The 144,179-nt window shown below is 38.4% G+C and overlaps 3 protein-coding genes across 4 annotated transcripts; 1 reads left to right on the top strand and 2 right to left on the bottom strand.

The window, feature by feature from the left end:
• Positions 1 to 25,744: 25,744 nt before the first annotated feature.
• On the top strand, positions 25,745 to 29,104 carry LOC130102838 (ectonucleotide pyrophosphatase/phosphodiesterase family member 7-like). The gene is made up of 5 exons (XM_056268934.1): positions 25,745 to 26,126; positions 27,090 to 27,235; positions 27,459 to 28,091; positions 28,189 to 28,432; positions 28,943 to 29,104. The coding sequence occupies exons 1-5, from the start codon at positions 25,880 to 25,882 to the stop codon at positions 29,068 to 29,070; spliced, it is 1,398 nt and encodes a 465-aa protein (XP_056124909.1). The 5' UTR covers positions 25,745 to 25,879; the 3' UTR covers positions 29,071 to 29,104.
• A 12,476-nt stretch (positions 29,105 to 41,580) lies between these two features.
• nog3 (noggin 3) lies at positions 41,581 to 43,364 on the bottom strand. The gene has a single exon (XM_056268935.1). The coding sequence runs from the start codon at positions 42,861 to 42,863 to the stop codon at positions 42,189 to 42,191; it is 675 nt and encodes a 224-aa protein (XP_056124910.1). The 5' UTR covers positions 42,864 to 43,364; the 3' UTR covers positions 41,581 to 42,188.
• A 5,761-nt stretch (positions 43,365 to 49,125) lies between these two features.
• ankfn1 (ankyrin repeat and fibronectin type III domain containing 1) lies at positions 49,126 to 141,208 on the bottom strand. Of its 2 annotated transcripts, XM_056268932.1 has the most exons (25): positions 140,912 to 141,208; positions 140,735 to 140,816; positions 139,489 to 139,613; positions 139,074 to 139,226; positions 136,521 to 136,753; positions 118,864 to 119,087; positions 101,408 to 101,445; positions 91,262 to 91,390; positions 89,414 to 89,606; positions 88,077 to 88,287; positions 79,345 to 79,539; positions 77,712 to 77,825; positions 77,217 to 77,314; positions 75,520 to 75,610; positions 74,678 to 74,785; positions 64,823 to 64,922; positions 63,984 to 64,116; positions 63,043 to 63,159; positions 62,301 to 62,516; positions 62,018 to 62,184; positions 59,953 to 60,094; positions 58,985 to 59,153; positions 58,118 to 58,284; positions 51,653 to 51,866; positions 49,126 to 50,107 (listed from the first exon to the last, which is right to left on the bottom strand). In XM_056268932.1, exons 1-25 carry the CDS (start codon positions 140,956 to 140,958, stop codon positions 49,344 to 49,346), a joined length of 4,230 nt encoding a protein of 1,409 aa, XP_056124907.1. In that variant the 5' UTR covers positions 140,959 to 141,208; the 3' UTR covers positions 49,126 to 49,343. The 2 variants fall into 2 exon arrangements, with proteins under 2 accessions (XP_056124907.1, XP_056124908.1); XM_056268933.1 differs by lacking the exon at positions 91,262 to 91,390.
• Between the last annotated feature and the right edge of the window lie 2,971 nt (positions 141,209 to 144,179).

Here is a 144,179-nt window from a genome sequence, read left to right as displayed (position 1 = left end):
CATATACAAAAAAAAAGTTTCATTTTAAAAAAAAAGCCATGTTTGTTTTATCAGACTAGGTTTGATCTGACCATTTGAACTACATTGTCCACTATTTAAGAACATTTATAAAGGATCAAAAAATAAAGGATCCAAAAGGGGGTTTTCGAACCAATGCCATAGAAAAACAATATTTGGTTCCCCAAGGAACATTTTAGCGATCAGTTCTTAAATTAACAATTTTTTTTCTTGGTGAGAAGAACATTTTTCCACTATAACGGACGTTTTGTACCATGGATGTTAAAGTTTCTTCATGGAACCAAAGATGCCAATAAGAAAACTTTATTTTTTAGTGTATGGTCCCCCAAATAACCACATGCTTAATATGTCCCTGATTTTATTTCCAGGTTTAAATTAGATTCTGAATCGCAGTTTGGTCTCAGACATAAATATGTACATGCAGTCAAACAACCTTTTTTATTGTTTTTATAGACACTGCATAGAAAGATCAGAAGGTCTCAAAGGATTAAGTAAACACCTGAGGGAAGCCTCATACCAAATCCATAAATCCATACCAATAACCAACACATATGATTTTTGGTAACTGGGAATCAGGTTGAGAGCGAATGTTCAGACTCCACTAAACCTGAATTCGCACCAGTCTAGGAACCATGTCAAGGCTGTCTCCATCCACTGTCTCCATCCCACTCAATATGTCCAGACAACATTCTCTAGCAGCAACCTTCCATTGATTCATTCCCACTCTTATCCGTTTTCAGTTCTAAATTGCATCCCAAGAGCACCTACCCTCCAGTTAGTTGCTCTCCTCTCCCTACTGTGGAAATACCAGTTAGCATGGTGTTGCATAGCCTAATTCAACCATCCTAATTCTCGCTGCCGTAAACGTCAGGGTTATTATTTCTCCTGTGTCTGATTCCTCTACCTTCTTTTGGCACACGACTTAATGAAAAACAAGATTCCTTTAAGTGGGCTGGGTCTTCTTCGGGAATCAATACGAGAAGATTGAGGAGAAGTGGTGATTCAGTTTGTGGTGAACTGTGCAACAGGTATAGCTTATTGACATATATTCAGTGTAAAATATGATGACAGAGCAGCCAAGTCACTTAGTAATGACTGATTTGACAATCTAGATACATTAAAGACAACTGAGTGACTCAATAAAGAAATTGTATGTTGTTTGATACCGAATTACTAAGAAAAATATGAATGCATGCCTGATGTCTTTGATAGGAAAAGGTGATATACTCACGTGTGTGAAACGGTAATAAATTTAGAATGAATGGAAATGTGTACTGACAAACATTGTGTGATAAGAAATACTTGCTCAGGGATGGATTGGGTCAACAAAAACAGCACAACATATTTAAAGATTTAGAGAGAGAAAGAGATTGAGAAAAACAAACAATGTGTAGTTACTATTTACCATATTTTGGATAATGTAAAATTGCATTCAAATTTGCATTAAACAATAGTGATGTTGATGTACCAAATTGATTTTTTTTTTTATAGAAACACAGACACGGAGTAAAAATCTGTATAATTTATAGTGATAAACCAGTCGTATTAAAGTTCTTCATCAATGAGCCGCCTGTCGATATTTCAGCCAAACAAATCCCTACTCTAGCATCATTTTTGGTAACAATTAAGTGCGTCCAACCTGCTGACATGTTTATCTGTAGTAGTTTATCCACATTGTGTGCACAAAATAGACACTGACACAATCAAAACACATCACCGGAAAAGTGCTAATTAAACGTCACTGTTTCAGTCAATGATTTCAGAATAATGATTTTTTTTCAGCTGAATAATTTTGGTTGCATCACTATTAAATAATGGTGGAGGGTAACAGTTGTTAAGGCAAAATTGATCAGTAAGGACCTGTTTACACCGGTCAGTGAGAAGATGCATTTTGGTCGACCAGATTACAAGTGGACAACTCTAAATACAGGTGTAAACAGGGTCTAAAACGTTTTGATCTTGTCCACTTTAGACCAACACAAAACATCCCCTACTCTCCACATACTGACCTAACGCGTAAATATTATGGGAAGCACACTAGCCAGACGGGATTTAAACTTTGATGGCTGAAGACCCAAGTTTGGTTTAAAGATGGAAAAACTTACCAAGCACAATGTTCTCTCACCATTCCTGATTTAACACGCACTCACAGCGTTTGGCCTGGTCTTGTGGCTGTCAGTCAGACCAGAAACGAAAGCTGATGCTCTGGTAGGACTGTCACGATAACTGCAATATTGTAGTAGCCTACCGTGAAAAGGTTTCCGTGTCCAAGAAAAGCGAGATATTTGTCGTATCATCCTTTTAACGTTTAAGGGTATTTACCATGAATGGCGTCAGCGTCAACGCTGGTCAGCATTCCACAGCGCGAGGAAGCCACGGGGAAAATAAATCACCGAGTCACGCATTGAATCAATGCCATTGGTCTCTATTAAGTGAAGCATCAGCCTCAGCGTTACCAATGCGACGCATTGCTGGTCAGCTGAGCCTTGAAAAGTGGAGCTCATAGTTAAAAATAATTATCACCTTGTTTCATTACATCTATCTTTAATGAATCAGCGTTTTTGAAAGTGTTCGTTGAATAAGCGGTTTAATGACTCGCTCAAAGACAGGCCGTTGCCGAAACAATGTAACTGCGCGCTGAGAGACAGCCTTTCAATGCGCAGAGATGCTATTTAGTTTCGGTTACATTGGTTACTGAAAATGTCCTCGTTTTTGTGCATGCTGACCACATCGTAACACTTATTTATATAGCAACAAATAAATAAATGGCGATAATACCGCATATATCGCGCTATTGAGCCACTCAAAATTACCAAGGGAAATACCATCACCGCGACAGCCCTAGCTCTGCGTATGTTTTTTCCGTAATTTCCGTGCGTGTTAATTGATGTAAATTGTGCAAACTTATTTTGTCCATTAGATCTAAAGATCTGGAAAAAAAAAAACATACATTTACCCGCCCATAGACCCTCCCCTTGAAGAAATCATGACAGAAGTGGTTGAAAGTGGACAAAAGAGACGGATTAAAACACCAGGTGTAAACAGGAATGCGTCTCCCTCATCTACTTGTGATCTGATTGATTTACACATTGTAAATAAAAAAATGAATAAATAAATACTTAAGTCAAAGGAAGGAAAAAGCAAAAGAAAAGAAAAAATACGTGAAAGAAGAAAGAGAAAAAAACTCAATTATGAACAGAGGAGGATGCATAATCCCACGAAACCGGTGTGAATGTGCAAAAGATACGTTCATATTTGAATTATATATAAATTTGGTTTCAACAGCCGTCTCACAACCCGGGAAAAAGTCCCATCGTCCCCTATGGTCAGTCCATCCCTGTTTTTACTGCTTCATTAGAGGACAGTTCATTGCTAATAATCATTTCACTCTCTCTGCAGGGTGCGAGAAAAAAGCTGTGAATTTTCACACAGACAAATGTGCTTAGACCCTCCCTGTGGAGAAAATCTTCCTTATCGGACCTGCACAAGGCTGAAAGTTTCACCCAAAAAAATAAATTAATTCATTAATTCTTAAGACCACCTCTTTTCCGGTTGTCGGTTTTAACATTGGACTGGATTCAGTCGCTGACCAATTTAAAAAATGCTCACTTGTGATTTCTCCGCTTCGAGTCCTCGAGTCTTATTCCCCCGTTGCCCGCCTGTGAATTAGACTGACACTCCAGCCTGGCTGCAGCGAGCAGGCCATAAACCCTGCCAGTCTAGAGTGTGTAAAATAATAATGGCAGTGTTGCAAAACCCAAGCTGTGATAATAACAAGCTCTAATGGGGTGCTCTTATCGACATCGATTTCCAATAATAGAGATCATATAAAAAGTAGGTAATTACACTGTGCAAGCAGAGGGCGTCCTGTGCAAATATCATTATTATCAAATTGGAATGGAATGCCGGAGCGGAACATGCACCCATTAGGTCGGAGTGGCCCCGGGGAAATGCGGAAGAGAGGAGACAAAGAAGAGAGATACCCGTCCATAACCCCCAGCGGCCCCTGCCCTTGGAGTCATTCATACCCTTGGCGAGAGCCATTTCATCGACTGAAGCGGTGCCGTGAGCTAAAAAAGTAAGGAGCTCTGTTATGTCGGAGGTGTGTTTTTGAAGATGAGATCTACACAGCAAACAATACATCCTCATGACCAAACACAGAGCAGCCACATAAAACAACAGAAGAAGTTGATATGAAATATATGGTGGCTGCAAAAAGTAAGTCTCAGATGTATGTGAGGAAACAGACTGTAATTTAAGTCGAAGCAGCTCTTGAATCTCCTTTGCATGATTTTAATCTGTACATATTCAAATCTGACACCACAAAAAGTTTTAAAAAATAAGAACTTAGAGATTTGCATGCTCAATTAAATAAAAAAATTAAATATGTAAAAAATATCCTGTCTATAATTCCTTTTACCTTTGCCACCATTATAGATTTGTTTTAAAACGCTAATAAATCCATAGCACTGTTAAACCTTAGCAGTTTTAAAATATAAAAAAATGTCAAATTAATAACCTGAAATAACTTTCATACATTTAATGTAGTTATGTCTACAATTACTAGGATTGGTTGGTAAGGTATTTAGGGATTTAAGGGTCAATTACATACAGTAATACAAGCTTTAAAAAGGCAGCACATTGCTTATCATTATCAGCCTTAATTTTAATATTGTGCATGAATGATATCTGAAAACCGCAACAATCATCAGTGAAAAATGACTTAAATGTCTTCTTACACAAAGACTCGTATGGACTACTTTTTTGATGCTTTCGTTGTTTTCAACATTCAATCAACATTCACTTTCATTGTCCAGAAAAAGCAGCTTTAACATTTGGCTAAACCCAAAATTAAGAAAATCAAAGGGGTTAGAAATGACATGAAGGTGAGTAAATAATGACAGAATTTTCATTTTAGGCCGGGTCAGTTATTCCTTAACTTTAACCCTAAACAACATCATGCATCCACGCCAACAGGTGTCAGCATAAAATTAAAGGGGATGAGGTGGCAAAACGCCACCATTCCCTACACTGTTTCCATACAACTGGGCAGGGAACTTAATATAATGAATTTAAAAGTGAAAAAAAAAACACTTGTCATTTCATCTGGAGCAACAGCCACATGGATTTCAATAGTGACCAGATCCACCAAGCCGCAGATGCATTTACACGATAATGACTGAGTGCACCTTTTTACTGACCTTATTGGGATTGCATTTGCATTTCGCCTGCCGCTTGCTCCTTTACCCATGCATTAAAACATGAGAATAATTAGAGTGTGTATGATAATCGATTCACGTCATGTTTCACCCTGAGCCATAAACATGCATCGAAGAGGACGTGACCTCGACTGCAGGTACGACGAGGAGGCCTTTTCCTCGCTGCCTTTTTTGCATTGTTGATCAACCCCCACCTCGCTCACATTCAATCAAAGTCACCACACCATTATTCATTACAAGTATTTGTTTTATGAAATCTCAGCCCAGGGGTGTGTTGTTTGGCTCCTTTCGCACACACATAAGCACATACGCACATACGCCCCTCCCACCTCTGGTAAAATTGTGCTTGTAAATGAAATCAGGCTTAACCATGCGTTGGCTTTTCATCAATCTCTGTGTGATGGCTGCTCGCCCTTGATTCATGGCATCCACCCTCTCCGGCTCCTCCCTGTGTGTGCAGATATGAGTAATGACCCTCTATACCCGGCTCCCCGTCGAGCTGTCGACCTAAGGGACAACCACAGGAACCGAGGATCACCCCTATCCATTACCCTCTCTAAACACATTCATAATCACACAAGTACACGTATACACAACATTTGGCTCCTCCCTCCTTCCCCAAAGTCTCAATCCTCAACCATTCCCATTGAATGATTTCCATTGAGCCACCTGAGACGTAAAGAAGCAGCTAGGGGGTGTTTGTGTGTGCGCGCTCAGCCCTCCCAGATACCCACGACATCTCTATCTGGCCAGTCCGACACGCCATTAGCATAAACAAGCACCTGTGTCTGTGTCTACCTGTCAGGGTCCTGTCAGCATGGGTCTGCAGAGAAGAGCACGGTGCATTAACCCGGCCAACTTATCTCCAACGCTGTCCACAAAGGGGGATTACAGTGCAGGAATTGCTTTTGGGAGTGCTGTCACTCAGCTGCTGATTAGAGCCCCACTCCGCTTCTCTATCGCCTCACAAACAACAGGGAATTCCGATGGCCCTGGCGCCATCGTTGCAGATCGGACGAATCACGTTGCAGACGTTAATTGGCCGCTGTTGTTATCCCAAATCCGGAGAACTTGACGTGACCCGTTTGGAAGCGGCACCTCTTCATTAATAGCGGTGGGAGTTCACACCTCGCAGCGATACAAATACTCTATAGCTACGAAAAGCTAATCTATCGCAAGGAACTCGAGGTCATATCGAACCGCCGCAGAAACTGCGCGTCTATACCGCCTGCTTAATTAAGCCTGGAACATAACGCTGATGGCTATATTTTTCTTCTGTCAGAAAAACATATTATGGCCAACGGAGGACTGACAGAAAGCAAGCAAAGCTTTAAATTAGGCTTTAATTAGCTCAGTGTAAAATAGGAGACTGTGACCAGGCAATATGTAACTAATGACAGTTATCTGACGCTCTCACACACAGAGACAATGCCCTTATTAGCCAAAACCTATGTAGCCTTTTCAAGAGTCAAACAATCATTTACTCATGTACAAGATCTGCAAATACACTCTCTCAAAGTACAGTGTGCAATAGCGGAATGCAGAAATAAAGTTTAAACAGTTATGCTTAAACTAGGGCTGCACGATTAATCGCAAATTAAACCGATTTGACTTATCGCGATTTTGAAATCGCAAAGGCTGCGATTGTTTTTTATGCGCAGCTTGTCATTGATGTACGACTCTTAAATGCTGCTCCATTTGAAAGCACTGTGAGTTTGAGTCACTTATAGTGTGCATTTGAAAAAGCAACACACGTCAAACATCTTTTCAAACATGAGAATCATTTATGAACCTCTTGTCCAACAAAAGACAACATTTAAGAACATGCTTTACTCCAAACTCACTTGATAACGACAGTTGAGCATCCTTCCGTGAGATGATGTGGCTTCTTACACAGAATAAGGCAGTCGTGTGTTTATAAGTCGTGTTTAATCAACAATCAAATCGTTCCTGGAATGATGCACGTTATTGTATTCGGATGGAGCGACATTTACTACCAATCAGCCGCACTGCACTGACAAGCTGCGCATAAAATAATCGCAGCCTTTGCCAAATCACGGTTTCGTTGCAATTAATCGTGCAGCCCTAGCTTAAACTGAAAGAGAAAATGTACCGAACCCTAAATCTTTTGCTGAGGACATCAAAAATCTAATCAAACTTTGTATTTCCAAATATTGGTATCTGCGAAAACGTTAGCCTGGAGAAGGTTGTGTACACTGAGATTTTTTTTTTAAGCATAGCTTAAAGTCGATATGAAACGGCTTCTCAAGCGAGAAAAAAAATGTAGGGTGGGACTTAATTTTGTCCATAGGGAATTGATTGGAACATTAGCCCCTTTCACACATACAGTCTTTACTGGTAAATTACCGGTATGATATCATGTGTGAACAGGACCTTTTCAAATATACTGCTAAATTGGTTCCAGCAATTTACAAGTAAGGGAAGTTGTAACATTACAAGTACATTAATACAGGTAATGTCCTCTGTGTGAACGTGAAATGAAGATCACCGGTATGATCACGTAGAACATCAGAACGTGCTGACGTTAGAAATCTGCTTTCGGCCAATCAAAGTTCTCATGAGATGACGTGATTACTCAGCGGTCTTTACAGTAAACTTTTTTATAGTTTTTCTATTTAAATAACGCGCAAGATGATCATCTTTGACCACGTCTCGAAGCTTTTTCAATGTGTCGCACTCGAGACTCCATTTATCAGCATTACGGTTCTGCAGTTGGATACCATTATGCTTGTGTAGTGTTTTTAAGAGCAAAATCACGTTCTGTTTGATCATCCCCTGATGCCTTGCACTCAGACGTCAAAACATTTTGTCTAATTGAACAGATAGTGACACTAAAGCGCTTGATGAAGACAACGGCGCGGTGTTTAAAGATCACTTCCGATGACTAACATCACAGAATTTACCAGTATTTTGGAGCTGATGTATGAATGGTCTCTTAATGGTAAAAAGCCAGAACGCTGTTGCTTGTGTGAACAGCATATTTGTGTATTTACCGGTAAAGTCATTCTGGCAGTTTTGCGGTAATTTACCGGGATTGCTGTGTGAAAGGGGCTATTGAATCGTTGTCGTTAGCTATTGCTGTGAAACTATTACTGTGCCTCAGTTGACTTCTTTAAAGGGGGGTTTAATAAAGAGTGCTCATAAATGGCTGTTTGTAGATAGTATGTTCTCTTGATTTTAAGGATATTTTGGCTCTTTTGTACAATAAACAATTCTGGTACTGCTTTGGCCTGGCTCTACAATCTGTATCCTGAAGGAAAACTAGAGAACCACTGTTATTCGATTCGCTATTGAAAATGAATATGAATAATTTAAAAATGATAAATGATATTTACAGGTACAACATAAAAACCTACCTCAAAAAAAGCAGCACATTTACAGCATTCAACACTGCAACTTGCACATTAATTTGGCTTATAATTACATCGGTTACCATAGTAATGACTAAAGCGTCAGCATGACATATGAGACATGAGAGTAGCAGTCAAGAGTGGAAAGAAAGTACTCTGCTCATGTCCATTCATGGCATCTCGCCATCAGCGCATCAGACAACATATGCGTCAGAGGCAGGGATGGACTGGCCATGGGGACTTTCTGCAGTGGGCCAGTCTACTTGTGGGCCAGCTGTCGAAAACCAAATTTAGACAGTAAATATGCAAAGATTTAAAGGGAGAAAATTTTCCGACATCCCCAGGCCAAACCGTTTATGCACAGGCAGTCTAAACAATGGTTTAGACAGCTAAGCTCATAGATGCTCACTACACCCCATCACACTGTCTTTCTAAGGGAACATTTACACAACAAAGATGTGCTAAAAATGGAAACGTTTTTAGCATACAGACGTGGTTAGAAAGATCCCTGTTCACACGGATCCGCGAAAACGACTAAAACGCTGTATTATGTATGCCAGGCCAGTAGTTGGCGATGTCACTTTGTAAAAAAAAACACTACGCACCTATAGACTGAACTGAACACGTAATATGAATGTGCATGAAGTCACCGCTTTCACAAATTCACATTTGACGGAGACAATAACTTTCACGGAGACAATAACGGTATCACTTTCAAAAACTTGCACTTTGAATCCCGTTTTCAAAAGTTAGCATTTTCAGGCCCCCAAAACGCCATTGTCGTGTAAATGAATGGCCAAAACACAACACAACACAACACATAAAATGTTTTCTGTTTTAAATTGAAAACGGTGTCGTGTAAACGGTCCCTAAGACATGTCACTGTACAGTGACAACCAAATACATATATCAAGATATCAGTGCTTCTCAACCAGGGGGTTTAGCAATCTTCCAAAGGGCCACAGGATGACTTAAAGGTATTTAATTAGATCAAAAATAATTAAAACTTCAATTCTAAAAACACAACAACAACAACAAAAATCAAGATGTAAACTGAAATATGCATTTTCTCCCTACAGTGACTATTATTACTTTTAATTAAAAAACACAAAATCTTATAATCTTGAATCTCATATAGAATCACAAATCATGTTTAATTAATACAAATATCAACATACAGTTTTTTGTTAATTAAAAAAGTTTGAAAACAAGCAGTGTTGTCATAATTATAGCAGAAAAATCAAAGGAAATATTTTAGCCAATATGGGGGGCCTTTAAATTTTGTGTTTGACAATGGAGGGCCTTCAAGTCAAAAAGGCTGAAAACAACTGGTTTATATATGAAACCTTATAGAATATCTAGAGATTACCTAAAAGGACTATTAATATACCATTTAGGAGTCAGTAATAGACAAAGGTGTACGTTTGAGGGAACTGCCCCAGTGACAAGCTATTGATATTTCCAAAAATCTAATGTAAATGTATTTTATGCATTCAAACCAGAAGTACAGGAACAGTACCAAGAGAGCATATTATACATTTTCAGCTTGGTTCATAAATATTAATTGTGTGACAATGACATTCAGCACACTGATTTGCTGACAGGCAGGTATGCGAGCACTAGCCATAGTAGGATTGCTGCTTTCATATTCATTCAGTTCAGTGAAAGTCACATTCTGACAGTACTGGTTGTAATTTTTCTTCTCGCTGTGGTCAATCAAAACAAAATAATTAAAATAGCATAATTATTTCCTAAAAAGTAGGAGGACAAATTTCTAAAAGCGTTATGATGGAACCTCTGCTTCAGACTACAAATTACTAATAGTCCTATTTGAGTTAGATGTAGGATAAAATCTTTATTTTTGCTACCTGTCTTAAGAATGTCAATCAATAAATGTGAACATTATGTTCAAGATGGAAACTAACATTGCCTTCTTTCAAAACTGAAAAAGCCGTAATTTCAAACTCTTTCTCAGCTCAGCACAATATCCAGCAAATATACAATTTTTCTAATTGTCTGAAGTCCCTCTTTGTTAACCACTTGTGACAAGAGCCTGCCCCATTCCAGGGACCTGTAAACAGAAGTGTGATTTCCTGACGAGAACATGGCCCTGTGGACCTGAAGAGAGCAACCTCACAGTTAACAAACCTCAGAAAGTCTCAGCATTACAGTGTGGGCTTCTCATTACCAGCACTCAGCCAATAAAGCTGTGAGGTACATTAATATTGCAGAAAAAAAATACATGAAATGCAGCATGTGTTACTGAAATCAATTCTGGGCCCTAAATTTATTGCGAATTGTGCTAGCACAGAGTTCATAACATTGATCCGTTGTAGCATTATTACTTGCTTTGAGTTTTTATGTCCCGCAGTCCAACTTTTCCTCATTTTGTTCGGCATTTAAATGACCACATAACTCAAACTTCTCTACTCGATCTTGTTAATGTGAGAGATAATCAGTATAGTTGGGTTATTTGTGTGTTTTATGCATAAGCCCATGGCAGAAACACAAAGAAGATGCAGCCACATTAATGTAGATCTGATTTGCCTTGATCTGTAAAGTACATTTAAATGAGGTTTTTTTTACAAACTGCGTGGGAATGGGCTGTGGTTGGATGCCCTCTCAGCAGCTGGCTGCTTTGAAAAGAACGACTTTTTAAATTACTCATATATCACTGTCAGCACACAAGGGGCCGCTGTTCCAATGGCCTGCCAGCAGTCAGTGGAGGGCGCTAAGGTGGCACGGCAATCTCAGACCCTGCCCTCATGCCTCACTGCACCAGTCCAGGTACAAACACACACACACACACACACACACAAAGCAATAGATTATACAGCCACACAATTTACTCACACCAAGAACACAATGTTCCCTGCAAGGGGAAAAAAAAAGGCCTGTGTGAGAACGGATTAAACAAAGCAGTTGATCACAAAACCTTCTAGGAAATGACAATGTGCTTTTTTTGGACTGATAGATTACGTGCACAGCAAATGCTTTAAAGAAGATACATGAAAATGTTTTCAGCTTCTTGGATGTCTTAGACTTGCCTTAGAGAAGGCTTGAATGAACAATATATGTTTGTTTTATTGTTTGTTTATTTATAAATAATGCTAGTTTATTTATTTATTTCAATATTAACATCATGGCAAAAATAAAGAAAAAATAAAGTAAATAAAAGTAAAAATGAATATTCTTACTTAATATTTGATATAGAAATGAATACCAGATGAAACCTTTAAAAAAAAAAAATATTAATGAAATTTCTGAATAAAACTGTAAAAGTCTATTACTAAAATGTCTATAATTTTATGCATGTATTCATTTACAGAGTTTGACCATAATACAATTAAAATCATTCAATTTAATAATTGATGGGAATTCACACCAAAAAAAAAAAAGTAAAAAGTAAAACCTTAACCGTATTCATGAAATTTCTAAATAAAATCATTGGCCAATTATATGGTTCTGGACATTCTGATATTAGCTTTACAAAAGGTTCAGAGACATACGGGCTCATGGGTTTTTTGTGTCCTCCTTAAATCACGGTTCAGGGGGGACGGGCACAGGAATGGAGCCAGGCCTGGGAAAATACAAAACTGAACCTCAGGAAAAAGTGCAACAGTGCGATAGGATCTATCCAAATGCAGGATTTTGGCCACAAAACAATCCAGTTAAAATGAATCAAACCTCTGGGTCCGGAGAAAATGATGTGTCCTCCCCTGACCTAAAGCTGAACTAAACTCCAAACAAAGCCGGATTAACGTGCAGTTTTCCACCTTTAAACACAGTTTCTTGAGAAAGAGTTCAACCTGAGTGGCAGGTAATTAGCCAGCTGCGGCTTTGGTGGAGTTTGAAAAGCCGATGACAGCTTATGTCCCCGTGATAAACAGAGTAAACGGGAGGCAGGAGAGGAAGCCAGCCATACTGCACTCATCTGTTATACTCACAATTAACGCACTTAATTAATGAGAGCGATCTCAGTATTAGATCCGTATGTGACTGCTGCTGTGTAACAACATTTGCTGTTAAAACTAATTAAGCAATAAGAGTTGAATGCAAAGTGGTGTGGCTCAGAACGCATTTGTCACGAATGAGCGTGACGCAGGGCTGCGATAATGTCTCACAGCTGCCTCGCCAGCCATACGCCCTCAGTGATACGAGCACAAATGACCAAAAAACGACAGGAAAACAAAACTCCCACAATAAAATGTACAACATTATCCATTATATTCCACTATTACTTGTCTTTCCCAGCACCATTTTGTCGCTGATGAGTTACTAAAAGACAAGATGACACATCTCCGCAGGAAGCCTCTCCTCTCGCTTGATTACAAACCCCGCTTGACTGATACAACCACTTAACAACTTGTTTTCATAGGTTTCGCACAAACAATATCAATTCACACTTCCGCCGCGCATTCATTTCCCCCAGCGCTACATATAGTGGATGGCATCACGCAGCTATCAGCGAGTGCAACTTTAACGATGTACTGTAAAACAGTGTCTTCAGTCAGTGGTATTTAACAAGCGTTAACCCCCCACCCCTTTACCCTTTCAATTCAGGTGCGCCTTCTTCATTAGTTTGGACTGAATCTTCACTGAGGTAAAGCCATAAAAAATGAAAACTATTAAAAGGCTCAGAACAAGTGTTACAAGGTGCCTTTCAAACTTGTAATATGATAGATGAGGATGCTTGACACAGGCCGCAGTCTAGTATTTGAGGGCTTAGGATGTGTTATTTGAAGTGCCCGGTGCAGGCTTAAGACTAAACCTAACCAGAGCTTTACCCAGGCTTAGTCCTAATCCCGCTTGCACAGTGCCACATGGAGACGTCCACCCCCTTGCCCAAATACCAGACACGCCGCCTGTTCAGACCAAATAAACGCTGCAAATATAAACCATATGCTAAATGAGCACTTAAAGGGTTAGTTCACCCAAAAATTAAAAAAAATGAAGTCATTAATTACTCACCCTCATGTTGTTCAAACCCCGTAAGACCTTCGTTCATCTTCGGAACACAAATGAAGATATTTTTGATTAAATCTGAGAGGTGGATCACTGCTACATAGGCTTCCTAAGGGAGTGAAACTTGACGGCCCAGAAAGTCATTGAAGAAAATGTTTAAATAGTCCAAGTGACTACAGTGGCTCAACTATAAGTTTATCAAGCGACGAGAATACTTTTTGTGCGGAAAAACAAACAAAAATAACGACTTTATTCAACTATTCCTTTTCTTCCTTGTGGGCCTGAGACGAGAGTTCAAGAGATTTCCACGACGCATGCGCGAGAACTGAGAAGAGGACGTTCTTCTTCTACTACTTCTTGTTCAGTTCTCGCGCATGCGTCGTGGAAATCTCTTGAACTCTCGTCTCAGGCCCACAAGGAAGAAAAGGAATAGTCGAATAAAGTCGTTATTTTTGTTTGTTTTTCCGCACAAAAAGTATTCTCGTCGCTTGATAAACTTATAGTTGAGCCACTGTAGTCACTTGGACTATTTAAACATTTTCTTCAATGACTTTCTGGGCCGTCAAGTTTCACTCCCTTAGGAAGCCTATGTAGCAGTGATCCAGCTCTCAAATTTAATCAAAAATATCTTCATTTGTGTTCCGAAGATGAACGAAGGTCTTACGGGGTTGGAACAACATGAGGGTGAGTAATTAATGACTTAATTTTCATTTTTTGGGTGAACTATCCCTTTAATGAAGTTTGCTGTGACTTTAATGCTCCAAGCGAGCCAAACCAGCCCAAATAAATTAAAAAGTGTGAATTTACTGGAGTGCGTGTGGTACGCTTTGGTATTGACTTTAAAAATGTTTTAAACTGAGCAGCAATTTAGCAATCCAGTGTAGTGCATAGTGTAACTTGAAGTTGTGAATTGCAATGAAATGGAAGTAGATACAGATCTTTTCTTCCATACAAACTTAAAAATAAAGGTTCCCAAAAGTTGTTGTTTTTTCACCGATGTCATATAGAAGAACCATTTTTGGTTTCCCAAAGGACCTTTCAGTCAACAGTTCTTAAAAGAACCCTTTTTACTTAGTATGAAGAACATTTTAAACATCTAAAGAATCTTTTTCCACTATGAAGGAACTTGTGTGCACTGGAAAGATCCCATGGATGTTAAAGGTTCTTCATGGAACCATTGAAAGAACCTTTATTTTTAAGAGTGTATGGTGATGCACGTCAGATTATTAAAAAGTCTGTTGTTGTTGATTGGATTTTTAGATGAGGTAGATGCACTCAAAAATAGAGGCAGATTAACACAAGCTTGTAGGGGCGGGTTTTAAGGCCATAATTTACTTCGCTTTTTATGTGTACGCTATGGGTATGCGTATAGTGCGTGTGACATGCATTCAATCATCAGCATAATTCATGCGTACTATACGTGTACAGCCTGATTTTTTAAACCACGTGTACTTTGACACGAATCTGCGTTGACAAGCATTTGTGAGGGGTTTAAGACATACCCGCAACTCTAGTTTAAATGAATACAAAGACCATTTTATCAGTCATAACATCTGGAGAGAAATAGCGCTGACTGGACATAACTTTCTAGTATATGTATACAGTAGTGTAAGCATGGAAAAAAAAAAAACAGTATACCTTGGGCTAACATGATTGAAGAAATCCCACATACAGTATAATCAGAGAGAAGTCGTAGTTTTTCACTGGAAAATCCAGTTATGATACTTTGATTAACTCTTTCCCCACCCAGCATTTTTGAAAACTTGCCAGCCAGCAAGTTTAAAGGCCCCCAGAATATTTAGTTGTATCTGAATGCAATGCATACATCAAATGAAAGAACAGGCCCTCTGCTTTAAAAAACAAACAAAAAAAATTTGTTTTATTCTAGCTTCATGCATTCCCTTTTTAATCAACATTTAAATATGAGAAAGTTTCATAAAAAAGCTCAATTTTGAGCAAAAAGCTGAGAAAATTGCATTTTTGTCATAAACAAAGACAAGTCTGAATCAGATTCAGAAGGATGATCAAAACATAGATGGAGTAGATGAAGTCCATCAACACCCCCAAAGCTTCAAGGTCCTGGGTCGACATTTCATTCAATAACATTAGGCAGTTTTGATTTATATGATGTTTAATGTTGATCGCATTATTTTACATATGCATCTGCTTATATGTGCTATCGCTTGTTTCTGCTTCTTATTCGCCTGTTTTTTTATCAGGAGATTCAGTAAACTTTCAGTTAGTGTTGTCAAAAATATCGATATTTCGATAAATATCGATACTGCAATATCTGAACGGTACCAATACTAATTTCCCGAAGTATCGATACTAGCCGAGCGGTCACTTTCACTTCTCTCCAAAGGCGCGTTGACAAACACCACACGTGACGCACTCGTCTTATTCGCTCTGGTTAAATAGCAAAAGTGAAGTGAATGGAAAGATTGCGAGGGTGGCGCCCCCGCGACCGGCTTTGGTTGATTGATAAAGAACACCGCGATCGGGCATGTCGGAGAATAGCGCGCACACGCATAAAAAACACACCGCGAGCAGGCATGTCGGAGAATACGCGGACACGCGCTTCACACTGTGAGCGTGCTGCGGGCACCCAAAAGATTGTTTGACTATCAATAATCCCTAACATCACGCATTTTTTTTTATTATTTTATAGGTGAAAACAGACTTAAGGAACAGGCTCCAGGGGTACCATTTAGCAGCATATATGCTCAGCATCAGGGGTGTTTGTTATTTGGACAGACCTGCCCCCACTGCTAAAAAAATCCTAAAAGAAACACTGTAACTCTTCTCATTTTAACTTTTCTGAAACATTAACCAAGATGGCCTAGTATAATAATAGCGCCCCCTACCACATAAGAGTGAAAACACAGAAAGCCGTAAAATTCCATAAATGGCGGGGGGAAGCGTTGTCTAATAATAAATGACAGAAATTTCCATCAATGCAGGGGAAAGAGTTAAAAATTATGAGGTCAAAATTTAAAAGATAAAATGAAACATGCACAGATGAACCATTCTCAATACAATCTATAACATGCATTTAAAATAGGCTGAATTTTATTCCATGTCAACTTTAAAGGCAATGCAGAATGAGGAACTAGGACTCACTCTCTCTTGTACACACGGCTTTCGCTTTCTGTTCATGTATGTAAATGAGAAAAATGAGCCCTGATGACAGTAATGGCTTATCTTCCAAGAGATTAGGTGTTCACCTTGAACCTGTCCCAAGGCCAAAAGCAAACCCCATCTGAGCAACTAGCTGTCAGATGATTTGATTGACTTCAATAAGGTCGCATCATAAAACACTACTGACCAGCCTCCAAGATAAAATACTCCCCGAGTGATGAACAGACGTCATTAGCATCGATATGCGATTCTACCATTTCTTATTTCATAAAAGGTAAAAGAGGGCAGTGATTCCGAACTATGAAGAAAGCAAGAGTGCTGCTGTTCTAAACACCAACACTGCTATGATTTGTGTATCACCAATGAAAAAAAAATCAAAGTTTGGGCACATGACCTTATGATTAATCCAGTCTTGATGACCAAACAAATTTGAGGACCAGAACTAACTATTCAATATTCTATGTAAATATCTAAATATGTAAATATTAAATTTAACAACTGTTCTATGCAAATATCTAATTAATTCACATTATTCTACAATGGACTTCAAAAATAAAGCAAATGTATATTTGTGGTAATAATCTAAACACACACACACACACACACAGAGAAATTAATATAATGTTTGACATGAATGAACATCATCATAACTGCTATGAAACAAATGCTTGTTTTACTGGCCATCACATTCAAATGCGCAAGATATGTTGTAATCACTGCTGTTGATCTAAATGGTCCTTGCCATTTACCACCAGTTGTTTCCAATAGTCATCATAATACATTACCATGCCCTCAAACAGCTAGCATTTGACTTGTCTTTAACCTAGCAAGCAGGTAGGTGGGGGGCTGGGAAAGTGCATCATAAACTGCATTATGAAATGAGATGAGTTTTGAGGTCATGAACGTGTGTCACACGGAGGTCGTAATATAAAACAAGCACATGCGTTTCAGTTATTGAAAGCCTGGGTCAAGACCATGAAATTACCAATAACACAAGCGAAGGGAAACTAAGAGGTCATTGTATGGCACATACAATGATGTTCAAATGTTCAAAACATTTTGTAGGTCATCTAGACTAGATTTCTGAGGTATTTTTAACATATGTATCTGTATAAAGTCTATTAAATGTAAAAAAAAAAAAAAAAAAAAAAAAAAAAAGTGTGATTTCATTGAAAAATAAGCCCTGCAGAATTTATGCCTTTGCAGGGGCATTTCCTATGAGGAGGCAAGGGAGGCAGTGCCCTCCTCAAAAATAATTGGATGAGAAAATCCAAATTATAAAAATAAAAAAGCACATATATAACACAATATGACATTAAAAAAAATGATAAATCACTCGTTCTTCTAAGTAACACTGTTCAACAGCAACAGCAGCAGGTAAAGTTACAGCGGGAGTCTGGGTGCTGTCACACAGGCAGTTTTGTTTCGTTCGAAACGGGCACCGTTCCCATGAAACATTGCTAATGTGAAAGCTGTCATGTGGACCCGGGTGCAGGAGGTGGTCTGACGCCCGTTTCACACATGCTCCGTGTGCAGTGCGTATGTATGCGGTGCGAGTTGCGGTGAGTACGGTTCACATATGCTGCGTTTGCAGTGCGCAAATGATCCGCGGCTGTACCACAAACACATTTATATTTCAAATCCAAAAGTTATCAGCAACTTAAAAAAAAAAAAAAGTTTTGTCACCAGTGCGATTCTCTTTGTACACATATATATACTCTTTAACGTTTAAAGTCCCCATGAATTCAAAATTGACCATACTTACTTTGTTTGCCTAAATTGATCGTTTTGTGGTGAACAATTCATCCATGCAAGTCAATCCACACAAAAAAATTTTTTGGCTTCGTAATCTTTAATCAAAATCTGAAATTTCCCCTCCCCTCTGCATTGGAGGACCTTCCCTGATGACGTAGGTTTGACGGTTTGGGTGTCTGCTTAACATCCATAACCACGCCCCTCCAACTGACAGTAGACAGGCTGAATGAAAACACCTACTTTTCTAGATCCAATCAGGTGCTAGTTGGAAAAAAAGCCACGCCCACTATTTTGCCTCATTTAGTATTCCGTTTCTTTCGGAAATAGGTCACAACACTGGAGAAAAGACGTCTGCAACTTCCGGTTCACGGGGACTTTAAACACAATTTAAACAACGTATTAGGCTATTCAATGCATTACTTCTTTATAAAATATATATTAAGGTGCTCAAGCAAGTGGTAACATTTAACCATGTTAAAATCACAAACATTTTAAATTAAAACTTAAAATCGACAAAAACAGCAGACTCATACCTTTTCTTTTGCATAATTTAAATCTTTATACAATAAATCTAGCATGTCACAAAAACTTGTTTTTCCACCTCCACGAATGAGACGAGTGTCGTTCATTATGTCACCTTGTTGAAGTAAATTGTTTTCCTTGCTTTACCCCGGTCTGTGATGTAAAAAAGATGAATGTGAAAACTAGTAGTATTTATAAAAATAAATGCATTTATTGTGAGATTACTACATTTTATTTAATTAAATGCATTTATGATTAAATTACTACATTTTCATGTCAATTTGTGTTCATTTTGACCACGAACTATGCGCTGTCACTTTAATTCAGCACGTGCAGCACAGAAATAGACTCGGTGCGTAAACGATCGCTGCACTGCTGTATACCAAAGCCCGTCTACATATTAGACATTCTCTGTGTATACGAACCACACCTGGAACGGATCGCCGGACCGCACCCGCGAAAGCTCTACCTGTTAACATGGGTACAGAAAACAATACGCACTGCAAAAGGAGTAGGCCTATGTGTGAATCGGGCGTGAGTTCGGTTGCGCGCGAACTGTGACACGATCAAGCGCAAACCTCCCTGTCTCTCTCTTAAAACCAACACGGAAGTGAATTAAACTGCAATTCATCTACTGACCGCTTGAGGCAGGCTGCAGAAGAGAGTCAAATCTGTATCTCCCCCATGTTAAAATGCCCAACTCTACAGCAGAAAAAAACATGTTTACAGCCTGGAGCAAAAAGTGGTTTTGGTCTTTATAGCTTATTTTGCCCTTCAAGACAACTGTGAGGGGGGTGAATTTTTTTACAACTCATCCGTTTAAATTATATTAAGCCTGCATAATTAAGGGGCGTGGCCACTTGAGTGACAGGTGGATTGCCGCTGATGTTAGACGCTAGGTTTGTCTGCTGTGATGTCTGTTAACGTCACTCTCAGCTTATTCCAGCAGCTGCTGTACTTGCCATCTTGGCTTTTTTCGGGATTATTTCATACAATTTAATACACGCATTATACCTTCGCCCACGCCGTTGGATTCCGTTGTTGTCGAGTATGGAGAGACAACTAACAACTAGTGTTAAATAAAAAGTACCGCCAGATGAAATCCTGCAGGTGTCAGTGCTTTCTCTCCGTCCATGCACACACTTGAATGAGCGCGGATTTCTAGTGCATTTACTTGAACTTCTGAGGTAATATCTTTGGTTCAACCCATTTGAGAAATTGAGAGGCGGCCAAAATCAGATTTTAAAATGGACTGAATAAAGCTCTTTACGAACTTGACGTGCGATGCCATGCTGACTGACATGTATGCACACGAATCACTGTCACACGCACAAGCTCAGAGCAATATTGTAAGTTACTGCATGATAATACATTTTTATAGCAGAATAATAATACATCACGATACACAGTCTCACTTTTAGTTACGTCTTTTAACTATTATAATATTTCGAAGGGCAAAAACATGAACTTTAACTATTGGCTTTACTTCTTCAAACAGCTGTCACTTTAGCACGAGGCCAGTAGCATATAGCATTAGCACCTCAGCTCCACCCACGTCCCGCCTCTTTGCCCATTTTATTTTATCCGGTAGTGACGAGAGGTGACGCGCTGCCAAGATGGCGACGGCCGGCCCCGCCCACTTTAGGCTTCAAAAACGCTCTTCAGAAACCTACGGGTGACGTCACGGACACTACGTCCATATTTTTTTACATTCAATGGACACGATTCATGTGAATGTGAAAGCAACATGGACTTGTTCAGGAAGAAAAGTAACATGCACATGCGTTTTAGCCGATGATGACGATGTATTTCCCTGCGATGTGAGAAAACTTACAGTAAGTAGGCTACTTACCAATGATTATTTATTTGATGTAAAATCATCCCTCGTTAACTGTTCAAATAATCCGGAATTTACACAATCACGCGCGATGCTCGTGTTGCGTTGCAACTGATTTTTAGTTATTTACGTAGAATTGCGTAAAGGCCTCTACGGTTTCAAAGACCACACCCACATCTGTACATGAAACAGTTGATTGGCTGATGGCCCTGACAATCTAAGACGAGCTCCTTGCTCATTTGCAGCACATCTTGTTGTATTTTAAAGGAGACAGGACCATTAAGGGGTGGAGCTCAGACGCAAGGAACGTCTAACTAAATTCTGATTGTAGCCTATACAATTTTCGGCAATATTCGTTTGTCTCACAAGGCCCCGTTACACAGCCTATGGTGCTTCTTTTTGTACTTCTGTTGAAATCATGACAAGGTTTTTTTTTTTTTTTTTACCAATTTAAAATAAAGTATTTGTAGTTAGTTTTTTTTTTTTTTAAATACAACCAAGCTATTCATGTAAAATATTACATGAGCAAAAATCTAATGAACATAATCTGAACAGACCTTAAAAAGACTTGCACAAACCATAGAGAGATCTATATTTTCCAAAAGGTATATTAAAAATTCTGTAGGAATCCTAAATTCGTGTGAAAAGTTCCCCCAATCTCATGATGAGTAAGTGGACAAAGCCACAGGTCACACGAAGAAAGCACCCAGACTGTAGGATTTAATTTTCTGTCCTGTTGGGTTCCTTCATGAAAGAAATACAGTATCCTAAATTCAGGATTCCAGACTTTAGTGTAATCAGGACAGAAACTGGAAGGTGTCTGACGCCATCATGTGGCTGTATAGGAAACTCAACCACCACTCATAATAGAGAGTCATTCTCATATTCCAAATGATTACCTTCACCTGACCTGACCTCTGGGATGACATCAAAGCATTAAAAACTGGTGTTTAATGAAACACCCATTTTATTGCTTTTGTTGTATTACCAGAGGTCCCATGTCTCTAGTATCACACAAAATGATTGCAGTCTGATCCTGTAGTGTACTAAGCATACACATTTTTTTGTCCAATAAAAAGCTCTCTAGAATGAGAGAACGAGTCGATTGGTTTAAAAGGAAGAAATTTGCATTTTTCATGTGTTCTTGTGTTCTGTTTTTTTATTGCTTCCATATTGCTTCCATGAAGTTCCATTCATGTTAAAACTGAATTAAAGCTTCAGTGTTCATAAATCCATCAAGTTAATTTTAAAGTCAGCATGAAATGGAATAGTCTTTTCGTCCCTATTGTGACGGAGCCTACTGTATATCTGAGTATAACGGCTTTAGTAAAACGGCTTTTTGAACAAGCAAAATTGTAAGGGTTGACTTGATTTTATCCATAGGAAATTGATTGTGGTTTGCTATTGCTGTGATCTCATGTGAGTGACAGTAAACATCATGAGAGAAGAGAAGAGATGTCGCTGTAAAAGGGAGGGGACCTTAAATGTGACTACTGAATCTCAACAAAGAGCCAGTTCTGAGTTTGAGTATTTCTTAGTCAAAGGCTCAACACCCTCTGGTGGTCAAGTTTGTGTAGTGTGAGATGTATAACACAAATGTGGTCGACTGTTAAAGCAACCATGACGATTCTAATCAGGTAAAATCACTATGTATGTAAGGTAGGACAGGTAGGACAGCCGGGCTCTCTTGAAAACTCTTCAAGAAAAGGTTTCGGGAAAAGCAAGCAAAAAAAAAAAAGGGGGGGATGGTGGTGAGGTGCACTTTATCACATTATCAATAGTACACAACAAAGGGTTTTAAAGTGTCTCGATATGTCCCACCTACCTTCAGTGGATATCATTTAATTGTTAGCCTCTGTTTTATATTGACAATTAATTCAACTATTAATTTCTGGAGGTGGAGTTATGGGAATGAAGTTGAATTTTTCAAGAGGAACTGCCTCATGCAGTTTGAACACTATAGGTCACCTTTTGAAGCACCGCCTGAATGATTATCAAAAGATTAACGAAAATGATCGAGCGATATTACATTTCAAACCAATTTCACAAGCATAGATAGAAAATGCCTGACTATAGATTCTTATATGGGCACACAAAATACTTCATACTCTACATTTAATTTATTTTTAAAAGCAGTTAACTATAAATCTAAGGAAAAGAGCTGAGTAAATTGTCATTGCCCTATAACTTCTGATAAGACTGTGATAACGCAAGATAACACAAACATGCAATTCATCCAATAAACCTCAATGATAATGTGAACTTAAGTCTGCAGAAACTGATGGCAAAGTACTAATGCAAAAAAAATGAGTCAAGAGGCGAGAGCTGAAAATCCATAACCATCAAAAAAAAAAAAAAAAAAAAAAAAAAAAAAAAACTTTGTGTAAAGCAGAGTAGTGGAATAGTCATTATGTTATTGGCACTAAGTATTTTGCTAATTATATTCCCTACGTCTCTCTCAAATCCAGCAAGAGATCACTGCACCACAGGCAGAAAGAAACTACTGCTGACCATTTTTGATGGGTTCAGATGACTACGACCGAGATGTGACACCAACATACATTGAAGACATTATTGTATGTAGTCTTGTTCTAAACGTTTTTCCAGTTTTACTCACTTCAGACCAATAAAGGGGAACATGACTATGACAATGAAGTCATGGACATGATCCCTTTCTTCTGGGCAGTGGGACCCTAACCCTAACCCTAACCCTTCCTTACTTGAGTGAAAGTACAGATACTACTGGTCAAATATTACTCCGTTACAAGTAAAAGTTGTAAAGACCGATTTTTAAGTAGTACTTGTCTTGAAAAGTACTTAAGTATCAAAAGTTAAGTCAATGCATTGTTTTATTATTGTTGCATTGTAATACTTACAGTACAATACCTCTGAATCTATGCCTGCCTACCTACCCTCATATCAATATCAAATTTATTTCTAGAACACAGTTCCAGTAGTGGGATTTAATGTGAGATTGAATAAGTGCACTCAATAACGTCCACAATGGTTTCGGACTCCCAAATGGCTGTTCCCTCAAATAGTGCCCTATAAAGTTTTTTTGGCTTTTAGTATGAATATGTTAGCCTTACTGTTATCTATAAGCTATGTGCTCCAAAACAATGACAAAATTCGCATTTAGAAGACCAAACCCAACGTTGAAAATGAAAATCAGGTTGATGTCAGAATCCAACACCAGATTGACATTAATCTCCAACGTTGGACAGACATTGTATTGTAGTTGAAAATGAAAACATTCTGTTCCGGGTTCTGACGTCAACCCGACTTTCATTTCCAACCAAAATCCAACGTCTGTCCGACGTTGAATGTTGACGTCAACGTTTCATTTCCAACCAAAATGCAACCCCTGCAACCAAAATCATCCCCTGACTGACGTTACTACTTTCTACTCAAGGACCTTGACAGAATTGTAGTGGAGTAAAAAGTACGGCATTTGTCTTTCCAATGTAGTGAAGTTAAAGTAAAACGTTTCCAGAAAAAATAATACTCAAGTAAAGTAGTTACTCAAAATATGTACTTAAGTACAGTACTCAAGTAAATGTACTTTGTTACTGTCCACTGGGTATAAAACCAGAAATCAATGACGGGTCAGTGGATAACACCCGACATACACCGAATATAATAGATGCAACATTAGTCAAAAGTATGGCACATAGATATATTAAGACTTGTTATTTTTGGGAACAGTTTCTTTCTGTTTAGTGAAAATCTGATGAATTTCCTTACCTCTCTCTAACAGAGCAAAAGAAAAATTATGTTGTCCACTGAGCTTTATGTACATTGTTTTCAGTAGTCATCATGATACATTACCATGGCTTAAACCGCTAGCATTTGACTGAACTTGGTAGGGGGTGGTGGGAAAGTGCATCATAAACTGCATTATGAAATTAAATGTGTTATGGGGTCATGATTGAATGTGTATCATATGTGCATTTCAGTCATTGAAAGCCTGGGTCAAGACCATGAAAATACCAATTAAACAAGCAGACGGAGAGCATGCCTGTGGTGTTCAGGTCTTGGTGTATACAAATATGTTCTGCATAATACTAATGAATAGAATTGAGGCACTGAAGATCTTATAAATGAAACCTACAAGTTCTGCATAGTATTATTGTGAATATCTAATATATGCACATGTATGCAACAGCACAATGAAATGGCATAGGAATGCAATACTCATTTCAAAGGGTCATGTATTATTTGTGTGCTAGTGTACATGATATGTATTTGTGACATACATACTGTGTGGTTACAAACTATGAAAATATCTATTGTTCTTAATGATCATACATAACTCGGTATTAAAGATCTAGAATGCAGGATCATCTGTATGCGGAACATACCAGCACGAATGTCCAAGCTGGTCTAGCATAAAACTGGTCAGCCAAGGAAATTACAAGTTAAGAAGGCTGGTGGGAGCAAAACAAATCAAGTTTTGCTTGTCATTTCAGCAGGGATGATTCTAAAGTTGGTTAAGAGCAAAAATTAGTCAAGGGTCACAGTAATCTTCTTTCAAATGTGCAATTTTTTTGCAAAGAAACAGCCCTTACGCAGCTTTCCTATGTAGCTCACCTGTCTGAATCACTATCTGACTGATAAAGTCCAAATGCATCGGGGATTTTTTCCCCAACACAATTGCACAAGTGTAGATAAATAACTCAATTAAGCAATGCAGATGTAAATGACTGCTAGACACTTATCTTTACCTTCACAAAACGCAGCCTTGATACAGTATAAAACACCATATTTCATTTTATATAAGCAGCGAGTTGTAAATCATAGAAAGGTTAGTTACACAGAAAATAACTGCTTTAGTCTCACAACTCCTGATAAGCCACTTGATAAGATAACATAAGATAGCATAAGCATGTAATTTATCTCATAAACATCTGTGATGTGAACTTTAGTGTCCAGAAAAGAACACAAACAAAAGGATTAGTCAAAAGCTGAGGCTATTAGATCAGGAACAACCATCAGGCAAACCAGAGAGAAGCAAGATTGTTTCATCAACAACGTTTCTGTGTAAAACACAAGTCATGTTATTAGCACTGAGCGTTTTGCTGCTTATATTCCCTGCGTCTCTTTCTGCTCCAGCCAGAGATCGCTGCACCACAGGCAGAAACAAACTTCTGCTAATCAGCTTCGATGGGTTCAGGTGGGACTACGACCGAGATGTGGACACCCCAAACCTGGACAAAATGGCTGAAGAAGGAGTCAAAGCCGCATATGTCACTCCACCTTACCTGACCATTACTAGTCCTACACACTTCACCCTGTTATCTGGTAAGGACAAAAATACAATAACAAAACATTTCTAATTTAAAGTAAATAGATAATACATAAAGTGTCCCTAAAACTGGGCTCAGTAACTAAAAGAAATGAATAATTTAATTCTGCAAAGTTAATTTGAACAAAAGTGACAAAGACTTTTACATTGTTACAAAATTTTTTTTTAAAATAAATGTTCTTTTGAACTTGGTTTCCTCAAAAATATCAAGCAGCTCAACTGTTTTCATTCAACATTGATATTAAGAAATGTTTATTGAGCACCAAATCAGCATATTAGAATGATTTCTGAAGGATCAAGTGTCAACGAAGACTGGAGTAATGATGCTGAAAATTCAGAATTGCCATCACAGGAATAAACTATACATTTTAAAATATATTAAAATAGGGGGGGAAAAGCTATTTTAAATTGTAAAAATATTTCCCAATATTACTATTTTACTGTATTTTTCTATGTAGCCTTGGTGAGCATAAGAGCACAAGAGACCACAAGTTTTAAACTAGTGTATATGCTTTATTTTTAAATTAATTTCATAAAGATCACAAAAAATTCCTAAGAAAATAAAAGTTAGTTCTGAGAAAAGAGGGGTCTAGCATTGATTGCTTGTATGCCGCTTGCTTTGATATTTTGTTATCTAATGCAATTAAATTGGCACATTTTTAAGTGTAGTGAAGTAAAAGTCCAAATTTCTTTTAGAAATTAAGAAACAGAATAAGAACAATGGATGGCCACAAAATGATTTGGAGTTTTAGGGTCTCCATATTTTGATTGTTCACATAGCTCAAACAGACAAGCATAATACTAGCAATGCCAAGGCAATGGATTTGATTCCCATTTGGTTTGATAGCTTGAATGAAATTTTAGTTTCTTTGGATATCCGTGTCTGAAAATTGCATGAACTCAAATATAAAGTTCTGAGGAAGCCTCAGCCATATCAAAAATATGCATTTTTTCCCCAGGAAGGTACATTGAAAACCATGGTGTGATTCATAACAACTGGTTCAACACAACCACACAGGAGAAGAAACAATACTACATGACACAGTTTGTGGATGACTACTGGGATAATGGCAGTCTACCCATTTGGATCACAGCTCAAAGACAGGTACATCTCTCAAACTATTACAACTCGACAAAAGTTTCAGTAAATCTCAAAGTTAAAAAAATAAAGTTCATTATTTAGTGACCTCCAACATGCAAATGTTCTTCATGATATTACCTTTAAATAATTTATTATAACATCTTAAACTTAGCAAGAGAAAAAAATTACTTAGTTACATTGGCATTAAATAAGCTATAAACTGACTTGTAAATGCGTCCTTTCTTAGGGGCTTAAAACAGGATCCTTACACTTCCCTGGCACTGCTGCCAAGTACCATAATGAAACAGTCCAAGTGAAGGAGGTGGAACCAAAGTTTTATGACTACACCAATGAGACGGCATGGAGAGAGAGTGTGGATAAAGTCATGAGAGAATGGTTTAAAGATGAAGACTTAGACTTTGTCACTTTGTATTTTGGCGAACCAGATTCGACCGGCCACAAGTATGGACCTGATTCACCTGAGCGACGTGAGGCAGTCAAGAAAGTGGACCGAACTGTGGGCTACATACGGGAAACTGCTGAGAAACACAGGCTCAGTGACCATCTGAATGTTATCATCACAGCTGACCATGGAATGAGCACCGTGTTCAAAGGAGAGCAAGTCAAAGAGATAATACTCGATGACATCCCAGGATTCTCCTTGAGCGATCTGAAATTCCACATGGTGGATTATGGACCTTCTGGGATGCTGTTGCCCAAAGAAGGGATGCTTGAAAAGGTTTATCAAGCATTGAAAGGAGGTCATCCAAACCTTCACGTTTATAAGAAAGAAGACATGCCTGCTCGACTGCATTACGCCAAACATCCTCGTATCCTACCCATCATTCTCTATGCTGACCCAGGATATGTCATCAATGGGGTGAGCATGAAGTAAACAACAATAATGGGCACAATAAGCAATAATACATGGAAAACATTACATCACATGTTATCTTATGTTCTAAATGCTCTTCCAGTTCTACCCATTCCAGACCAATAATGGGGAACATGGCTATGACAATGAAGTCATGGACATGAAGCCTTTCTTCAGGGCAGTGGGACCAGATTTCCATAAAAACTTGTTGGTTGGACCATTTGAGACTGTCAACGTTTACCCTTTGATGTGCCACTTACTGGGTATAAAACCAGAAATCAATGACGGGTCACTGGATAACACCCGACATATGCTGATATCCAACGGAGAGTCATGTGATTCTGGAGGTGAAAAAAAAAAAGAAACACTTGCTTACAAATCTTATATAAATTCACATACTTGTTTAGTATCTTAAAGGTCAGGGATATGAAATATTTGTGTTATTTTGAGAGGTTAAAAAAATCATACTATAGAAGAAAAAAAACTTGACATTCCCTAAAATATGCTTCTTAAATTATTGACAATATAAATAATCAACTGCATATAATGTCAAACACAATCTCTTTTATATGTCCTTAACTATCTTGACAGTTTAAGACAACTTATCATGATAGTCATCAGGTTTGGCATCTTGATAAAAATGTTATGTGTGCTTACAACATTAAAATAAACAATACCATCAAATTGTATCGCTCTGTCAGCAAATAGATAAAACCCTGCAAGGATTTGCCCTGTCCTTCACTATATGACCCCATGAACTATTAAAACATGGACCAGCTCTATCAGCATCTTATCTCAAATTACATAACGTACGTGTCATAAATCAAATTGTTTTTTTGTTTTGTTTTTTCTTGTAGATACTCCCAAGTCGAGTCTTCCAAACGTGTTTATTGGTCTTGCTGCTGTGGCTGGATTTTTATTGCTTGTGTTTGTCATTGTTACATCCTACAACGGATATAAAAGATACAAAGTAAATCTGAGGTAAGAAATGGAGTATGACATTAAGTCATTGTTATTTTCAGCACATTACCTCTCTGTGATAATCTAATGTTTTACTTTACCTTTTCTCTCCAACAGAGCGAAAGACATCATAGATGATGTCTACCAGAAAACAACTGACTCCAAGCAAACTTCATTCTAAGAGGGACAATCACTTATTCTTGAATTGCTTGTTTGTCTTTTAATATTAAGGTCCAAAGCGAAGTCCAAAAGTCTGAGACCACATTAAACATCTAGGGATTTCTTTTTATTTAAGCACGGAAGTAGAATTTTGTGAAATTTTTAAATATAGAAATATTTATAAAAATGTTTAAGAATTCATGTCAAAGGCAGTTTGAGTGCAGGTGTCATTAAAAGAAAATGGGAACATATCAGAAATGCATGTACATTTTTCAATCCTTCATTCATATTGTTATGCGGATATAAAAATGTTGTATTCCATTAGAAATGTTGACTCAGCTTTTCCACTGCCTTATGCAGCATATTTAATACAGTATATACTGAGGCCATCTAGTGGAGTATGGTGTGTTTTTTTAAACTTAGAACAATTGTGACTGTATGTGAACAAAATGCCTCCAAATAAATATTGTTAATGAGGACAATTGCATATTATTCACTCAATTCCTGAGACTTTAAAGTCTCCCAATACTCTTGCATGCGCACACACACACACTTACCGTTTAACCACTCACAATAGGCTGCACAATGCCGGTTGGTCCTATGGAAAAACACAAAGCAGAAAAGGAGCTTATGAGGACTAAATGACTGACAGAAGTTATCATTACACAAAGCTGCAGATTCAATGATTTATGGTGAAATCCCGACCAGTCATGTGGAATTTTCCCAAAATAAGTTTAAGTAAACAGCTCATGACAAAGAGGCACTCAGAGCAGGCTGGTATGCATAAACAGTTTGAACAGTGTGCTGCAGTGTAGCCCCCTCCAAACACACTCGCACATACACACACACACGTACACACACTCAGTCACCCGCCAGAACAGAGCCAGTCTGGAAATGTGGAGTCTCCCCCTGGCACGCGCGCCAGACTCCCATCCATCTTCCAGTGCAATAACATTTCTCTGTCTCTTCGTCTCTTGTCTATCGCTCTACTACTGTTGCAGGACACACACTCTGTCTGCAGAGATCATCCTTTATGCTCTTGGATTCAGGACTTTTTTTAAAGCAACATGGTCTTGAGTGCAGACGTTTAGTGCACTTCAGTCAGTGAGATGACTCTCAGTGGACAAATTAATTTGAAGCATATTACAAGTCAAACTCAGCTGACAGCACTTGTGGCATAATGTTGATTACCACAAAAAATCATGTCGACATGTCCCTCCTTTTCTTTCAAAAAAGCAAAAATCCAGGTTAAAGCAAGGAGCTTGCAATGGAAGTGAAATGGGGCCAGCTTTCAAATATTTTAAAAGTATAGCACCAAGGCTTAAACAATATGCATGTTAACATAATTTTAGTGAGAGAGAAAAAAAAAAAATCACATAAATGGTTATCAATAACCTTTTCTGTATAAAATGCAATTTTACAACGAAACGCTAAAACGTCCATAAAAATGAGAACTTTACAGCTCAGTTTTGGTAATACTTTACAATAATGTTCCATTGGTTAACATTAGTTAACTACATTAGTTAACATGAACAATGAAAAATACTTATTCTAATGAATTTATTAATCAACATTCAGTACTACATTATTAAAATCAAAAGTTGTATCTGTTAATATTATTTTAATGCACCTGAGCTAACAAACTAACAATGACCAGTTGTATTTTTATAACGTTAACAAAGATTAATAAATACGGCAACAATTGTATTGCTCCTTGTTAGTTTTTGCGTTAACTAATGGGGCATTTTTGTAAAAAAAATAATAGAACAATTAATGCAAGATGTTTTATCAAATTAAAAGCTACCCCTTTCTGCTTCTCAATTATCTTATTATTTGCATTTTTAAAGAAGCAAGTGGAAATTACTTTTATGGTAATTAATATTGTCAAAAATGCTCTCGATTGAGCTCATATTGAACCTATTATATTCCATGATGTCAATATAGACATGCACTGCATCCTTTTAAACGTCACCCAGTTTTGGATCTGTCAGTTACAACAAATAGGAGGCTAGTGTAGCCTGCTATGCTTCCCGTTGAGACCTTCTTATGACTGTCGTTTTGGCCCTCATAGTGTAAACACTTGGGAATTTCCCTCTGAAGACCTACATAGCACTTTTATTCTATCACAACATGTCAGCTCCTAACCGGGCCACTCTAATATTCTCTGCTCTCATCCATTATTAGCTGTGAGAGCACACGTCAAACAGCCACATTCTTCTGAGTGGATTTTCTCTTTCTCCCTCCGACTACGCACACATCTGCGATGTTCAGCGCTGAGAAGAACGGTTGAGCTGGGAAACAAGCATGTTTACATCTGAGGCTTAACAAACGTGCTGAGCTGAGGGGAATGCAGAGTGGAGTATCAAGAGGATCATGTGGACTATTTTCTCGAGGGCTATTTCAGGTTCATAGAGTATTGGTTTTTTGACCACCGCCTTTATTCCTCTCAACGGGCAGAATATACCAAAAATAGTCGTCTTATATTAATTCGAACAGTCATATAAATTGAAATTCAAATATAGAGCCTTTTTATTATGGCGGGTCCAATGAAACGCTTCGCAGCTCCAGTGGATGAGGTTTGAAACCATTTAAACTATTTCACAAGGACCGGCCAAGATGCACTGGTGGTCTTGGTCAAACGCCATGTCTTCCCGCGGCCTTGTCTCGCGGGGGCGGACAAGAACCGTGTCGCCTCGCACTCTGGTGAGACCTCGTAGGGGCTTGCGACGACAGATTTACTCTGACAAGTTCTGTGGTACGGCCCGCCTGGCTCCGGACACCAGCACACCTCTCTGACATACCTGTCAATGAGGTGTCACTGCACAGAGAGCGCGCCGTGCTTTCTTCTCCAGCGCCGCCATGGAAACACTGACTCAACACCTCCATATCCTCACTCGCCTGCTCCTACAATCCCGCCCAGGCAGTCCTGATGAGGCATTCCTTTGAGCTGAAACAAGGCGTTAATCCATGATAACTTCTCCCCGTGCCAGCATGTGGGTGCAGGTCTCTCCTCCAATGCTTGCCTCATGCTTTCATGCTTGCCAGGTTGAATAACTCGAATGTAGCTGCAAGATTTAGGAGGTAATATCTATGTAAAGAGGGAAATGGTCTCAACAGTAAAGCCATAAATCTGTCATTCATGCTTTGATGGATAGACGCTTCAGAATCGTTTTCACAAAGCGGCCCAACACAAAAGCTGCCATTCGTCTGTGTCAGCTATGGTCTGGTTTTATGCATTTGTGCGAGCAGTGAGGTGTGCAATATGGCACTAATACGCAAGATGCTTTTTGCAATGTTAAAAACAAATGACGTCTTTCTGTGTGACATTATTACAATTGTAAGAAGGTTTAATCAAAATCTGGTTATTCTCACGTATAACAATCGAATCAGAGTATAATGATGAGTCATGTGCTAAATGGAGCCAAACCTCTCTGAGTGTGAATTTCTAAAGCACGAAGTCGGCATGAAACAGTTGCTGTCATCATTTTTTCTTCCCTATTGCGATGTATATCTGAGTGTAAAAAAATATAAGGCGGTACTTGATTTTGTCCATCATGAATTGATTGGATCTTTGGATCGTTGTGGTTTGCTATTGCTGTGATCTCATGTGAGCGACAGGTTGGCTGCGTCTGAAATCACATACTCTCTTGAGTAGGTACTTATTTTGAACAAGTAGCCTAATTACTTCATTACTACTTAACTGCTAAAAAGTATGTTCAATATAGTATGAATGTGTGTAGTATGAATGTAATATGGACATAGGCCTACTACATTTGCCATGTTGTCATGTCATTATTACGTGACATACCAGAGTCGGTTGTGTGATTTCCCGCCCGCCGATTCTAAAGATTTCATTGGTCATGTCAATCCCTGTACTAATTGCCTACACCAAACACTGAATCCCTAAACCTACCCGTCACTTAACCAATGAAATTAGCTGCAGGGCAGGATTTCCGAACTGGGCTGCGTTCCAGTCCAAAATTGTCATGCCCTTCACTCGCTGACTTCCCTCCGCCTCGTTCACTCGGATGTACGTCATTGCTTATGTTGCATGAGTGCCCACTACTGGCGGAACCTTTGCAATAGGCTGAATTGGAACGTGCTAAGCCCTTGATCACTTAGAATCCACTATGGGGTTGATTTACTATTTATTTGTTTAATGCAGCATTCTATATCTATATAGGTGTGTTTGAGTTGTTTCATTTTTTTAATAATTAATATATCAGAGTTGTTTGTGGTGGGGTAAATTAAAGGTATATGGAGCTGCCTGAAGTGTACATGAAGTACGGTCAAAATCGAGGGAGCGAGGGTCTGTCCATATAAACTTCCCTCCTCCCCTTCATGAAGAGGAACGCACTTCAAAATGGCGGCAGGGATTCCCCCGAGGGGAAGTGCTTAGGGAAGTTTGGACTGGAACGCAGCCCTGGTTTGTGGAGAAAAATAAATAAAATCATGCACGTCAGTTGCGTCGCTTTACTGCCATTCATATATATCCTCTCCCGTGGCCTCATGGGGATAGTAAAGTGTCCATCGTATGAGCACTTCAGAATCTCGCCGGAAGAAGTAGGTCATCCGGGTACTTTTTGCCTACTCATTTATGAGTACTGTGAATTCGGACATACTTCTTTCGTCACATACTGTTTTTCGCCTACTGTAGGGAAGTAGGCCTATGCGATTTCGGATGCCCTCCCTCCCGCCAAAAAAAAAGAAAAAAGAAACACGTCATCAGAGAGGTCGTTTAACAATTTTGTGTTAGTTATTTTTGATCAAAAGTTACCAGGATAAATCATTTAAAATAAACACTGCAATATTTCATAAAAATAAAAAATAAAATTCTCCATTTTGATTTCATGGGTTAGGCCACATGCTCAAAGGCCGATTACCACTTCACTTGGCCAGCTTAAGAGTTCACTTAATGTACAAATTACAAACTTATAAGGAATTGGAACATGAAACTAACCATGACAAGTTGCTTTACTGACTTACCTGGTCAGGAAGGAGAACAGTCTAAAAACAGACTAAAATTGTAGTACCTCTGAAGAAGAAGTATAAGATGATTAAGAATCAAATAAAAGAGAAGAGAGCGCTGCAGTGATTGCTTCTTTAACAGTGTATTGATTCTGAATGGCAAATAATAAAAGCATACATGTGTAACAAATGCTCAGTACATTATATTATCAGTAGCCAACATGTATCATTTTTCTTTCACAGTAATGACTGGCTGTAAACGTAAGTGACTTCAAACATGTCACATCACACAAGAGACGTGTGGCATTTACAATTGACACAGTGACACTCAAATCCTTTACAAAAAGAAAACACATTTTCAGAATTAATATTTACCTTGACCCACTAAATGACAGTATGAAATTGATGACAACACTGGAGCTGAGATACTAATCACATAACGTTACTCATATCTAACGTTACCCAATGTTCACAATGACATCGTGTCCTATGCATTTCCTAATATAAAGTCACATACAAAACTGATGAAAACTAAACAAAATGCAGAACTCAATTCACAGACAGAGTTAATTACCCAACTATGCAAATTTAAGATAACTCATAAAACTTATATATTCAAATAATGTTGACATAAGTGTACGTGACCGTCCCTCGTGTATAGCGGGCTAACGCGCTAACCGCGGAGATCCATGCTAACCATGTGCTCGGACAGGCTAACTCATGACACACTATCACTAAACTAAAACGAACTACTCTCAGTCCGTAAAACTCATCAGTATTTCATTAACAATGTTTAACTCAAAACCGAAGTGTTTTAGTTACCTGAAGAAGAAGTATAAGATGATTAAGAATCAAATAAAAGAGAAGAGAGCGCTGCAGTGATTGCTTCTTTAACAGTGTTTTGATTCTGAATGGAGCGTATCACGGGCGCGCGCCACATACCGAAGTGTGCGATGACGTCATCACGCCGGTATGCCAAACGAAAATAATTAAATTAATAAATACACATAACTCTCTTTTCTTGTTTTGTTAACATAGCACAAATAAGCATTTAAGCACTATTATCAATATCAAGAAAATAACATTGAACAATTCTATAATGCATTTGAAGAAATTAATAAACATAAAATTCACTCTATCACACAATCACTAAATTCCCAGGAGACGCATACTGTAGCTATCTACATTCCTTCTACGTTCTTTTTACTGTTTCTCCAGGTGAGTCAACTGAACGTCTTTAGGCCCCGATCACACCAAACGCGTTTTTTGCAGTGAGAGGCGCCTTTTTTTATTGTTTTCCTATGACAATGTGAGCGTTCTGTGCTCTGCTGTTTACGCGTTTTTGCAGTTTAAAAAAAAGCAACTCCGAGCGGGAAAAGCGCCGACGTCATCGCGTTTTTTTCCACTGTCCAATCGAATGAATGGAGAGGGCGAGAGGCGGGCCTTCAGTTGTAGTGATGAAAGCTACAGTTGAACGCAACGCCCGGAGATGCGATGAAGAAACTTGTGATGTTCTCGCGGATTACCCAAGGGGGTAATCCATCGACCGGAAGTTGAAGCCGGCCGGGTGCCGCCATGTTGTAGCAGAACTTCACTTGCGTTAGCATTTCCATTGACTCCCATTCATTTTTGCGTCACTTTGACAGCGAATAACTTTACATCTGAGGCGTTTAAAGACTCCATTTGTCCATTATTTATTTCTAAAGAAACACGACAATGTATAAAGGGCTCCATTACCTTCTATGTTACACTATGGCCCCGTAGAAACAGATTTAGTAAAAATAGGCTAACGATTGCGTCATAACCACTCGACTCTCTGTCGCGCTGTACAGAAATGACCGTACAGACAGGAGGAGAAGCTCGCAGGCAATCGGGGGGACGTCCCGTCAAGGGAGAAGCCCATAGATAATGAGTCCATAAAAGCAACGGAATACTTACTCCTGCTCACTCACGCCAAATAACTCTTTGCTCAAGTTCCCCGTCTCTGCAAGATTAACGTTGGCAGTTTTCACGCACAGCTACTAGAAGATTAACGTCTGTCAGACAGGTTGCTCACGTCATCAAGCTTAGTTTGAGTCGGTCTGAGTCTGCGCGTCAGGAACGGAAGTTCTCAAAAATCGCTAAAAGTGGGCTTCAACTGTCTCAACTGAGTTCCAATGAGATCGCTCTGTCGATTTCTTTTACTGTCTATGGGATTACCAGGAGCGTAAACGACTTCACGAACCGTCAGAAAGTAAATAAATGGCTGATTTGATGTTTACTTGACCGTCAGGACAGCTGTTTTGGTGGTTGCCTAGCAACATAGAAACGCAGCGCACCACTGCTCGTTCTGTGTGAAGGGGGCAGTGCTGTGCTGCACCTCGCGTTTTCGAACGGAAAAAACGCGTTTGGTGTGATCGTGGCCTTCTCGTTGAGTCACATCTCGAGAAAAAAAAATGATTAACGTAACATTTTTTATGCATCTAGATATGCAATCTGGCTTTCCTGCGTCATTGCTTCCTCATACATAAGTGGCGGTTTTGGCAGCATTTTATATCGTTCTTTTATTCACAGTTTTCTCTTTCGGCTTAGCTACGTTTATCAGTTTGAATCTTGTAAAATAAATTATTAACAGCAATATGTGGTTGGCTAAATACATTAGTCCCTAATTCAGTGTTCCAGATGGAATAAATCGCTCTTTATCGAAAGGGAGTGTAAATAAAGGCTAATGTGGTAGGCTCCGTTTTTTCCTCAAAAAATCTAAATGCCACTAACATAACTGCATACATTTAATAATCACCTATTTGTGGATGTGGAAGGTCCTGAATGGCTTCTCAGTAAAATACTTGTTCTAATTTTAAAGTAATCTAGCGATTCAGACCATGGATTTATTTAATTAATGCTTATATGGAGCACTAGGGGGCGCATCGTGCTTGGCATACATACAGAGGATGCTGGAAATGTCTTCATGCCTTATGGTACAATGCAGTGATCTACGCGATTCTGATGTGTTCTTGTGTATTAGATATAGTTTTAGAAGAAAATGAATGTTGCTAAAACAGGTTTGATTTAGTTTGATGAAATTTTGTTTAAAATGTGACATGAAAGCCTCAAGCAAGTGCAGTTCTTCTACATGCCTTAACTTAATACTAATATTTGAATACGTCAGTGAATGAAGTCAGTATGCGTTCACTGAGTCAGGCCTTCGTGTCGTGATAGTTCAGACTGACAGATTAAAAAAAAAAAAAAAAAAAAAGTTAGATAGCTAAACCATTGCTACATGCTTGTTTTGTTTGGCAGTGAAACACAAGAAAAATAATAAAAGATGAATTAATTTAGAAAACTGGATTAGCAAGTCTCCTGCCGCCTCGATCCATCAAAAACACCACTCGTTTACTTTGGAAAATGCAGCACAGACATATAATGCCAGTATTCTTTACGACTGTTCACATCTTCTGTTACACCGCTCTTCGTATTAAGAAAGGCTGTGATCCATAACTTTTAAGTCCTAAGCCTGCATTTGGAAATAAATAGTGGGACTATCATTCAAGAGGAATTATAAACGTTGGTTCCATTACATATACAGACTCAAATACATGCACTCACAGGCTGTCTCACAAACTCACCCAACACACAAACACACACACACACACACAGAGCAATGCTCATATGCAGAGGCACACGCAAGAGTGGCGCCACAGTCTGCTGGGTGCATTTATTATAGATCCGCTTTGCCAATACTTTCAACACTACTCCAGCCTCCTTCAAACAGCCACAGGCCGATACGTGATGGATTCTGCTTTTACGTAGAGGATCAATGCAGGACAAATAGTTCCTACTTCGGCTCGTGTCAGTGCCGCCATCCAAAACACCTCTCAATCCAACTCCTAAATTATCTGAGTAATTGTTCTGGGCAGGGAAGGTTGAGATTTTGGGCCTTGGTCGTTCTGTTTGCCACAGATTTCCCTGGTGGCTTAGCTGTTGAGCTCTTGATGAGCTTCCATGATGTTAATTAGCTTGAACACAAACAAAATACTGTTTCCACACGGACTGAATGTGATCTGTTCCACCTCATTACGAAATAAACCTCCATACATTCATCTAATCTCGTCTAAATATCTGTTGCAGCGTCAGCCGGGCATGACAACAGCACTGTGAAATTTCGAATGGAGGAACCTGATCTAGACCTGAAAATATTGAGAATGAAGCATACGGGTGGCAACTGCGTACACAGAGATTTGTCTTTCAGTACAGGATTAAAATGTTTGTTCTAAGCGTTATGAATGCAGAAGAAGAGATCCTGCCTGTGCTACGGGAACGAGCCCGTTCTTTACAATCTAGACAGCAATGGGTGGAACGATGGCACCGAGCCCACATTGGCCTGGCGATTGGGGGGAAATTATAGGGCTATGCTGCCAATTTCTTAAGGAAAAAAGCAAGGAGGAACAAAAGGGAGATGAAGCTGCGGTTTGATTAAACCTCAGATGAGTCAAGTATTTGCCATCCCTCATGTTTTTGGAGGGGGAGAAGAGATCCTGAGCTCAAAATGAAGGCTGAAAGGGTTTAATGCACTTCTGTCTGTCAAGTGTCAACCTTGAATTAAAATGCACAAGGCGAGCTTTCTGATATTATATATCAATAGAAATAATGAAAAACATTCAAAATCAAAGATGATTGTGAACTTCCAACTGCACGCATTTTAATCTTGTTGGATTTGGTCAATTTGCGGTCCAGGTGAATGTGCATTGATGTTCCCCTCTCATTAATGAGCAGACGTTCTTTAATCATATCTGGTACCGACTCTCTTACACTTCAAAGTCAGTTTGAATCTGCACGTCTGCAAATATCGCTCTGATCTTCCAACATCTGACATGCAATCATCCCCCGGACCCCACCGCTATGATCTCTGGTATGAACTTGAGATCACGCTGACCTTATTCTCAGTGATATCACACTCAGATACCCTGATAGCATCTGGCCGTTTCAAAGGTGTCTAACAACAGCACTTTATTGAAGTGCAAGACACAGAATGTGAACAACAACAAAATTAATTATATTATTATTATTATTATGTAATGCTATTGAGGTTTTAAAACCTCAAATGTAAAAAAAAAGAAGAAAAAAAGGGCTTTTTCTTGTAGCAGAGCGGTGACAGACACCAGCCTCAGGGTTATGTTGATGCATGTCTCTTCCTGACATCATTTGCATAACTGTAAATCTAAGCTATAATAAAGAGTTTTACCACATGTTGTTTTTGAATGTCACACTCTCATAAAATATGAGAATGTTGACAAGTTAAGGCTGTAAAGTGACACAATTTAATGGCAATGTTGAAAACAACATCATTTCTCAGTTCTTCAGTTATATATTCTCTCACAGTTGGAGGCTGATTCAGGTTTTTTTTTTAGAGGCTCATTTGGTCCAGCTTTGAAAGTAGAAAAGGAAATGTGTCTAATAGTGAAAACAAACCAAAAAGCTAATGGAACTCCACAGCATAGGCCACAAAAATAAAAACATATACTCTATGTATATATGAAATGGTGGGGTCCATATGTCCGAGACTCCAGTAATACCAAAAACGTTTCAAATTCCATATTTTATACGCATATAGCAAAGCATGATTTGGGAATATTAGATGTGTTGTACATATATATATAAAAATATATATAAATTATATATTTAATAATTATATGAGATTATCTTTCTGTTATTCAAGTCTTTACTTTTACTCACTTATACATATGTATGTATGTATGTAGGAATATCAAACATGTTTCCTGTTATTCTCTTAATATTTTTATAAAACCTGTTTGTTATTCAGGTCTTTTTTATCATAATTATATATATATATAATTTGTCAAAATATACACACACACACACATAAAATTAATCATGGCTTTGTGTCATATTCTACATTTTCACATTTAGCCAAAACACTGCTGTTAAAGAATGGGGACTCACATATATTTGTGAGTGCTATTGGAGCTCTTTTTCAGTAAGGAGTTTCCAGCCCATTGGTAATGCCCACAAACCTACTCACGTCCCCATGTTCCTTTGGTTTGGGCTCCATCCATCCGCTGCTCGCCAGTCGCCAGGAAACACGCACAAGCTTTAGACCAATGAGAGGCTTCCCTTTAAGGGAGTGTCTGTGCAAAAAAAAAAACCAATCTGAACATTTAATGACTGGTGGTTTTTCCCGCTCTGTCATGGTTAGAGAGAGCGCCTGGGTGGCCAGACTGGCTTTCATCACGGGAAGGGTGCAGCGTGTAAGGGGGCAACTGTTCCTCACACCTGATTGTTAGTGATACTGGATGGACTCCAGAACTTGGGTGGCATGTTACTGTGCGAGATGAAGTTTCCAGTCATATCTCCCGGGGATGTGATGCCCTGAGAGCGATGAAATGGGATAATTCAGAGCATCCATGAGTGTTTAGGTTGAAGGTTGCAGATTGAGGTAGCCTACATGAAGCCAGTGTTGAAAATCACAGTTATCACTGTATTCAAATATGCATTATGTAGAAAGAAAGAAAGAAAGACATCAGCACACAGCATTTCTTGTCAAGTAGAGTGGAGTGACGGGTCCATAATCTTACTGAGCTTATTGGAAAGCTGGAGGAACAGGCACTGTTTTTATTATTGTGTATTAAACTGAGAGAGACGTCATGTTCCTTCATGTAAACCCTCCTTACTGTGCAAAACCAAGTGATGCTGGACAATGTACTGGTGGATTAAGTCAAAATCTATGTAACAAAAGCAGGATTCACGAGAGCAACTTTCATTTTGGTTTTAAAGCTGTGTATTTACTGTTACGTGGTAGCTTATGCATGCATTACTTTGATCCCTGTTGTGTTTGCTATTGACTCTTCACTCTTTTATGAAATGCTGCAGTGTAATGTTTAAATGCTATTATATAGTGAAACAGTCAGTGAATATTATCAATGGCATCTATGTGTCAAACCTAATCGATACACTTCAGTATCTTCATTCCTTTGCAAGGTCAAGTTGCTCTTCTCATGCCAATAGACTTTAGGCAGCAGACAGAGCAGAGAATGCTTTTACATGTGATCATCCATCCAGCATGTGTTTCAGGCGCCACACAGATTAAATGAAAGAATCTGAAAATGAAGGTCTTTAACTTTTAATCCTTTTACAAAGACCCTTCAGACTGTCTGAGGACGGAATGGCGTCTCGGAGGAAAAAAAACAACAAAGTAACTGATCCACTCCCTCCGAGGAATACGAATCACCAATTGTCCATTACGATCCAGCCTTGACTTTATAAGTCAAATTAAAATAATATCACTTCAATTAGTGTCACATCAGCGTGGAGGGCTTTATAAATAGCAACTGGTGAGTTATACTGCATGCAGTGCATGTTAAGCAGACCATATGTGTACAGTAAGTGAAATAAGCAAAAAAAACAGTTCATGGACATTTTTAGTGGTTTTATTTTAAATGCATTTTGACTACATGGACATAAAGAATAAATAGTTTCTTTTATTTACACGAGCAGTTATTTTCCATCCCCCTTATATTTACAGCACACCGAGACTGTAATCTATATTCTCCTGTTTGAGGTGTATAAAGTTTTTTTTCTTTTCTTTTTTTTTCCGAATAATGGAAAAAGCTTGGAATTCCTTCAATAAACGCACTTTGAATGCGAAATGTTCTTTGACATAAATATGTTTAAAGTTACATTACAACCAAAGTTACAGTAGACACTGGATATTATAGGCAAATACTGACCCTTTTTTTGTTTGTATTTTTTGTTTTTACAAATGAATCAGGCACCACTTTACATTACAGTGTCCATGTTAGACACATTACTATAATTATTAACTAGAATGACTATAATACCAAGCAGCTCCACAAATGAATCACATGTTAAAGTTTCATCAGCATCACTCAGTACTTCTGTATGAAATTACACAGTAACATGAAAACCAATGTAAAGTGTAACCTAAAATGGCACCACATATACATCAAATATACATTCCTACACTGGACAGTGCATGTGAGAAGGAGCACGGAGCTTATTTCAGTTCGGGCAGGAGCATTTGCACTCTGATATAATGGGGTACTGAACTGGTATCCAGGCACATTTGAGCCCACCCTTCCTCTGCAGGCACCTCCATCGCAAAACCGTAAAATGGCTGGATTTGGCAGGCTTGCAAACCATCCCTTCTGGAACCGAACAAGACCTTTTATTGTAGCAGCTGCCCACCTTCACATAGCGGGGCCAGAATCGGTTCCCCAGGTCCTGCCATGTGTGCACAACCGGACAGAAGGCATAAGTCCACAGCCACAGCTGAAGCCTTCTTCTGAGTTTCTTACTGGGCTTGTGTTTTTTCCCATGCTGGATCTCAAACTCCATGGCTTTGATATCTTTAGGCATGGTGCCGGTGGGACGCTGTTTCATGAGCTCCGACTCGTTCAGGTCGTCCTGTCCTGCGTATTTGTCCTCTGGCTGGCTGATGGACATGAAGTTCTGATCGAATTTACTGCCTAGTAGGGCTTTGAGTTCGGTCTCGTTCAGATCCTGCTCCTTAGGGTCCAGTATGGGATCCGGGTCCTCCTTGAGTTCCACTATAGGTAGACTGTCACTGGGAATGGGACGGAGGAGGTAGTAATGTTGGCACATCCCTTCTTCTATCCTGAATCCGAGGGAGAACATGAGAAAGTATGTAGCCAGAAAATACGACACGTTATCCATTTTCGGCTGTGGGTGTCGGATGCTCGATTAATCCTCGCGTTTGAGTGTTCGCTTGAGTTTTTGGCGAGCTGTGAGCGCGCAGTCTCCAGCGCGCGCGGTGGCTATCCACGAGCGATCGCCCTAGAAAGTGTTCATTCAGTTCAAACGGCACTATCCTCGATGCCACTTCGTGCGTAAATGGGATCGGAGATCCAAGAGCGCTGTGTCAGTATCTACTTCGAGGTCATGCCGCGCGTCTCGTTTCGCTTTTACGCACAGGTTCACATCAGCAGAAGGGCTCATGACAGCATCAGGCGTTTTCACCCGGAGCCGGTCTCCTCTTTGAGCTCGCGGGCTCCTTGCGTCTGAATCCGGAGTCCTGGTGTCTGAGGAGGATCCGCATGGTTTCTGGTGATGTGCGCAGAACTGAGAATCACCTGGCTCGTCTGATTTATTCTCGCGGGTCGCGATAGAACCCAAAGACCCATTCTCAATTGTGGGTCTGTTGCCAGAGCTCCACGACACCTCCTTCTATTTCGGGAGGGGAGGGGGGCGGGATGGATCGGGAGTGGGGTATGGGGGTGGGTGGGGTATAAGGGGGTCCGGGGGGCTGTCTATCGTTGGTCGCCCTCTGCTGGTCCGCGCGCACATGCGTGACATGTCAAAAGATGAATGACAGCGGCAAGGACTTGGGAACGAGTCTCTGTGTGAAATTCATTAATAATCATATCGCCTACTTATATATAAACTATATAAAATTACATCTTACATAAACCTTTTTTTAATCTGTATTAGTCAATAACAAAGTAAAAAGGAGAGATCTTTTCACTTTTAATCTAAAACACAAGCCCTTCTAAATGTTATCTTTGTAGTCATTGTATACATTTTGGAAAAACTTTCATTCAACTTTCTACAAATATTTCGATTTATTTTTGAGTCACGAATATTGGGAAGATTATTCCATTTTGACCAGAACAAAATGTGCCTTTTCATAAAGTTTGTCGGTGTTTTTGTATCATTTAAAACAAACTGCTTCAGTGCTTTATTTAAAAGATTAAAAAGATATTTCTGTCATGACGACCCTCTAATGGATATGGCAATGTTGTTGTGTTTGGTCTTGGCGGAATAGATCTGCTACGCTGATGCTGCTGTTATTGCTGCTGCTGCAGAGTGAGTACGGGACTTGCTACTGCTAATACAAACACGACACGCTGCTGTGAGCAACACATGCTGCTGCTGTTCAATATAGCGAATTACCCGTAGCAGATCTATACAGGTGGAGCTGGGGAAGGTGGAGGGTTTCTGAAAGCGCACTGCTGTGCTGACCAGTATTTGAAGGATGACCAGCGAGCTCATTGGCTACTGATACAGCAGGAACCAATCAGCTGTGCCCTTTAGAGATGATGTGATTGCAAGCAGATTGAGTTAAGGACCAGCTTTCGCCATCTACAGTTTCATATAACTTTGTATTTCTCTCGGGTGGAAGAATTTCAGCTTTCAGACTTTTTTTTAACAACTTCCACAGTTACAACACCTTGACATTTTTTACTTTAAGGTCCACCAAAAATGTCAAAATCACTTATAACTTAGAAATGAATTAAGTCATTTTTGTAATTGATGCAGACAAAAGTTTATTGAAAGAAGATTTATTGAATTGTTCATCGTGTGTTTTATACAAAGTGAATGTATATGCATTGCTCTTCTGTTTAATTCCTTGTCAGTTGATAGCCTATCAGCTACTCTGAAATGCTTTCTAAAATCAAATCAATGGGTGCCACTGTCCGCTGGCTCTTTTGGCTTCTCTTCGAATGACAAGGCTGCATTCAGATATCTCAGAAGAGTTCCTCATCTCCTATGATATTCCTGTGCTATACTCTTTAACGTTTAAATTGACCTTAGAGCAATTTTCTGGATTGCTCCATGTGTCAGCGAGTGTCCGGCGCCAGGAGAATGCGAGTTCTTATTTGAAAGAAAGGAAGTAGGCTGAAATTATGTTTTTGAGATAAGCTTGCCAACCAACTGTAGTGACGAAGGAATCCGTGGCCCTTGAAAACGGCCTATCCTCCGGCTAGAGTTACAGAACGCAGGACCATGCACAGTCTCTCACCGAACAAAGACATTTCTCAGAGCCAAATAAAGAGCTATGCTGTTTTCCAGAGTCCTCTATGAACATAAAACTGATTAATGCATTTGTGACTAACAGACACCATACTGTTTAGTATTAAATGTCACTCATAATAAGTGTCTTAACCTGTGAACTGCAGCACAGTTGATGTATGCTGTTATACTTTCGTGGATTCCTTCATTCTCTCCTGTAATTTGTACCAATGACTGTTTGACTGTGTTCCAGTGGTTACCATGGAAGTGGGTGTTGGGACAAATAGCACAGTGGATTAGAGGCCATATTCAAACAGGCTGTCAATTTTAGCTGTGAATTGAGAACATAGCGTCATTCTGGACTTAATCATCAGATCATCTCCTTGATAGCACTATTCGCACCGATTCAAGCTCGTTTCCAACATACACACACATTCTTCTTTCTTTCCGTTAGCTGACTCCGAGATCCACGTGTTTCGAATCATCTGGAGGCATATTTGTCCTTTGATTTTCGTGAAATATCTGGGCAAAGGCCAGTCGCGCCTCCATGACCATCAATGTCTGGTCCGACTCTAAAGTTCACTTAATCTTAATGACGGATCAGAAGGCCTCCCAGCTCGAGGTCAAAATACTCCTGATTCTTTCATGACCCAGCTAGATAAAAATGTCATTTGTTTTTGTTTAGTTCCCTGTGAAGACCTTTGATGATCTAACAAGAGAGCAATTTGAACGGTCGATTTGAAAGTTACGGTTTCACTGACATGCGGTCAGTTCAGTTTTAAATACAAACATACACACTCTGTCTGTCTCTGTTGGCCTGGTTGTTGAAATTAACAATGTAAACAAAGCTTTATATCAATTTATAAAACATTTTTTTTAAACATCTATATCAAAAAATAATGAAAATTTGAATGTTATAAAATGATACAAAATAAAAGTTGTAAAAATATTGACAAATTTGTCTTTTTAAATCTGTATTCAACCTCTGTAAGATGACATTTCTTAATTACACATTGCCATTTGGCCTGTTTTTGTTAACATTTTAAACAAAGCTTCATATCAATTTATAAATAAAAATATTAAACACATCTATAACAAAAAATCCTGAATATATATATATATATATATATATATATTGTATTTTTAAATCTGTATTCAACCTCTGTACGACATTTCCTAATTATATATTGATACAAAACAAAATGAATCGTCTGCAATTCTGAAATCAACCACAATTTCATTCAAAAATGTATTAAAAAATAACAATAAAGTTAGGCTACCGTACTTGAATTAACCTAAAAATAAATGGTAACTTATATATAATAATTACATGGAAATAACCCTAAACCAAACCGTAAATCGCAGATCTATACAGGTGGAGCTGGGGAAGGTGGAGGGTTTCTGAAAGCGCTCTGCAACTGCTAGTATTTGAAGGATGAGCAGCGAGCTCATTGGCTACTGATACAGCAGGAACCAATCGGCTGTGATCTATAAAGATGATGCGATTGCAAGCAGAGTTAAGGACCTATCAGCCTGCACCATCTAGAGTTTCATGACAGAACTTTGTATTTGATGTTAATTTCAACATTTACTATTACAAAAATCATTATGTAATACACCTGAGCTAACATGAACTAACAATGAACAATTGTATTTGTATTAATGTTAGTAATTTTTTATTAATGTTTTATTAATTTTATGTTAGTTAACTCACCTTATTGTAGAGTGTTACCAATTAAAGAAACAGCTTTAAAAAACATCATAAAATATTTACACTGGAATGTTTATTTTTTATGACTTAAATACATCTGTCACAGCGTCATATTCAAGATGCATCACAAAAAGCAAACAAGTTACAACAGAAACTTCTATGACATGGGACCAACCATCAAAAATACAATACTGAAATATATTATTTGGATCAATAGATGCATAATGCAAAAATATACAGATATGATGCTTCTTAATTGTTTTGGCTTGCATTGTGCACAGTATAAAGGTATCAAGACAAATATACTATATAATTTAACAATAATACCCCAACGGGAATGCCAGTTGCAAACAGTTTCAATGATTTAACTGGAATACGTAAGGTGGCATGTGGTATATAATGCCTCGGCGCTGCAGGGTTGTGTTGAATGCATACTGCAGAGCAGGGCCCGAACACACCGGTGTGTCAGAGCAGTGCATTTTACCCACAGGATCTTGAGCACCAGCTGACATCACTGTACATTAACCAGGAAGATAAAACATTTTTACAATCCTTCAGGAGAAAGTCCAGTTTCAACATATTTTTTGGAAACATTTCAAACGTTTTGTGCAAATACTATTTTTTCTTTCTTTTTGTTATGTTGAAAAAACACTACAAACATTAACAAATTTGTGAAACATTGCAACAGACACATTCACGATGTTGCTTTGCAAAAAGCTGCCCTTTTCATCTGGGAAATTGTTTCACTTCATTTTTAGGGCATACATATGGATATAGTATATTCACAATGGTAAAGTTCTACAGAATTACTAAACAAACTACCTTTTCGGTTATGTCCTTGGACCATAACTTGCATTTCAAATACCTATGGCTTTATTGACAAAATGAATGCAGTGATGTTAGTAATTAAGCACTTACAAATCATCCAAATATTCATGATTGTGTGTTGATTTGCAGTACAAGAAAACAAGGTCGCAGCTTCCTCCGCAAAAGGTCAAAAGTGGTCCGATTCAAAACAGTCCAGATATTAAAACTCTTATTACAGTAAAAGTGGTGGGGTTTAAATATACTGTATATATTAAAAGTGCAGTTTTTCTCATTCCTTCAACCTGTAAAACAGAAGTGGTTTTCATTTCCTTTCATAAGAGTGGGTTACCCAGCATAAATAGGAACAGAAATAACAAATTACAATGAATCTTCAAATGTGAACAATCCCACGCCACAAACCACCATTGTACGGTAAACATCGCACAACTCAAGGTATTTTTCAATGAAACTCATTCTGTGGAACAAATGTCACGCACTCTTTCCCTGGAACTACATAATAGCTTTTTAATTCGAAAAGGGCTCTCGTGTTTAGTAACAGAGTCTGTAGTGAGGGGGTCATTTTTCATTCATCCAGTCGTGTTTCTCAACACAATCGATTTGAAACAGATGTAATGTGAAGGGGATTATGCCACTTCATACATCAATAGTAGGAGCAAACAATTCTAAATGGGCAGTGTAATTAGCGGATACGTCGATCTTTCATTGCAAGTAAACACATAAACTGAATTTTAACTGACCGTCAAATCACCTAACTCCACTCTTCACCGAAAAACACCACAATAGAGCAAAACAGAAGTTTTCAGAAGTAAAAATCCCATTCATTTTCTCCACAGAGAACTTGATTTATATAACATGTAAACCTTTCAAGACAATAACAATAATAACATAGTAAGATTTTTAAATGTTTTTAAAAAGAAGTCTCTTATGCTGCGTTTACAAAATACAGTAAAATAATAATCGTGTAAAATATTATTTCAATTTAAAATAATCTTTCAATTGTGTAATTATTCCTGTGAAGGCAACACTGAATTTTCTGCATCATTACTCCAGTTTTCTGTCACATGATCCTTAAGAAATAATTCTAATATGCAGATTTGGTGTTCAAGAAACATTTCTTTTTACTGTATCAGTTGAAAACAGTTGTGCTGCTTAATATTTTTGTGGAAACTGATACTTTTTTTTCAGGATTCTTTAATGAATAAGCATTTAAAGAACAGCATTTATTTGAAATAAAACATATTTTGTAAAATCATAAACATATTTACTGTCACTTTTGATCAATTTAATGCATCCTTGCTGAAAAAAAGCACAGATTTTTTTTTTTACATAAAGTTTGGAAAGTTAATACATCATTATAATTATATTTTAAATATATATTTCTTTATATATTTTGTGCTTCATAAAAGTTCTTAAATACACACTTCTTGTAGCTTCTAATAAAAAAGCTGTAATATAAAAAAATATTTAGAGTTGTTTGGTTTTGTTCATAACTTCCAAGTGTTTCAGTCTGAAGAAGTTTTTGAAACCCCTATGGAGAAAATGAATGGGAAAAATACACTCAGAACGAAGGCTGCTGAAAAAGTAGCCGCCAACTGTTGGACTCTATTGGCGGAGGCAATTTCAAGTTCTGAGGAAAAGCAGTGCATTGATAATCAACATTGTAACAGTCAGAGCCATGATTTATGAGTCCCGCAGAGTTGACCAGCAACTTCATCCTCTACAGAGAGGATGCAAGAATTGATTAGGCTAAGTGTTCACTCATTACATCTGAGATCTGTTGTAAAGTGTGCGGTTGGAGAGGAAAGGGGGAGTTTTGGAGCTTTTTGAGGCGATTGAATTGTCGAGAAGACCATGCGTATATCGTCCTAAAGAGTGCTGCTGAGGACCTCTGACACTTGTTCATTCGTTAGCTCATCTGAATCCATGTCCTGAGCTTCTGCTGTAGTGCGGTATCCCGATCCGGTCTCTCCGGTGGTCGCTCTTCTCGATCCCGTCTCCTCCTCCTCCCAATGTGGGGCATCTCTGCAGGGTGACGTCTTGCTGCAAGACTCCACAAAGATCCTGTGAACGTTGGGCTTAGACTCCCTGTAGGTCGCCCTGTACTCATCCAAACTGTAGGAGGTAGTGGGAGAGTGCGGTAGAAAGAGCGGCGTCTCCAGCGGCAGGTCAGTTTCGCTCTGTTTGGTGTAGATCCCTTCGGATAGCGAGGGAGTGTGACTCTCGCTCTGTACGCGCAGCCAACGGTGCGGCCCGCCAAAATAACTCCTCTGAGGATGGCTCTTGGACAGCATCTTACGTTTCGTCGGTGAATCGGCCAGGAACTTGCAGCGGGGTGGCTTGTCTGTGTCTTTCACGGAATATGAGGAAAGCGACAGGTCCTCCATATCCTTGGTGCAGGATTCGGTCTCCAGGATGGACTTGGAGCAAGCGCTGTACTTGAGATCGTGCATCTGAAGCACATCGGGTGCGCTTCCGCTGAGGATGTGCACGGCCTGATGGGAGAGATCTTGGGCTGAGGAGTAAACTAAGTCCAGGTCACGAGGGCTCAGAGCGTCACTGGAGTCATAGTCACTGTCTGTGGGGAGAAAGACCTCCGAGCAGCCCTCTTCATCTGAACCCGGTTGGGACTCTGCAACAAATGTGGGTTGATAATAATTATGGAAAGTGTATGGGGAATCAGACAAGCAAAAATATATTTTAATAATAAAATAAACATTTGAAAAGGATACTTCTGCCGAAAATCGGTCTGAAATTCTGTCTGATTGGATGAACCACTTTCAAAGCCCTTTTTGAAATAGTCGATATAGACTACCATTCAACATTTTGGGGTCGGTGAGATTTTGTAAGGTTTTTGAAAGAAGTCTCTTGTGCTACCAAGGCTACATTTATTTGATCAAATACAGTAAAACTAGTAATATTGTAAAACATTATTTTCAATATATTTTAAAATGTAATTTATTCCTGTGATAGTAAAGCTGACTTTTTTTTGTGGCCAGTGTCATATGTGATCCCTCAGAAATCATTCTAATATTCTCATTTGGTGCTCAAGAAACTTTTACTATTATCAGTCCTAAAAATAGTTTTGCTCATTAATATTTTTTTTTTGGAAACTTTGTTGCTGGATTTTTCAAAAGAACAGTTTTTAAAAGCCTTTACTGCCACATTTGATCAATTTAATGCATACTTGCTGAAAACAAGTATTAATTTCTTTCAAAAAACAACAAAAATTCTTACTGAACCCAAAAGTTTGAAATAGATCAAATTAATGTGACATCACATATTCTGTTAAACTAATGTAATAATATTTGTTAAATGTAATAAGTAACTATAAAGTGATGTCTATGGTTTAAAGTAAAGAAATATACATAGGTTCTTTCTGAAAAATCAACAAAAACTGTTTTAATTTTATGTAGCAGGTTGTTGAGTTCACATCCCATACACATAATGCAATAATTAAAAATCCTGCGAAATGTGGCATATAAAAGATAGAAAATAAAAGTAAAAACACCCAGCAGACATGCAATGTGCATATTTATTGCACACATTTGACCACATAAGTAATAATATTTGAATTGACTTAATAACATCTGCTTTTAATTGTACAAGTTTAATTGTAAGGCATATTTTATCAGTATTGCATGGTTTCTTTATTCACACGCTGAGACACTGGAAAGACTGAGAAGCATTAAATCATCTACTACAGTATATTTGGCCTTAAATGATGTCTGTGAAATATCATAATTCGCCAATACTTAGTTTGTTCTTACACAGACTGAAATCTAAAAGACCCCAAATTTCCAACAATCACAGGGTGCCAGTCACTCCGATGAGTGCTTGTAAACTGCAATTTCATAAATTTCTTGAAAATTGGTGTCTTTTGTCAAAAATGCTTTTATCAAATCTTCCTTTAGTGCCATCCGGTAATGTCCTACAAAACACATGGCATCTCAAAGCTTTCAATATTGAAGGGTTGCATTAGATTCACTGATTTATTTCCTGGAAAATCTTTCTTTTGTGTTCAAAAGACTGTCAGCAAATGCCACAATCTCACTACTTACATGTGCAAAATCATTGCAAATACAATACATATTTGAATGTGACACAAACATGCAGTCAAGCACGACATGTTTTTTTATACCTGGATGAATGGCAGCTATTGAAAAATAGCATTTACCAATTGTGGGCTTTCGTCTCCTAATTTCTGGAGAGGGCGAGGGAGTGGGCACGAATTCTGTGTTAGAGGACGTGGAGTCATTCTTCTGGACAGGAGGCTCCACGCTGACATCCACAAGCCAGGTGATAGGCACCCAACCGAGAGGCTGTTTATAGCGGGCGTACTGCAGGGCATTGGTTATCCAGCGAACGTCTCGCCACATCTCGTCCAATTGCTTCAAACACACAAAGAAAAAGACAAAGAGAGGTTGAGTGCGCTCTTATTTCATTGGCAATGCTGCCTGCAAATAAGGTTAGCTTGAAAACTAAAGGGTGCTTTTTAAAAGTTGATTAGATGAAAATGCAAATCACAGCTTTCAGTGTGAGAAACGCGGTATTTTCCCCACACAAACGTCGCAAGAACTTTCCCCACAAACATCACAAAGCTTTTCAAAGCATTAAAGCGCATCACACAAAAGCTTCAAAAGGAGGCCACAGAAAACTTGCTTGAAGGGGCATGACCGTGACTAATGTCATAATTTATTTTGTGTCATCTTCCTCTGTTCACCAATCACAGCACGTCAGAGCCGAATTGTACATATTGCTCCTATTTAGTGTGCAGAAGCGAAATGAGGTAAAATGTGTTTTCAATCAGAGCTGTTAACCTCCATGCAGTGAATCTTCACAACTACCACTTTCATATTTTCCATCCTTGAGACGTACTATAGCAATTGTATTTACAAGGAGCTTATTTCAAATTGGAAGGAAAAAGGCTGAGCAAAAATGCAGCAGAGTAGACGAAAAAAAAAAAATGCAATCTGAGCTCTTTCTAGCAAATGCCATGAGAGATCCAGCTTATGGGAATGAGCCTTGACACCACAGGATGACTCCTTTGGAAAATATGCCGGGCTTCTAACGACAAAGAGGGGACTCCAGTATGACAAGGGCAATAATATGAGTTTCTTTAGGTTTCGAAATAGACTACTTCAACTAATAAATGTTTGGCTGATGCTGTTGGCTGGGAAATATTGAAACAAATTAGGGGAAAATAAGAATAAATAAGCAGTGTGGCTTAAATCACACCCAGTGCTCTATTATACCGGCTCTCAATACAAAAATGAATGGTCTGTCCTGATAGGGTCGTCGGCAGCAGGGAAAAATAATGTTACATGGAAATAATAAAAGGCAACTGACCATATAATCATGCATATTTAGGACAGCAAAATGAATAGGCCTGGCCATTAAAAGGGATGAGAAAACGATTCTCGTTTTTATACGAGTCAAAGGCCGTGCAATCAAACTGAACGGTATTTTGATGCAAAATATTTGGCGAAAAATAGTACAATATTAGATCGATCCAACACAGACAGGCTGCTTGAAAGCCCTTCATCCTGGTAAAGTTTAAACAAAAAACACAAAGTAGAAGAACACACGACTCAAACCACATTAAATACAGATTTAGTTTCAAGGAGAGACTTCAAGGGCATTTTTTGTTCACTTGATACACGACTTTGGTACCCTTTTGGTTTAACACTTAGGCCTGGTTTCATAGACAGGGCTTAAATTAAGCCAGGATTAGACCTTAGTTTAACTGGGACATGTATGTACACTACCGTTCAAAAGTTTGGGGTCGGTACGATTTTAAATACTTTTAAAAGAATTCTCTTCTGCTAACCATGGCTGCGCTTATTTGATTAAAAATACAACAAAAATCAGTTATAGTATTAAATATTATTCCAGTGTAAATCAGCTGTTTTCTGTGTGAATATATAGTAAAGTGTAATTTATTCCTGTGATCAAAGCTGAATTTTCAGCATCACCAGTGTCAGTGTCTTCAGTGTCAAATGATCATTCACAAATCAGTATAATATGAGGATTTGATGCTCAAGAAACATTTATTATTATTATCAATGTTGAAACAGTTGTTGGTCTGTCAGTTGTATAGTTTTTTTTTTTTTTTTTGGATTCTTTGATGAATAGGAAGTTCAAAAGACTTTTGTAACATTATAAATGTCTTTACTGTCACTTTCGATCAAATTAATTATTCCTTGATAAATAAAAGTATTGATTTCTTTCCTCCAAAAAATAAAAATAAAATTCTCACTGACCCCAAACTTTTGAACGGTAGTGTAGTTTTTATAAACGTGCCTTAAAAAACATTACTGGTGTGCATCTCAAGACAAAACAATGGCACTGCCATATTTTAAGATCTCAAACAGCTCAAACATGCATTTTAATCTGGGACTAGGCTTAAGTGTGAAACCAGGGGTTACTGTCCACTGCAAAATCTGGGTCTTGAACTAAAACCAGTTGAGAACTTCAACAGCCAAAAGGTTGCATCGCACAAAAAATCTCTGTGAGTATTATCAGATGAACTAGAGCTTATTTACTTGCATCAAAGCAGCAAATTTGTAAATCTGCCGAGTTAAAGCCGAACACTTGAGCCTACGAAGTAAATCTGAGCGTCATGCAAGCTCCATCTCAATGCCACATCTCGCCGCATGCATCTGAAACGTGTGTTTCGCGGTCTGTCCGTTAGCTCTTTGACAGGACCTCACAGCGGTATAAACCTGCTCTCTCACACGAAAGCACTTTCCAGAGCCGTGCCACTTTGACAGACGTGGCCCTTCCTCGTTTGCCGCCTTCTGGAACATTAAGGTTTTCACGCTAATTGATGCCACATTGCTCAGCCACACACACAGTCATGCAGTCAGACTCATTGATCGGTATTATTTTTTCCCCTCGTCGCTCTTAGGCCCTGTGTAATCTGTGGTCAGTGTGCCGCTTTTTTCCAGTGCCTCTTGGACCTGACATCACACAAACACTTGTGGTTTTGTGGTCAATCTCAATTAATAGTCCAGACCGGGGTGGCGGAGAGGGATTATTTCAGACCGGCACACTTAACACACGCCTCCCTTTCAAGTCGGATTGTGAGAGAGTCTGCTGAACTGTTATTGAAATTTCGACACAAGAAAAACAACTTGTTTTACAGTTTATACGTCTAGTAGTTATGCTTTATGACATCAATAAACTATCCTAATTGGATTATTAGTTTAAATTGTTTTTGTAGTTTGATGTTTCCAACACTCCCAAGCGGCTGGGAATAAACATGATTCTCAGGACTGAAACATGCATGACGTATTGCTAAAAGTTGTAATTGTACAACACAAATGTGGCTAATTAAAAGGAATGAAGCAGTAAAGAATGATTTCAGGTAGCGTACAAACACTAAATAGCAAAAAACACCAAAGCACTATCTTAAACACCTGTTTGTTACTATATGCTGCAAAATTGTTCTGGCTCAATGCTTGCACTGACAAAAGGCAGAATCTGAATCCCTGAAATGACCACATACAACACCATTCAAAAGATCGTGTTCAGTAAAATCCTTAAAAAAAATATTAAGCAGCACAGCTGTTTTTACAATTGATAATAATAAGAAATGTTACTTGTGCACCAAATCCTCATATTAGAATGATTTCTAAAGGATCGTGTGACAAAAGACTGGAGTAATGATGCAGAAAATGTAGCTTTGATGCAGGAAAAAATGACTTTTTAAAATACAGGTCCTTCTCAAAAAATTAGCATATTGTGATAAAGTTCATTATTTTCCATAATGTAATGATAAAAATTAAACTTTCATAGATTTTAGATTAATTGCACACCAACTGAAATATTTCAGGTCTTTTATTGTTTTAATACTGATGATTTTGGCATACAGCTCATGAAAACCCAAAATTCCTGTCTCAAAAAATTAGCATATCATGAAAAGGGTCTCTAAACAAGCTATTAACCAAATCATCTGAATCAACTAATTAACTCTAAACACCTGCAAAAGATTCCTGAGGCTTTTAAAAACTCCCAGCCTGTTTCATTACTCAAAACCGCAATCATGCATAAGACTGCCGACCTGACTGCTGTCCAGAAGGCCATCATTGACACCCTCAAGCAAGAGGGTAAGACAGAAAGAAATTTCTGAACAAATAGGCTGTTCCCAGAGTGCTGTATCAAGGCACCTCAGTGGGAAGTCTGTGGGAAGGAAAAAGTGTGGCAAAAAACGCTGCACAACGAGAAGAGGTGACCGGACCCTGAGGAAGATTGTGGAGAAGGACCGATTCCAGACCTTGGGGGACCTGCGGAAGCAGTGGACTGAGTCTGGAGTAGAAACATCCAGAGCCACCGTGCACAGGCATGTGCAGGAAATGGGCTACAGGTGCCGCATTCCCCAGGTCAAGCCACTTTTGAACCAGAAACAGCGGCAGACGCGCCTGACCTGGGCTACAGAAAAGCAGCACTGGACTGTTGCTCAGTTTTGCATGTCATTCGGAAATCAAGGTGCCAGAGTCTGGAGGAAGACTGGGGAGAAGGAAATGCCAAAATGCCTGAAGTCCAGTGTCAAGTACCCACAGTCAGTGATGGTCTGGGGTGCCATGTCAGCTGCTGGTGTTGGTGCACTGTGTTTTATCAAGGGCAGGGTCAATGCACCTAGCTATCAGGAGATTTTGGAGCACTTCATGCTTCCATCTGCTGAAAAGCTTTATGGAGATGAAGATTTCATATTTTCAGCACGACCTGGCACCTGCTCACAGTGCCAAAACCACTGGTAAATGGTTTACTGACCATGGTATTACTGTGCTCAATTGGCCTGCCAACTCTCCTGACCTGAACCCCATAGAGAATCTGTGGGATATTGTGAAGAGAAAGTTGAGAGACGCAAGACCCAACACTCTGGATGAGCTTAAGGCCGCTATCGAAGCATCCTGGGCCTCCATAACACCTCAGCAGTGCCACAGGCTGATTGCCTCCATGCCACGCCGCATTGAAGCAGTCATTTCTGCAAAAGGATTCCCGACCATGTATTGACTATTGAGTGCATAACTGAAAATAATTATTTGAAGGTTGACTTTTTTTTTTGTATTAAAAACACTTCTTTTATTGGTCGGATGAAATATGCAAATTTTTTGAGACAGGAATATTGGGTTTTCATGAGCTGTATGCCAAAATCATCAGTATTAAAACAATAAAAGACCTGAAATATTTAGTTGGTGTGCAATGAATCTAAAATATATGAAAGTTTAATTTTTATCATTACATTATGGAAAATTATGAACTTTATCACAATATGCAAATTTTTTGAGAAGGACCTGTATATTAAAACAGAACACAGTTTAGTTTCAATTTGAATCATTTTCCAATTTGACTGTTTTACTGCATTTTCACAATTGTACTGTTTTTACTGTAGTGTATTTCATGTTTCTTTCTTCGAGGTGATTAATCAGTAGTTTTTTTCAGTGACTGGTGAATAAGTGAAAGAATCGTATTTTCAGTAAAAGCCCAATGTTCTCAAAGACCAAAAACACTGGTGGCTTGGCAATGGATGAAGATGCAAAATGCTTGCAGAGCAACAAATTATTTAAATTGAGAGGAAATGGATTTGTTGTAATGGATGTGCAAATGGAGATTCACTTGCAAATAAGTCCTGTACTAACATTATAGCTCCAAGATGTACATCAAACTGTACTAAACACAAAATAATACAGATAATATAAAATAGCTATATGAGATGCAGATTATAAAAAGCTTAAAGTGAAGAAATAAGCAGAAAATGCTACATGGTAGTAGCTTGCATAAGTATATACTTAAACATCACCCCCAAAAGATTGCTATATCAAAAGAATTTGCATATGGTGACAATTTTTTTTAGTTATATTTATGACCCCATGCCTTTATACACTACTTCAAAAGCTACTACTATACAGCTACTACAAAAAACTTATATTTTTGTAATAAAAAAAAGAAACAATACAATAAGTTTGTTTGAAAATTGTGTTGCTCCATCAATATTTAATATAACACTGAATAATGTTATGTAAAAATATATTATAATTTATAAAGATGACTCTTTTTTCATATATACTTTGGGACAAGCAAGAAAAAGATACTGCTATATCAAAAGAATTTACAGATGGTGACAAATTATTATTGTTTTTTTATTATATTTTATGTATTATTATATATTTATTATGTTATTATATATTATTATATTATATTATTTATTTTATTACATCAAATTACTTTATAATTTGTATAAAAATAAACGGTCAAAAAACTTCAATATTACTTCAAAATCAATATTAAATTCAATGCTGAATAATATTGTTTAAAAATATATTTTATAAAACAAAAAGTATCAGAACAAGTATTTACTTAAAGGTCAATCAAAACTATTCTACTATATCAAAAGCATTTGCACAAGGTGAATAATTATTTTATTGTTTAAATTATATTTATGTGTTTAGGCCTTTAAACTGGACTTTATAATTGTTGTAAAAAAGAAATAAATAAAAAATAAATAAAAGAAAACTTGTTTAAAAACATTTGCTCCGATATTCAATATAATACTAAATTATATGATGTAAAAATATATTTATTTCTTTTTTAATAAAATCACATTATCCTTCACAGAGGGGCACCCTCTGCCCCATACCTGAATGTAGTCCAATATGTGCTGTTGTCTATGTTTGGCTGTGGACACCTCTGAGTCAGTGATGGCCTCTCTAAAAGCCTGCTGGGTAATTAGAGCGTCCAGGTCCAGCACCGAGGACAGCCGGCAATAAAGACTGATAAATTTCTCCTTATATGAGTAGAAGTGAACTGCACAGGGAGACAAAATAAAAACAAGAATACTGTAGTTAGTAATTGACACTGTCTTATAAGGGCAACAGTAGTGAGATGTTATTGCATTTCTGAAATTGACTTCCCAGGGTGGTGTGCTGTATGAAATTGAGACCCTAGGAAGGTTATCATTAATGTCCCAAAAACACTGACGAATCTTTTTAAAGACGCTTTTGTAATGGAAATCTGTGGGAGGTTTACAAGTGTATGGTGTTTGGGCTGAAACTACCTCACAGTATAACGTTTAAAAAGTTGTTTGAAACTCTCCCCACAACAGCAGCTGAATAAGCTACTAAGTGTTCTAACTGGCACCACTGCTGAGAATACAAACACACGATTTGCCTTCTCGTCTGAAAACAAACCCTGCTATTTAAATGAAAATGATCTGCCATTCTTTAAAACACATTTTATTGGATTATAATATTGATTACTTGTTTAACCTTTCCTTATTTTACACAGTCTGGGCTCAGCGAGGGGGGTGGGTGGCTGTTTGGCTAGCCGTGGTGCGCACCGCCACCCCGCTGGTGTCTGCATGTGTGTGTGTGTGTGTGTGTGTGTCTGCTTGATTTACTAGAGGTCCTAAGGGAGTGTGACTGGGGGCAGAGGGGGGAGGAATCTGTGGATTTTTATAAGGCCAACTGAGCTAATATTGTAGGGGTTGAAACAGAAGCCAGTGTACCGAGCTCAAACATTTGAAGAGGGAGGTTGAGGAACCCCGAGTGTGGTGTGTAGGGGTTGGTCTGTCCCGGGGCAGAGCACACGTCGTCTGAGGCGGGCAGCAGCAGAAGAAAGGACACATTGTGACCCAGCTCCAGCACCTCGTGTGTGTAGAGACGGAAGTGCTTGGCCTGTGTGGGACACACAGACACACACACAGACTTTAACCCATGGTAAAGTAACAATGTAACAAAGGGTAACAATGTTGTGCCGTAACTAAGTAGAAAAAATCCCAAAACTATATGTATAACTATAAAGTAATACAGACAAAAAATAGAGTTATTCTGACTAATATTGGGAGAGAGTATCTATAGTATGTCTATTAGTCTATCTATCCATCTATCCACACATCTATCTATCCATCCATCCATCCATCCATCTATTTATATTTGGTCTATCTATCTATCTATCTATCTATCTATCTATCTATCTATCTATCTATCTATCTATCTATCTATCTATCTATCTATCTATCTATCTATAAATCTATCTATAAATCTATCTAGATTTTTATCAATCAAATTTAATAAATTGATATATAAAATTTTTATAAATCTATATTTGGTCCATCCATCAATCCATCCATCAATCCATCAATCCATCCATCCATCCATCCATCCATCCATCCATCCATCCATCCATCCATCCATCCATCCATCCATCCATCCATCCATCCATCCATCCATCCATCCATCCATTCATCAATGCTGCTAGAGATTTCAAAGTTTTCAAACTACCCAAGGTTTATATAAGCTTAAAATGTAATGCTCTCTTTTCAAACAGCCCATGTTTTCAAATTAAACGCCCCAAAAAACTATTTAAGCTATTTTAATCATTTTAAAATGAAAGCATATTAACAAACTTTACTTTTTTATTTATTGTGGAGCTTAACACCAAGTTACCACAGAGTTGTCCTGTAGACTGCAGTACCTGGTGGAGAGGTAGATTGATATGGTGCAGCAGACTCTTAATGGCCGTCTGGAGCTCAGAGAAGAGGAGGCAGTCTGTAGCCTGATCTGCTCTTTCCACCTCCACAGGGCCAGACAGTGACTGCAGCCATTCCCACTCATCCCTGGGTGGGAAGAGACAGCGTTCAGTCAACATACACAGCTCTTTACGGTTTCCAGAAGTGCCATCGACAGAGTGGTTTCCAAAGGCTAGTGGGATGGCATATTAGGTCTAATATTGAGAGTGAGTTTTGGTGAGATGTTTTTGACCAACCACTAAAAACCCTTCCTTTTAATCTGAACATTCTACACTAAGAAAAGCTAAGTTGTTAAATGTTAAATAATAATAGGAAAGTGACAACTCTTCTGTATTTTAAAATTATTGTAGAGAGATTTTAAAAATAAATAAAAATATTCAGTGATCATTTTGGCAAATATATTTTTACAATTAGGTTAAATTCATTTAACTTTCTCTAAATTTCACAAAAACTGTAAGATGATGAAAAGCATCAGCTTATGGTACGCGGGTAAGATGACGGGGCAAAATAGAGCATTTTGGTTTTAGTCTCAAGGACACCCTCAAGGCCTAGTGTCTAGGGGGTAGTGGGATGGTGGAAAAAAGCAGAATTTCTTTGCTCCAGAGGTTTTCCTCGAGCCGTGAGTAGGCATCATCCTGTGTGAACCTCCCACTGACTTCCACAGTCCGGCCCCGTAGTAAATTTAGTTTTACTACCACACAGAGCTGCAGGATAATACTCTCCCTGTCTCTAGCTACCTACCAAGGTCAACACCATGACCCGAGATGAAAATAAATAAATAGCTCCTTTACCGAACAAAAACAAATAGCAGTTTTGTTTTGACTGTAAAAAATGGTGGTGTCAAGAAACTATGTAAGCCTGTGGTGAGGGGGAGCCCGACACGGAGTTCAGGCATATTTCAATCTTCTCAGGTACACTCACTCTGGAGAGCTTGTATTTGCTTCACCAGTGCAAAATCCTATTTTAAAAAGGCATGTCTATATCAATGACATTCATTAGATTGCATGAGAGGTATTCATAATGAATCAAAAAATCGATAGATTAATAAAAAAGAAGAAAATCATTATACGCTTTTATTACAGGCTTTGAATGCTTTAATAATGCCATCTCTGCTCAATGCTTTCAAGACCTAGGGTCTTTTTTCTTCAATATTTTTGAGATGAAAAAAAAAAAGATTTTAAAGATTTTTTAAAAAGAAACAAAGGCTCCTGAGACCTGCTGTGTGAACTGCAAAATGCAGGACGATTTGAGGAAAAAATATGCTAAAACATTCACATTCATTCACTATATTAGTATAATATTCAGTTTTCCCTAAAGCAGGACCAATAAACTCTCTCATTTGTTGTGTTGCATATCATGCAGAGTCTTTCTTTTAAATTGCACAAATTTGCATTTTTCAACTAAACAACCCGAATCATTCCCCCAAAACTTTGTGGGAGTAGCTCATGCCAATAGGCTTTATGTTGAAGGTCACATTAACAAACAAGAAAACAGGTCTCATCACATCCACTTGTTGGAGAAAGTGTTAACAGCAGTAGAACTGATGGCGACATCTATGGACTTTTAAGGTAATCAGCTAACCTAGTAAGTTATTTTTATTGTTGGCGGGTTACTCAATTTTAATATCCAAATGTTAGTGTGAACAAAAACATTTAAATAAAAAAAAACTTTTAGATATCAATCTGCATATGCGATGGACATCGGTAATGCTCATCTTTGGTAGCTCTATTGAAGACATCTTGAGTAAAACAGCTCTTTTTTCAACAAAACATGTACAAAAGACCTGAACCGGAAGCGATGGAACCTGTTTTACAGAATAGTTTGTTGTGTATAACCCCTATAACAACAACATGAGCAATGTGGATGTACTCCGAATGGGTACACTAAAGTTTAACAAACCAAAAAAGTGACATTGCATTCCGTTTAATCTGGTCCATGACCAAAAATGAGTTTGAAACCTCTGATTTACAGAGAAAAAAGCAAATAATAGGAAATAAGTCAATGACTTACCTTGATACATTCCAGTTGTCTCGTATCTTGGTGTGACAGAGCATGTTGGGCATACGTTGAGGAACCAGAACTTTGATCTGATCCACAGAGCTGCTGAGCTTTAGGTAACCAAGATAAAGTCCAGAGGACAGCCGGTGCTGACTCCGTCTCTGATAGGCCAGAATGTCCTATAATCAAAATAACAGTTTAAATGAGATTCTTTTTCTGAAGAAAAAAATCAATGGTGCTTGATTTGAGATAGGCTATCATTAATGTCTGTAGGACAAGACAGAGCTGTGTTCACCTGTATGGTTATGAGTAGGATGTCCAGGGCATATGGTTCCTCAGGGGTAGACAGAGACTTCCTCTGACTCTGAAGTTTGGATACCTGCATCCATTTCCCATTGAAAAAAGAATAGAAGCTGTCCATCTCTCTTACTGTCACAAGCAGCACATTCCCATGACGATCTTTAATGGGCTCATAGTGGACTCGGCCCAAGTTGTGAGTGCCCAGAAGATTCTGTTTGGAGAGGAATAGAGGAATAGACATGATGTGAAAAGGACGTTTGTTCTCCAGAATTCTTATTTAGACAGTACATGGTGTCCACTACAAAACAAATGCTAAAACATATTTTTAATAATTTAGGGTGTGATGTTACATCGAAACCACCATGGAGAGTTTACTCATAATCATATACAGTATGTCTGCCCTCTACCTCTTTATGTCATTATGCTTTTGATTTATGTCAATAGAAATTTAAAATGCCTGACAAAAAAGGACAAATCACCAAGTACTTATGAATGTATCACTGGACCAATGTGTAATTCTCTGAGAATTGGAAAGAAAAAAACCCACACTTTTGTAATAAATAAATCAGTTACGTTGGCCAAAATAATTGTTATGCAATATAAAAAAATATGCTAAAACAGAAACACAGACACATACTCTGCTCAGAATCCTTCATAAGGGATTATCCCACTCAATTTCAATTTCAATCCCATTATAGTAATAAATTGTTAGCAAGGCTCATCACGGGCTGGCAAACCTGCAGTTGGCCCGCGGCCGTCAGCATCTTCTGTCTGGACTGCAGAGTGGAAGAGGAAGAGGTGGAGACTGCCAGGCTCTGTCTCAGCCACCGGACGTCCTCCCACATACAGGACAGCTGCAAAATAAACACACGCACACTTGTGAAGTTGGAGGAAGCAATTTACTTAATTCCTCGACATCATTCAAAGTCTGTGCATCAATGCCAGAGTGCTTTGTTTTCAGTGATGAAACAGTCCCTACTGGGCTAGTAATAGGTGTCTCAGTTGACTACTTATTTGACCATATGCAATTAGACAATATGCACTCCATAATAAGGTGTTTAAACAGAAAATTCTAGAAGGGACCATGAGAGTCCATCTATGTGCCTGCCTGTTTATGTGACTGTTTAACCTTCAAACTATTTTAAACTTTGAGACAAGGTTTATCAAGCCAACATCAAAATTTTCCTTGACAAACCTTCATTTTCTACTTGCATATTAGGAGACAAGTTGTAAAATAAACATTTGGATGTGGACATGAGCGCTTAAAAAGCTGCGAGGCTCGTTTCATGAGTATAACTTTACCTCCAATCTCACCATAAAATCTAGAAGTATTTGGCCATCAAACAAAGAGCTATATTCTGCTAAGACTGTCTCTGCTTCTTGCATCACACCACTTTAGCCTTGTAATGATGGGCTAATTACAAACGCGCGGTCTAACGTCAAAAGTGTGGTGACTGTTCACTTTGACAGAATATATTTAGGACGCTAAGCTGACCGCAGGCTGCATTTGGAAGAAACCAACAAAAATATTGACGCTTGTCAAAGAGATGTGTTACGAAAACATAGAAAATCTATGTTTCAGTTCAGCGTTAATAAAACCCACGTTACTTTAGTGCAGTATCTCTGTGCTGACCTCTCCACTGCTTAATGTCGCGGTTGACTGTATGTTTTTGCATACCTTGGTGAACCACAGAAAGTCCTGCATGAGGGAGCTGCTGTATGAGTCGTCCACCTCCACTATGGGGATCTGATCCTCATTAGTCACTAGCAGACTGTCCTTATGGTAAAATACTGATGCTATATAAACTCCCCTGCAAAAGAAAAAACAGCCAAGACAACCTATTCAGAACAAGACGAATTCAGCATATTCAGCTATAATGTGAGTTCTATGATTCCTGGCACTTTCCAAGAATAGAGTACAAAAAACAAAAAGTGAATACTTTTTTTTTATTTATTTAAGTAAATAGTCAGTGACTCTTAACGTCAGTGAGATTCTTAACGTTTAGATAATATTGATCGTCAACCTCGTCGGGGGCAAACAAAACATTACACTCATATTTTACATTTATTAATTTAGCAGACACTTTTATCCAAAGCCACATACAAATCAACACTAAAATAAAGCAATATTATAGTACAATATTATTATTATAAGTTTGCTTAAGTTACCAATTAAAATGTTTTTTACAGTTAAATATCTCAGTTAATTATAAATAAATTTTAATTATAAATGCATTCTAAACAGTTAATTAAACATTCGAAATATTATTAAAAAAATATTCAGTTGAGATGGTTAAGACCTCTGAGGTGGAACAGATCAAATCACACCATTTTAAGGGTGAGGATACAGACATTTGATATGCGCAAAACTACTTTCATGCACATATCTACAGTAACAACACAACGATACAACAGTGACCATTTATGTCTCGAATGCTGTAATAAAACTAATGAGATACCAAAGTGTAACCTATTTGTGGAAAGTGCCACCTATTTTCTGCAATATGCTCATACCACCTTTTGAGAGTCTTGACAAATTTATTAGAGGAGTGAAAAAGGTGTTTCAGGCTCCGGGACACTGACTGCTTTCGACTTGGATTCGGCAACTTTGATGTGTCTGGGGGGGTAAAAAAAACATACGAGATAAACAAAGGTGAAAACAACAAAATATCCAGACTTGGTAGATTAACATGGGAGTCTGAAGATAGTTTGAGAGACAAACAATGGAAAAACTGTGAATAATCATCCTGTTTATGTGCAAGTTACCCTATTGAAAGACTGTGGGTTCTTGGATTCATTCTGGCTTCTTTAAGATCAACTAGTCGTTTAGAAAATCCAATGATTAATTGAGTATGAACTATGTAGTTTTGGTCATCCTTTTGGAGATTTACATTTTAGAATTGCTGGAAAACACTTCAAGCCTTAGGGTTTTCAACAAGACACAAAAATATCAAACACTGAAAAGAGCAAAATGAAAACCATGATGGAATAAACTTAGGGAACTTCGAAGACAGACAGCGTGAAAGAGCCTCAGGGGTGTAAGATAGGGATTGGGGGAGTCAGGCCACCGACAAACCGGTTATCTGGAACATTTCAGCTGCGTATCTCCCGCTTCAAGCACAGCCATATCAGCCCACATTTCAGCGATGCCAATCTTCAGACGTCCCTGTTTTCATGAAATTAAGCGTCACGTAATTGGCCCCCATGTAAACAGCAGGGCAGACGGAACAATCCATTTGGCTGAGAAGCTGTTTACAACGTGAAAGTGGCCGTCAAAGCGAGCGAGTCACCGTGAGAGCAATCACGCTAGCCCTAGTCTCTGTGTCTCCATCAGAGGGGCATGAAAGGGAGGTAGGAAGGCAGATTTTCCGTTTGAAAATCACTATCAAACCCCTCAAGGAATAATGTGTCTTACAAGTCCCATAAGGAGATTAACCCTTGGCCCCTTTGACCCTACAGTGGCGACTGTTAACAGTACGTGATTAAATGCGCACACTGATTGTTTCCTTCTTGGCAAGATATCTACATAACGTAACCTCACAACCGCAATGCGTCTTACTGGAATCTCAGAACAATTACCTTCCAACTGAAAAAGAGTCAAATTTGATTACATTCACTGAAATATCTCCACCAGACTCCAAGGTTTGGATGTCAACCACAATTTTTGTATCACAACAAGTTGGAGTGAGAACAAAATTATCCACTTTCGGAAACACATTCAATCCGTTTTAACATTTTTTATGTGAAGTTCAGCGGCAGTTTCCAGTCTCCGCAAATAGAGCCAGCGCTGCCATCGCACGTGTTGATAAGTTGAGCGCAGAATTCGTATTTATTTCTCCCTCAGAAGGTTAACTGGCTTTGACAAGCAGATTATAAGACATGAGTGCATTGGCCTCCTGTGCCGCCAAACTGTCACACTAAATAAATAAAGAAATGCCTTTACATTTATGAAAGCAAAAAGCAAAAAAAAAAAAAAAAGGATCACCTTTGATTAATGACTTGGCAATAAATCTGACTACCGCACAGTGAGTGCAACCATGAAATGAGGTGAGTGAGAGTTGGAGAGACGGCGAGCACTAGTAGCATTCTTCATTTTCTAACTAATTTAGCGGGGGTCAACGGACCCTTTTCAACATACGAGAGCGAGCGGGATCATCCATAACGTTTGTGGCCAGACTTTCCAGGCCCTCGCTGACAGAAAGCGCTTACATAGCCGCGACGGAGTGCGGAGGTTTGCGTGTGAGCGATCGCGTTGTGCGTGTGGGTGTTGCTGTGTCTCATGCAGGAACACTGGGAGCTGTGTGCACGACACACACACACACACACACACACACACACCCCTCGGCTTGAGAGCAACCTCTCAGCTCCACATATACACATCATAAATTAAGATAACCTCTGCCTAAACGAGCTGCATTTTTTTTCGGAGCGGCTTTTATAGTAGTGTCATTGTACCGGTGCTGATTAATTTCGCAGATTTATTTTCGAACACCGTCGCTCCAAAAATAACCTGGGTAAATACATTGCCCCTACCAGCATGTGTGCTTATCGAGACATATAATGCACACACATACTGCAAAAAAAAAAAAAAATCATAATCAGTATTTTTGTCTTGTTTTCCAGTAATTATCTATAAATGTTCTTAGATTAATTCTGCATTTCATTTCTGCCCCAGCTTGTGCATAAACATTATAAACTTGGCATTGTGAACTGCAAATATTGTTGGCTCTTAAGATAAATTGTTACATTCCTCATTTAAAGGTAGGGTATAGGCAATGTTTTTCATAAACACTTTTTGTTATACTGGTTGAAACTCTCTTGACATCCTGATAGCAATCAATAATAGAAGTGGTCTAAATATTAAAACATGTACTACATACACTCACCTAAAGGATTATTAGGAACTCCATACTAATACTGTGTTTGACCCCCTTTCGCCTTCAGAACTGCCTTAATTCTACGTGGCATTGATTCAACAAGGTGCTGAAAGCATTCTTTAGAAATGTTGGCCCATATTGATAGGATAGCATCTTGCAGTTGATGGAGATTTGTGGGATGCACATCCAGGGCACAAAGCTCCCGTTCCACCAGGGTTGAGATCTGGTGACTGTGGGGGCCATTTTAGTACAGTGAACTCATTGTCATGTTCAAGAAACCAATTTGAAATGATTCGAGCTTTGTGACATGGTGCATTATCCTGCTGGAAGTAGCCATCAGAGGATGGGTACATGGTGGCCATAAAGGGATGGACATGGTCAGAAACAATACTCAGGTAGGCTGTGGCATTTAAACAATGCCCAATTGGCACTAAGGGGCCTAAAGTGTGCCAAGAAAACATCCCCCACACCATTACACCACCACCACCAGCCTGCACAGTGGTAACAAGGCATGATGGATCCATGTTCTCATTCTGTTTACGCCAAATTCTGACTCTACCATCTGAATGTCTCAACAGAAATCGAGACTCATCAGACCAGGCATCATTTTTCCAGTCTTCAACTGTCCAATTTTGGTGAGCTCTTGCAAATTGTAGCCTCTTTTTCCTATTTGTAGTGGAGATGAGTGGTACCCGGTGGGGTCTTCTGCTGTTGTAGCCCATCCGCCTCAAGGTTGTGCGCGTTGTGGCTTCACAAATGCTTTGCTGCATACCTCGGTTGTAACGAGTGGTTATTTCAGTCAAAGTTGCTCTTCTATCAGCTTGAATCAGTCGGCCCATTCTCCTCTGACCTCTAGCATCAACAGGGCATTTTCGCCCACAGGACTGCCGCATACTGGATGTTTTTCCCTTTTCACACCATTCTTTGTAAACCCTAGAATGGTTGTGCGTGAAAATCCCTGTAACTGAGCAGATTGTGAAATACTCAGACCGGCCCGTCTGGCACCAACAACCATGCCACGCTCAAAATTGCTTAAATCACCTTTCTTTCCCATTGTGACATTCAGTTTGGAGTTCAGGAGATTGTCTTGACCAGGACCACACCCCTAAATGCATTGAAGCAACTGCCATGTGATTGGTTGATTAGATATTTGCATTAATGATAAATTGAACAGGTGTTCCTAATAATCCTTTAGGTGTGTGTATATCTTCTGTGGAAGTCTCAGGACCAAAAAAAATTCGTCCAATTATTGCATTCGGTCAGTTCACGTCATATTGTAATTACCGTCGAGAGGGCAATCTGTGACATTCTACGGAGCTGTTCACATCCTCAGAATTATGCATTTCTATGTCAACATTATCATTGCCGAAATGAATCTGCAGCAGTCAGAAGTTGTTTACGTTGATTGTTATTGTAATGTTGTAATGCTTTGAGACATGAGGTAATTTGACGTAGTCTCTCGTGACGCTTTGCAGACTCTGCTCTGGCTGTGTGCGTTCATGTGTTTTGGAGGGGGTGTGGCTTTGGAGACGCTCTAGAGGAAGGGCGGGGTCTTATGATATCAAAGCTAGCTTGCTATTGCTAGCCTCTTTTTGAAATTGCCTACCCTACCTTAAATGAGTGGCTTTGAATAAAAGTGTCTGCCAAAAAAAATGTAGAAGCAATACTGCATAAACTTTAAAGACATATTTTCAGAAATAAGTGTACCTTTCTTATATATTAAAAATATAAAGGCATTTATGCTTAAAATGACTAGCCAATTGGAATATTTTAACTGGAGTTTTCAAAATACATTCTCTAAAAAAAGTCTAATTATCTAATCCCACGTAGAAAACTCATAGGATCAAAATCACACTCTGCAGGTGTTTACATATCAAACATGGATGATCTTAAAAGGGATTATTTGTGGAATTTGTGAAACGTTGGCCATTGTATGATCAATCCCGAAATACACTAATACATAAATATAAAGATATAAATTTGCTTTTATTTAAAATATTTAGGATATTTAAAAAATATTGTGGAATATTTTTAATGGAATGTTCAACATTCAAGATATTTTTTTTCTTATTATCTTGCACAATTAAAAAAAGTAAATGTATGTGATTTCTAGGATGTTTGGAGATTTTTACTGAAAAAACAAGGCAAACATTACGATTAAGAAAATGTTTTTTGCAATGCGCACACCCACATTCTCTCTCTAAATGAAAACAGACAGAGACAGATGGGTTATTTTTGCACAGTTTGTGTGCAGAAGTTCTTTTGTTTCTTTTGTTTTTTCTGCTTTCCACATCAATAAAAACTCTCATACAGTGTTTTTCTAATATAATCAATTCCCCTGTATAAATTCATTTGCAACGCTGGCAGCCATCGCTCTGACATCATTAGTGTTGATTTCTAAACAGATGAGGGATGCTGTTTTTTTTTGCTCACCCCCCTCTTGCTTGTGGCCGACTGCATAGCTGCCTAATGAAGTTGCTGTTTGTGAGCAGCGCAATACTGTCAGCACCAGGAACAGCGTTCTTCTATACCTCAGTAGCCGGCCTCTGGGATAGAGAGTGGGCCTGAGGCCAAAGCAGACTCTCTACTCGTTGCGCTACGTCCAGCCTGCCTCGTTTTAAAGGTGTCTGGGCTCGAGGCCTGTGATTTACAGTGCTGCACTATACGAACGACATGTTTGACACATAGATGTTAAAATCCAAAATGGATAAATGTATTAAAACATTATTTATTTATTTACACATACTCCACGCCTGCCTTGCTCCTCATGTGAAGAGCGTAGGAGGGCAGGCAGCAGGAATGCTGAGAGAGAGCGTATTCATACTGCTCTGGATGGCCATACTTGAGTCAAAACACTTTGACCATGCTTCATTTCGTCACTTTAATACGGAGTTAATCTACTGGAAGAAGTGCGGACTTAGAAGACGAGAGGATGATGGGAAGGGGGGATTTCTGGTGAGTGGACAGATGGGTGGAAGGGAGAGAGAAATATACGATGAGAATAATTGAGGGCATTATGAGAGACTGACATCGGAGAGACAAAACACAATAAAGACAGCAAATAAAAGAGCACCAGCAGAGCAAAAAACAGAGATGATGAGGATGAAGTCATCTGGTTCCATTGGAACATCCTGTTCTGATTCAGGGGACATACAGCCCACTTTTAGCTAGGTTTATGGATATTTTCAAAATCAAGTAGTCAGTGCAAACTGACTAAAAGCACACTAATAAAACCACTTCTGCAAAAAAATAAAACTGAAAGTTACATTAAAAAAGTAAAAAATGTAGAAAATACATACAAAATATAAAACTACATAAAAAAAAATATAAAAAAAATATATTTAATACAGTGCTTAGCATAAGTGAATACACCCATGCTAAAGTTGACTAAAAAGAGGAATAAAAAATCATTTTGGAAATTGATCTTAAAGGAGAACTCCGGCGCAAAATGAACCTTTGGTCAAATTACACATTGTTACCTAGTCAACCGTTATCTGAGATTTGTTTTCATGATTATCGAATGTAAATAGTTTTATCTCTAAAAACAGTTTAGCCTATAAAGCTAGTATATTGGGCATAGATCAATGACAAATAAAAATCGCTTGTTAATACCACTAACAAGGCTCAAAATAGCCCCACACTAACACGGTAGCATAATGAGGGTCCCTACCTTCAAACCGAAGCATTGAGAACTTTGTCAGTGTCCAGACAGTTTAATAAGAAGATATTTAATACATACAGTCAACTTCGCGTATACAGGCAGGAGCCATCTTTGAAATACAGTCTCTACCAGTCAATCTACGAACGCCGATCCAAGCCTGCTGTTCGCGCTCACCTTATCACAACTTATAGCTCGTTCACATCTCACCAGCGCACTTGGATCGGCGTTCGTAGATCAACTGGTAAAGACTGTATTTCAAAGATGGCTCCTGCCTGTATACGCGAAGTTGACTGTATGTTTAAAATATCTTCTTATTAAACTGTCTGGACACTGACAAAGTTCTCAATGCTTCGGTTTGAAGGTAGGGACCCTCATTATGCTACCGTGTTAGTGTGGGGCTATTTTGAGCCTTGTTAGTGGTATTAACAAGCGATTTTTATTTGTCATTGATCTATGCCCAATATACTAGCGTTATACTAGCTTTATAGGCTAAACTGTTTTTAGAGATAAAACTATTTACATTCGATAATCATGAAAACAAATCTCAGATAACAGTTGACTAGGTAACAATGTGTAATTAGACCAAAGGTTCATTTTGCGCCGGAGTTCTCCTTAAATGCCTAAATTAAAAAAACGAGTAAAAATCCAACCTTTAAGGACACCACTTTTCTTTGTGAATGAATAATGTATAGTAAATAAATAAAAGTTTTTCCTTAAAATACAGGGGGCATAAGTCAGGACACCCCTATGTTAAATTCCCATAGAGGCAGGCAGATTTTTATTTTTAAAGGCCAGTTATTTCATGGATCCAGGATACTATGCATCCTGATAAAGTTCCCTTGGCCTTTGGAATTAAAATAGCCCCACATCATCACACACCCTTCACCATACCTAGAGACTGGCATGGGGTACTTTCCATAAGATCATCTCTCAATGCAAATCAAACCAGCAAATTAGTCAAACTGAAATAAAACCATGCCAATCTCTAGGTATGGTGGAGGGTATGTGATGATGTGGGGCTATTTTAATTCCAAAGGCCAATTAAGGGAACTTTACCATGAACATCTTCATGGTCAAACATACGGTATGTCTGGTGCAAAAAAAAAAGATAAAGCTTAAGAGCAGAAGAACAGAAGAACACCATCTTCATGGTCAAACATGGAGGTGGTCCAGACTAGTTATGGGGGTGCTTTGATGTTGCAGGACGTGGAAATCGTGACTGAATGAAGGACATCATGAATTCCTCGAAGTATCAAGCCATTTTGGCAAAAATGGTGATGCCTTTATTGCAGAGACTGAAGCTTGATGATCAATGGACTTTCCTGCAGGACAGCTATCCCAAAGTATACATCCAAATCTACTTAGGCTTGGCCAGGGTTTCCGTTGTCCGGTAATTACCAGACATTGGCCGGGAAAAAAATTAAATGTCCGACAAAATTAAATCTCTCCGGTCAAATTGTTCGATTAAAATTGCGTAATAATCCCGCCCCCCTAACACAATATGAATTTGAGAATAAGCCTAAAATGTATAAAGCAAAAATACACCGACCTTTGGCTATGATATAAAGGAACAGGCTCTACCGTTTGAAAGTTATTAAACAACATCGCATGCTGCATTTCAAATAAAGCGCACGCCTAGAATGGCTTGTAATATAGACCTAAACAACGAACGATTGAGTGAGACGTTTCAAATATGGCCAGGCCCAGGCAGGCTAGCCTTAAAGGAACACTCCACCATTTTTTTTTTTTTTTGGCGTTATTCACGGTCTCCCCTAGGTGGGCAAATGCATGTTTGGAAGCACAGGCGAAGCACTGCTACTTGGGCGCAGAGATATCACGCAACACCTGAAATAAAGCTTGCCACAAATAACCGGCGAAAGTAATGATTATGCATGAAACATTTGAATTATTGATAAAGTTGATAAATTGATAAAGTTGACGATGCAGACTCGCCATCTTCGCAGTAGTGAACGCGCCTATAGAGAGAAGTGTGCACGCGCCGGCGCCTCCGTGTCCTGATTATATTGTCCACTATATTTGCTTCTTATTTATTAATCCAGGCAAATTTGTTGATGAAACATTGATTAAAATTAAGATACAATTTATACAAAACGAAATTTTCAAGCAAAAATAATATTCGAAGATCACTGGGTTGATTATTATTCGAAAATCACACCCCTCCACCACATGCACGCACACATCCATTAGGCTACACACCAGAGCATGTGAGCAAAGCGGAGCGGTGTGACACTTATTATAAGTTAAAAAACATACGTTTCATATTTATAAATAATATAATGTTATTATTTTTTTTATTTCATCTATGTTGATTATATGAAAAGGGAACCTATGAGTAAGATAGGATCATAAGATGACCAATATATCGGAAAACATTTGGAATGGGTCAGATTTTGACCACTTATTTAGTTTTGTTTTGTAGAAAGCCTTTCTTTAAAGTTTATTTCGTTTTGAATAAATTGTATCTTCATTTTAATCAATGTTTCATCAACAAATTTGCCTGGATTAATAAATAAGAAGCAAATATAGTGGACAATATAATCAGGACACGGAGGCGCCGGCGCGTGCACACTTCATATGAAGTGTGCATTTCTCTCTCTAGGCGCGTTCACTACTGCGAAGATGGCGAGTCTGCATCGTCAACTTTATCAATTTATCAACAATTCAAATGTTTCATGCATAATCATTACTTTCGCCGGTTCTTTGTGGCAAGCTTTGTTTCAGGTGTTGCGTGATATCTCTGCGCCCAAGTAGCGATCGCCTGTGTAGAGTCTCCGCAACAGCGATAGATTGAAACGCGCGTCCGAGTGAAGATTGCGCAACTCGTGCAGCACGTCGTCCATGCAACTGATAGCAGCGGACACGAGCGCTCAGCTTGATTTCAAAAACAACTGATTTTAGCGCTAGATCTCTTATTTAATAGCGAACTAAATGAATGATCTGCTAGTTAACTGGAGATGTTTTATTTATTTGTATTAGGTACATCCGTGCCTCAATGTTTCAAAAAGTGAGTGTGTGTGAAACCATGGTAAAAAACAATTGGTGTTGATTGACGCCAATCGGACGTTCATGTTTTTTTCCGTCTATTTGAAAGTTAGGCTAATAATAACATGTTGCATTCTATACGGCCTGATTATGTCATTTTTTAAGTTACATAGCCTGCCTCCAGTTTTCCTCAGATTGACTAATTAAGAGGCGATATTTGACCGGCATATCATCAAAATGTCCGTTAAACGAAACCTCTGCCGGTCACTTTGACCGGCACGATTTTTTTCTAGCGGAAACTCTGGGCTTGGCTCAGGGTCCAGTTGTTGAATGTTCTTCAGTGGTCTGTCTTCAGATTTAAATCTCATTGAATATATTTGGTGGAATTTGAAGAAAGCAGTGGTAACGTAAAAACCCCCCCCAAAGATTATCAGTTATCTGGAAGCATTTTCAAGAGAAGAAGGGTCCAGTACTGCAGTAGAGAGGTGACAGAAGCTTCTAAGCACTTACAGGCAGCGTTTATTGAAAGTTATAAAGAATAAAAGAATCTGCACAAAATTTGACTTTTGGGGGTTTAATTTTGTATCTGAAATCCTTGTGGTAATTTTTTTTTGGTCCCCATGAGGAAAACAGATTATAAATCATTCTAAGTGTTTTTTTGAAAATCTAAAAATGCAGAAGGTTTTCTGTGATGGGTAGGTTTAGGGGTAGGGGTATACAGTTTGTACAGTATTAAAATCATTGTGTCTATGGAATGTCCCCATAAAACATAAAAACCCAATATGTTTTTTGTTGGCCCTCATGTGTGTGTGTGTGTCTGTGTGTGTGTACCTCCACAGCAGTAGTGCTGGTGTGTGGCTCGAACCTGCTGTAACAGTCTCTCCATAGCCTCGATGTGACCTCTCCTCCTGCTCTCTCTCCCATCGCAGTCCTTCCAGTCTAACATTGAGAGATATCACACAAAACTCAGATTTAGCATTGTGACATGTTCTAGATATTAAACAATGTCATTTAATTTGATTCAGTCAGATTTGCATAAAAAAGAGCAAAGGCTTATCTGATAATGCTAGTCTACAGAAGTCCTGTGTATTTAGAACTAAATTTGACTAAAATCATCCACAACTACGGTGGAATGTTGTTGTCAGGGCACTTGCAGAATAGAGACACATTAACGAGAGAGGGTGCATTGTATTAAAAAGGTTATTAAAAAAAGAAGCTGTTCAAAATAGAAAGGACGGACTGAAAAAAAATGTTTTAAATAAAATATCACCCTGACAATTTATTGCGTCTATATTGGGATGTGGGAATAATGCTGGATTTGTTACTGATGCAAAACTTGTGAACCCTGATGACACAGATAGTTTTTCTTTGCAGTGCTCATTTGAAAGAGGAAACTCAAGGCCAGATTCAGAAAGTATCAAAGGCGGTAGGGTGAGTGGAAATCGTGATGGTTAAATAATAGCGCAGTCCTACCTCCAAGGATGTTGGCTATATGCACTCAATACAATTTTCTCTCCTTTTAACAACATGATACTGTATGTGAATTAAAAGCAATACTAAAGGGTTCAATGTTGTTTGGAGCTGTAGTATTTTTTGTTTGTTTGTTTGGTTGTTTGGAAATTATCATTTTTTTTTGTGCTAATTGGCAACTGTGGCTGCTTTGCAGAACTTACTGGAAGGAACAGCAGAGGGAGGTTGAGAGAGTTGTGTCGGACCCCAGCCCTTCATATTGCAGGCGGACACTTGAACATAGTACTGTCTACCCTGTTACAAACAAGAAAAACATCTTAAAAATCAAGTGTTCCCCAGGACAAGTTTTACTACACAATATCAACAAGCTGTACTACCAATGGAGTTCTGTGGACATAACTCATAATTCACAGCAGACATGTTCACAAGTCTCGGATGCATAGTCCAAGTCAAGTATAAAGTTTAAAGTTGTGTCACAAATGACATACTACACACCTTACTGCATAGTGTATGAATTTAAGAAGCAGTTTGTAATTCAGCATCAAAGTCTAATAGCCCCTCGCCTTCCATTACATAAGGAAAGCTCATTGACTGCTTTAAGTGTCCCACATTCTACGTAAGTGAAATTTCATTATGAAAACACTTTTTACTATTTATACAATAACACTATTTATACTATAAAATGGCTCAGAATAGTACAAATTAAGACCACAAAAAGCGATGTCTGGAGCGGATATTTGTTTTTAATGACACTACGTTTGATTAAACCATCAAAATATAAGAAAAATGTTTTATATTTTTTTTTAAATATTTTAAATATGAGGGAAGAACAAAAGCTAAACTTGCTTAAAGGGATACTCCACCCAAAAATTTAATTTCTGTCATAATTTACTCACCCTCAAGTTGTTGCAACCCTGTATAAGTTTCTTTCTTCTGCTGAACACAAAGGAAGATATTTTGAAGAACGATTGGAACTTTGGCACCATTGACTTCCATAGTATTTTTTTTTTCTACTATGGAAGTCAATGGTGCCAAACAACTGTTTGGTTCCAATCGTTCTTCAAAATATCTTCCTTTGTGTTCAGCAGAAGAAAGAAACACATACAGGTTTGCAACAACTTGGGGGTGAGTAAATGATGACAGAATTATCATTTTTGGGTGGAGTATTAAGGTATTTATCTGACAAAATTACTTGACAAAAAAGGCTAACTACAGCTTTAGGATTCCAAAAAAGTGCATAGAAATGCAAAAAGCTCACAGGAAAAAGCATACAATGACTACAACATAATCAGTAATTTATATTTCTCTCTTGTTTTTGCTCGTACATAATTTCTTTGTATGACAGCCTAGTCAAAAATTATGTCCGCACAATTTAGCATCTTTCATTGCTTTAATAAAACAACTGACTCCAAGCACAACTACGCAATATGCTTACAAAATCTTAAACGCATTTTTAATAATAATTGAATAAAGGGTGATGTTGTCAATTTTCCTTGGCTGGATATCACTTTTGGCCACTACCCTATTTACAATGTATATACATTATTGTGTTTAAAAAAAAAAATAATTGTTACATGTATCTAAAAGAAAGTATATGAGGCTTACATAAAAATATATAAAGAATATTAAAAGATCATTTCTAATTTATCCGTAATACTTTTTTTAAACATGTATATAGTATATGAATAGTTTATTCATTATTTACTAATAGAACAAGGTGCTTTTCTATCTAAAAAAGGCAAGTTTTCTTTCTGTACAGTAAATGAACAGAAAACATTCGTTAAGTGCATGATAGACTAGACAATGTGATATTCTGAGAAAACATTTTCTCCTTGTAGACTTGAACGTGAATCAAAGTGTCTATCTCTGGTTCACAGGGTGCACAGTGATTTCAGCTTACCGTGGTGAGACCGGTAATTGTGAATTTTAGGGACTGCAGATTCTCAAGGATCAGCTCTCCGGCTAATAAAGAGAAGTCCTTCAGACAGCTCCATTCAACTGCAATGCACGTCATCACACATTATACAGAATTAAAAAGCAGAGAACATCAATACAGTGGAATCTAAAGAAACCAAATGGGACAGACCGAAATAGGACCATGATGATGTTACAGAAATACTAAATATGACTTGATCACCTGTTTTATCATCTGTTGAAAATTATTATGTGTTATTGCTAATAAAAATAATAAAAACATTGCTTCTCAACCCGTTTAATTTAATTTAATTTAATTTAATTTATTTAACTAATTATTTGGTCTGGGAAATTTGTAATTGTGGTGTATTTTGTGTTGCAAAATAACAAAATGTAATAAACAAAAAAAACAACTGAGAAAAATCTATAAAATATGTATGTGTATGTAATACAGACAAATGCACATTAAGTCTGCACTGACCTTTGTATTTGGTCACCACAGCAGAGTTCATGCTGGCAGGTTCCTGAAAGCTAACAGTGAGAGATGTGCTGCCGGCCACACTCAGACGCACTGTCAACGGAGCCTCCGGTGGCCCTGAAAGAGCCATGTCAAAGGTCACATAGCATCTCGCTAGCAAATAATACACCAGTGGTCTCAGACTCCGCTCCTGGAGGGCTACTGTCCTGCAGTTTACCTCCAACCAGCTCCAACTCACCTGCCTGGAAGCTTTTAGTAATCCTGAAGACCTTGATTAGCTGGATAGGGTGTGTTTAATTAGGGTTGGCAAAACTCTGCAGGTGCAGTGGCTCTCTAGGGGCTGAGTTTGAAACCATATTTTGGGGGGGGGGCATATACTGTTGATAATTAAATAAAAAAGTGTAAACTGTGCTAACATCAAAACAAGTTCTGCTTTGTTTGAGCATCTCACCCATCCCGACTCAGCAACACCAGCTCAATCAATGGCATGTTTTTGGGGCGTAACTCTCTGAAACTATCTGAAAGTGACTTCTGTGTGAGCTGTGCTTTGTACATCGCTACACTATTGATAATAGACAACAGACCTTTTTGCATGAAAAATTGTGTCGAAATGTAATGTGACCTCACATTCACTCAGTATTTTTGTCCTGTTTCCAGTACAGATATCTAAACATTCATGAATCAAGATATATTTACTTAAGAGGCAAAATGGCATTAGATTTTAAGTATTGTTTTCTGTAAAATTTGTCAAAATTTTGAGTGAGTTTTTGCCTACAATAAAGCAAGTTTATGCTTATCACAAGAACAAATATCTGCTAATGGGGTAAGAAAAACTTGTTTTCAAGAAAATTCATTTTGACGTAATATCGTCATTTTGTTTCTCAATTAAATTAATATTAATCTTTATTAGAATGTCTAGATATTTGTACTGGATAGCCAGACAATCAAGGTCTTGGGTTGTATATATTGTAATATGTTGTATATATTGTATATATTCAGGGTTTACACAAATTGAATAAACCTACAGACATGAATCTATAGCTGTCATTTGGCTGACCTCTGTCCTTTTTACTTCCATGTACGTGTACTTGCAGGTTTTATGTGCCTCAATCTTCTTGTTAGCACCTTCATTTTGTACTTTTAACTCAAAGCACACAGCACAGCTAATGTGCCCTTGTGTTTCCTGAAATCCTTTTCATAGATACCTGTGAGAGTTTCCCTGCAATCTATAAGAGCCTCTGCGGCAAAACATCGCTGATTTATCACGGCTGCCTTCACTTGAGGTTGTTTACAAAGAGAAGCCAACGAAATTCGCCTGATATAACAAGTAATCAATATGACAGGAGGGTGAGAGGGACACTATTGTGTGTGTTTGCAGCTCAAGAGTCATTTCAGGACAATCAACCTGAGATTAATATCTGTGGACCAAATAATCATAGTGCCTTGCTTGCAGAGTCTTATCATTCTAATAAAGTGAACAGGTTGGGCCGATATGGGAATCGATGACCTTTCAGTTGAGATGCTGATAGATTAGACAGGACCGTTTGAAAATAAAGGCCAGTTCAATGAGTATTTCATTGTAGCATAGCATATGAATGACCTTTTTTTTAAATGTTAGGGACTGGAAGAAACTTACGTGCATGCTCGAATCCTGTGCGCATGCGCTTGTAGAGTTTGCATCTCCACTCCCAAGCTTTGAGCTGTTTTTCCTTGTCAGACGTTTCCAGGCTGAGACTCTCTCTCATTACCTGGGTGGACAGTTCGCTGGCTCTCCTTTGGGCTTCCTGCACCAGTGCTGAGAGATGGGCATCTCTGCTTTCCAAACTGACAACTGAAACACAACACAGAGAGGTCTGTTAATGAGACTTTTCATTTATTCCGATCAGTGTGATTTTCTTTTCTTTTTTTTTTGCTAGTGGATAACCTTGCATTTCAGTTTAAAGGTGAGGTGTAAAGTCACAATGTCTTATTTCAAACTGGTTTCGTGTAGAAAATAAAAAGGCTCTAGGTTGTGAAATGAAATTTAATGACACATTCAAGATCCACATACACATCCAACAATGGTCGTCCCACTTTTACAGCACTCTTAGTTCTGGAAGGAATTTTTCTGTTCATTTCCACTATTATAAGTAAAATAAAAAAGGAGTTGCCTTGAACCAAAACCCAACAGTTCAGAGACGAATCACAACATTACAAACTTCGATTGGAAGTAAAATGTTTGAAAAAAGGTACTAGAATATGTACTTAAACTCATTTATAAAGCCTTCATTCAATGAACATTTATTACTTTTATCAATGCTGAAAGCAGTGGTGCTCCTCCATTTTTTGTGGAAACTGTGATACACTTTTATCAGGATTCTTAGATGAAAAGAAAGTTCAAAAGAACAGCATTTCTTTGAAAGAAGGGTAGTGTATCATCATTCAACAACCTCTGAATTTATGGTAGCTTTGTCTTGAAGGGTTTATATTCTATTGCTAAGAATCAATTTAAGACTAAATCTATGGAGACATTGAATGGGATTTTTAATTATGGAAATGTTATACTGCTCTCTATAACTGAAAAAAAAAACCAAGATCAAGCACATATGACTACATCAGTTAATACTGTATGAAAAAATATCTGTTACAAGTAGTACAGTGTGCAACTGCCTACTTTTGCTGGCCTCAAGCACATTCATCTACAAAACTGTTTACGATCTAAACTGCACTGTGAAAAAAGACAGCAGTAACAGACTGATCAAATGTATCTCAAACTTACATAAACCAAAAATAAAAGTCATGATTGAAATGACAGGAAGCCCATTACACTACCATTAAATCTCCAGGCTCACACTGCTTGTGTCAGCTTAGCGGCAAATGAAGTCAGCCGTGTGGGGTGGAGGGGAGAGGTGTGGATGTATGTACTCGACGGTCGTCTGGAACACACAGGACTGTGTTTGGCCGTATAGATTTGTCATGGTAAAATGAATACTGCCTGACCAGTCCTACTCGTAGGCCGTGAATACAGCTGCATTTTCTTTCAGAGCCTTAGTCATAGACCATGACAGCAAAATAAACAAATAAATATATGGCTGAAGAAACCCTCTTTCACTGGCCCAGCCCGAGCCTCTGGAGACGGGAGCTCTCCGGGGGAGATGATAAAGTGTGTGTTGTCAACTCGGAAAAAAGGGGGCCTAACTTAGACGCTCTTACATGGGGGTCCACGGCGCAGTGGAAAAGGTAGCCATATTAGCAGTCTTGAGGTGCAATTTCCTGCGCTCTGAAGATTGACATCTGGCTACTATGTGTGGTTAATTGAACAGACTATAAATTAATGGGCGAGTCGGCCGATATTGCGCTGTCACACACAGTTGGCATTGTCGGGGCTCTGGGACGGCCCTAAATTTAGGCATTACGGGCCCCAGCCCTGCCCATAAACATGCTTTCACTTAAGCCTTCGTTCGGACCTCCAAACTGTCAGGCGTCTGGCTGATTGATTTACTTGGCACTTCTGGCCTGACATAAATATAATGCCTAAAGCCCAGGAGGGGAAAATACGGCAATGTTTATTTTCTGTTTGTTTACAAGGATTGGATTGTGCCACGATGAAATGTTTTGAAATTTTACTGCAGCCTGGGTACAATAAATCACTTAGTATAATTGCCCCCCGTTACATGCATCATTGGAAAAGTTAAACTATTAAATGACAAACCTTGTTAAGATTTTTCTGAGGGATGCCGTGTGCTGTCTACCCCACCCCGGCCCCGCTCCGACTGCAGTACAGTGCTCCCTGTTTGGTCTCAGTGCAATCATGAAAAAGCCGAATGTTGTCTGAGTGCTCTGGACTGGAGGGACTTTTTTTCTCCATGGTGTTCAAGGTAAGAAACACCTGTTCTACTGTTGCCAAAGACTCAGGGACTGAATATGCTATTGATTAATCCAAGGGCAATGGGTGCAAATATTGCATTAAAACCTGGTAACCACATTCAGATTGTTCGAAAAATAGTTTGGTATACTTAAAAAAATGCAAATTGCCTGAATGACGTCAATGATAATTTCATTATACAGTATGTGACACTCCACAATGTTATTTTACAAAATATTACACAATGAACGTAATATTTTATCTCATTAGTGGTTACGACAGATGTCATTAGATGTTTAAAGCAGAATTATGAGTGCTTATGGCAGCTTTCATGGAAAAGTTTATTCTAGTATTTGTACCTAAAGGCGATTATTACTTGAGCCCCTAAAGCAAAGTGTCAAACACTCACACTGGCTCCGTCTGTTTATCGTCAGCTTCATTCTAAACAGCTTGTCCAATTACAGAGCATCTGCTTTTGGTTGCCAGAGCTAAACAGAAGGGAGTGACGCAAGAAAAACCTTTTGATGGTGAAGTAACCACATAGAATGCACTTTTATTCCTTAGGGATGAAGATGTGATGATAAGCAAAGCATAAGTAACCCAAGTCAAAAGAAGCAGCAAAATGTCAATAGCAACCATATTTTCAGCCAAAATACCACAATTACAGTTACTGCTACAACTGTAAAATCAATATGTGAAATAAATGTTTCTGTGAAATGGTGTTAAAAAAAAATTGTACAACATAAACATGTTGTCACATAAATAATAAAACAAAAATATATGTAAGGAATAATTGATGACGGGCCGTTAAATTATTAGAAAATAATAATTCAACAAAGTCGATTATTCTGCTTACACTGCGGTTATCACAACTCAAGACATTGTTCAGGTGTTGTATTTCAAGACATTTATCTGGTTTTTGTCCTTAAAACGCTTTTGTGTGTCGGACTAATTTCTTACGCATCTTAACCCACGCCTCCATTGCTAATTCCAAAACGTCATTTTAGAGCTGGTAACAGAGGGGTGAGCCATTGATAGCAGACTAATGCAGAGAGAGAGAGCGAGAGAGCGAGAGAGAGAGGAAAAGAGGGATTAAGCATGTGTGAATTACCTGAGTTGGTGTGCGTCTCTCAACAGTGTTCGACAGTAGCGTCTCTACTAATAGCGAAACTAAGTTTATCTGCTTCAAGAACAGTGCCATTATTGAAGCTAAATATTTGCTAAACTATTTTACTGACTAAATGGTCAGAGCAGCACTGACAACACATTTATGTGCTTACTGTATGTGTGTGCATTTGAGTGAGAGAGAGAGTGAGCGCGACAAAGAGTATATGATTTACGCACATAACAAATCGTAATTTTGTGGCAAAAAACATGGAAATAATGTGTCGTTTTTATCCTATTATTGACTATATTTATTTGCTTGGTCAGTGTCTTAGTGAGTTTTGATTCTTGTGCTGTTGTAGGCTTTAAGGACCTTTGAAATAACTGAAATCAAGTGATACGGTCAAAACCTGACTGGAAGTACTTTAGCTGTCCGTGTCCCTGAAAATAATTCTACACCTTAGAACGTTCGTCAACCAATCATATTCAAGCATTCAACAGCCCTGTAGTATTAAATGATATTAACTGAACTGTACATTGTTAATGTTATGTAACGTGATATATGGAAACTCTCACGATGAGGAATAGTTCCAGGAGACAGACTTAAATAAAAAATTCCCAGGAAACAGGATACACGCTGGAGAAAACCACACTACAACAAACGAGAAAGGACAGAGACTAAGAGGCTTATAAGCTTGGACCAAAAGAAGTGAACTAATGAGTTTTAACTGGACAACAGGTGAATTGAATAAGGCTAACAAGGAAACAAACTAGAAACTAGGTCAGAGGACAAGACAAAACAAGCATACTCGTTTCAGTACGCCCCCTCTTGAAAGGGCACGTCCTTGCGCCATTCAGCACAGTCCAACTGAGCAGGGAGGGCGGGGGCTCTGGAGGAGGGCGAAGAACTGAAGAAAAACAAAAAGAGTCCAGGATAAACAACTTAGTCCAAGGAGGAGTGGATGCTGTGAGGAGCAATGGGGAAACCAGGAGCAGGATGACCCAGATGTTTAGCCAGGGACCAGCCGACGAGTCGAAGGCAGGAGGAGCCATGGTGGAGATGACTTGATGGAATGCATCCTGGGGACGGCCAACGGAGATGTAGCCACCGATGGAAACCCAGGTGAAGACGATAAGCCGAAGAGGTCACACAAAACCGGTTGCACTGGAGGTGGAAACACAGCGACGAGCGCCCGAGGTAGAACCGGTGAACCAGAGGACAGAGGCAGAGCCAGGGGAAGGCGCAGCCAGACGGAGCAGAAGGTGCAGGCAGGGCGATGTCTGACCAAGGCGTAGCCGGAGAGACGAGGGAGCCTGGTGGAGCCGCATGGCCGATGGTTTTCCAGGGAGCCGAGAGAGGGAGGGGCTGAGGTGGAGCCGATGTGTCGATAGGCCGCGGTGGAGCAGTGGGCACAGAGGCTGGAGGCGGAGCCTGGGAATCCTCTGGGCCGGGTGGAGCTAGTAGCCTGAAGCACTAAAGCAGAACAACACAAGATGTTGAAGGAGATGCAGAGGGGCTGAAGGATACCAGCAGAGGTGGAACAGAGGAACTGGCTGTTTTAGGAGGTGGGAGAGGGAGGTCTGGCGGGCATTCAGAATAAACAGGGGGCGCTGGAGATATAGGGGACATTGCAGATACAGGGGGTGCTGGAGATACAGGGATATTATATTTTACCTCCCCATTCCAGTACATTAAATCCTCCTCGAAATTGTCCATTAATTCCTTCAAATAACCACCAGGGATTCTAACCATGCATCCACTGCGGTGGGGTTGTGGGCGGGGCTTTCCTCCAAGCCATCAATCTCCACTAATACTCCCTCTGCTATGCACGATGTTGCCGGTTCATGCACCTGGTCAGACACTGTTTGTCGTACGGGCTCTGGGGCGATGACCCCTTCCAACCTCTTCTCTGGTTCGGGCTCGTACATCGCGGCAGGCCAGTCCCCACAGTCTGCGATGAGCACTAACGTCTCCGTGCAGTCATTCGCTGGTGGTGGATGGCTGAACTCTGGCCGTGTGTTCGGAGTGGGGCTGGTAACGTTGTCATCCTCAGCGGGGCCAATGGTGTAGGCTGAACTGCAGTTCACTAGGTTCAGTCCATTCTTCTGTTACGTAACGTGATATAAAAACTCTCACGAGACGAGGAATAATTCCAGGAGACAGATTTTAATCACAAATACTTTAGGAAACAGGATACACGCAGGAGACAACCACACTATTACAAACGAGAACTAAAGAGTCTAAAGGAGAACTGAGGGCTTATAAGCATGGACCAAACAAAGGGAACTAATGAGTTAGTTAATTGGACAACAGGTGAACTGAATAAGGCTAACAAGGGAACAAACTAGAAACTAGGTCAGAGGACAAGACAGACAGGCAAAACAAAGCATAATCGTTACAACTAATATAGCATATATACAAGCGGCAACCTCCCCGTCTCTCTCTTGAAACCAACACAGAAGTGAATTAAACTACAATTCATCGACTGGCCGCTTGAGGCTGACAGCAAAAGGGAGTCAAATCTGTATCTCCCCTATGTTAAAATGCCCAACTTCACAGCAGAAAAAAAATATGTTTACTGCCTGGTGGCAAATATTGTTTTGGTCTATATAGCTAATTTTGCCCTTCATGACGACTGTGAGGGGGGTGAATTTTTTTACAACTCATTCGTTTAAATTATATTAAGCCTTAAAGTTCTGCATAATTAAGGACGTGGCCACTTGATTGACAGGTGGATTGCCGCTGTTGTCACTGCTAGTCGTTTGTCTGCTGTCTGTTAGCGTCACCCTCAGCTGTGTTTGTGCTTTTTTCGGGATTATTTCATGCAATTTAATACACGTATTATACCTTCGCCCATGCACGGCGTTGGATTCCGTCGTTTTCGAGGATGGAGAGAACAACCAGCGCTGTATTTCCAGTTGTTTCCTTCGCATGCACTAATGGATGTCTGACGATTTCATTGCTTTTTGGAGTTTAGATTTAAAAACATCTGTAGATATAGAGACCACACTCGTTATGTGGTACTGCTGCTCTCACGGAACAGATATGCTTATTTAACTTTTTAGTGTAAAATAAAAAGTACCGTCAGATGAAATCCTGCAAGTGACAGTGCTTTCTCTCCGTCCATGCAGTAGATGCACACACTTAAATGAGCGCGGATTTCTAGTTCATTTACTTGAACTTCTGAGGTAATATCTTTGATTTAACCCATCTGAGAAAATAAGAGGCGGCCACAATCAGATTTTAAAATGGACTGAATAAAGCTCTTTACGAACTTGACGTGCGATGCCATGCTGACTGACATGTATGCGCACGAATCACTGTCACACGCACGCACAAGCTCAGAACAATATTGTAAGTTACTGTCTGCATGATAATACATTTTTTAACTAGCAGAATAATAATGCATCACGATACACATAGTTGACTGCTTGTATGTTGTAAGAAATGTGTGTGATCTGTGTTATGTACTGTTGTATACATGCTGCTCTTAAATAATTGCCCCTTGTCGGATGAATAAAGTTGATAAAAAAGTAAATCAAATAGTCTCACTTTTAGTTACGTCTATTAACTATTGTAGTATTTCGAAGGGCAAAAACATTAACTTTAACTATTGGCTTTACTTCTTCAAACAGCTGTCACTTTAGCGCGAGGCCAGTAGCATATAGCATTAGCACCTCAGCTCCACCCACGTCCCGCCTCTTTGCCCATTTTATTTTATCCGGGAGTGACGAGCTACTGTCTATGGTGACGAGAGGTGACGCGCTGCCAAGATGGCGGCGGTCGGCGACGCCCACTTTAGGCTTCAAAAACGCTCTTCAGAAAGCTACGGGTGACGTCACGGATACTACGTCCATATTTTTTTACAGTCTATGATACATACACATTATATACTGTCACTGTGTATATATATATATATGTGTGTGTGTGTGTGTTCAAAGTTCAAAAAAAGGAGGAGCTTGCACACATAGTAAATAGTAGAAGATTTCTTACAAAAAAAAAAATTATTTAGAGACCAAAATGCAAATACAAAACATTTTCGTGATCAGTGTCGTTTTATATTTACATAGACATATAATGTTGGGACAGAACCTAAAGTATAATAAGAATAATACATTCTATATAAATATTAAACTAATGAAATGCTAGCAGTTTCAGACGTTTTGTTTTTATCAAAATGTGTGGTGAGGACAATACCTGTACTTACTTTTTGGCATTTACCATGTCACATTTTTGTGAAGGAATAGATTATTTAACAGATTTACTCCAATCCAACTTGAAACTTAAAGAATCGTTTAGAGGATTAGTTCACCTCAAAATGAAAATAATTGATAATTGATAATTTACTCACCCCAATGCCATCCAAGATGTTCATGTCTTTCTTTCTTCAGTAGAAAAGAAATTAAGTTTTTTGAGGAAAACATTTCTGGATTTTTCTCCACACAATAGACTTCAACAGTAACCAAATTGTTGAAGTCCAAATCAATGCAGTTTCAAAGGGCTTTGAAGTGCTTCAACGGGCTGTGCACGATCTCAGCTGAGGAATAGGGTATTATCTAGCGAAACGATCAGTCATTTAAAAAATAAAATAATAAAAATGTATATACTTTTTAACCACTATTGTTCGTCTTGTGCTGGTCTGCGACGTGCCAGGCATTACGTAATCACGTTGGAAAGGTCACGCTGGATGTTGGCGGAAATTAAAACTTAATTTCTTTTCCACTGAATAAAGAAAGACATGAACATCTTGGATGGCATTGGGGTGAGTAAATTATCAGGAGCCCCTTTTAACACAGAGATTCGGGAAAATACACGGATAAAGTGACCCGGGATTTGACCCAGGTTTGTTTGATTTTGGTTCATTCACACTGCCAGTTATTTTCCGGAATCAGAGAGTGCGTTCACACACAACCCGTAAAAAGCCTGTAAAGACACGTGACATCGATGTGACATGTAATGTCTCAGCAGCGTCTTTAAGTTTGCTTATGAGCTGCGATTTCTCTCTCTCTCACGAAACCACTCTTGTGCATTTTCTTCTCTGATTCGATCATAAACGCTGGCGAACGATCCCGGCTTCAGCGTAATCATTACGACACGGCATTGATTACGGCTTTTGTTCACACAGCGCGCGTTCGGGGACTGAACACGGCAATGTTACTAGGTCCCCAACACAGCATCGATCCCGGCATCAATCCCAGGTTGTGTTTGCGTTCATACAGAACTGGCAATTCTGGCAATTTCCCGGCAATTTCCCGCTATCAACGCGCTGTGTGAAAGGGGCTAAGAAATTTTCATTTTGAGGTGAACTAATCATTTGATGCTTCCTTAATAAGGAAACACTTCAGAAACAAGAAGCTATTTAGACACACCAAGGGAATTGACTGTTTAAAGCTTGTCATTGGTAAATATGCATACTCACAGTGAGGGCTCTCCTTCCCTCCAGCTTTGAGCAACAGCTTGGCTATGGGAACATTGTTGGTCATTATGGAGATGTCCAGAGGTGTCAGGCCTTCACTGTTAGGGGTGTTAAGGTCCAGTTCATCAGCTGTGTACTGAAACAGCAGGATCTGCACAGCATCCAGGTCCTGCTGTTCAACAGCCTCGAACAGAGCCTCACTGCTCTGAATGTTCTGTGAGGAGAAATTAATCATTTAATTCCACAAGGTCAAAAGTGACAGCAAATACTTTTACATTGTTACAAAAAAATTCCATTTCAAATAAATGCTGTTCTTTTTAACTTTCTATTCGTCAAAGAATCCTGAAAAAAAGTTTCATGGTTTCGACAAATATTAATAATAATATGAAATGTTTCTTGAGCACCAAATCAGCATATTGCTGGCGATCGATCATTTGACACTGAATTTGCTTTTACAAATAGATTTTGAATTCTCCCGTCTGTCAATTAAACAGACTGATTAGGATGCTCGAACAATTTTTTTTTTTACAATGCACTAGTAGCACTACATAGCCGTGTTTATGGTTTTCAGGAAAATCAAGCTATGTTTCTGCATACTACTGTTAACTGAGATTGGAGAAAACACACACACACACACACACACACACACACACACACACACACACACACACACACACACACACAGATCGCCTACAATCAGCACAGACAACATAAAACGAGGACACAGATTGTCTGTGTTTAACTGCTCATGGGTTTGACCTACAACCTTTCCATTACCAGCACAGATCTGTAACCAGGCATCCACCAGAGGGTGGACACAGAAATTTCTAGTTCCTTAAAGAATGCAGTAGAGGTCAAAAATGAAATGGGGATTGTTTAAGCAAATATTAGGCAAAAACAACACATTATAATAATAAGAGCTTCTCCTCATCAGTTGTGAGTTTGATCCATGTGTGAAAACATACAGAGGCAGTAAGGGTGAGGGATGTAATCGGGTACTTGAGTCAACAAGATGATTGCTAGATCTAGCTGTATATAATCAGTGACATTTGTGGAAGTTCTGAGAGCACGGCATGGCGCTGACGGTCTCATGAGCACCCGAAATGTCATTCCAGCTCAAAACATGTCATGTGTAAGGTCAAGTGAATGTTAACATCAATAGATTCTACATATAAATGTAAATGTCGGCTAATGTTAGCCTTTTACTACAAGACAAATTTTAATTATTGATAATATGCATTAGGGTTCTTTAAGCTGAATGATATTTGCAAAAAAATAGCCAGAGATTCAGTTTATAAAATAATCTCAATTTATTTTTTTATTTTTTTCAAAATACTCACAGATACTTTGCGGATGCGGTCAGATCGGCCAAAAAAGTAGGCATCTTCGAAGGAGGAGTGGCTCCCTTTGAACTTCTCCGAGAGGTTGCGGTAGAGACGCTTGGCAGCGCTGGGGGAGGCGGGACCTGCCCCCTTCTTATTCTGCGTCAGCTGCAGGTTCTGCATCTGTTGTGTCATAGTAATGGAGAAGTTCCTGTGGAGTCGAGAAGGGAAAGAGAACAGACAAAACACATTTAGGTGTGATGCCTGTTGCATCAGTGTTGTTAAGAGTCTGCACTCGAAATAAATTCTTAGCATGTGTTTCGGTATGTAATTTATGACTAATATCTGAGTCAGTAGTGCCTCAGGGACAGATGGCCACTGGATTGTCCTTAATGCTTCAGCTCAAGCAAAAGCTACCTGCAAAATAACTGCATACTGATGCACAGGTATTTTATTTTTAAAAGAAAAAGGCAAATATGTAACATCTAAATGAACCTTTTTGATATTTGCACTCGTTCAAAGGTTTGGGGTCAGACTCATGTTTTAAAAAAATATTTTTTTTTCATTCAGAAAGGATGCATTAAATTGATTAAAAGTGGCAGACATTTATGTTACAAAATAATTTCAAATGCTGTTCTTTTGAACTTTCTATTAATCAAAGATTTCCAAAAAATGTATCAGTTTCTACAAAAATATTAATCAGCAAAACTGTTTTCAACATTGACAATAATAAGAAATGTTTTTTGAGCAGCAAATCAGCATACAGTAGTAGAATGATTTCTGAAGGATCGTGTGAAACTGAAGACTGGCTGCTATATTAAAACAGATTATTTTAAATTGTAATAATATTACATTATTAATTTCAAGCCATTAATAGTCAACGTATAAAAGTGATATCGCTTAAACAGTAGCAGACAATTTTATTAAAAATGATAGCCAGACTGTCTCTCACTCCACATCAACATAGTCTAGTTGTCAAGGATATCCTCAATGTTATTATAGTACAATGAAATCCTGCAGTAAATCAATTAATTCTGAGCCAATAACAGTAAACCCAGACAATGAATTTATAGTAGCTGTTGAGAGTTTCCTAATAAAAACACACCTTAAAAGAGCACAGCACAGGTAATAGTTGTTTTGACGCATCAAAAAAAGGACACAAATAGACGAGTAGCACCTTTATCACTCATCAATCTCTCCATGACATACAAAAACAATTCATATAAATGCCTGAAAAAATATCTGTTCCATTTGTCAAAGCATCTGGCACGAGTACACACTGTCTAAACATGCTAAGGGCATGAGTGCACAAAAATTTTGTTGATATGTGAAAACAAATATGAGAACTCTGCCCTTTCAACGCCTTCATTCTTCCAAAAAAGCAAACATCAAAATTGTCCTTAATTGACATTCTCCTTAAAAGCTGAGGAACCGTAGGGCATCTATGTGGTATTTCTCATCCCAGTGGTCTATAATCCTGTCAGACATGACATTAAGGCAGTGTCCTGTTTTTTTCTCTCTCCTTGTGCACAGTTTGGAGCGTGCAAACACCCACTCATAGCACTAATAATAATGCACTCTGCAGTGCTAGAGTGAAGCCTCTGACACCAGTGAGTAATTGAGCGAGCAAAGTGAGTGGTCGAATCGGAGCGGTGCTCTAAGGTTATGCCTTGAATCCAATTAAGCCATTAAAAAAAGGGAAAAGGCAGCTGCCACTATGACTGAGGAACACCTGTGGGAAACAGCAGGGGGGTGATGGATAATTTTAGCAACACTGGAGAGGGGAATCGTACTGTGAGTACACTTGGAGTGAGTGACTGCAGACGGACGAGAGTACAGCGAGAGTGAAAGAGATGCTGAACTCACCTGTCCAGACTCTGGGAGCTCCCCGGAGAGCCTGAGAGGAGAAAGAGGGGTCTGAAATCCTTAATCAACGCAGCATCGCTCTGCCTCTGGTTGAGTCTCTGAGCCAGTCGGGAGATCCTACTCTCAGATCTGATGAGAGAAAGTCCAGTTAGATGTGGGAAAGAGTCGGTTTCAGGGCACGGGAAGAGGGAAAAGATCAAAACAGACACCCATGCTCTGGAGTTGGCCGGAGTACCAGGTGTTCACCGGAGCTCTCCTCTTCACGCGCATCTCGCCGCGGTGTTGGCAGGCTAATGTGCGGTGAGAGGAAAGAGGAGAGGAGATGGAGGGGGGGAGGGAGAAAGAGAGAAAGGGGGGTGGAGAGAGGGGCATTCTGCAGGCGCTAGGATGAGCGACACAGACAACAAAAGCACACAGGCGTTTAAAGCGAGATTCCACTGAGCATGCCCAAAGCACACTGTGCAAGCGATGGGGGTGGGGGGGTGCTGGTGGGAAGGTAGAAAGACCTGTTGTTATTTTCTCATAATCACTCCAGTTGTTTCATTCTCCCTCTTATCAGCAGAAACAGGCATCTAATCCCTCAACACAACAACACTCTGCCGTTCTGACTGTCAGGAGTGGACATGAGCTGGATCCACAGGTGATTCGACGCCTATTTGTTATTTCAAGCCCCAGTGAGTTGCCTACCTACACAGTATTTTTTTTAAAACAGCACAGGAGGGCTGTTCCAAAAGGTAGGCAGCATAATTATAAAGATTATGTTTCTGCCCCTCTGAGTTTTTCATCAGATTCTTGGAAACAAAAGATGGATCCACAGGTCATAGACCCCCATATCCAAAACGAGCCGACTACCTAGACTGCATATAAATGTATTATAAAATCGTAGAAATAATCATAGAAATATAACAAAAAAATGAAAACCATAAATGAGTTACAAATATAAATTATTACCGTATTATATTTAATATTACAGATATTAACAATATAACTATAACAGCCAGTTATATAACTATTAACAGTTATAAATACACTTTTACTCTTAATTTCGGAAAAAGCATCAATAAAAAGGTAATGGAAAAAGGTGAATTGAAAATGGCTGAAACATGACAACATTGAAACATTATTAAAGCCACTGAATATATGCCAACATTAAACACAGCTTCAATTAAATAAATGTTACTTATATAAATTATAAATACTTTAGTATTTAATTTCGTATTGTTTAATATCAAAATTATAAAAATGCTCATTTTATTAGTAACACTTTACAATAAGGTCTCATTTGTTAACATTAGTTAATGTATTAAGTAACATGAACTAACAACGAGCAATACATTTGTAACAGTATTTATTAATCTTTGTTAATGTTAAAATCCAGCTGTTAATTGTTTGTTCATGTCAGATGATAGTGCATTAAAAAAAATTTAACAAACACAACATTTGATTTTAATAATGAAATTAACATTAAGATTAATAAATGCTGTAGAAGTATTGTTCATTATTAGGTTATGTTAAATAAAGTAGTTAACTATGTAGTAAACCTTATTGTAAAGTGTTGCCATTTTGTTTACCTCTTATATAATTCTAGCATATATTTACAAAAAAAAAAACTTATGAGGTTCCTTAAGTTCCTGTAGGCAGCAATGAGGCAGTTCAATAGGTTTTGGAATGAAAAAACTGATGAAAACTTAGTTGTGGCTAGTCGAAGTCTTCAATATAAGATGCGCCCAGAGGGAAAAATACATAATGCTCAACTTAACTGGAGCATATACTCAAACTAGAAGATGTCCTAATTTCCCCTTGTTGTCGATGTTGTTATAATAATGATCAGAACGGGAAAAAAATGTGTTTGTCTATGTATTTGTGAAGACCCTTAGGTTTTAAAGCAATATTGAGAATGAGTGCTCAATCACAGCATGTAATGCTTTTAATCCATTAATACTGGCTTAATAGCTGGAATGCTTGACTGTGTGTTTAGTGCCCTAGTGCACAAAAGCATGTCCTGATTTTTATTGTCTCCTATGGCCAATGGAAAATTACAGTTCCATTAACTGGCGGAGGTTTTTTCGAAGTGTTTTAGAAGTAATATTAGCTTTTAAAGATGGCATTTGAATTAAACTACAAAAAAAAAAACAAGTTTTACTGTGAGAGGATGTGCTCAGATTCATTGTAATTCTACTCTACGTCTACAGTCGTGACATGGTGTGAAATAGGCCCCTTGGGAAAAAGGAATATTATACTAATATGGCTTATTATCTCTCCACCTACTTGCATTTTAGTGAATGCTTTAATTTATCAGAGAATAGCTCAGACCATTTGTTTCTCATGCAAAATAGTCACTGAACACAGAAGTGCTAATGGCCATAGCTGTAGAACGCTGGTGACGAATCCCCTTGTTGCGGGATGTTGTTACCCAACCATTCCAGCTGGAGATAAAGACAAGTTTGAGGAAAGAAGAGAAAATGATTCATGACCACATGGACTGAAAGCTAAGTGACAGACAAAACAGTGTAACCACAAATGCAGTCCTGTGTTAATTCTAAGAAGAGAAAGAGACCTCAAAGAAATAGTTAGTAGAGACAGAGAATAAAAAAAATAGGTGATGGAAAAAGGAGAATGGCTGTGTTCTCTAAAGCCTATAAATATATGAGTGATTCTATAACTGGAGATACATTTTGCATTGCATAAAGTTAAAGAAAACAGAACTAACAGATATTCTTTCCAGTATCTTATTGAAAACATATTAAATTTTAATAATTCAGTGCTTGCCAAACACAAATTACTTCCTTTTTTTACTTTTAACTTTATAGTATTGTTTGTCAGCTCTGTTACTGTCAATTCTATTACATATATATATATATATATATATTATATACTGTCAACATTATTCTACCTTGGAAGCAGAGTTTTACAGTAACAGAATTGACAATTTTAAACTTTTTAGCCAAAAACTCAACTTGCTAGCATAAATGCTAACACTAATGAAATCATGATGAAAAGACTTTTAAACAACCCACTGTGTGATCAGTGATAAATTATGGTTTCCTTTTGATATTGTAGTAACAATTTAGACGATTTACAAAATAACTATTGGTGTAAGAACTTTTTGGATTCAAATATTTTCTCAGAGAGACCACACAAACCTTTCAGTGCTTCAGATCTTATCAGTGAGGGAAAGTGGCATCATTTCCTGTATCTTATAGTTGTGGGAGATTATTCCACCAATTTAAAGGCAAAGTACAGTACGGTAACAGAATTGGCGCAAAATTTATGGACACACATTTTTATGACTATTTGGTGCTTTTATAAATATAATAAATGAAATATTACCAAAAGAAAAGTAAAATAAAATATTTTTATTACACAATGATACATTATAAAATAATACACTGCGGCACGCTGCGGCCACAGATGCTACAATTTACTGGGTTCCTCAACCTGTCTCAAAAACAACTGATTCTTTTATTAGGTTGTGCTAATCGTAAACAAAAAAAAGTTAATGAACAACGTTAATATTTCATGCTCATTTTTAGATAAGAAATAAATTGAAATATTAATGAAATGCTGTGTCTGACATTTTTCACTCATTCACTTTTCCTGATACATCAAATGCCACATATGTGTATGAAGTGTATGTGTATTTTTTTTTTACGTCAATCTTTCTTTGAAATTATACATATTTTTGTTTACTTTATTGATTTATGAATGACTCAATTATACAACAAATCATTATGGGTATAAAACAGTATTATAGACTGTAAATAATTTCCGGAAGCTGTAAATAAAACAAAGATTATTGGAGTATGTTTTACAAGAAAACACTATTTCAGTCTTTCTACTTCAAAATTTCACCTTTAATTCAATGTGTTACTTGCCGTTTTTTGTAAGCATTTGTGACATTTACTAGCAATTTTAGAGTGAAAATTGTTTTGAAGTGAATCCTACACTTCTTTTTTCAGTGTAATATAATATAATATAATATAATACTCTGCTTTATACACACATCACCTCAAATACCTGTAAAGCAAATAGCAATTTCAGACACATGCAGCTAACCTATACCAACCCTCAACACAGGCTTTTAAAAAATAAAACTGTTTCACATGCAATACTCAAGTATATATGCTGAAATGACACCTGACATAGAGCACCAGGGATAAGGAGTCGGCCTCTTTAAGAGGGAACTGTGTCCCTCTTAAAAATTTTTACAGAACATTTTCTATGAGGGAAGAACAAAGCTGTATGTTTCCATAGCTGCAGCTTAAAAGCAAAGCTCTCATCGTCTTGCATGTGAGCAATCAGGGGGCCACAGGCTTAATAAGAACTGACACTAATGGTACAGCGAGACGTCCATGTCATCGATTCCTATCAATACAAATCCTTGAAAGGGTATTAGGAAAAAACAATACAGCATCATTGTGGACCAACTCAGCCCATGGTGATCTCTGATAAGAAGTAAATAAATTAATGGATTAGTATTTCTTGAATGTTTACTGCTACAGTACTTTTGTGCAGTGGTATTGCAGGAATTCCTCCTTGCAACATTATGCTTTATAAACTCAATTTCTCATGTTTGGCAGCATTGGGAAAAAGAAACAAATTTACAAAAGCAAGACAAATAACTCTGTCAACATGTAGTGGCTGCATTAAAAAAGGCTTAGTTTATTTCTAAAGTCAAGAGGAAGTCAAAAGTAATACTAGAAAGAAACAATGAGGAAACCAGGACAGCTAGTAATAGTATATAAGCACAGGTGTAGGATGACTAAAAATACAAAAGGAGGGTGTGAAAACAGGTAGAACCAGATGGAGGATATCAAAAGGAGATAAAAAAGACACCTTTTCTCTGTTTCTATTGCTTGAAGCAGAAACATCTTGATGAGTAATCATGGTATTTCACGTGAAGTAGTAGTTATCACAAAACCACTTCTAAACTCATGTCATCTCCAACCTGATCTAGTCATCTCGCATTACAGCTGCTTCCAGATATTTCTTGACTCACGGAAAGACGAGAAAAAACCTACTGAAAGGGGGCTGTGAGATGGGCGAGCACACAGCCAATCAGAAGACAGTAAACCAAGTCACGACGGCGTGAAAGAGCAAGCGTTCTCTTCTCAGCAGGCTTTTGTGTGCAGCTCCTCTCTGCAGCTCAAGGCTAAGTGTTCCATTTGCATGGCAGGCAAAACAAAGGCCACTACAACAGCTCTGAGACACACATCTCATCGGGGGCATGGGCTTGAAGGCTTGGTTTCTATAAGCATTTTGTTCAAAAACTAAAAAAAAATACTCCATTTACTGCCAGTCAAATCCATGATAACATTCGCCGATTCCTCGGGCCAAGAGCATACCATATGTAGGATGGTGATTAGTTTTGAAACAGCTACTGCAATGAACAGAAAAAGTGGGAAATGGATACTAGACAGAGCCAAAATCATGCTCCAGGAACTTGGAGAGTGAAGAATCAGAACTGGTTGTGAGATTTTATAAACAAATGATGTTCAATTGCAATGGAATACGAATCAAATGTTTAGCTTGAATGCTTGAGTACTTTAAATGAATAGTCAACCCGAAATTCACTCACCATTTCTCATAATTCCCTCACCCTCATGTTGTTCCAAACCTGTTTGCATTTCTTTCTTTTGCTGCACATGAAAGATATTAAAAGATTGTTGGAAACCAAAAAATCAGGTCTGGAACGACATGAGACGAGATAAGACAGAATCATTTTTAGGTGAACTATCCCTTTAAGTAACTTCAAATTAAAGCCACCCACTAATTGGGCACTAGTTGACCAGCAACACAATTTGCTAAAACTTTAGTTTATCAAACTGCAACTGTGATTTGTGTTAAAGTAACACCAGGTAACTTTTCAACCTTCATAATATATTTCCAAGTCTCTTGTGATGGTACATCGACTTATAGGTTATAACAATAGGTTGAATGACACGTCTGCCATAGCCTGACGGGGTCTGTAGCGTTTTTAATCGTGCTTTTAAACTTCGGGTTTCGGGTAGTAACCGGCGAACAAAGAGAACTACAGAATTCGACTGCTTTACGGCATATACGTCACTTCCACCACCACTTCCTTAAAATCGGACGTGCGAGCCAAATGTTATAGTCATGGCCGAAGCAGCACAGAAAAACAAGAAAGCAAAGGTTTTATCGGAGCAAAGCAAAAAGAGAAAAAGAGAAAGTGATCGCGTTAAAGGCAGAACGAGGATCAACATTGGGCCATTGCGCTGGCGTGAGCTGAAGCATAGAACTGAAGGAGGAGGAGGGGTGCACGACCGATGCGGACTTGGCAAAAAAAAAAAAAAAATCAAATGAAAGCCTATGTCTAAACGGCGTGTACAAGTTTGGTAGGGGCTACATTCTTGCAAGTAAATATATAAGATGTACAAAGTCATATTTTAGGATACCTAACATGTCTGTGATATTTGTTTATTTGTCTTGCCTCAAGCTATAATGCAAATCGATTTGTAAAATTTGCAGATTAATTTATGGTAGCTTGATACTATAATATTGACGATATATGGTTATTATCTACCACTCAAACATTGCATTGAAGTATCATATAGATCCAGTAAAACGGTAACCAATAGACTAGGCTAACTTACTATAATGACGCTGGCTTGTAAACGTGATCATTTGTCGTTAGAAAAAAATAAAACCCATGAAATTATATTCATATGACATGCTGAAATATATGCCACTGTACCTGGGATGAAGACATTTCAGACAAGACGCAAGCAGAACACCTGCATGTGACCTCCTCCTACAGTGTTCAGGGCTATCGTGGTTGTCAACAATTGCACGTGCATGTAGGATGACAGAGTTTACGACAGTAGTAGAGGTCTAGAGGACAATACTGTTTCCCAAATGTAGGGGGACCCCACCCCGAGAGCAAAAGTAACCTGGTGTTACTTTAAGTGAATTTGTTTTGTTTTTTTGCAACTGAACTTGTTAAGCTAAACTATTGGCACACGATTAAGGACTCAATCCTTTAGCAGAATAAAGTCAAGTGTCATATAAAGCTTATATAAACATTATAGAGATCTTTACATAACCCTCCTTGAACTCGAGTGTTACCTCTACTCTATGTGTGGGCAACATGCATTTCTGTGTCCCAGACTAGTGTGAGTCAACCTCATTCTGCATATATACCGAAACTATAATCCAGAGAATTTTGTGTCAGTTGAAAGTACAACTTATCCTGAGAAAAACCTGAACTCCTTTTTTTGTGGGACAAAATTCAGACATCAAAAGCAATATAGTGTCACTTTAAAGTCTCCTGTGTCACGAGTGGGGTCCATCAATCAGTGAGAACTGAGCCAGAGAGTGTCTCGACTGACCGAGCACAAATCAAGCAGCTGACCTGATGGTCCTGATGTTATCATTGTTCATAGGAAACCAATAGACGATCGTGACGTTCAAACTATTTTTGTCTGTGAAGCCATCTGCTGTTCTTTTTTTAAGTTATACTTTTGGCCTTTTATGCCTTTATTGGATTGGACAGTTCAGAAAGGAAAGCAAGGGCAGAGAGAGGGGAAACGGGATCAGCAAAGGACGTCGAGACAGAAATCGAACTCGGCTCAACCGAGGCGCAGCTGCGCTATATGTTGGAGCTCTGCCCATGACGCTAAGCATTCTAAACATCGAGTTGATTTTTTTCTCACATTTGGTCAAAATAAAGTTCAAAATAATGACAGACTTAAGGCTCAGTTCGAGATTGGTATTAAAGTTGGCATAACGCGAAAGTTGCGATAGTCTTTTCTGCCCTATTGTGTTGTATATGCAAGTGAAACGACTTCTCAAACAAGAAAAAATGTAGGGCGGGACTTGATTTTGTAAGTTGTAAATGATCGTTTTGTAAATGATTTTGTAAATGATTTGATCATTGAGTTGTCATTTGCTATTTGTGCGATCTCGTGAGTGACAGGTTGTCGGGGCGGCAGTGGCTCAGTGGGGGGCGGCAGTGGCTCAGTGGGGGGCGGCAGTGGCTCAGTGGGGGGCGGCAGTGGCTCAGTGGTTCATGTGGGTTATCTACAAACCGGAAGGTTGGTGGATCAATCTTCGGTTCCACCTGACCAAGTGTCGAGGTGTCCATGAGCAAGACACCTAACCCCGGCTGCTCCCGACGAGCTGGATGGCGCCTTGCATGGCTGCCGTCGCCCATCGGTGTATGAATGAGTGTGTGAATGGGTGAATGTGAGGCAAATGTAAAGCGCTTTGGTGGCCATTGGGTCTGTGAAAGCGCTATATAAATGCAGTCCATTTACCATTTGTCCCACCCTCACGCCGAAGAGAAGAAAAGAGATGTTGTTGCAAGTGGGAGGAGAATTTGACGAGTGAATTTTTAAAGAAAAATAATGATGTGCACGGTTAATCATTTATGATAAATGCTGCAATATTCATGGTGACTTTAAATTCTGTCAGTATTTACTCGCTCTGATGTCTTTTGTTGAAAAACCAGTATGACTTTCTTTTCTCCATGGAACACAAGAAGAGTTCAAGCTGCTCTTGTCCATGCAATGTAAGTGAATGGTGACCACAGTTGTCAAGCTAGATTTCCAGTGAATAATGACTTTTCAGTCTGTGGCTTCAGAAGTCTAGAAATATATTGCATAAGTTGCATGGACTACTTTAGGAGGCTTTTATGGTGCTTTTTGAAGCTTGGCAGGCTGTAGTCCCTATTCACATTCATTTTATGGAAGAGAGCAGCTCAAGCATTCTGTTAAACTACTACTTTTGCGATCCAAAGGGGTGTGTGTGGTCTGGTGGTGGCGCTCAACCAAAGTCAAATGGGTTTGGATTCGGAAAGACATGAGGATGAGTAGATGCTGACAGATTTTTCATTTTTTTATGTCAACTATCACATAAATATCATAACATGCACCCTTTTCTGTATTTTTACACTATTAAATCTGCTGCCATGCATAATGCACATGATGGAATATTGCAACATCAGATCAACTAAAACCATCTTTATAATAAAGTTTAAATCATTTAAATTATTAAATTGGAAAAACAACATATCACCACCACCACACTGTTGCAGTGCGTATCTCTGGAATGAAAGCCAAAGCACTCGATTATGTCTTCCTGAGGCTTAAACGCAGCTTCAATTGAGTTGATCTCCATGGCAACACTACTAGTGCCATATTTCTTAATGGATAGCATGGGCTCCACTGATTCAGACTGCAGGCAGCACGGTTTCTCACCAAGAGGGAAGCATTCAGAGGGAAACAGTTTCCCTCTGCACCTATGAGACGTGTGCATGAAAACACACTTTTACCCAAACAAACTGACAGGTAAGTGGCTTAAAAACCTCTTAAGAGGCTCTTCTGGTTGTAGAAATGTATTGTTGTGTCGAGACCTTGGTATCATAATATGGTACCATTCATTTTGTTAACCTATGATGTCAACAATTTTGTGCTGTTTTTGCTCATAAAAGAACTGCAACAGATGAATGAATAAATACATTTTCAAACATTAAATGTTGCAGATAGTGAAGTCAAGTTGAGATGTCACAAAGCAAACCTTCATAAAAGTCCATCTAAGCATGTGACCAAAACAGCAAATTAGGTATGTTATCTAATAATAGCGCATACAATCTCGGATATTGGCTGCTTCTGAGTGATGGTGTCTATCTCTTAACAAACCCCCCCATGGATTCATATAATGATTGGACAACCTATAGCCTAGAAACTAGCTCCTCTGTGCATTTTTATTGGATGAAAAATTGCAGTTTGAATCACCAAGGATATCAGATTGATAAGAAGCACAAAGCATAACAGTTATAAACTTTTCCATGCTGGACAGATAACAAGACCTTCTGATATCTTAGTTCTGAAGTGGGAACCCGCACAAACCAGAAATACAGAGGTTTTATTGCCTTGCAAAAAAAATTATAATAATAATAATAATATTTAATGAATAATAAAGAGTTCATACCAAGCTCATGAGGCATCTGTAGTTACAGTATACACTGAAACACCATCATATTTCTAGGTTTGTTAACAATATAACATTTGATAGCACCAACCATAATTAGTTCAACATCTGTTCATTGTCTTCATCTTTTCCCTTTTCATTTCTGGCAATTGCATGGAGTTTTAGAAGGTAGAGTATTTAAAATAAACCACTTACTTTTTATGGGTTTCGTATCTGCCAGTGGCTCCAAGACTCTGCAAAATTAAATAAACAAAAAAGTAGAATTTTGAACATTATTTATATTAACATTAATCTTGATAATAAGATTAATTATACGTTATTAAGCATACTATTTGAAAAGTCAAACATTTCAAACCTTTTTCCAAAAAATTGGGAATGTCTTTTTTAGGCTTTTGCTTAGAAAATAAATCAGATGTTACGCAATTACAACCTTTTAGATTGTATAAGTATTGTATTAACCGTAAGTCAAATAAATGCAACACGACAAAAATGCATGAAAATAAAGTGCCTGAATTACTGATCTAGAATTCCACAGAAGACAAACCAATGCGTAAAACAGATGTAAAATTTTGTGGCCCCTCGTTGCTTACGTAAGGCGAGTTAATGATATTAACACTCTCTACTAACACAATGCCAAATAGAAATATTCAATTTTCTAATTACAGTGTAATCAATGCAGACACCAAACCATTTCTGGTACCAGAAACTGTCCTCACGGTTGGGAATGGCAGCCTCACTGTTGTCATAGCAACTTTCGAGAATTTGTTTTGAAAATTACCTATTCTGTAGATATGCATATTCTTTCATCTGACATCAAACACCATGCACTGTCCACATCAGCTACCAATACATGAAACTCAGCCGAAGCAAAGTGTATCATAAGTATTATTATAGGTGAAGAAAGCATATTGTATTTGTACAATCGTGCTTGACCTGTTGCAGCGTACAGTACTTTATGTTCTTCATAAGCCTTTGGTATTTTATGTAATAATAAACACAGCAGGGGTTTCTTCAGAGGAGACAAGGGAGGCAAACATTTTTGATGTACAAATAATCACCAATACAACAATAAAAACAAACCAAAACATATTACGAAATATGAGAACTAGAATAGATTAATGGAATAATGTATAAACAGTTTATGTCACTTACCAAGTCCAACAGCAGATAAAAGCTGTTTACGATTCTTATGTTGTCAGGTTTTTATAAAGAGCTTATAATATAAAGAAAGATGAGAACATTATGAAATTCATGTTGTCTGGTAAAAATCCACAAATCTGCATAAATTCATAAAACAGATGGGAATTAATGGACTAATTACAAAGCAAACAACCCATTTAGTCACGTCTGAATCTCGAAATTGCTGAAATATGCAATGTTTGTGAGTGAGCCGTTTTAGGCTGGATTAAAACTGAAACCATCATGACACCTGTGGATTTGTTGACATTTCTGAGGGGTTTAGAGAGAATGAATATTCGCACGAATATGTCAAGTTTTAAATTAAATAGTATGCAAATAGAATCATAGATTTTAAACTATTGGTTGCTGGTGGAAAGTGTAAGGTAAATGGTGTTCTATACCCAGAAATGGTAATAAAAAAAAAAAGTAAAATTGAAGATGAATACTCTCAAGCACAGAGGGGACACTTTACTTCCTCATTTCAACTCTAAAAATCAACTCTTAAAAAGTGAATTCAAAGTTAATTCTCAAAAAAAGGAGTCCTTAACTAGTGGAAATAGGAGTGCAAGGCAATCAGCCTTTAAATAGCCAAACAAAAGAAATGAGCAATAATGAAATAATTATCTGTAGACCTGGAGAGGTTGAGAACAAATACCTGAAAGGATGTGCTTTTGCCACTGGATGTTAAAAATACTCCTTAAATCAATAGCTGCACAACAAATAACACGATTATATCATATTGATTAAAAAAAGAAAAGAGAAAATACACTTGCTACACTGTCCAGACAGCTCTTCAGTTTAAAAGAGACAAAATATTAAGTAGCCTTGAACCTCCTTTGCCAGAACAAAATAAAGAAAAACATATTGTCACATACTGAAAGAACATGTCTTACAGTATATGATGTGACTCACGTAACTGTGATGTTCAAAACAAGCTGAATCAATTTTGAGGATGACACATTTGCCACAGTGTGTGGTACACGATGTTCTATTCCAAACCCAACAGCGTCTGTGACTGAAGTCATATTTCCTAACAAAGCTCATAGCGCGAAGAGTCGTGAACATACCCAAGAGGGGCTGTGTGTCCCACATGAATGTGTCTTTTCTGCTCGCATAGAGTCTTGATGAGATCTGCTGGAGATAAATGACTATGATCATTAAGAGTGTAATTGTGTGAAACAAACTGACATCCAATTGCCCAACAATTCCATAACAAACTACCCATTCTGGCAGGTTAGATGTTTAACCTCTTCCTCTTAAACAACACATAAACCTCTAGATGGCGCAGGCTGATAGGTCCTTAACTCAATCTGCTCGCAATCACATCATCTCTAAAGGGCACAGCTGATTGGTTCCTGCTGTATCAGGTCAGCATTTGCATAGCAGTTGCATCACGCTTTCAGAAACCCTCCCCCTTCCCCAGCTCCACCTGTATAGATCTGCTACGGGTAATTCATGTACACTATATTGAACAGCTCACAGCAGCGTGTCGTGTGTGTATTATCAGTAGCAAGTCCCGTACTCACTCTGAGGGCGCTCACAGGCGGAGTGCAGAATGAATGGAGGTCTAAGGAGCAATACCCCTAAAAATCCACTTTTCTCAGGATATAATTTTTTGTCTAGTAATTTGAATGTTGTATTCGAAAGAAGATGCAACAAAATTACACATTACTGGGTGTTAGATTTTTTAGAGTCACTAATTTGCTTTAAAAAGTCTTTTAAAATGTCAATGACGTCATACACATCGTACGACCAGAAACCTGCTTTACGGCAATCCTTCATTCACTGGTGCTTTCGCGCATAGACAGACGAGAGAAGCCGCGAAATTTAAAAATACTACTGTTATTGTGTCACGAAATGTAGTTTTAATAGTTTTTCAGTCGACAATGTAGTTGTTTAGCTCAAATCTGTGGTTTATTTATAAAGATAGCGCCTATTTAAAAGTTTGATCTGACGTTTTCGGAGTTGTGAGGACCAGTCTTTCACCGGGTCTCAGCGCTCTGCACCCCGCCTGGAACAGCCTTTCCTCGGCTAGTGCTTCTGACGTTTGCCGCCGGCTCTGATGTCTCTAGAAGTGGTTAAACATGAGATATAATTCGTCTTGTATATATCTAACGGGCGATCTTTGGTATCATTAATCGTATAATTTGTTCCCTGCAAATCGTTTTGGCTGAGGGCAAAGTGAAGTTTCATAACTTTATATTTTGGCTATTTTAACGTTGTATCCTGCTGTGTCTGAATGGTTTACTTTATTTCTTGTCTTGTATAACTTATTATACCTTTTAGGCTACTTATACTGTTATAATGTCTCTTACTGATCAATAAAACTGAAATTTAACAAAAATAGACAGGGTTGTGTCATTTTATTTTATATAGCCTATATTGTATATAGCCTTTTCATTACTATTTTATTTGCTGTATACTGTTTGTTTATTTTATTGACTAAACTATTTACTATTACTCACTGTATCTTATATTTACTATTTGCACTGCACTGTAGTTGTACCATATCGTATTACCATAGATAAAGGATCCATCAGTTATCTTTGTTATTGCTAAAATCGGGTCAATCACAGAAAATGCTTTTTCCACAATAAGAACACAATCGCAGCAACGTTCCAAAGCGGCCAATATATGTATTTATTATGTTTATGCTTTTGCGCTTTGCACTTTCTTTTCTCTAGAGGCATCAACTACACATCTGACACGGGTAAATATCTTTTTTTACAGTCTATATACATTTGAGAGAGTTCAGTCCGCCTATGGCCTTAAAATTGGTCCCGCTTCGGATGCCACGATGCCATCAAGCGGTGTCTTTGGTCGTAATCAGTCCTTCACTGACCAATCAGCGTCCATTAGCAGAATGCTAGCGTGTTATGGGCAACAACAACTCAACCTGTAAGAAATCGAAAGGACATAAGCACTCGTTCATTCAACTTTCGACCTATAACCCATGTTGAACTTGCAGAACCTACATTCAAATCTGAGATTTCTCAATGACAATCGGGTAAAAGAGACAAATTTAGCCGTCTAGCCCCATTGACTTCTATTCATTTTGCACTCGGACGATCGCCCCCAGTGGAACTATGGTGGAACTACAACCAAAATTCGGTACAATAGGACTTAATAGGGAGTGGCCAGGCTTTCCGTAGACGGGCTTTGCTATTAACTAGTTGTTTATTAGCATGTATAGGATATTGGCGGTTTATTACTTATAAAGCACATATTAATGCCTTATTCAGCACGACCATTTTCTACATCCCTTAATCCTACCCAATACTTAAACTTACAGCTACCTAACTACCTCTTAATAAGCAGTAATTAGGAGTTTTTTTTTAGTCAAAAGTCATTAATAGTTATTTAATAGTGAGACATTAATCTGAAGTATGACCCAAACGTTTTTACGAAGGAACGCAAAGGATTTGCGAGTGAATGCAATGTCCCCGCCAAGGTTTTTTGGCGAAAAGCGAAACTTTTGCGTAAGAATGCAAAAGCATTGAAATATTTTTTTTCCCTCTCATCTCATATTTTTTTCCATGGACTTGCCATAAAGGGCCTTTAATCATACTCAGTAAGGCCATGTTTTTGACTTGAACCACCAGATCAAACAAAACCCAGCAAAAATGACAGAGCAATCTTGAACTGTGTGAAAATGTGAACATGGCAAAATGTCCGAGAGCAGCAAATGCCAGCGGACCTGCGCTTTGAGATTTCTAATCGAGAGAATTGCTATCGACAGCTTGTTGATTTTGGTGAAATGTCACACTCAAGCAGCTCTATCGGGAACGCGACACAGGGCTGCTCCTGTCTGCGCCTGTTTTTTTTAATGTCAGTAGACCTTCTGGGCTAATACAACAGTTCAGGGGCGACAGCTGTCAATCTGTGGGAGTAAAATGAGCCTGGAAATGCTTTAATTGCTTTAGAACATGAACAGAGACCAAGACAACACACTGGTGCTGTCTTTCTGTCTGATGCAGAACAGACATTGAAGGTGCACCGCTCTAATAAAAGTTTGTTCATCTTACACCGTATCCTAACTATGCAAACGCCTCCACATCACATGATAAAAGGTATCTTTCCCATGTTAATCAGAGTTTTTGTCCTAACCAGCCATGACAGTGAAACGCGATGATAGACAGGTACAGTATTTTAGAAACGGTTTCTATTTCTGCGACGTCAAGGCTGGTACTGATTATGTGCATTGTTCAATGTTAAAAGAATTTAATGTGGGTTTTCTGAATATCATTAGGTGACTTTATACTGAAATCGACAATGGATAATTCACCTCTAAATAAAACAAGACATTCAAACTGTAAACTCAAATGTAAACAACCAAGTGTCAAGTGTCAACAAACAAGTGACAAGTCTGAATATTGAACGAAACTTCAAATCACTAACAGCATCAAATCAGCACAAACAGAGTTCATTCATTCATATAATGTGTAAAAGTTTAAATTACACCTCTACACATTTATTCAGGAGGCATCAGCTATAAACCAGGAGTCTAAAAGCTCGTACTAAAACTGACACCTCCACTATCCTGGCACACAGCAGAAAAACGGGTCGCAGCTGTGCATACGGTAGACAGATAAATGCTGGGAGCAAACACTCTCACATTAGAATCTCACACACTGACAGACAGGAAACGGAAGCATTCACCAGCCCGAAATATCTGCTTGGATGGACACACATCTGGTCTTGTGAGCTTACAAGTGAAGACTCCGAGATAGATGGCTTTGACCATTTCCCTTCATAAACATGTCAAATAAAAAGCACAGAAATTCTCCTTTCCACAATATCAAACAAGCATATAAATCTCTCCACTGGTGCATCGTAGTTGATTTTCACATGAGAACAAAATGTGATGGAAACTGTTGCTTCTCCAGCTACAAGATACTTAAGCTACAGTAAAAGCTACTCTTTTGAAATAATTTGCTACACTACGAGCTAATATTGAATGTGTAAATACATTTTTTAAATATAAACATAATATATATTAGATATTTACTACTGTTCAAAAGTTTAGGGTCTTTGAGATTATATTATTTTGTTTCTACAGAAAACATCACATTGATAAAAAGTGCAGACATTTATAATGTTACAAAATATTTCTATTTCAAATAAATGCTGTTCTTTTTGAACATTCTGTTCACCAAAGAATCCTGAAGAATGCTTGTTTTCACAAAATATTAAGCAGCACAACTGTTTTCAACATTGATAAGAAGACATTTTTCACCAAATCAGCATATTAGAAAGATTTTTGAAGGATCATGTGTCATAGAAGACTGGAAAATTGTCTTTTATATATTTTAAAAAGAGACCACTCACTTATATAATGATCAGTACAATTACTTGAACAGTTCTAAAGCACTGATTCATTCAAATAAATCTGACTTTCCATTATATGAGCGAGAAACATTTAGAATTTGATTGTATACCTCAGTTCACAATGTGACAAACAACTATCACTATTTGTAAGAAAAGAATCGTGTTACTGTAAAGTAAACTATTAGTAATGTCACTGTACTGTCAAAGCCATTTGTCCCCAAACAAATCATGAACAAGCCAACAGGAAATGCAATGCTGTTGGATTGTTTAGGATGAATCACTTGTGTTGTACTACTCCTCATTTGCAAGTCGATTTGGGTAAAAGCAGCTGCATGAATAAATATTTTTTCGTGACATGTTTAGAAAAAAATAACTCAATACAGATCAAGGAACCTGCATGGTGTTTGGTAGCACGCTAATTGGACAAATTAGTTAGCGTGAGCGTGGCTATAATTGCAGCCCATGAGGAAGCTGAAGGTGTGTGACCTCAAATTACTGTAATCAATAATTCACTTTGACTAATTTATATACGGCTCAGTCCAGATGCATAGTGAATGGGAGGGCATTTAAATGCTAATTGCTTTGCAGCCAGAGCATCATTATGGACGCCTGGTTTATCTGGAGTCTTCCGCTTCTTGACCCTGCTCATGCGAGCTTAAAGGATCGTACTCGGCTGAAGCCGAAGTCTGTTTTCACCTCTGGACGTAATGAATGAAGCGAATAGCTTGAACTGAACTCAAATAACCTCTTTCTGTAGATTAGGCGCAAGCACAGAGCTGACAGCCAAGACAGTCAAGGGCTTCTAGAACTTCTCACTTCACTGTGCTAATTTGAACAAGGCCTTTATTTTTCTATTTGTCAGTAGAGTAAACTGTAGCATGGTTGTTAAACCTCTCCCAGGCCCAATTAGGGGAGCAATGCTAGCATTCATAGCCCAGATCTCGCTTCTGGTCTGGGGGGGAAGAGGGGGCTGTGGTGATGCCCCTGGCAGCAGTCCTGGCAGCTCGCAGCCCTTGTGGCAACAATATTAAGTGACTGCTGAAATTCATGGCCTGCGCAGCCATTTTATATGTCTAGGTGTCAACCGGCTTTCATATGGTGCAGGCGTTCAGCAACACATTAGCAAATTGTGCCGTTTCATTATTCATTAGGGTGCTGTGGTGCGGGAACACACCAGCCTGGTGTGAAAAACATGTGCGTTCCCTTTATGGCGATTACTGGCAATTATTGTGTTATCAGGTTGAAGCTTCAATAACTGAAGCTTGCTTTGCAACAAGCTGTTATGCAAGTGTGAAATCACTTTTAAAGTGATGATAAATGCTAGAAAATGATTGGTAACCACTTAATGGCCAACATATTAATTAATCAATTCACTTAATGTACTTTATGTTCCATATGCAAACGGGTAGTTGCCATATCCTGCAGTGTCAGATGCTAAATTCTAAAACTGTTCTACAAAGAATTATTTAATAATAATTACATGCAGCTTTTTTGAGGTTATATTAATTGAGAGACTGCATGGAATGTTTGTACTTTTAATTCCCGTGTCAAATATACATATTCATATGTATACCGATATAAATTGAAAAGAGTTTGTATTATTTTACATCAACGTACCTTTAATGTAACCCCCAAAATAAAAGTAATTTTTACTGTCTTTAAATCAGTAGGGTCCAAAACTCGGAGATCACATTGAATTTTTTCTTATTTTTTTTATTTTTTTGTCATGTAAATCAACAAATAAAAGTTTTCTAATTTTTCTCATACAAAAAGTAAAAATAATAATAATCAAGATTTAAAATCAAATTTAAGATTCTGCACTATACCACTGATGTGACCAGATGTTATTTCCTTCATTGAAAACTCTCTGAATAATTCTCAAATTAAGCTGGATTACATTATCATCAGATTTTACTGGTGGAGTTCATGCAGCTCAAGTGCAATTTTGAGTGCATAAAATGTATCAGTACAATATAAAAATTGAAAAAAATGTAGTATTAAACTAGAAAATGATGCATAATAAAAGCCTTTTCACAGATAATTTTGGACCCCACTGTACCTTTTACTATATAGTTCAAACACTGATGGACTATATAAATAATTTATGGAAAAACAATGAAAGTCTGGCCATCAAATGCACAGCTTCTATTTCTCCTCTCCATAACTGGCATTTTCTTTTCCCTCTTAATGTGTTTCTAAATTGATTCAACCCACACAAAAAAAAGATATTCAGAAACAACAGAAATCAGAGATTCAAACTAGGTTGCTGCACATTATTATGACGGTTGGGTACAACGCTGCTTTGAAATTGTTCTGCAACGTCTTCTGCCCACGCTCATCACCTTGGGCTAGACAGCGGCTCCGGCATGGCAGAGAGAGAGGGCAAGCTTGCCCCCTTATGGTCTCTTAATGAAGTAAACTTTCATATAGGGCACTCTTAAAACCTGTAGAAAGCAAGTCTGTCGAACTAGACCACTGCACCCCATCCAAATGAAAAGAAAATAGCCCTCCCCCGTTAGACAGCAGGAAAGTTCTCTTTTTGGCGATGCTTGACTAAGTGGACTCTGTAATGAGTCTGGCCGCCTGATTAGAGTGATAGACATGCAGGAATCCGGCAGGCGCTGCCAGAGACCGCCACAACCAGGAGGAGGGGAGTGGAGGGGAGAGAGGACAGAACGTCTGAGAGAAGTCTGGAGGTAAACATCCCAGAAAAGTCCTAGCAGGAATGTAGACCTTATAGAGGCACTAGAATGAAGGGTTGGAAGGTGGCGAGTTATAGCGTACAATACATTAACCTTGAAGAGGGTGTAAATGTACAAAAAAACTCTGCAGGAGATGCTCCATACCATCCATGAAATCATAACAATTGCATGTTCTAAGGAGATGAATGTTTCCCAGGACAGGCTATGCTTTTATCAATCAGCACGGATCGAAATCCATCCAATCAAGTGTAGATGTTTATGGAGATGCTATATAGCATGAATGAAGGTTCAAGTGGTTGTTCAGTAACTACTATAGGAGGTCCATTTATCAAAGATGTTCTTTTGTCTAAAGATTTTGAATAAATAACCCAGTGATGCCAAAAGGGTGAACACATGAGATTTATCTCTGAAGAAACCATTCCTGGCAGCCAGTTGTTGGAATGATTGCTTTTATAAGCTTCTGGACCTTCTATCACATTACACTGTACGCTCTGAGCACCTTGAGCTAAAAGACTTTAACCTCAGACCAGCACTAACCAAGCACCATGGTAACATGTTCAACCAAGGGCAATAAATTGCTGCATCGGTCTGTAGCATCCAACGTATCTTTTGTCAGATTTTTCTCTGCAATACGCAGCAGGGTTCAAAAGAGTCAGAGAGTGCATTGGAAATCTAAGATCCAAATATTATTTAAACCTGCTAAACAGATTTTTGGGGGGGTTAAGAATTTAGAGAAACGAAAAGAAACGCTCATGAAAAAAAAATATTGGAAATATTTATGATTCTGTATTATTACTAGGTCAATAATAAAATAAGCAAATATATGACAGAGACGTTGAGTTTTGAAGTGGTTTATAAATTAATTAATTACGACAGACGATAGAACAAGAACGATAGATAGAACGATAGAGAGATAGATAGATCTCTGTATGTGTGTGTGTGTGTGTGTGTGTGTATATACACTCACCTAAAGGATTATTAGGAACACCTGTTCAATTTCTCATTAATGCAATTATCTAATCAACCAATCACATGGCAGTTGCTTCAATGTATTTAGGGGTGTGGTCCTGGTCAAGACAATCTCCTGAACTCCAAACTGAATGTCAGAATGGGAAAGAAAGGTGATTTAAGCCATTTTGAGCGTGGCATGGTTGTTGGTGCTAGACGGGCCGGTCTGAGTATTTCACAATCTGCTCAGTTACTGGGATTTTCACGCACAACCATTTCTAGGGTTTACAAAGAATGGTGTGAAAAGGGAAAAACATCCAGTATGCGGCAGTCCTGTGGGAGAAAATGCCTTGTTGATGCTAGAGGTCAGAGGAGAATGGGCCGACTGATTCAAGCTGATAGAAGAGCAACTATGACTGAAATAACCACTCGTTACAACCGAGGTATGCAGCAAAGCATTTGTGAAGCCACAACACGCACAACCTTGAGGCTGATGGGCTACAACAGCAGAAGACCCCACCGGGTACCACTCATCTCCACTACAAATAGGAAAAAGAGGCTACAATTTGCAAGAGCTCACCAAAATTGGACAGTTGAAGACTGGAAAAATGTTGCCTGGTCTGATGAGTCTCGATTTCTGTTGAGACATTCAGATGTTAGAGTCAGAATTTGGCGTAAACAGAATGAGAACATGGAACCATCATGCCTTGTTACCACTGTGCAGGCTGGTGGTGGTGGTGTAATGGTGTGGGGGATGTTTTCTTGGCAAACTTTAGGCCCTTAGTGCCAATTGGGCATCGTTTAAATGCCACGGCCTACCTGAGCATTGTTTCTGACCATGTCCATCCCTTTATGGCCACCATGTACCCATCCTCTGATGGCTACTTCCAGCAGGATAATGCACCATGTCACAAAGCTCGAATCATTTCAAATTGGTTTCTTGAACATGACAATGAGTTCACTGTACTAAAATGGCCCCCACAGTCACCAGATCTCAACCCAATAGAGCATCTTTGGGATGTGGTGGAACGGGAGCTTCGTGCCCTGGATGTGCATCCCACAAATCTCCATCAACTGCAAGATGCTATCCTATCAATATGGGCCAAAATTTCTAAAGAATGCTTTCAGCACCTTGTTGAATCAATGCCACGTAGAATTAAGGCAGTTCTGAAGGTGAAAGGGGGTCAAACACAGTATTAGTATGGTGTTCCTAATAATCCTTTAGGTGAGTGTATATATATATATAATAGACAATAGACAAAATGCCAAATAAAAAAAAATTCATTAACGGTTAACCCACTGAAAATAATTTACCCACTGAAAAATTCAAAGGTGAAACATAAAATAATATGACTATTATTGCAGGCAGTTGTGTAAATTGGTTTCAGTTTGCTGGATATCTAATATTCTCATTAACTGAATTGTATAGTTGTTTTTTCTTATGGATTGAGTACAGATCACCATCTATCCGTTGATTCATACTTTCTTACTTCAGAATATCAAGCCTTGCACAATAACACAGCCACAGGCATCGAAACAAATCTTCTAGCCTAGTGATTGACATAACCTGGCAACATAATTGCACAAAAAGTGCTGCAGACGGGCTTCCAGACTCGCTTTCAGGTACATTTCGATTTTAAAGGCTTTACTATTCACCATAACAAAGGAGCTCTCCACTGACATTTTCCATGCAGTCATGCCTGAGCAGTGAGCAGGGAAAAACTCTGGAATATCTGTGTAACTGTGTTTTCTACTGCCATAGGACTATAAAGTTTGACAACTCATCCAGAAGCATTCTGGGAATGAAAAAACGGAACTTAGGTTGTGGACTGGACACACTTTTTTTTCTTTTTCTTTTTTACATATACATCACTTCTCAGAAATCCTTCTCTTTGGAAATGGCCTATGAATTAAAATGGACTGCTTTATCATGCCATGCGAGGTGTAAAAAACACCTGGGTGACATAAAAATGCTGCCCATGCTTTGAAAACAGAAAAAGCACAACTATAACTCTCTCATACTTTTGGTCACAGAGCAATTTCGTGGAACAATTGTTAAGAAATTATAGGAGAGCAAGGAATGTATGTATAATAAAATGTATGCTAAACTAGTAGGAAATTATCTCCAGCTGGACTGTAAATTCCCACTCAATCTTCATAACATATGCAGATTATCAATGGGCCAGTTAGCCAGGGTGGAGGGAAGAGTGCACAAAAAACTAAAAATGCTCATGTCATTATTTACTCAGCCTCATGTCGTTCCAAACCCACAAAGACAAAAGCAGAATTTTTTGTAAAAAAAAACACTTTACTCAACTCTTGCCATAAGGATCCTAGGGACTTTTGTCTTTCAAAATCAAAAAAGGACCATTATTGTACACTCTTAACAATAAATAATGTGCTTAATTGGCATCTATAGTTTCATGAAGAACCTTTAACATCCATCAAACTTTTCCACTCCACAAAAGGTCCTTTACAATGGAAAAAGATTCTTTAGATTTTTTTTTTTTTAAATGTTCTTCACACTAAGAAACAAAATGGTTGTTTTAAAGGAATAGTTCACTTCAAAATTAAAATTCTGTCATCATTTACTCACCCTCGAGTTGTTTCAAACCTGTATGAATTTCTTTCTTCTGCTGAACACAAAAGAAGATATTTTGAAGAATGTCAGTAACCAAACAGTATAAGACTGTTATTATATATGGACATAGTATTTTTTCCTACTATGGAAGTCAATGGGGTTTGCTACCTGGCCAGCAGGGAAATCACAGGGATAAAGTGCCTCATTTTGATCAAAAGGAAGTAGAGCCCGACCGATATGGATTTTTGGGGGCCGATGCCGATACCGATAAAATAAAGCCAGATACCGATATATCGGCCGATATTATTTATGTGTATATTATAATACAGTAGCAATATTATGTATGTGTATTATAGTACAGTACCAGTCAAAAGTTTGGACATACTTTCCTATTGGTGTGTACAAACTTTTGATGGGTACTGTATATAGAATACACAGTATAAACAGAATAAATATATACACGTTTTGCAATGATCACTCAAATGTGGTGATCAAACACTTGTGTGACAAAGATGTGTACAGGGTGAATGATAGAATGAGAATGATACATTTGAGCTGTAACCAAACTAGTTTGCATTGCATGTTATATTATATTATATTATATTATAAATACTGTTGCATAATCTTTACTAACGACTTTGTCTTTTAATTTAGTCACATTATATAAAACATAACAAAAGTTATATATCAAAAGTGTCACTGAAAAAACCTTATTATCTTCTATTTTTATTCTTAATTCCTCTAATCTCTACCAGTGGAGGAAGAACTCAGATCTTTTTACTAAAGTAAAATGAATAATATCATAATGAAGACGTTTTTAATATGTACTGTACTTTATACTATTTTTTAATAAGTAGTAAGCAAAATGTAGTACTAAACGTGAAACATAATGTTATAATTATATAAATTATTGCTTGTGTAACGTAGCGTTATAGGCAGAATGAGCTTTAACACTGTGCACTTTTCCATTTATGAGGAAAAAACAATGTTACGGACGTGACAAGCTCTGAAAGCGGCACTAAAGTGCTTTAAAACTGCAGAGACCTCGCTCAAACAGAAAGCACAAAGCCTTTCATTAAAGTGAATTTCGTTTTGTATTAATTGTATCTTAATTTTAATCAATGTTTCATCAACCGATTGCCTGGATTTAATAAATAAGAAGTAAATATAGCAGACAATAGATAATCTCGACACGGAGGCGCCGGCGCGTGAACTGCAACTTGTCTCATAAATGAACCGAAACTCAGCGTATAGACCTGAGAAATATATATATATTGAAATGTCTATTTTACCAGAACAATTCAAAACGAAAGACAGACTGCTCTCTGCTGTAATCAGTATGAAATGTGCATTTCTCTCTGGCGTGTTCACTGAAGATCGCGAGTCAGCGTCGTCAACTTTGCAAGCGACACTGACTGAAAACACTTGTTTATTAATAAACAATTAAAATGTCTCCTTGCTATTTGATGTATTCACAATCATTACTTTTGCCAGTTCTTTGTGACAGCTTTAATGTGCTTTATTGGCATCGCCACCCTTACATGAATCACCGCACCCGCATTTTTAAAAAAATATTCATTTATCGGCCATTATAAATGCCGATACCGATAGTTAGGAAAATGCCTAATATCGGCCGATAATATCGGCCCGCCGATATATCGGTCGGGCTCTAAAAGGAAGTAGTATCATAGACTGTCTCATATCGGTGATGTTTGTCACTGCATTAATGCACCCATTGCTTTTCCATGGCTATATCTATCCCAATGAAATTATGAAATATTGAAAACACTGATATAAATCCACTGACGTATGATTCACTTTTGGTTTATTAAAACAAAATCTTATGTTAGGCCGGATAACAACCCCAAACTCTTCATATTTTATATTGTAATATTGTCTACAGACCTGATCTCCCGAGAAATACATTACATTTATGAAAAATTCACTATATTTATCAAACACAGGTCCCACTGTCTCTAGCACTTTTTTCCAAATGCTTTTAATTTTTAATGTGTTCCCTCACAAAGACCATTGTGAACACCAAGCTAAAATATATAAAGGCCATCTTGAAACAAATTATATAAACTGCAGAGCGCACAAGATGATATCAGTGGTAGGCCATTATTATTTCGCCAACATTTGTTTAATTACATCTCCTGAGATCTAAATGAACTCGTTAAAGAAATGCAAGCCAAACTAACCACGCTAGAAAACAATTACAATCAAGTACTGGATGTCTGTTTTCCACTGAAGGACACAAAAAAGCAAGGAAAATATCTGCATGTTATGCAAATCAAAGATTCTCTAAGTTACCAAGGTGTCTACACAACTGTGCCTTACTACACTTTTAAAATTACGTAATCTGACTTTGAAACAAGAATCCAACTTCCAACTTCATTCATGTATTGCTATGGAAACATTGGTGACTGTAGCAGAATGAAACCTGAACTGATGGGTGTCTGTGTGTGTCACATATCCAACTGAACCATATCAAGTTCCTTCAACTGGTCCCTAATGACAGATTCCTGTGGTGTTCTGGCTACCACAGCTAGACATTATTTTCCCATCATGAGCTTGCATCTACTCATACCATCTGCTTTGATGCATTCATAGAATTTCCAAACATCATATTGATATTCAACACTGTTGACATGAAAAGGGATCTGATACCTCACAATATTTATACACCGTGTTACTGTTCAATTGCATTATGAAATCTATTTAATTATTTTCCCCTGATATTTCCTTCCTGACATCAGCATACTAATTTCTGGATAATTTGTGTTTATATTATTTGACTGAACAATGTTGGGGAGTGATCAACTAAGTCGCTACAAACGAATCTTATTTACTGGCGCGGCAGTAGATTAGGAGCAGAGCCGCTACATTTTACAAAAAAGTAGTGATCATTTGCGACAAAGCACTGTATCGTTGGTTTTTATATTCCATCACGGCGTGTTTTGTGGGCGGAGCCTAAATTTATGGAAGCCATAGAAAAAAAGAATTAAATTAAGTTTATATATCCCAATTTTGAGAAGAGAAAATCTGAATTTCGAGATAAAACTTTTTTTTCTCAGAATTGATATAAACTCACAATTGCAAGTTATAAAATCCAAAATGGGAAATATAAACAAATAATTTTTTTTATTGGTTTAAATGTTATCTATGTCAAATGTTAGATGTTTAAATAATATTTCATGCTCAAGAGCACCCCGTATAGAGTGCAACAGATGGGTTCGGGAAGTAAAAACTCCATAGAGAAATTGACTTTGAAAGATAATTTATAAACCTTTAAAGACAGACCTACTGTGTGCTATACTACGAGGTTGTTAATCCATGGTACTCAGGTATGGTATTCCATCAGCCTGCATTATTTCAGCTTATTTTTAAAATAATTGTTTAACAGCTGAAAAACTATATTACCCATGATGCTGTACAGAAAATTACACCAATCAGAGTTGAAAAATGCAACAAGCACCAAAATTTCTCTAACTCCGCCCACTCCCATGAAGCAATGCAATGATGTAACTCTAAACACTCTCAAAATCCTTAAATCTTTGTATATATATGCATATTTTGCAGTAAACTTAAGGTATATTGTTTATATATATAATCAGCATTTGTAAAGGAGTAGTTTTATATTTCTCCATTTTTAATTAGATTATGCTGCTCTCAATGCTTCATGGGATTGTAGTTCTTGGTTGTTGAACTCTATGGCATCTAAAGCAGCGTTGATAAGTCAGATTCTTTTTAGTAATTCAGTTTGTTCAAACGATTTGGGTATATGAGCCGGTTAAAAAAATAAATATTTTCATATTTAAAGGATTACAAATATGGTACATTATGATAAACAGAAAAAAGAAAAGAAAAAAAATGGATAAAAAAACATAAGAAAAGTTCAGTTAAATAAAAACATTAAAATGTTTACAAAAATCAGTTAAAAAAATGATTCACCTTTTCACGTGATTTACGTTTTATTTGTAAAGCAAAATATTGAAAGTACTCCCGTGATTTATTGTTGTGTTCACCTTGATTATGATGCATCTAATTTTATTAGATACATTTATCTGTTTGGTGATATCTTGGCGGTTTTTATATTTTAATATGTTACATAGCCCCTGAGGGATCCTACTTTTTATAGATGCATCCTGATCAAAATGACTTTTTTTTCCATTTTATAGATGGTACGTTATCGGTAAACGACTCAAACTTGAAATCCTTGATGCTGCATTTTCAACATGTTAATTAGGTTTAAATAAGGTAAGGTTTGGTTTAAACCATTCATTCGGAGAAGTTCGAAATGCCAGGATCTCATAGTTATTCATGGCCATGATCATTTGAGGCCAGCACATAAAAGCATACGTACATTACGAACGCTTCTTTATCTACCCCCTCTTAACATATACATTTATACAGTATACATAAAAGTTTTCACAGAGCTGTACAGCTGTTTAACAAAGGCAAATGTATGCAGATCGAATTAATGTTCTGCAAAAGTCCCTAATGTAAGGTTACAAGGCAATGCGTCCTCAAAGCACTGACTCACTGGTGTAGGATGACAGATGAGTGTTCGCTGAATAGAAAGCCATGATCAAACTCCAGGATGATTTCTGGGCAAGCAAGCCTCTTTTTTGAACGGTTACGCAACTGAACGTCTATGAAGAACCTCAGAAATAACACAGCAGCTGTGAAACTGTCAAAACACTGTATGTGCTGCATCAATATCCACCTACAAAGGTGGACAAAACTAAGAGCTGTCCTTAAACACAAGAATATGTGCAAGTAAACAAAAAAGACATTGCAATAAACAAGCAACGAAGGGCGCATTTGTAACTTTGACCAATGTGGAATTCCCTATAGAGTCTGTCTCTAACCTCTATTTGACAGCGATATGAGACATCTTTACCACTCACATTGATGTTCCTGAGTTTCTTCTTGCCCCTCTCTAGTCGACTGAGGAGTCTGTGATGTTCACTAGGCGTTTGCTGGAGAAGGCGGTCATCGACGGATATGGTCTTCCTAAGAGCCACTCTATCCCTCCAAAGCTCTGGGACACGGCTTTCTGAATTCCGAGGGAAGCGCTTCACTTCCGACAGTGGCGACGTCTCCCCTCGGTCATGGTCACGCAGCACTGACCCTGAAAGAGAGAAACAGACACCTCAGGTGATAACTGACACCCAGAGAGAAAGAAAACACTAGAGAATGAGAACAGGACCAAAACCTCTCTTCACAAAAACACACACATCTTGAAGAGATTGTTGTTTTTAAATATAGGATTCATGCACTCCAAAAAAATATTTAGGCCTAAATTTAAGATTTATGTATTTTAATTGCATATAACATTTCAATCAGTTTGGATTACACATATAAACAAACTAATAAATGTAATGCACATTTGTCAGTCATACATACGGTAGATGAAACATGAAAGAAACATGATTTCTGTAACACTACTAATAATAAACTGAATGTGTTTTACAAGGTTTATATATTTATCATCAATAAATTCAATTTCTTTCAATCTAATACATTTTAACTAGTTGAATATTGCTTGTTCCACAGCTATCCATATGTTTATACTTTTTAACTGAATAAATGTTATTGTTTTCGCAATGAACACATTTATGCTGATTCTAAACTATTTTTAATAAATTAATTTTAAAAATGTATTTTTTTTAATAAAATCAAATAGATGCAAAAAGGTAATAATAAACTATGCCATTATTTTCCAGAGTCCAGAAATCTAGCCTGCATCATTTACAGTATGTATGACAAATATGCATAGCATATGTTTATTCGTTTATGTTAAAACTCTGTAATCCAAAAGGATGGAAAAATTATATGCAGTTCACATACATAGATCATAAATGTAAAATTGGCATTTTATTTTAAAAAAATTGAGTGTAGAAAACAATGGAAGTACAAATTTGGTACAGTATGAATAAGAAATCACTTAAAGAAGGAATACACATTATTATGACTAGGCAATTCTAACCATTTTGCAATACCATATTTTAAATAGCCCATCCTCTCACTTCCTCTCAATTCTCCTTTGAACTGCTCTAATTAAACTTCCCACTGCTTCTCTGGTGAGTCATGTTTGTAACAATTTCACCGTAATGAACAAAGCATAAAAAAAGACCAACTATTGTACCACATAGAAGAATAAAAGTTGTCAGTTAAATGGGTGAAAATTCACCTCAGGTAACATTAAACTGTAAAGTATAAAAGTATCTTGAAGGTCTAACAGAGCTGCTCTTGTAAACTGGAGGTTTATAATGTAAACACACACACGTGCACCGTATGCCACTAGGATTGTAAGCGGGGTGTTTGGTTTCTCTGTACCATCAGCTGGTAGGCAGCAGTTCTAGCTCTTTATCCACTGAGCTACGGCATGGTTCTGCCTACTCCACTTACAATTAAAACTGCATGAAGACACCGATGTTATTGTCTTCGCCTCGGAGACTGTTGTGAAGAGAACCTCCTCTGAAGCAGAGGTCAAATAAACATTTATGAATTTGATGTTATAGCTAATCCACTACGTTTGGCATAAAATTGTAATGGTGTCCTGACAAAACCCTAACAATTTTGATAACCGAGCTCAGATTTATGCTGTTTTGTGAAAACAATCAACAAATTGCATAAATGCGCTGCACACAGATTATATCGGTGGTAAGTTATTTCTGCAGCACTTGTTTAATGACAAGATAGAGATGTATCGGAGAAGTAACTCCCAAAGGAAAATACACAAGCCAAACTGAACAATAAAAAATACACTGATGGTATCATATAGAAAGACTTTGATATACAAGTGTTTTTTCAATGACGGGCACTTTTATGCCCCAGGGGTTGACAAATTTATTATTATGATTTTTTGTTATATAAAGGATTGAAAACATTTTATCATGCCATCATCATTTATTTTTTCCTACTTTTCAAATTCATTTGATGTGTATATTTTAATATTTTTTATTATTACTATTATTATAAATCTTAAAGGTGCATAATGAATCAAAATTATCGAAATATCGCACTTTTACATATTTACAATGGCTTGCGATATCTGAACGATTTAAGGCTACTTCAAAACAAAGTTTTAGGTCAACACATATAGCAGAGAAACGACTGTTACTTACGCGTGACTTGCTTGACCTTAAAAAGAGTTATTAAGCGCAATAAGCTGCAGAAAATAACTCAGAAAGACGCCTCTCAGACAGTGTGCGATCCCGAATTCAGTTCTCTTTCACGGCTTATTACATTTGAATGGTAAAATATATACAGTTATATCAAAATGCCTGTGTTGGCGAGTATTCGTGTAAACACAGTCGGTTATGTCTTAAGTGAACGTAAACAGTTGAGAAAGAATTCGGATTCGAAGCATTAGGTCTTAAAGTGACAGCAGCCTAATACAGTATACTCATCTGCACCCCCCACTGCTAGCCATTGTAAGTTTGTGAAATTGCATGTAATTACTTGTACTTTAGATATATAAAATGCTAGCAAGACAAATGAGTCCATTAAACATTCCCTAAATGTTTAAAATGTCATTTTCTCCACAGAATGGTATTAAATTCAACATACTGTAATGTGAGATTTGGTCACATTACACCACATTACTTTTTTTGAAAGATCACAGAGCAACGACGTGCCGGTATTTGAAGGGAAATAAAACATTCAATAATGGTATTACATGATTACCATATTCATGTACCGCTGTATTTACATGGCACTCCAAGGTTCTTCAAACAATACCATGGTATTACCAAGTTCCAGAAAACCATGGTAGTACTAGTAGAATGTTATTTTAATGCTGAACAGCCAAGATGAATGAGCCACAGCAGAAAATAATCACAGTCAATTCCCAGACCAATTTTCTGTGTGTTCCATTGAGAAATTCACAAAAACAAAAATCCAATGAAAACCTCAGCATATTATGCCATTTGAGGATTCTCATGAGTTACCCAGGTGTCAACCCAAGTGTGGATTGCACGCTACAGGCTTAAACTCTTATGCAATCTCACTTGTCAAATACACAGACTTTAACGTTGTTAGCTCATCGCTATGGAAACGATGCATTGGTGACTGTAGCAGAATGAAACCTGAACTGATGGGTGTCTGTGTGTGTCACATATCCAACTGAACCATATCAAGTTCCTTCAACTGGTCCCTAATGACAGATTCCTGTGGTGTTCTGGCTACCACAGCTAGACATTATTTTCACATCATGAGCTTGCATCTACTCATACCATCTGCTTTGATGCGTTCCCAGCATTTCCACACACCATATTGATATCTGACATTATTAAAACAATATATTATATTGCCAACTGATCCTGTTTGTTGCACTCAGATATGATACTTCTGTTAGTAGTTGAATCTTTATATGTTTACTCAATATTCAGCTTTTCTAGGTCGCACTGATGAGTCACCAACACAGTAAAGAGGTTTAAGATTTAATCCCAACAGTCTGATGTCAGCATAGATTCATAACCGAGCATCTCTGTGTTGTGTGAAGCTGTTATATCACATCACCTGCAGTGACACTATTCGTAAACCCTCCTACAGCTTGAGTGAGACTCCAGGGCTGAGCGCACATAAAAATCGAATGAGCCTGAAAAAAATGGTTTTACAAATGAGCCCACTTTAAAGTCAAATAAGTGATTAAAACACAAATTACAGGAGTGATCCAATTTGTCCAATTACCCTTTTTGTTTGAAAATCATCAACGGATGGACACAAGGACGTCGGCGTGTTGATGAAGCGCTGCAGCTGTCTATCAAGCGAGGTCGAGAGTAAAGCATTCGATAAGTGTAATTTAACACCAAGTCCAACTAAATTAAAGACGTGAGAAGAATCTTAAGGCCTTAAAACAAACACAGCTGGTGCTAATGATCCCAGTTTCCATGACAACGGTTTGGGATCCATCTTCGTCATCCTCAAAAGCAAAGGGTAAAGAGGTGCTGGCTCTAGGGTCACTGGTCTGTTCATTCATCGGGAAGCCCATACTTCTTGCCAAAAGACACACAGCATGTCATCGGGTGTCATTAGAGGAGGACGACCCATCTATATTAACTATTCAAGGAAAGCTTAGCAACATATTTGCTGATAATGTACAGCATGTATACTGTATATTAAATGTATATTATTCTGCTTATATGAAAAATCGGGTATATTTAGCAATATAGCGGGTGAATTATGTATTTGGTGTATATTATGATGAACTATATGACTTTCTCCACTGAGTTTCTATGATGCTCAAAGCGTTTCTAAGGATGCTGATTTTTAGAAGGCAGCTGACTGATTCTGAGATGGCGTTTGTGTAACATTAGCAACACATTATTAGCTGTTTTAAAAAAGTATTCAAGCCAAAAGCTATTCATATTATTTACCGTTATGTGTCCGGCGTTTTAGAGAGCAATACATGCTATTGTATGAGTGAGTGGAGGCAGGGCTCATTTGCATATTCATGAATCTGCGTATACTAAATGAAGCAAGGGTGTAGAGTTACATTCAAGCTATTTTAAGGCATGTTTCAAAAAAACTTTTAAATATGCCATTTTGGTGATCAAAGATGAGTTATAAGGGATACAATTATTGACTACAGTGGGACATTACGTAGTAATCATGAAAAAGTAAATAACAACATTTATTTGCAATTAATTATTTTTATTTTTTCTTATTTTACTTCATAAAAAAATATATATATAATAATAATTTAATCTTAATAAAAAAAAAAAAAATTAATGAATAAATGTATTAATTAGTTTCAATTAATTGTTTAATAAATAGCATTTGCAGCTTAAAGGGGTACCACTTTTAAGGCCCAGAAAGGTAGTAAAGGCATCATAAAAAAAATCCATGTGACCTCAAATTTTATGAAGCGACTCAGGTGCTTTGTTTGCGCAAAAAACAAACAAACATAATTTACCACTTTACCACTACAAAATGTTAATCTCCAACACGCGTTCATGAGAGCGCCACGACGCATGCATGTTGTGATGACGCAAGAGCAGATGTTGTTGCGTGAACACGCGTTGTAGATTAATATTTTGTAAATAAAGTGGTAAATTATGTTGTCTTGCACTCACGTCGCTTCATAAAATTGAGCTCACATGGATTACTTTTATGATGCCTTTGCTACCTTTCTGGGCCTTGAAAGTGGTAGTTGCGTAGACTCAGGCTGTCAATGGAGGGACAGAAATCTCTCAGTTCCCTTTCGAGGGAACTCTCGATGCGTCACTTGACGCTTTGGGAACGCCCCCAGCGTGCATGCGTCTGAGCATCAATGTCAACTAGTCCAATGGAAAGAATGAGCGTCACGAGCGGGTGACGTCATGACCAGGAAGGGATAAAGGCTCACCCGGTGAAACGCGGCATTAGCTTCTGTGTCTCAGCAAGCGATCTGTGTAACATTTTGTCTCTGTCTATTTACTGTTGTCTGTTGCGGAAAAGGATGGAAACTAAACAAGTGTACAAACAGTGTGCTTCTCCCTGCCCGCGTTATTTAACGGGTGGGGACACACACGAGCTTTGTGTCGTTTGTTTGGGAGTGGAGCATGCGGTCTCAGCCTTCGAGGGGGCTGAGTGCCAGCATTGTGAGATGTTACCGCTTCGCATGCTCCGCTCTCGCCTGTCACTCTTTGATAAAGAGAGTGGGCAGGCTCGCGATCCGCAGGGATCAGGACCCGCGTCTGCTGAGGCAGCGCGGCGATTGCATTCCTGGGGATCGCAAAAGGAACTTTCGGAGGGGTTGGAGACGGGTCCGAGGGCTCTTTGTCCTTCCTTACCCGAGAGATCCAACGCTCTCCCCCCGGTGTCGGAAGCACGCTCTGCGGTTTCTTCCGCCCGGGGAGAGAGCCCTCCATTACTTTATTGCTCTTCCTCCGAGGAGGTTGATGCGATGAGTTTGGAGAGTGAAAGCACACACATGGGGGAAAGAGATTCACAATTTATTTCCCCAGCATATGATGAGCTGGTGGATGTTATGTCGCGGGCTGTAGATAAATTAAATATTGAATGGCCATCTGAGAAGAAGGGCGCTCGTCCTAAAAGCAAATTAGATGAGCGATTTTTATCTTCCACCACATTATCTCCACCACGAGGGCTTCCATTTTTTCCCGATTTGCACAATGAAATATCTAAATCGTGGAATAAACCTTACTCATCACGTCTTTTCAGCCCTCAAGTTAACACTTATTCGAGAATAAGAGGGCTGAAAGAGTATGGTTATGAGGCGATGCCCCAGGCGGAAGAGAATTTAGCCAGTTATCTTTCCCCTGGTCCCGCATCGTCTCTGAAAGCCTCGGCTTTGCCCACTAGACCGCTCAAAGCCACTTCGGTGTTAGTGGGCAAAGCTTATACGGCAGCAGGTCAAGCTGGAGCATGTCTGCATACTATGGCAGTGCTCCAGGCTTATCAAGCTGACCTGCTGGGGGATCTGGATAGTAGTGAGGGAGTCAGTCATGACGATATTCGTGAACTTCGTCGGGCTACCGATCTTTCTCTCAGGGCTACTAAGGAGACCGCCAGAGCAATTGGGCGGTCTATGGCAGCCTTGGTAGCTACTGAGAGACATTTATGGTTAAATCTGTCTGAAATTAAAGAAAAAGATCGAGCTTTTTTATTAGATGCTCCGCTTGAACCTTTTGGTCTCTTCGGCGACGCAGTCCACGCGGTCGTCGAGAGATTTCAGGAGTCAAAGAAACAAGCTGACGTTTTTAAAAAGTTTATCCCTCGCCGGGTCCAGCCCCCTGGGGCTGCTGGGCGTGAGCAGCCCCAGCCGTCGAGCTCATCATATCGTGTGCATCAGAAAGAGAGTGTTGCGTCTCGTGCACCTCCACGTAGAGACTGGAGACGGACGCAACCCTCTCAACCGAAGTCTTCTAAGTCGAAGCCGGATCTGAGGACCGTTCTTCAGGCGAAGAAGACTTCGGTTCAAAAAAAAAAAAGGTCCTGATGTTCATGCATCAGGCCTGTGAGGACAGCCCCGACCGAAGTGGAGCGGTGTACACCTCATTATACGGTGCCCGTTCCATTTCGGGGTCCTCACGAGACCGTTCTGCCAACCCTGCCACCCTCGGTGCTTCAGGGCACAGCGGTCTCCAGCGAGTCGCTGATGCTATGCTGCGGCACAGCATCGGTTTCGCGCCCTCTGAGGGGGGCCTTAGAGCGGCCAGTTCAGGTAGTTCCTGCCATTATGTTTCAGGCTCCGGAATTAGCCGTCTCGATAACACCAGAGACCAGCCTCGAGAGGCTGGTTCCCTTAGTAAATTTTCTGGCAGCGTGGAAGCTTCTGCCGAATATTTCTCGTTGGGTCCTGCAGATTGTAGAGAAAGGATACAGAATCCAGTTTGGTTCTCGTCCTCCTCGTTACAACGGGGTGCTGCCCACAGTGGTGCATCCCGAGCAGGCTCTGGTAATGGAGCAAGAGGTAAAGGCCCTGTTAGCAAAGGAAGCTATAGAACAGGTGTACTCACCCGACAGAGAGTCGGGTTTTTACAGCCGTTATTTCATTGTTCCAAAAAAGGATGGAGGGTTGCGTCCCATTTTAGATCTTCGTCTGTTAAATCGTTCAGTACAGAAACTCAAGTTCAAGATGCTGACACTCAAGCAGATCGTGACTCAAATCAGATCCGAGGACTGGTTTGTCACGATAGATCTGAAGGCCGCTTACTTCCATGTCTCCATCCTCCCTCAGCACAGGAAGTTCCTAAGGTTTTCTTTCGGGGGCAAAGAATACCAATATCGGGTTCTTCCTTTCGGTCTAGCTTTATCACCCCGCACGTTCACGAAATGCGTGGATGCAGCTCTAGCCCCTCTCAGGCTTCAGGGCATACGTATTCTGAACTACATCGACGACTGGCTGATTCTAGCGGAATCAGAGCAGTTGGCGGTTCGGCACCGAGGTGTCGTTCTCGCTCATATGCAGATGTTGGGGTTGAGGCTCAATGCCAAGAAAAGTGTGCTTTCTCCAGTACAGAGAACCACTTTCCTTGGTGTGGTATGGGATTCAGTGACGATGCGGGCCACTCTATCGCCCGTTCGTGTAGCTGCTATCCTGACAGCCACCAAAGAGCTAAAGCTAGGCCAGTCACGCACTGTAAAACAGTTCGAGAGACTGTTGGGTCTTTTGGCGGCAGCGTCCAACGTGATTCCTTTTGGCCTGCTGTACATGAGACCTTTGCAGTGGTGGCTTAGGACCAGATGGTTCTCCCCGAGGGGAAACCCACTTCGTATGATCAAGATCACGCGGCGATGCCTTCGTGCCTTGGTTATATGGAGAAAACACTGGTTCTTAACCCAGGGTCCGGTGTTGGGAGCTCTCTGCCATCGAGTTACGATCTCGACAGATGCTTCCCTCACCGGCTGGGGAGCGGTAATGGAAGGCCGCTCGGTTCAGGGTCGGTGGAGGAGTCATCATCTTTCTTGGCACATAAATTGCCTGGAGATGATGGCCGTCTTCAATGCGTTGAAGCAATTCCTCCCAGACCTGAGGGGCCATCATGTGCTCGTCCGTACAGACAACCAGTGTTAATTTTGTCAGCAAATTTTGATTTAGTTTTAGTCTTAGTCTTTTGACTAAAATGCCATTTAGTTTTAGTCATATTTTAGTCATCTGAATTGTTTTAGTTTTAGTCTAGTTTTAGTCGACGAAATACAATAACATTTTAGTCGACTAAATCTACAGTAGATTTAGTCGACTAAAATATAATGGGTTTAGTTCAATTGTAATGCGTTAATTTAGAATTTCTCTAAAATTTCCAAACCCATATACTCCCGGAGAAAACATCTATTAACCTATTAATATGAATGATTTTTAAGTTTGAACATGCAATACAGATACAGATTTAACTGCTGTTACTTAAAACATATCTTAAAATGAAATAAAACCACTTTTCCTAAAGTACAACACAGTCTTCTTTACAATGAATGATATATTCATTCCTTATAACTACTTACACATCATTCTTTATTCTTTCAAGCAGACATATTTATTTGTATGAATTAAATATAATTAATCCTTATTAAAGCTATTAACAAACAGTGAATGCTTTTCTCTTTTTCTTTTGTTGCTTGATCAAAATTAAGGACACGGACCGCATTAGGTTTATTGCCACTGTCACTTTAAGACGTCGGATCATGTCCAATGACATGCGGATACAATTGCACTGATGCACATCTGACACACTCACAGTTTAAGACATAACCAGCATAGTTTACATGAATACTCTCCAAAAAGGACATTTAGACATACTGTTGTGTATTTCTCCATTCAGACACGAAAGAGAGCTCAATTCAGTAGCCTACTCGCGCGCTGTAGGTGTATTGTGCATGACTGCACGCTTCGGGTTAGATGTGTGCGCACAGAAAACCGCACCGAATAGAGCTCTTTTTTGCATCGTCACTCTTATTCAGAGATCTATATGTCTGCTCTACTCATTCTCCCAGACGTTCACATTTTTTAACGTTTTATGACCGCGGGGTAGATCACGTTACAGTAGCCTACAAATGTGCGCATCTACCACACACGCAGGACATCAGTTCTGACGGATCGCTTCCCAAATCGTCACTATCTAACATTTTCGTCTAGTTTTTATTCGTTGACGAAAATGTCAATAGATTTTCGTCATAGTCTTTGTCATTCAAAACTAGGTTTTATTTAGTTATCGTCTCGTTTTCGTCTGTGAAAAAATGTCGTTGACGAATAATTTTCGTCGTTATTTTCGTCAACGAAATTAACACTGCAGACAACACATCGGTGGTCTCTTATCTGAACCGTCAGGGGGGTCTGCGGTCGCGTCCGCTTTGCAAGCTGGCGCACCAGATCCTCCTGTGGTCTCTGGGGAAGGTACTCTCCCTGAGGGCAGTGTATATTCCTGGGGACCAGAATATTGGGGCAGACATCCTGTCGAGGCAGGAGCTGAGGCCAGGGGACTGGAGACTCCACCCCGAGGCGGTGGAGAAAATTTGGGAGTTTTACGGCCAAGCAGAGGTGGATCTGTTTGCGTCTCAGCATACGACGCACTGTCCACTTTGGTTCTCCCTTACTTACCCAGCCCCTCTGGGGCTGGATGCTATGGTGCAGACGTGGCCGAGGCTACGTCTGTACGCATTTCCCCCTGTTGCTCTGCTCCCAGGAGTTCTGGAACGAGTCCGCCAGTACGGAATAAGCCTACTGCTAGTAGCACCACGCTGGCCGAGTCGGATCTGGTTTGCGGACCTGATCCATCTCTTAGACGGTCCTCCCTTGGAGATCCCGATCAGGAGAGACCTTCTGTCTCAGGCCGGGGGCACAATATTTCACCCTCGACCAGAAATTTGGAACCTGTGGGTTTGGCCTCTGAGGGGGCCCAACTCATAGAGAGTGGTCTCTCAGCTGAGGCTGCTGAGACCATTCTAAGCTCCAGAGCTCCAGCTACTAGGAAACTATATGCGCTTAAATGGAGAGTTTTTTCTGTATGGTGTCACCGACATCAGTGGGATCCAGTTAACTGTTCTGTGAACACAGTACTCGAGTTCCTGCAGGAGCGCTTTACGTCAGGTCTATGTCCTTCCACGCTCAAGGTCTACGTGGCGGCCATTGCGGCTTACCACGCCCTGGTGGGGGGTACATCGTTGGGTCGAGACCCCCTGATTACACGTTTCCTTCGTGGCACTTTGAGGCTAAGGCCTGCAACTCGCACTAGGGTGCCAGCTTGGGATCTTGCTTTAGTACTAGAAGGCCTGTCTAGGGCTCCATTCGAGCCCTTAGATTCGGTTTCAGAGAAGTTTCTTACCTTTAAGACTATCTTTCTGCTAGCTATTTCGTCCCTTAAGAGAGTTGGAGACCTTCAGGCCCTTTCGGTTTCCCCCACTTGCCTTGAGTTTGCACCGGGGATGGTCAAGGCATTCTTATATCCAAAACAGGGATACGTCCCTAAGGTGCCGACCTTGACTCCGAGGCCTATTGTGCTGCAGGCTTTCTGTCCTCCTCCTTTTACATCTGCGGACCAGGAAAGGCTGAACCTCTTGTGTCCAGTGCGAGCACTGGATACTTATGTTCATCGGACATCGTCAATGAGGAAGTCCGACCAGTTATTTATTTGCTTTGGATCACCTAAGAAGGGTCTTCCTGCTTCTAAACAGACGGTTAGTAAGTGGATAGTTGAGGCTATTTCACTTGCATACGAGTACTCTGACCTGCCGTGTCCTTTGGCGGTCAGAGCTCATTCTACGAGGGGTATGGCGGCCTCTAAAGCCTTACTATTTGGAGTTTCTCTTCAAGACATTTGTGATGCGGCAGGCTGGTCCTCACCGCTGACATTCGTTAGGTTTTACAGCTTAGACCTGGATGCTGCCCCAGGTTCTCAGGTGCTTAGTGCTTAATTTCAACAGACTGTCAAGTGACGCATCGAGAGTTCCCTCGAAAGGGAACGTCTCAGGTTACGACTGTAACCGTAGTTCCCTGAGAAAGGGAACGAGACGATGCGTCACCCTGCCATACTTCCTGCTTCCCTGTGATCGGCTTGCTTCGACTTTTTAAAGCTAATGCCGCGTTTCACCGGGTGAGCCTTTATCCCTTCCTGGTCATGACGTCACCCGCCCGTGACGCTCATTCTTTCCATTGGACTAGTTGACATTGATGCTCAGACGCATGCACGCTGGGGGCGTTCCCAAAGCGTCAAGTGACGCATCGTCTCGTTCCCTTTCTCAGGGAACTACGGTTACAGTCGTAACCTGAGACGATTTCATTAAAAAGATCTTAATTTGTGTTTCTAAGATGAACAAAAAGGGTTTGGAACGACATGAGGGCGAGTAAATGATGACAGAATTTTAATTATTGGGTGAACTAACCTTTAAAATGAAAATTATACAAAATGTAAAAGCATCAAAAACCCGAAACAACAACATTTTGGGGGGCTGGATTATATGTATGACAGACCAATGACAGATGGGGGAGTGTGTGGTCATTATTAATTGCTCATGAATTACACACAACTTTAAAATCTGTGTGGTATAGATAAATAAATCCATTAGCAAAAATAACCACACATCAGGAACAAAGTGAACAGCCTGATCTTCTTTAATGGTGATGTTCATCCGCAGAACCAGTGCAAATCATCAGACATTAAATACAAAGTGGCTCCAATTCCGTTTAATGCTGAAACACGGCTGTGTGGTTAATCACCAGCTACAGTTTGAATGACAACTGACATTTTAAGGGAAAAGAAACAAAGGCTTTGGAACAGAATGACCGAGCTTCTACTGCCCTACAGCACGTCCTGTTCAGAAATTACGGAATTAAATTCAATAGGGTTGAGAAACAGAAAAAAGTAAATCATTTGCACCTCAATCCTCTCTTCTGTTCATTTCTGTGTGCAAGCTCAAATGCAATAGTGACCTCTACTGGACGACTGGGGTAGTTGATGAATTAGAAAATGCACTGCTCACAAAAATATTATCAAAGTGCATCAATTAATCTAAAAATGTATATCAGAGACAACATTCATTATGTCTTGCTATTTAAAAACAACATTAAGATAATGATTAAAAATGCAAAGGATACAATAAATGATTATAAACTACTTATTTATTAGAAGAATAGATTGTTCTAATGAGTTTTTCACGTTTAAATTAAATTACAGATAACTAATTTGTAAGAAAATTACATAATATAAATCTGTATTATATGTCAATTGATTTAAAGTGTAAAATGTACCATTAATGTAATTTGATTTTAATGAAAAATTAAAAGATTTGGAATCTGCAAGATTTTGTCGTGATTTTGAAAGAAGTCTTTTCTGCTCACCAAGGCTGAATTTATTTAATAAAAAATACACTAAAAACAGTAACATTGTGAAATGCTGTAATGATAATTGTTAAAATAACTATTAAATAACTGTTTTCGATTTTAATATATTTCCAAATTTCATTTATTTCTGTGATGAAGCTGAATTTTCAGCATCATAGTTTAGTGTCACGTGATCCTTCAGAAATCAGACTAATAGTAGCATTACTTATTATTATCAATGTTGGAAACAGTGCTGATTAATGTTTTTGTGGAAACTGTTATCTTTATTTTTCAGGATACTTTGATGAATAGAAAATAATGCATCCCTGAATAAAAGCATTATATAAATGAATATAAATAAATAAAAAACTTAGTGACCCCAAACTTTTGAACAGTAGTGTACATAATTTGATTTAACTTAGAGAATGAGTGTTTTTGTGTAATTTCATTTACACCAACAACATTTTTTATTTAAAATGCAAAATGTAAATTTTACAGAAATTTACATTTTTCAAACTAAAGTAATGCCAACAAAACAATGAATAATAAGACAAATGAGTGAACTTAAAGGATTAGTTCACTTCAAAATGAAAATTCTGTCATCATTTACTCACCCTCAAGTTGTTTCAAACCTGTATGAATTTCTTTATTCTGTTGAACACAAAGGAAGATATTTTGAAGAATGTCGGTAACCAAACAGTTGATGGACCCCATTGACTTCCATGGTAAGAAAAAAAAAAAAACTATGGAAGTCAATGGGGTCCATCAACTGTTTGGTTACCGACATTCTTCAAAATATCTTCTTTTGTGTTCAACAGAATAAAGAAATTCATACAGGTTTGAAACAACTTGAGGGTGAGTAAATGATGACAGAATTTTCATTTTGAAGTGAACTAATCCTTTAACTGCTTTTACCCAGACAACCCTTTTAGCCTATAATTTCCGGCTTGTGCCATTTAGCATTTCCCTGTACATAGGGGTTATCTAACACTGATTGTATCATTTAGTACATTAAGGCTCACGTCCCCAGGTAAAAAACAGAGAACTCGGAGGCTGAAAACAATCCTCCAACAGCACTCATTCTATTACACAGGATTGGTGTCATTAAACGGAAGAGAATACCCAGCACCCATTGGAGCTCTTTGGATAAAATATTGATTCTGACGCCACAGCTGACATCAATATGTGCACTGAACACTTCTGTGCAAACAATTCCAGAATCCCTAGAGGGCCATCACATCAACACCACTTTCCTTTTCATTCCATTCACTTTTAGCCCAAAGGTGAATCTAGGTATGGAAAACACAGTCACTTTAGCAAACCAAACAAAGGTGTGGAAAACACTATCGTTGTTTACCATCATGCTTACAGTGGCATGGCTAGGCTGATGTTTTGGAAATCTTTGAATCTGATAAAGATTCAACTAAAAAGAAACTTTCATTAAAGCATGTTTCCTGTGCTAAAGTGCACTGCGTCAAACTGACATTTGATCGCATATATGTTCAGAATGAATAATATGTCAAAAGAGTACACTACTCTTCAAAAGTTTGGGTTCAGTAAGATTTTTTTAACCTTAATGTTTTTGAAATAAATCTCTATTGCTCACCAAAGCTCAAGATACAATAAAAAAAATAGTAATATTGTGAAATATGAATACAATTTAAAATAACTACTTTCTATTTTTTTTATAGATTTTAATATTTAATATTTATTCCTGATTTGCAAAGCTGAATTTACAGCATCATTACTCCAGTCTTCAGTGTCACATGATCCGTCAGAAATCATTCTAATATGCTGATTTTCTGCTAAAGTTTTTTTTTTACTGGGATTCATTGATGAACACAAAGTAAAAAAAATAAAAACAGCATTTATTTGAAATAGAAAACTTTTGTAACACTATAAATGTCTTTACTGTCACTTTTGATCAATTTACTGCATCCTTGCCAAATTAAAATATGAATTTCTTTAACTAAAATAATCTTAAGGCCAGTTCATTCCAAGGACAATAACTATAAAGATAAGGATAAAGATATAGTTTTATAAATCGTTCTAAATATTAAATAATAGCAGAGTTCACACCACAGCTATAACGATAACGGCACAGAGAATTTATCATTGAAATCACTTTAAGAATGATTTTATCCAGCTGATGAACGATAAAAACATTGACAGCCAATCACAATCCATCCTGCTGTAATGAGCTAGAGCTTTTATAGCGGTAGACATCATATTTTTTATATATTTTTTATAGCTTTTATAGAGCGATATCATCTGCTGGTGGACGCTAATATAGTTATCGTTTTAGTTATCTTTATAGTTTTCGTTCTTGGTTTGAACGGACCTTAACTGACACCAAACTTTTAATAGTGTACACAGTATGCAATGATAAATGTTGTAAACAGTATACACTACGCTGTTGCCATACTATTGTCACACTATGCGCAACATGTTGCATGTTTCCATTTACCACCTCTGAAAAACATTTAAATATGTTTATCCACCTTATATACAATATTTTAAATCCACCATGGATATAAAATACATTTATTTTCCATTTTATTACATTTATTGTAAATATGTTACGGTCCTACTTTTCATAAATAGAGTGAGTGCATTGTATCGTGGGATAGTGTTCCCCACAGTGTTCTTAAATGATTGTACAGTAGATTATGAAGATTATCTGGGTATTCCATACATACATAACATTAGTAGATGTGTATACATACTGCACATACATACTATTTACTGCAACAATAGTAAGAGTAGTATGCTAGCATTCTGAACACAGCCTCATTCACTCTTAAAGTGATAGTTTAATTTTGTCATTATTAACTCACCCTCATCTCAATACAACCTTGAAGACTTTCTTCAGAAGTCTTGGAATATAGCACATGAGTTGTGTGGACTTCTTTTATGATACTGTTATGGTGTATACATTCCAGTGCATATATCCAGACATACAGAAATAAAGTCAGGATTGGAACAACATGAGGGTGAGTAAATGATGACAGAATTAACATGCCGAACAAACTCTTTAACAATCTTCCAAGTGCCCAGTACTGTAGCACCCTCCACTGTTTACATACCAGTCATACGCTCTTCCAGAGATAGGCAGAGCTGTTTATGGCATCAAAACAAGTCATTTCCTGCCATTCTGTGCCACCCCTAAAAATAGTGATAATACTCTTTTGAAGGGTAGGTGAGGTTGGAGGGTGACTTCATTTCTAGGTACCAGAAAATGTTGGTTTCCCTGACAAGTCCTTGTAAAATAAATTGCTCATTATGCCATCCGTAAGGTTCACCACTACTATTGCGATAGCATTAATGAACATCGCCTGCAGGGCAGTGCCACAAATAAACCTGCAATTAGGAGTCATTTCCACATATAACAAGAACGCTAATGACAGAGTCACCTCTGTCGATCGGCAGCATAACAGCATGAACTCAAAGATGAGGTTGTATAAAACACTAATATTAAAACACATACAGTGTTCTGAAGGATATCCTCATTATTTAGAAATGTGCAACAGTTTGATTTAATTGCTGTGTCTCATCTCTTTTTGTTTCAATATGGATGTGTTTTGTACCAAGTATTGTAACATTTATGCTGTTGTTATATAAAATAGCATGACATGTCTAAAGATTTGCAGTAACCCAGCTAACAGGGAACATTCTCAGGACTTTGGCAAGGTTCTCTCAAAGTTATGAACAAACGTTCTTCCAGTAACGTTAATACAATGTTCATTCAAAGTTATCTAGTCTTTAATAATGTTCTCAAAATATTAGCACAAAAAAGTTATACATCGTTCATTCATGGAACGTTTTTTTCTGAAATATTTCAGTCAAACCCTCTGGCAAGGTTTTCTCAAAGTTATGAAGAAATGGGAAACACTTTATTTTAAGGTGACATAGTTATACGTTACTACATGTACTTATTATAGTAATAACAGTAAATTATGCATAATTAAAACCAACTAGCCCTAAACCAAACCCTAACCGTAACTCTATAGTAAGTACATGAAGTTAATTAATATTACTGAGTACTTATTTAAGTAAGTACAATGTAAATACGTCACCTTAAAATAAACTGTAACCAAGAAATGTTCTTCCAGTAACGTTAATAAAATGTTAGATAACGAAACGTTTTCATGGAAAGTATTATTCCATTAATGTTTGCAAAATTATAAAATGGAATGTTCCCTTAACGTTCGTATAACATAGAAAAACTGGATGTTCAGTGAAAATTCAGAAATAACGTTTTAATATCTCTATGTGAATGTTAGCAAAACGTTCTTAGAATATTATTTTGTTAGTTGGGAATAAATTTGCATTTTATTTACCTAGTTTTCACAGCATCATCATTTACTATTGGTAATTGCAACAAAACACAGTGAGAGTATCATTCCCGGCAGAAGCAATTAGCTAGATTACTCAAGTCATTAATTTTGCAGAGACCCTTTGCCCTCAAATTTCACAAATATGTGTGTCAAACTGTGTAAATTGCTTGATGAAATTGGATGTAACAGGCAATCAAGCAAATAAAAACAAACAGCACTGCAAGCAATGCTTGGCGAAACGTAGCGAACGACACGAGAAATCGATCTATTCAAGACCCACAAGTCTTCCAAATGTGGTTCCTCAAACTCAAATATAGAAGTTCAAACACACATATATATTTTTTGACTCGCTCAAAGAAGTTTCGAACCACAGCACTGGCAATACATATAGAGAGCCAAGAGTTTTGGAGAGGAGGTGGTATCTGATACTTTGATGAATGGATGCAGTTTGTGATTGGCATACCTGATGCGTCCCAGTGCAGTCCTCCGGGGCTGGCTGCCAGGCGCCGCCGTTTCCTCACGCTCACGCCGCCATGACAGGGGTCTCTGGTGGGCTTGGGCAGAGGAGTTGAGGTGGTCCGCAGGGGCGATGAGGAGTGAGGGGAGGCTGAAACTGGCAGGAGAGGAGAGGGTGGCAATAGATGGGTTTTCCTCTCCTGGCACTGGCTCAGATGACTAGACTCGTTCTCCGGGGGCCTGTGGAACAAAAGAGATTTCATTTCTGCTGTCACTCCACTATAATTAGCTGTCATAGCGGGATGTTTTCATGATCACAATTGAGCTCCCCCGTACCGCACAGCGTGTCATACCGGCAGTGAAAAACGCAGGTTTTTCCATTCCAATCAACATTGAGAAAATTACAGCTTTAGCTGGACGTCAGTAAAAGCAGGGAATTAAACGTGTGAGAACAACATGTTGGAAAATTTTAAAGGATTATATTATAGACATCAACCGGTATAGGCAATATTATGTGCACAATTTAATTCTTAGTTTGAGAACATTCTATTCTCAAGACGGATTAAAAAATAGAACTAAATTTGGAAGATATAATACATATCAATGCAATAATACATTTAGTAGAAGCCTCAATAAAATAATAAAAATAAACAAACTCCAAATTTGATTAAAAACACCCTTTTTTCTGTTTAGGAATATACATTACCTGGAATCTGGAAGGGTATAGCTTTGGCTTTTTCTTGATCCTCTCGTGTGAGATCCTGATTTTTTTCTTCTAAACAAAAACTCAACAATCCGTTCCATTGCAAGCATGATGCCCTCATAGACTTCTTCTCTTCATGTAAAACAAGTTATTAAAGATTTTCCATTTGATTCCGTATGAGCAGCATATTAAATGTGAATGCACCTGCAAGATCTAACACCACCGTTTTTGCCCAGGACTTCACATTGCTAAAGCCTTTTTATAGTCAAATCAACAACGTAGTCGCTCTAGGGTAAAAAGAAGGCCCCCTGGTATAAAAAAAAAAAACTAAACTAAAAAAGAAGCAGCCCACTGAGCGTTCAGCGCGGCATAAATATTAAATTGTACCTTCAGCTAAAGTATGCCAGCCGCACACACAAAAGCCATATCAGTCTGTCAAGAGTCAAGTGTAGCGCATATCTGATGGTAGAGTTGGCTATGTAGCTTTTGTGAGGCTTGATTAACTGTAGCAACTTAAGAGAGGTTTCCAGTGAATGCTTTGTTTCCACTGAGAGATGTAATAACAGCATCGCAGTATGGAACCCGGCTTTTTGTTTTTAATAAATGGCTCTGCTTAGGCTTATGAATGTAGTCTGATTACATAAAGTTGGATGGCAGTGTGTTTCTTTTTCTACCCCAGGCAGGATAAAAGCAATATTAACTGGTCTTAGTCATTGTATGCATTGCATTTTTGTGCCTAGTTTGTAGCGTAGGGTTTTGGGTGTTCTGATGATTCAGTTTTTGTAGAGACTAGTGCTGCATAAAAGGTAGCTGAGAAGACATGATTGGTTTTGATTGGCTATTGAAACCACAAGAGCCACAGTGATTCAACATGTAGTAGGTTGGCTGGTACTGTCAGTGTAATTCTCTCTTCTCTGCACAGCTCTTAGTTTCGATATGCATTCAAAAGTGTGTATAAAGAAAACAAGCATGGTTAATAGGATTCTCAAAAGTAATCAGATGTTGTTAAATATGGAGTGAAATGTTTATTTAGAACTAAGAGTAATTTAAATGTCAATCACAATCTATACAAATTAGTACATACTCACATATCTTTTTAAAATAAATGATTTGCAGATGTCTGGCTATGTCAGACTGTTCTGCTAACAAGAAGGTCTAAACACTGACTTGTGTAAACAATGAATAAACAATGACATCATGTGGTCAATACACGAATTGCAGTCTACCAACTGCACTCAGTCAAACATAAAAACATTTTTTCTTGATCAGTTGAAAACAAAATATTTTACTATATATATATATATTTTAAATAGTATGTTTATGTATATATTGATTTTACATTAATTTGGTCATCCAAATTGTAATATATATTTATGATTTTAATGTTCAGTAAGGCTTTTTTTTTCCTTGATAATTTCCAGCTGACTGTACATTATCTCAGTTATTGCAAGCTACTTAGCATATAAATAAGCAAAATGGATATTTGAGCTGGAATTATTTGAATATGTAAGAAGAAAGATACCACAGAATGATAAGAGAGGCTTGGAATGTGCAAAATGTGTAGGTAGTCCTCAACTATACAGTTTAGTGGTCATTACACACGCACAAAAAATAGAATTGGGTATTCCAAAGAGCTGTGTAATAATTAAATAGGCTATTATGAATTCGCATGTCCATAAGATAATAAAACAAGACACTGCTAACCAAGCTAACAGTCTAAGCACACAGACACAGGATTTCTGGTTGGATATGAAAATTGTCTTTAACTGAAACGCCTACTCTAAAATGCCATCAAACTGGTCTGTAACAAAGAAACAGGAACTAGCATGTCTTAAAATTCTCTCACAAACACTTTACCTGGATTCTTTGTATGTGTCTCCATTGTCGTTCTCATGGGAGGGTTTCAGCATGGAGCAAACAGAATCCCGGCTCCTGGGTAATAAAGTGGAGGGCATACACAGCCATGTCTCCAGATCAGAGAATTTTGAGTAGCTCAGCATCTCCAAAACACTGAAATACAGCAATACAATAATCATTCAGTTTTGCTTAATTAAACCTATAAAACAGAACTAATAATAAAATATTTTTAGTTCTTTATTATATATATATTTTTTCATTACATATATATATATATATAATCATATCATAATATATATATATATATATATATATATATATATATATATATATATATATATATATATATATATATATGCCTATATATATATTTTTTTTTATTTATTTATTAGGTTAGGGTTAGCGCTTACAGTACCTGTCCTCTCCCATTCCAGGGATTTCATATTTCTCATTAGCTGTGAGGCAACCATATGGTGCTTGTGATTCCTTTGGAGCCAGCAGGCAACTTTTCTCGGTCTCATAAGACATCTTGAGCCATTTCTGAGCACACAAAGAAAATAGTACAACCTGTTAGTGTACTATATGCTTATCATGGCAGGTTTTCTTCTGCAACCACTAATGAAGCCAAATTACACAGAAGCCAAAATCCACATAGCTAATGTTTTAGACCTGAGGTCACTTCTCAGCACAGGTCCCTGCTGGTGGTGCCAAACAGAGGCTGGATAAATAATCAAGCCTGCACACATTACTAATGCCCATTCAGCATATACAGTATCTGGCTGACATGTTTTAGTAGCCTTAGTGAGAGCAGGTGTAGTTGTCACATGTTGGAGCTGTCAAACAGGTTATATCCCAGTAACTATGGTTTAAGACTAAATGTGAATTCTGCCCTATCCTAAAATGAAATTAATATTTTAAATATGAAATCATGAACATATAAATATAAATTAAAATATTACATTATAAAAAAACAAAAGAATATTAATTTATGATATGAACAAAGTTTAATGTTGCGCTGATGCTGCATTTCATTTACACAACAAAAGCAGCATCAGAGCCGACTATGATACGGTTTACATTTTCTACCAAACCCAAAATGATAAAAGATATTTTAATGTTACCTTTTACATTTGGCTGTTTCCTGTTTTAATGTTTACATTAAAAGGAAACCTTTATGGGTTATTTAATGGCAGGTTCCATTGTGGCAACTAGTGTGACAGCATTCCATGCTATTGGGGCATGTTGTCACAGGAAAATATATGATCAGAAACTTTTTATCCATGGCAGTAACGGTGGAAATGTTCAATGGATTGTTGTAGCAGACTTTAATGAGTGACTAAACATAAAGTCGACTTTCAAAAATAAACAATCATGATAAACATTCACTTCCTTAATCACTACAGAAATTACTTTAAACAATAGCTTTAGCATATAGGTGTGGCTCCAAAATAGCTTTTAGATCTTCTCACATTTTTACCATCACAACACAGTTCATATCCCACATGCATCCATCTTTAATTACTCCTCTTCCCAACACTCCACCTACACTGCAAACACTTCAGTTGCGATGTACACTGTAAAGTTTACACATTTTCACGTCCAGGGCAGACAGCTTCATTGAATACGAATACTCGTTTGGAAAAGGATGGAATGTAGGCTACCTCTTTGTTCTCCGGTTCTGGACTCAAGGAACCGCGGCGGATCCTCAGAACATCTGCATCCTCTTCCCGTAAAAACCTGAAACTAGACTCAAAACTTCCCGTTACGTGTCTTCCACTCAGGCGTACTGAAAAGTCGAACTTCTGAAAAGAAAAGCAAAAGATTTTTGCAAAACTCACCAAATATGATCTCTGTTCGCCATCAGGAAGTGAAGAAACCCTGTCATCTGCTTCGAAGATACTCTTTCATCTCTGTTCAATAACTATAAACTGTTCCACGGAGTAATGTTTTGATAGCCTATGTTTTGCTAACGACTGTATGTATGGACGTAAAAATGTCGATTTTCTTTGAAACCCGTCCTGTTCAGATTTCTTGTACTTGTCTGTGTAAGATAAGACAGGAAATATTTATGTAGTTATCCAGGAAAATGAGGGACTGCAATTATCTCACATAAACAGTTCTTCATCTTCATGTTGATGTAATACCAAAGAACATCTCAGCTATTTTCACCAGAGAACATGATGACTATAGCCTCAATGATTTAAACCTTGCCGTTTTTGTTGCCCATTTATGAAGAAAAGCAGCTATATGTAACACTGTAAATGAATCCACTGTAAAAAAAAAAGTAAACTAAAACGTGCTTGTGGTAACTTAAATTGAATGGTTTTATTAAAGTAAATTTAAGTCAAAATTATTATATTAAATTGTATAGTAAATTATATTATTAAATATTATTATTATTAAATATTATAGAAATATTATGATTCACTGAATCACTGTAAAACATGATTTTTCTAAGTTGTATAAACCATGATTATTGGAAATAATCAAATAAATATTCAAATATGATTTAAAGGTGCAGTAAGAGATTTCTGAGAAACGCTGTTGAAAGTGTATCGGGAGCAGCACTACACCCTAGTAGCCAATCAGCAGTAGGGGGTGTGTCCACTCATGAAGGGGGAGGAGAGAGAGTGAACAAGTGGGAGATTTGAAGAAAGACTGTAGAAAGAGAGATGGCTGAGAGACATTACAACAACAAAACAAGGTCATAGGAATATCACTGGGAAAAGGGTTATGATCAGGCAAGAGACCTAAGTGGGAGGCCTGAAAATAGACGACAAAGTTGCGTTGTTTCTGATCTATTGATTTTTCCGTTTCACACAACCAAGAGATGCTGTTGTTTTAATGTTAGCTATAGTAATTGGACAGTTTTTAGTGTCATTGTTTGTCTGAAGCTGGGGTGCTGCTGACGACTAACAATCATTTCTTGCAAGTACACTCATACTGTATTTGTTAATTTTTTGTTCCTCCCTTGTTGTTCGATCGTCATCTTCACTTTATTTTTTGAGAAGCATTATTTTTGCTTTACCTTAGCCATTATAAAGTGTCATCTCTTCCATTGTATGTTCGTGCATTTTGGGGGCGGAGCAATGAAGGGAGGGGTGTGTTTGTTTGGGTTGACTTAAAATGTCAACAGTGTTTCTCAGAAATCGCTTACTGCACATTAAGCCTTAATTGGTGGCATTTGAAAGGCTGCATGGGGGAGGGACATAAAATACCTCTGAATATTAAAGGGGTCATATAATGGTACATGCACTTTTACAAGTTGATTGTACTGAAATGTGTGTTGGCAGTGCCTGTACACAACCATCATAAAATGATAAAAATCCATCCATCGTGTTTTTGTTTTAATCTCCTTATATGTTTTCCCCTGCCTCAAATTGAGCCGTTCGATTTTGTGACGTCACACGCTCGGAAGCCACTCCCACGATTGTTGATTGACAGCCGGGTTTCAACACAGACCCGCCCTCGCTCGTGAGCGAGCTGTCAATCATAGTCTGCGCGGACCGGCGCGGTCATTGTTGATATGCTGGAGCACTGTCTATGAGCAGAATGGCGTCTAAGCGATTGTGGTGTTCTGTTCTTGGGTGTAATAACGAACACAGCAGTCATTTTAATGTTCCTAAATCCGAACCGCTGAAGACGCAGTGGCTGAGTTTGTTTTCGAAGGGAATATTCCCCACGAGCAACGTCAATGCTTTCATGTTTGCGCGAATCATTTCTCACCAGACTGCTTTATAAACGAGTTTTGCTAAGAAGCTGCTCATGAAAAAAGGATCGGTACCAGCTATTCGTGTTCCTGCTGAACCTCTAGAACAACTGAAGTGAGTGTAACGTTTTATTAAACTTTATATTCATATTTATATTAATCTTTGCAAATCGCTAGCTGCACGCTTCACAATGAATGCGTCTAAGGTTTACACTTAGGGTACATTACGGCATGTTTTCTATGTATGATGTTCTCAATATAATTCATAATCCCACGTTTATACTGAACAACGCGTTATGGTTATTGTGTTATTGTGTTACAAATGGTGTACGCACAGAACAGAGAGGCGGGGTGAGCAAAGCTCATTATCATTTAAAGTCATATGCACTGAAACGGCGTGCTGAAAACAGCTGTTTTTGACCAAGTAAAATAAGTGTTTTCTTACAATACTAATGAGAATTTTTAATTAAAGTCAGTGCTTTAAGTGGGCCGGTACGCACCGGTACTCAGTACCGCCACTTCCAAATATAGCTCTTGAGCGTACCGCCACCTCTCCGTGCGCCCAGAACATGCTTTTAGCGTACCGGTACGCTCATTTGCACATCTGTTTTAATCCTTTGGCTGTGCTGCCGCTTTTCAGAGCTCCCTTCACAATGCACGCCTCCTAATTCGTCCCACCGAGAGCAGAGACTACATTACCCATACACCCTACATTACCCATACAGTTTTACAAGTGAAAAGCGCATTCGTCGCTTTTGCCGCTGTCATTGTTAGCTGTACCGTCTGGTTAAACCCATAGACAGTAAAAGAAATGGACACAGCGACCCCATAGACTTCAACGGAGAAAAGTGAAGTCAATTAGAAGCACTCACTTCCTGATTGCCAAGCGCACTGCGCATGCTCAAACTGAGCTTGAAGACGTAGATGTGACGTGAGCAACTTGTACGTCTTCTAGTAGCTGTGCCAAGAGGAATCTGAATCATTCCCTTCAGAATCTTGCAAAGACGGAGATCGTGAGTATTAGCTGTCCATGAGCTAGCAGCAGGAGCAACTTTATGACACTCTATGGGCTTCTCCCTTGACTTTATGCCTCCACGTCCCCCCGATTGTGACTGAGCTTCTACTTCTGTCTATACGGTAATTTCTCTACTGTGCGACAGAGAGTCGCGTGTTATGACGCAATCGTTAGCCTATTTTTACAAAAACGGCTTCTACGGCTTCTTATGCTCTAAAACTCTTTAGATACGGTTTTTCCAAAACGTCAATGGGAGAAATGAATGGGAAATTTACTTCCGGCACCGAAGCTCTCTCGGGCTGTGGGCGGGACTGTGATGCTCAGACAATAACATTTAATTTTGTAACAGAATAAAAGTTTTTTTTTTGTTTTTTTTTTACAA

Source organism: Rhinichthys klamathensis, unplaced genomic scaffold (genome assembly GCF_029890125.1).
Source record: "Rhinichthys klamathensis goyatoka isolate OS25496 unplaced genomic scaffold, OSU_Roscu_1.1 h1tg000277l_1, whole genome shotgun sequence".
Taxonomy (NCBI): Eukaryota; Metazoa; Chordata; class Actinopteri; order Cypriniformes; family Leuciscidae; genus Rhinichthys; species Rhinichthys klamathensis.
Note: the sequence above shows the minus strand (reverse complement) of the source record. Positions and strands in the feature narration are given on the sequence as shown.

Coding starts and splice junctions, on each gene's coding strand:
- LOC130102838 (XM_056268934.1), top strand. CDS start 25,880: ATGTTATTAGCACTGAGCGTTTTGCTGCTTATATTCCCTGCGTCTCTT. Junction 27,236..27,458: donor GGATCACAGCTCAAAGACAG/GTACATCTCTCA, acceptor GTCCTTTCTTAG/GGGCTTAAAACAGGATCCTT. Junction 28,092..28,188: donor CAGGATATGTCATCAATGGG/GTGAGCATGAAG, acceptor ATGCTCTTCCAG/TTCTACCCATTCCAGACCAA.
- nog3 (XM_056268935.1), bottom strand. CDS start 42,863: ATGGATAACGTGTCGTATTTTCTGGCTACATACTTTCTCATGTTCTCC.
- ankfn1 (XM_056268932.1), bottom strand. CDS start 140,958: ATGACAGGGTTTCTTCACTTCCTGATGGCGAACAGAGATCATATTTG. Junction 89,607..91,261: donor AGCTCCCAGAGTCTGGACAG/GTGAGTTCAGCA, acceptor TCGACTCCACAG/GAACTTCTCCATTACTATGA. Junction 77,315..77,711: donor TGTGGTGACCAAATACAAAG/GTCAGTGCAGAC, acceptor CGTGCATTGCAG/TTGAATGGAGCTGTCTGAAG.